Here is a 122,647-nt window from a genome sequence, read left to right as displayed (position 1 = left end):
TTGTTTGATGACGGAGAATTGATAATGAGTCTGATTGTAATTACGTAAAAAGATTTTACAATCGTTGAAAGTGAACGTTAAGATTATAAAGTAAAAAAAGGACACTTTCAAAACATACAAATACAAAGAGGCTACTGAAATTAGACCCTTTGTCTTTTAAACCTATGCAGTTATAAATTCACAAATAACAGTAGTTGCCTGGTTCTCAATTGCCTTTATAAGAGCAACGGAACAAGTTTCGACAATACTTTTGATTTATTACTCCGTTCACAGCAACTTTTACATCACCAACAATACCATCGACAAGTGATTACACAACAGATTATGAAGAACCTTCATCATCTACCGATGGGGAACAACCTGGAACAACTGACACTGGAACCTCTTCTGCTTTTCCAAGCGAGGGCTCCTCTGCAGAACCAACTGATGCGAGCCCGACAAGTGCTGAAAGCAGTACAGCAGAAATAACTACAGAGGGTATGTAAATAGAGAGTTGCAGAGAGTAACAGCTCCAAGTTTTGCGGTTAAACAGTATGCCTGTTAGTCGTTTTCGCTAAGTTTGCAAAATTATCTCTGGTCCAATTTTTGTCTTGCATTTTGTAAAAAAATCATGCACATAGAAGAGGCAATTGCAATCTTCTGCAAACGTTTAGGAAGGTCGAGGATTCGATAATGCTCTATCATTGGCGAGGTAGTGGTGCAAGCACTTCATAATTTGTTTGATGTAGGAGATTTTATAATGAGTCACATAGTCAATCACTTAAAAGATTCTCCAATCTTTGAAAGTAAAAGTTAAGATTCTAAAGTAAGAAAAGCACACTTTCAAAACATTTAATATAAGAGAAAGAGACTACTGAAATAGGACCCTTTGTCTATCAAAACTATTCAGATATTAATTAACAAATAAAAGCAATTGCCGGGTTCTGAATCACCTAAGTAAGAGCAACGAAACAACTTTCCACGATAATTTCATTCATTACTCTATTCACAGCAACTTTTACATCACCAACAATACCATCGACAAGTGATTACACAACAGATTATGAAGTACCATCATCATCTACCGATGGGGAACAACCAGTAACAACTGACACCGGAACCTCTTCTGCTCAACCAAGGAGGGCTCCTCTGCAGAACCAACTAATGCGAGCCCGACAAGTGATGAAAGCAGTACAAGAGAAATAACTACAGAGGGTAGGTAGAATGGAGTTAAAGATGGTATCACCCAACGTTTTGCTATTAAACAGTTTGCCTGTTAGTTCTTTTCGCTAATATTACAAAAGGAACTTTGGGTCAATTTTGGTCTTGCATTTTGTCGAACAATCATGCATAGAGAACAGCAGGCAATTGCAATATTCCACAAAATTTTAGGAAGGTCGAGGATTCAATAATGGTATATCATTGGCGAGGCGGTGGAGCAAGCAGTTCATAAATTGTTTGATGACGGAGAATTGATAATGAGTCTGATTGTAAATTACGTAAAAAGATTTTACAATCGTTGAAAGTGAACGTTAAGATTATAAAGTAAAAAAAGGACACTTTCAAAACATACAAATACAAAGAGGCTACTGAAATTAGACCCTTTGTCTTTTAAACCTATGCAGTTATAATTCACAAATAACAGTAGTTGCCTGGTTCTCAATTGCCTTTATAAGAGCAACGGAACAAGTTTCGACAATACTTTTGATTTATTACTCCGTTCACAGCAACTTTTACATCACCAACAATACCATCGACAAGCCATTACACAACAGATTATGAAGAACCTTCATCATCTACCGATGGGGAACAACCTGGAACAACTGACACTGGAACCTCTTCTGCTTTTCCAAGCGAGGGCTCCTCTGCAGAACCATGTGATGCGAGCCCGACAAGTGCTGAAAGCAGTACAGCAGAAATAACTACAGAGGGTATGTTAATAGAGAGTTGCAGAGAGTAACAGCTCCAAGTTTTGCGGATAAACAGTATGCCTGTTAGTCGTTCGCTAAGTTTGCTAAATTATCTCTGGTCCAATTTTTGTCTTGCATTTTGTAAAAAAATCATGCACATAGAAGAGGCAATTGCAATCTTCTGCAAACGTTTAGGAAGGTCGAGGATTCGATAATGCTCTATCATTGGCGAGGTAGTGGTGCAAGCACTTCATAATTTGTTTGATGTAGAGATTTTATAATGAGTCAGATAGTCAATCACTTAAAAGATTCTCCAATCTTTGAAAGTAAAAGTTAAGATTCTAAAGTAAGAAAAGCACACTTTCAAAACATTTAATATAAGAGAAAGAGACTACTGAAATTGGACCCTTTGTCTATCAAAACTATTCAGATATTAATTAACAAATAAAAGCAATTGCCGGGTTCTGAATGACCTAAGTAAGAGCAACGAAACAACTTTCCACGATAATTTCATTCATTACTCTATTCACAGCAACTTTTACATCACCAACAATACCATCGACAAGTGATTACACAACAGATTATGAAGTACCATCATCATCTACCGATGGGGAACAACCAGTAACAACTGACACTGGAACCTCTTCTGCTCAACCAAGCGAGGGCTCCTCTGCAGAACCAACTGATGTGAGCCCGACAAGTGGTGAAAGCAGTACAGAGCAGAAATTAGTACAGAAGGTATCACAATATTGGGTTGCAGAAAGTAACAGCTGATTTGTGTTTGCTTCCAACTTTAACTTTGAACTGTTAGCCTCTTCTTCCTCTTTATGCATGCCAAAATTGCGGAAAAATATGTTATCCTTTCTTTATGTCATTGATGGATAAGATCAATTTTACTATTGCTATGATGGAGATTTTATAATGAGTCAGATAGTCAATCATTAAAAAGATTCTACAATCGTTGAAAGTAAACGTTAAGATTTTACAGTAAAAACAGGATGCTTTGAAAACATTGAAATACAAAAGAGAGAGACTACTGAAATTAGACCCTTTAATCTTTAAAACTATGCAGTTACAAATTCATAAATAACATCCATCACCTGGTTCTGAGTTGCCTTAATAAGAACAACGAAACAACTTTCCACGATAATTTCATTCATTACTCTATTCACAGCAACTTTTACATCACCAACAATACCATCGACAAGCGATTACACAACAAATTATGAAGTACCTTCATCATCTACCGATGGGGAACAACCAGCAACAACTGACACTGGAACCTCTTCTGCTCAACCAAGTGAGGGCTCCTCTGCAGAACCAACTAATGCGAGCCCGACAAGTGATGAAAGCAGTACAGGAGAAATAACTACAGAGGGTACGTAGAATGGAGTTAAAGATGGTATCACCCAACGTTTTGTTATTAACAGTTTGCCTGTTAGTTCTTTTCGCTAATATTACAAAAGGAACTTTGGGTCAATTTTGGTCTTGCATTTTGTCGAACAATCATGCATAGAGAACAGCAGGCAATTGCAATATTCCACAAAATTTTAGGAAGGTCGAGGATTCAATAATGGTATATCATTGGCGAGGCGGTAGAGCAAGCAGTTCATAAATTGTTTGATGACGGAGAATTGATAATGAGTCTGATTGTCAATTACGTAAAAAGATTTTACAATCGTTGAAAGTGAACGTTAAGATTATAAAGTAAAAAAAGGACACTTTCAAAACATACAAATACAAAGAGGCTACTGAAATTAGACCCTTTGTCTTTTAAACCTATGCAGTTATAAATTCAGAAATAACAGTAGTTGCCTGGTTCTCAATTGCCTTTATAAGAGCAACGGAACAAGTTTCGACAATACTTTTGATTTATTACTCCGTTCACAGCAACTTTACATCACCAGCAATACCATCGACAAGTGATTACACAACAGATTATAAAGTACCAACATCATCTACCGATGGGGAACAACCTGGAACAACTGACACTGGAACCTCTTCTGCTCAACCAAGCGAGGGCTCCTCTGCAGAACCAACTGATGTGAGCCCGACAAGTGGTGAAAGCAGTACAGGAGAAATTAGTACAGAAGGTATCACAATATTGGGTTGCAGAAAGTAACAGCTGATTTGTGTTTGCTTCCAACTTTAACTTTTGAACTGTTAGCCTCTTCTTCCTGTTTATGCATGCCAAAATTGCGGAAAAATATGTTATCCTTTCTTTATGTCATTGATGGATAAGATCAATTTTACTATTGTTATGATGGAGATTTTATAATGAGTCAGATAGTCAATCACTAAAAAGATTCTACAATCGTTGAAAGTAAACGTTAAGATTTTACAGTAAAAACAGGATGCTTTGAAAACATTGAAATACAAAAGAGAGAGACTACTGAAATTAGACCCTTTAATCTTTAAAACTATGCAGTTACAAATTCATAAATAACATCCATCACCTGGTTCTGAGTTGCCTTAATAAGAACAACGAAACAACTTTCCACGATAATTTCATTCATTACTCTATTCACAGCAACTTTTACATCACCAACAATACCATCGACAAGCGATTACACAACAAATTATGAAGTACCTTCATCATCTACCGATGGGGAACAACCAGCAACAACTGACACTGGAACCTCTTCTGCTCAACCAAGTGAGGGCTCCTCTGCAGAACCAACTAATGCGAGCCCGACAAGTGATGAAAGCAGTACAGGAGAAATAACTACAGAGGGTACGTAGAATGGAGTTAAAGATGGTATCACCCAACGTTTTGCTATTAAACAGTTTGCCTGTTAGTTCTTTTCGCTCATATTACAAAAGGAACTTTGGGTCAATTTTGGTCTTGCATTTTGTCGAACAATCATGCATAGAGAACAGCAGGCAATTGCAATATTCCACAAAATTTTAGGAAGGTCGAGGATTCAATAATGCTATGTCATTGGCGAGGTGGTGGAGCAAGCAGTTCATAAATTGTTTTATGACGGATAATTGATAATGAGTCTGATTGTCAATTATGTAAAAAGATTTTACAATCGTTGAAAGTGAACGTTACGATTATAAAGTAAAAAAGGACACTTTCAAATCATTCAAATACAAGAGAGAGGCTACTGAAATTAGACCCTTTGTCTTTTAAACCTATGCAGTTATAAATTCACAAATAACAGTAGTTGCCTGGTTCTCAATTGCCTTTATAAGAGCAACGGAACAAGTTTCGACAATACTTTTGATTTATTACTCCGTTCACAGCAACTTTTACATCACCAACAATACCATCGACAAGTGATTACACAACAGATTATGAAGTACCTTCATCATCTACCGATGGGGAACAACCAGCAACAACTGACACTGGAACCTCTTCTGCTCAACCAAGCGAGGGCTCCTCTGCAGAACCAACTGATGTGAGCCCGACAAGTGATGAAAGCAGTACAGGAGAAATAACTACAGAGGGTACGTAGAATGGAGTTAAAGATGGTATCACCCAACGTTTTGCTATTAAACAGTTTGCCTGTTAGTTCTTTTCGCTAATATTACAAAAGGAACTTTGGGTCAATTTTGGTCTTGCATTTTGTCGAACAATCATGCATAGAGAACAGCAGGCAATTGCAATATTCCACAAAATTTTAGGAAGGTCGAGGATTCAATAATGCTATATCATTGGCGAGGTGGTGGAGCAAGCAGTTCATAAATTGTTTGATGACGGAGAATTGATAATGAGTCTGATTGTCAATTACGTAAAAAGATTTTACAATCGTTGAAAGTGAACGTTAAGATTATAAAGTAAAAAAAGGACACTTTCAAATCATTCAAATACAAGAGAGAGGCAACTGAAATTAGACCCTTTGTCTTTTAAATTTATGCAGTTATAAATTCAGAAATAACAGTGGTTGCCTGATTCTGAATTGCCGTAATAAGAGCAACAGAACAAGTTTCGACAATACTTTTGATTTATTACTCCGTTCACAGCAACTTTTACGTCACCAACAATACCATCGACAAGTGATTACACAACAGATTATGAAGTACCTTCATCATCTACCGATGGGGAACAACCAGCAACAACTGACACTGGCACCTCTTCTGCTCAACCAAGCGAGGGCTCCTCTGGAGAACCAACTGATGCGAGCCCGACAAGTGGTGAAAGCAGTACAACAGAAATTAGTACAGAAGGTATCACAATATTGGGTTGCAGAAAGTAACAGCTGATTTGTGTTTGCTTCCAACTTTAACTTTTGAACTGTTAGCCTCTTCTTCCTCTTTATGCATGCCAAAATTGCGGAAAATATGTTATCCTTTCTTTATGTCATTGATGGATAAGATCAATTTTACTATTGTTATGATGGAGATTTTATAATTAGTCAGATAGTCAATCACTAAAAAGATTCTACAATCGTTGAAAGTAAACGTTAAGATTTTACAGTAAAAACAAGATGCTTTGAAAACATTGAAATACAAAAGAGAGAGACTACTGAAATTAGACCCTTTAATCTTTAAAACTATGCAGTTACAAATCATAAATAACATCCATCACCTGGTTCTGAGTTGCCTTAATAAGAACAACAAAACAACTTTCCACGATAATTTCATTCATTACTGTATTCACAGCAACTTTTACATCACACCAACATACCATCGACAAGCGATTACACAACAAATTATGAAGTACCTTCATCATCTACCGATGGGGAACAACCAGCAACAACTGACACTGGAACCTCTTCTGCTCAACCAAGTGAGGGCTCCTCTGCAGAACCAACTAATGCGAGCCCGACAAGTGATGAAAGCAGTACAGGAGAAATAACTACAGAGGGTACGTAGAATGGAGTTAAAGATGGTATCACCCAACGTTTTGCTATTAAACAGTTTGCCTGTTAGTTCTTTTCGCTAATATTACAAAAGGAACTTTGGGTCAATTTTGGTCTTGCATTTTGTCGAACAATCATGCATAGAGAACAGCAGGCAATTGCAATATTCCACAAAATTTTAGGAAGGTCGAGGATTCAATAATGCTATATCATTGGCGAGGTGGTGGAGCAAGCAGTTCATAAATTGTTTGATGACGGAGAATTGATAATGAGTCTGATTGTCAATTACGTAAAAAGATTTTACAATCGTTGAAAGTGAACGTTAAGATTATAAAGTAAAAAAGGACACTTTCAAAACATACAAATACAAAGAGGCTACTGAAATTAGACCCTTTGTCTTTTAAACCTATGCAGTTATAAATTCAGAAATAACAGTAGTTGCCTGGTTCTCAATTGCCTTAATAAGAGCAACAGAACAAGTTTCGACAATACTTTTGATTTATTACTCCGTTCACAGCAACTTTTACATCACCAACAATACCATCGACAAGTGATTACACAACAAGTTATGAAGGACCTTCATCATCTACCGATTGGGAACAACCAGCAACAACTGACACTGGAACCTCTTCTGCTCAACCAAGCGAGGGCTCCTCTGGAGAACCAACTGATGTGAGCCCGACAAGTGATGAAAGCAGTACAAGAGAAATAACTACAGAGGGTAGGTAGAATGGAGTTAAAGATGGTATCACCCAACGTTTTGCTATTAAACAGTTTGCCTGTTAGTTCTTTTCGCTAATATTACAAAAGGAACTTTGGGTCAATTTTGGTCTTGCATTTTGTCGAACAATCATGCATAGAGAACAGCAGGCAATTGCAATATTCCACAAAATTTTAGGAAGGTCGAGGATTCAATAATGCTATATCATTGGCGAGGCGGTAGAGCAAGCAGTTCATAATTGTTTGATGACGGAGAATTGATAATGAGTCTGATTGTGAATTACGTAAAAAGATTTTACAATCGTTGAAAGTGAACGTTAAGATTATAAAGTAAAAAAAGGACACTTTCAAACATACAAATACAAAGAGGCTACTGAAATTAGACCCTTTGTCTTTTAAACTATGCAGTTATAAATTCACAAATAACAGTAGTTGCCTGGTTCTCATTGCCTTTATAAGAGCAACGGAACAAGTTTCGACAATACTTTTGATTTATTACTCCGTTCACAGCAACTTTTACATCACCAACAATACCATCGACAAGTGATTACACAACAGATTATGAAGTACCATCATCATCTACCGATGGGGAACAACCAGTAACAACTGACACTGGAACCTCTTCTGCTCAACCAAGCGAGGGCTCCTCTGCAGAACCAACTGATGTGAGCCCGACAAGTGGTGAAAGCAGTACAGGAGAAATTAGTACAGAAGGTATCACAATATTGGGTTGCAGAAAGTAACAGCTGATTTGTGTTTGCTTCCAACTTTAACTTTTGAACTGTTAGCCTCTTCTTCCTGTTTATGCATGCCAAAATTGCGGAAAAATATGTTATCCTTTCTTTATGTCATTGATGGATAAGATCAATTTTACTATTGTTATGATGGAGATTTTATAATGAGTCAGATAGTCAATCACTAAAAAGATTCTACAATCGTTGAAAGTAAACGTTAAGATTTTACAGTAAAAACAGGATGCTTTGAAAACATTGAAATACAAAAGAGAGAGACTACTGAAATTAGACCCTTTCATCTTTAAAACTATGCAGTTATATATTCACAAATAACATCCATCGCCTGGTTCTGAGTTGCCTTAATAAGAACAACGAAACAACTTTCCACGATAATTTCATTCATTACTCTATTCACAGCAACTTTTACATCACCAACAATACCATCGACAAGCGATTACACAACAAATTATGAAGTACCTTCATCATCTACCGATGGGGAACAACCAGCAACAACTGACACTGGAACCTCTTCTGCTCAACCAAGTGAGGGCTCCTCTGCAGAACCAACTAATGCGAGCCCGACAAGTGATGAAAGCAGTACAGGAGAAATAACTACAGAGGGTACGTAGAATGGAGTTAAAGATGGTATCACCCAACGTTTTGCTATTAAACAGTTTGCCTGTTAGTTCTTTTCGCTAATATTACAAAAGGAACTTTGGTTAATTTTGGTTTTGCATTTTGTCGAACAATCATGCATAGAGAACAGCAGGCATTTGCAATATTCCACAAAATTTTAGGAAGGTCGAGGATTCAATAATGCTATATCATTGGCGAGGTGGTGGAGCAAGCAGTTCATAAATTGTTTGATGACGGAGAATTGATAATGAGTCTGATTGTCAATTACGTAAAAAGATTTTACAATCGTTGAAAGTGAACGTTAAGATTATAAAGTAAAAAAGGACACTTTCAAAACATACAAACACAAAGAGGCTACTGAAATTAGACCCTTTGTCTTTTAAACCTATGCAGTTATAAATTCACAAATAACAGTAGTTGCCTGGTTCTCAATTGCCTTTATAAGAGCAACGGAACAAGTTTCGACAATACTTTTGATTTATTACTCCGTTCACAGCAACTTTTACATCACCAACAATACCATCGACAAGTGATTACACAACAGATTATGAAGAACCTTCATCATCTACCGATGGGGAACAACCTGGAACAACTGACACTGGAACCTCTTCTGCTCAACCAAGCGAGGGCTCCTCTGCAGAACCAACTGATGTGAGCCCGACAAGTGGTGAAAGCAGTACAGGAGAAATTAGTACAGAAGGTATCACAATATTGGGTTGCAGAAAGTAAAAGTTGATTTGTGTTTGCTTCCAACTTTAACTTTTGAACTGTTAGCCTCTTCTTCTCTTTATGCATGCCCAAATTGCGGAACAATATGTTATCTCATTTATCTTTCTTTATGTCATTGATGGATAAGATCAATTTTACTATTGTTATGATGGAGATTTTATAATGAGTCAGATAGTGAATCACTAAAAAGATTCTACAATCGTTGAAAGTAAACGTTAAGATTTTACAGTAAAAAGAGGATGCTTTGAAAACATTGAAATACAAAAGAGAGAGACTACTGAAATTAGACCCTTTAATCTTTAAAACTATGCAGTTACAAATTCATAAATAACATCCATCACCTGGTTCTGAGTTGCCTTAATAAGAACAACAAAACAACTTTCCACGATAATTTCATTCATTACTGTATTCACAGCAACTTTTACATCACCAACAATACCATCGACAAGCGATTACACAACAAATTATGAAGTACCTTCATCATCTACCGATGGGGAACAACCAGCAACAACTGACACTGGAACCTCTTCTGCTCAACCAAGTGAGGGCTCCTCTGCAGAACCAACTAATGCGAGCCCGACAAGTGATGAAAGCAGTACAGGAGAAATAACTACAGAGGGTACGTAGAATGGAGTTAAAGATGGTATCACCCAACGTTTTGCTATTAAACAGTTTGCCTGTTAGTTCTTTTCGCTAATATTACAAAAGGAACTTTGGGTCGATTTTGGTCTTGCATTTTGTGGAACAATCATGCATAGAGAACAGCAGGCAATTGCAATATTCCACAAAATTTTAGGAAGGTCGAGGATTCAATAATGCTATATCATTGGCGAGGTGGTGGAGCAAGCAGTTCATAAATTGTTTGAAGACAGAGAATTGATAATGAGTCTGATTGTCAATTACGTAAAAAGATTTTACAATCGTTGAAAGTGAACGTTAAGATTATAAAGTAAAAAAAGTACACTTTCAAAACATACAAATACAAAGAGGCTACTGAAATTAGACCCTTTGTCTTTTAAACCTATGCAGTTATAAATTCACAAATAACAGTAGTTGCCTGGTTCTCAATTGCCTTTATAAGAGCAACGGAACAAGTTTCGACAATACTTTTGATTTATTACTCCGTTCACAGCAACTTTTACATCACCAACAATACCATCGACAAGTGATTACACAACAGATTATGAAGAACCTTCATCATCTACCGATGGGGAACAACCTGGAACAACTGACACTGGAACCTCTTCTGCTCAACCAAGCGAGGGCTCCTCTGCAGAACCAACTGATGTGAGCCCGACAAGTGATGAAAGCAGTACAGGAGAAATAAGTACAGAAGGTATGTCAATATTGGGTTGCAGAAAGTAAAAGCTGTTTGCGTTTGCGTCCATATTTTACTTTTCAACAGTTAGCCTCTTATTCCTGTTTATGCATGCCAAATGTGCGGAAAAGTATGTTGTCCTTTGTTTATGTCGTATTTTAGAAAAGCTTGATTGATATGATCAATTTTAATATTCTGGAAAATTTGAGCATTGTAAATATATATCAGCATGTGCTTGGTCATAAAGTGCCTTAGGAAGTTGACTTTAGCAAATGTTATGTTAATTTGATTCATTGTTCTGTTCACAGCAACGTTTACATCACCAACAATACCATCGACAAGTGATTACACAACAAGTTATGAAGGACCTTCATCATCTACCGATGGGGAACAACCTGGAACAACTGACACTGGAACCTCTTCTGCTTTTCCAAGCGAGGGCTCCTCTGCAGAACCAACTGATGCGAGCCCGACAAGTGCTGAAAGCAGTACAGCAGAAATAACTACAGAGGGTATGTAAATAGAGAGTTGCAGAGAGTAACAGCTCCAAGTTTTGCGGTTAAACAGTATGCCTGTTAGTCGTTTTCGCTAAGTTTGCAAAATTATCTCTGGTCCAATTTTTGTCTTGCATTTTGTAAAAAAATCATGCACATAGAAGAGGCAATTGCAATCTTCTGCAAACGTTTAGGAAGGTCGAGGATTCGATAATGCTCTATCATTGGCGAGGTAGTGGTGCAAGCACTTCATAATTTGTTTGATGTAGGAGATTTTATAATGAGTCACATAGTCAATCACTTAAAAGATTCTCCAATCTTTGAAAGTAAAAGTTAAGATTCTAAAGTAAGAAAAGCACACTTTCAAAACATTTAAATATAAGAGAAAGAGACTACGGAGATTGGACCCTTTGTCTATCAAAACTATTCAGATATTAATTAACAAATAAAAGCAATTGCCGGGTTCTGAATCACCTTAGTAAGAGCAACGAAACAACTTTCCACGATAATTTCATTCATTACTCTATTCACAGCAACTTTTACATCACCAACAATACCATCGACAAGTGATTACACAACAGATTATGAAGTACCATCATCATCTACCGATGGGGAACAACCAGTAACAACTGACACTGGAACCTCTTCTGCTCAACCAAGCGAGGGCTCCTCTGCAGAACCAACTAATGCGAGCCCGACAAGTGATGAAAGCAGTACAGGAGAAATAACTACAGAGGGTACGTAGAATGGAGTTAAAGATGGTATCACCCCACGTTTTGCTATTAAACAGTTTGCCTGTTAGTTCTTTTCGCTAATATTACAAAAGGAACTTTGGGTCAATTTTGGTCTTGCATTTTGTCGAACAATCATGCATAGAGAACAGCAGGCAATTGCAATATTCCACAAAATTTTAGGAAGGTCGAGGATTCAATAATGCTATATCATTGGCGAGGTGGTGGAGCAAGCAGTTCATAAATTGTTTGATGACAGAGAATTGATAATGAGTCTGATTGTCAATTACGTAAAAAGATTTTACAATCGTTGAAAGTGAACGTTAAGATTATAAAGTAAAAAAAGGACACTTTCAAAACATACAAATACAAGAGAGGCTACTGAAATTAGACCCTTTGTCTTTTAAAACTATGGAGTTTTAAATTCAGAAATAACAGTAGTTGGTTCTGAATTGCCTAAATAATGGCAACGGAACAACTTTCAACAATAATTTGATTTATTACTCCGTTAACAGCTACTTTTACATCGCCAACAATACCATCGACAAGTGATTACACAACAGATTATGAAGTACCTTCATCATCTACCGATGGGAAATCACCTGGAACAACTGATCCTGGCACCTCTTCTGCTCTGCCAAGCGAGGGCTCCTCTCCAGAACCAACTGATGAGAGTCCGACAAGTGCTGAAAGCAGTACAGCGGAAGCAACTACAGAGGGTATGTTAATAGAGAGTGTCAGAGAATACCAGCTCCAAGTTTTGCTATTAAACAGTATATCTGTTAGTTGGTTTCGCTAATTTTGCAAGATGATCTGTCGTCCATTTTTTGTCTTGCATTTTGCCAAACAATCATGCACATAGAAGAGGCAATTGCAATATTCCACAAAATTTTAGGAAGGCCGAGGATTAAATAATACTATATCATCGGCGAGGTAGTGGTGCAAGCACCTCATTAGTGGTGCAAGCATTTCATAATGTGATTGATGAAGGAGGTTTTATAATGCATCTGATAGTGAATTACAGAAAACAATTTTAAAATCGTTGATAGTGAACGTTAAGATTTTAGAGTATGAAAAAACTTTCAAAACATTTAAATATAAGAGAAAGTGGTTACGGAAATTGTACCATTTGTCCCTAAAAACTATGCAGATATCAATAAACAAATAACAGCATTTGCCTAATTGTTCTGAATCATCTTAAAAAGAGCAACCGAACAACTTTTACAAGATACTTTGATTCATTACATTAATAGAGAGTGTCAGAGAATACCAGCTCCAAGTTTTGCTATTAAACAGTATATCTGTTAGTTGGTTTCGCTAATTTTGCAAGATGATCTGTCGTCCATTTTTTGTCTAGCATTTTGCCAAACAATCATGCACATAGAAGAGGCAATTGCAATATTCCACAAAATTTTAGGAAGGCCGGGGATTAAATAATACTATATCATCGGCGAGGTAGTGGTGCAAGCATCTCATTAGTGGTGCAAGCATTTCATAATGTGATTGATGAAGGAGGTTTTATAATGCATCTGATAGTGAATTACAGAAAACAATTTTAAAATCGTTGATAGTGAACCTTAAGATTTTAGAGTATGAAAAAACTTTCAAAACATTTAAATATAAGAGAAAGTGGTTACGGAAATTGTACCATTTGTCCCTAAAAACTATGCAGATATCAATAAACAAATAACAGCATTTGCCTAATTGTTCTGAATATCTTAATAAGAGCAACCGAACAACTTTTCCAAGATACTTTGATTCATTACTCTGTTCACAGCAACTTTTACATCACCAAGTGTACCATCGACAAGTGATTACACAACAAATTATGAAGTACCTTCATCATCTACCGATGGGGAACAACCTGGAACAAGTGACACTGGAACCTCTTCTGCTCTACCAAGCGAGGGCTCCTCTACAGAACCGACTGATGCGAGCCTGACAAGTGCGGAAAGCAGTACAGGAGAAATATCTACAGAGGGTATGTAAATAAAAAGTTGTCGAGAGTACAAGCTCGAACTTTTGGTATAAACTAGTTTGCCTGTTAGTCCGTTTGACGAAATTTTGAAATGATCTATTGGCCAAACTTCGTCTTGCATTTCGCCAAACAATTATCCACATACAACAGGCAATAGCAATATTCCTAAACAATTCAGAAAGGTGAAGGATCCAAAGTTGCTAAATCAGTGGTGGAGCAAGCATTTCTACTGCGTTTGGTGACGGAGAATTTATAAGGAGCGTGATTGTTCAGCTACATAAAATGATTTTAAAGTCGTTTAAATTGAAAGTTCATGATATGAGAGCAAGACAACGATATCTTTGAAACATGCAAATATAAAAGAAAGAGGTTACGTAATTTTGACCCTTTGTCCCTTTGAACTATGGAGATTTAATTGAACAAATAACAGCAAATGCCTGGTTCTGAATTGCCTCAATGAGAGAAATATAACAACTTTTCGTGATAATTTTATTCATTGCTCCTTTCACATCATCTTCTACAGCGCCAACATTCCCATCGACGATTGATTACACAACAGATAATAGAGTACCTTCATCATCTACCGATGGGGAACAACCTGGAATAACTGACACTGGAACCTCTTCTGCTCCACCTAGTGAGGGCTCCTCTACAGAACCAACTGATGCGAGCCCGACAAGTGCTGAAAGCAGTACAGGACAAATAACTACAGAGGGTATGTAAAAACAGAGTTGCAGAGTACCCCTTCTCCAAGTTGCATGTTAGTCCTTTTTGCGTCATTTGGAAAATGATTTGTTGGCCAGTCTTCGTCTTGCATTTTGTAAAACTATCATCGACATATGACAAAAAATAGCAATATTCTATAAAATTACAGCAAGGTCAAGGATTCAGTTTTGCTATATCATTGAAGATATAGTGGAGAAAGAATCTTATATTTTGTTTGGTGCTGGAGATTTTATGAGTCTGATTGTTCAACTACATAAAATGATTTTATAGTCATTGAAATTAAAACTTCATGATATGAGAGTAAGACAAGGACACCATTCCAGCATGCAAATACAAGAGAAAGAGGTTACGGAATTTTGACCCTTTGTCCCTTTGAACAATGGAGATTTAATTAAATAAATAACAGCAATTGCCTGGTTCTAAATTGCCGGAATAAGAGCAATGTAACAACGTTTCGTGATAATTTTATTCATTGCTCCTTTCACATCATCTTCTACAGCGCCAACATTCCCGTCGACAATTGATTACACAACAGATTATGGAGTACCTTCATCATCTACCGATGCGGAACAACCTGGAACGACTGACACTGGAACCTCCTCAGCTCTACCTAGTGAGGGCTCCTCTGCAGAACCAACTGATACCAGCCCGACAAGTGCTGAAAGCAGTACAGGACAAATAACTACAGAGGGTATGTAAATAGAGAGTTGCTGAGTACCCCTTCTCCAAGTATTGCTATTGACCAGTTTCCCTGATAGTCCTATTGGCGAAATTTTGAAAATAATTTGTTGGCCAATGTTCGTCTTGTATTTTGTGAAACTATTATCCAATATTCTACAAAATTACAGCAAGGTCAAGGATTCAGTTTTGCTATGTCATTGAAGATATAGTGAAGCAAGCATTGTATATCATGTTTGGTGATGGAGATTTTATAATGAGTCTGATTGTTCAACTACATAAAATGATTTTACAGTCGTTTAAATTGAAAGTTCATGATATGAGAGCAAGACAACGATATCTTTGAAACATGCAAATATAAAAGAAAGAGGTTACGTAATTTTGACCCTTTGTCCCTTTGAACTATGGAGATTTAATTGAACAAATAACAGCAAATGCCTGGTTCTGAATTGCCCCAATGAGAGAAATATAACAACTTTTCGTGATAATTTTATTCATTGCTCCTTTCACATCATCTTCTACAGCGCAAACATTCCCATCGACGATTGATTACACAACAGATTATAGAGTACCTTCATCATCTACCGATGGGGAACAACCTGGAACAACTGACACTGGAACCTCTTCTGCTCCACCTAGTGAGGGCTCCTCTGCAGAACCAACTGATGCGAGCCCGACAAGTGCTGAAAGCAGTACAGGACAAATAACTACAGAGGGTATGTAAAAACAGAGTTGCAGAGTACCCCTTCTCCAAGTTGCATGTTAGTCCTTTTTGCGTAATTTGGAAAATGATTGGTTGGCCAATCTTCGTCTTGCATTTTGTAAAACTATCATCGACATATGACAAAAAATAGCAATATTCTATAAAATTACAGCAAGGTCAAGGATTCAGTTTTGCTATATCATTGAAGATATAGTGGAGAAAGAATCTTATATTTTGTTTGGTGCTGGAGATTTTATGAGTCTGATTGTTCAACTACATAAAATGATTTTATAGTCGTTGAAATTAAAGCTTCATGATATGAGAGTAAGACAAGGACACCTTTCCAGCATGCAAATACAAGAGAAAGAGGTTACGGAATTTTGACCCTTTGTCCCTTTGAACTATAGAGTTTTAATTGAACAAATAACAGCAATTGCCTGGTTCTAAATTGCCGGAATAAGAGCAATGTAACAACGTTACGTGATAATTTTATTCATTGCTCCTTTCACATCATCTTCTACAGCGCCAACATTCCCGTCGACAATTGATTACACAACAGATTATGGAGTACCTTCATCATCTACCGATGCGGAACAACCTGGAACGACTGACACTGGAACCTCCTCTGCTCTACCTAGCGAGGGCTCCTCTGCAGAACCAACTGATACCGGCCCGACAAGTGCTGAAAGCAGTACAGGACAAATAACTACAGAGGGTATGTAAATAGAGAGTTACTGAGTACCCCTTCTCCAAGTTTTGCTATTGACCAGTTTCCCTGATAGTCCTATTGGCGAAATTTTGAAAATAATTTGTTGGCCAATCTTCGTCTTGTATTTTGTGAAACTATTATCCAATATTCTACAAAATTACAGCAAGGTCAAGGATTCAGTTTTGCTATATCATTGAAGATATAGTGAAGCAAGCATTGTATATTATGTTTGGTGATGGAGATTTTATAATGAGTCTGATTGTTCAACTACATAAAATGATTTTATAGTCGTTGAAATTAAAGATTCATGATGTGAGAGAAAGACAATTGATTACTCAACAGATTATGGAGTACCTTCATCATCTACCGATGCGGAACAACCTGGAACAACTGACACTGGAACATCCTCTGCTCTACCTAGCGAGGGCTCCTCTGCAGAACCAACTGAGGCCAGCCCGACAAGTGCTGAAAGCAGTACAGGACAAATAACTACAGAGGGTATGTAAATAGAGAGTTGCAGAGTACCCCTTCTCCAAGTTTTGCTATTGACCAGTGTGCCTGTTAGTCCAGGCTTTTTGGCGAAATTTGGAAAATGATTTGTCGGCCAGTCTTCGTCTTGCATTTTTTGAAACTATTATCCACATATAACAGGCAATAGCAATATTCTACAAAGTTACAGCAAGGTCAAGGATTCAGTTTTGCTATATCATTGAAGAGATAGTGGAACAAGCATTTTGTATTGTGTTTGGTGATGGAGAATTTATTATGAGTCTTATTATTCAACTATATTAAATGATTTTATAGTCGTTGAAATTAAAGATTCATGATGTAAGAGTAAGACAAGGATACCTTTCCAACATGCAAATACACGACAAGGAGGTTACGGAATTTTGACCCTTTGTTCTTTTGAACCATTGAGATATGATAGAAGAAATAACAATGATTGTCTTGTTCTGAATTGTCTTAATTAGAGCAATGGAATAACTTTTAACGATAATTTGATTCATTGATCTTTACACAGCAACTTCTGCAGAACCAACATTCCCTTCAACAATTGATTACACAACAGATTATGGAGTACCTTCATCAACTACCGAAGGAGAATCACCTAGAACAACAGACACTGGAACCTCTTCTGCTCTGCCAAGTGAGGGCTCCTCTGCAGAACCAACTGATGCCAGCCCGACAAATCCTGAAAGCAGTACAGGACAAATAACTACAGAGGGTATGTAAATAGGAAGTTGCAGAGAGTAGCAGCTCGAACTTTTGCTATTAACCAGTTTGCCTGTTAGTTCTTTTAGCGAAATTTTGAAAAGGATCTGTTGGCCAACCTTCGTCTTGCATTTTGTCAAACAATTAGCCTCATATAACAGGCAATAGCAATATTCCACAAAATTTCAGCAAGGTTAAGGATTCAATATCGCTATATCATTGGAGAGGTAGTAGAGCAAGCACTTCATAATGTGTTTTGTGATGGAGATTTTATAATGAGTCTGATTGTTCAACTACATAAAATGATTTTATAGTCGTTGAAATTAAAGGTTCATGATAGGAGAGTAAGACAAGGATACCTTTCAAACATGCAACTATATGAGAAAGCGGTTATTGAATTTTGACGTTTTGTCCCTTTGAACAATGGAGATATGATTAAACAAATAACAGCAATTGCCAGGTTCTGAATCGCCTTAATGAACAATATAACAACTTTTCACGATAACTTGATTCACTACTCTGTTCACAGCTACTTCTAAAGCATCAACATTGCCATCGACAATTGATTACACAACAGATTATGGAGTACCTTCATCAACTACCGATGGAGAATCACCTGGAACAACTGTAACTTGGACATCTTCTGCGCTGCCAAGTGAAGCCTCATCAGCAGAACCAACTGATGCGAGCCCGACAAGTGGTGAAAGCAGTACAGGAGAAATAACTACAGGGGGTATGTATTATAAAATTTACTATAACCCATACGGGATTCGAACCCCCACACACTCACGGCAACATCGCCTAGCTGCTAGGCCTCACACAAAACCAGTCGCCACTGCTTCCAACCCAAAGAGTTGGTCACAGTAACCGACTTGGATGTTGCAATTCTGTGCGCGACCGAGCAACACGGTGTGCGTGGAGCAGATGATACACAGACACAGTACACAGTACACACACATATAGTAATCGGAAAAGCACGAAGCTTTTTTTACTGAGCTATCAGACAGCCTCGGGGACAAGTAAATAGCCACCAGCAGGACTGTCCACTCAGGTTAAAGAAATATAAATTTTACTATAACCCATAGGGATTCGAACCCCCACACACTCACAGCAACATCGCCTAGCTGCTAGGCCTCACACAAAACCAGTCGGCCACTGCTTCCAACCCAAAAGAGTTGGTCACAGTAACCGACTTGGATGTTGCAATTCTGTGCGTGACCGAGCATCACGGTGTGCGTGGAGCAGATGATACACAGACACAGTACACAGTACACACACATATAGTAATCGGAAAAGCACGAAGCTTTTTTTACTGAGCTATCAGACAGCCTCGGGGACAAGTAAATAGCCACCAGCAGGACTGTCCACTCAGGTTAAAGAAATATAAATTTTACTATAACACATACGGGATTCGAACCCCCACACACTCACAGCAACATCGCCTAGCTGCTAGGCCTCACACAAAACCAGTTGGCCACTGCTTCCAACCCAAAAGAGTTGGTCACAGTAACCGACTTAGATGTTGCAATTCTGTGCGCGACCGAGCAACACGGTGTGCATGGAGCAGATGATACACAGACACTGTACACAGTACACACACATATAGTAATCGGAAAAGCACGAAGCTTTTTTTTACTGAGCTATCAGACAGCCTCGGGGACAAGTAAATATCCACCAGAAGGACTGTCCACTCAGGTTAAAGAAATATAAATTTTACTATAACCCATACGGGATTCGAACCCCCACACACTCACGGCAACATCGCCTAGCTGCTAGGCCTCACACAAAACCAGTCGGCCACTGCTTCCAACCCAAAAGAGTTGGTCACAGTAACCGACTTGGATGTTGCAATTCTGTGCGCGACCGAGCAACACGGTGTGCGTGGAGCAGACGACACACAGACACAGTACACAGTACACACACATATAGTAATCGGAAAAGCACGAAGCTTTTTTACTGAGCTATCAGACAGCCTCGGGGACAAGTAAATATCCACCAGCAGGACTGTCCACTCAGGTTAAAGAAATATAAATTTTACTATAACCCATACGAAAAATAGAGAGTTGCAGAGTACCCCTTCTCCAAGTTTTGCTATTGACCACTGTGCCTGTTAGTCCAGGCTTTTTGGCGAAATTTAGAAAATGATTTGTTGGCCAATCTTCGTCTTGCGTTTTTTAAAACTATTATCCACATATAACAGGCAATATCAATATTCTATAAAATTACAGCAAGGTCAAGGATTCAGTTTTGCTATATCATTGAAGATACAGTGGAGAAAGAATTTTATATTGTGTTTGGTGATGGATATTTTATGAGTCTTAGTGTTAAAGTACATAAATTGATTTTAAAGTTATTGAAATTAGAGGTGCATTATATGAGAGTAAGACAAGGACACCTTTCCAACATGCAAATACAAGAGAAAGAGGTTACGGAATTATGACCCTTTGTCCCTTTGAACTATGGAGATTTAATTGAGCAAATAACAGCAATTGCCTGGTTCTTAATTTCCTGAATAAGAGCAATGTAACAACTTTTTGTTATAATTTTATTCATTGCTCCTTTCACATCATCTTCTACATCACCAACATTCCCATCGACAATTGATTACACAACAGATTTTGGAGTACCTTCACCAACTACCCATGGGTCATCACCTGGAACAACTGACACTGGGACATCTTCTGCTCTACCAAGCGAAGGCTCGTCTGCAGAACCAACTGATGCCAGCCCGACAAGTGCTGAAAGCAGTACAGGACAAATATCTACAGAGGGTATGTAAATAGAGAGTTGCAGAGAGTACCAGCTCCAAGTTTTGCTATTAACCAGTTGCCTGTAAGTCCTATTGGCGAAATTTGGACAATGATCTGTTGGCCAGTCTTCGTGTTGCAATTCGTCAAACAATTATCCACATAAAACAGGCAATAGCAATATTCCACAAAATTACAGCAAGATCAAGGATTCAATTGGAAAGGTAGTAGAGCAAGCACTTCAAATTGAGTTTGTTGATGGAGATTTTATAATGAGTCTGATTGTTCAACTACATAAAGAGATTTTACAGTCGTTGAAATTAAAGGTTCATGATATGAGAGTAAGACGAGGATACCTTTCAAACATGCAAATATAAGAGAAAGAAATCATGGAATTTTGACCCTTTGTCCTTTTGAACTATGGAGATATGATTGATCAAATAACAGCAATCGCCTCGTCGTGAATTGCTTTAATTAGAACAGTGGAACAACTTTTCACGATAATTTGATTCATTGCTCTTTACACAGCAACTTCTACAGCATCAACATTCCCATCGACAATTGATTACACAACAGATTTAGGAGTACCTTCACCAACTACCCATGGGTCATCACCTGGAACAACTGACACTGGGACATCTTCTGCTCTACCAAGCGAAGGCTCGTCTGCAGAACCAACTGATGCGAGTCCGACAAGTGCTGAAATCAGTACACGAGAAATATCTACAGAGGGTATGTAAATAGAGAGTTGCAGATAGTACCAGCTTATTTGCTTTGCTTGTAACTTTAACTTTTGGACAATTAGCCTGTTATTGCTCTTTACGTTTGCTGAATTTGCGAAAAAAATCTATTGACGTTTGTTTTTGTTGTATTTTCTAAAATCATTATCGACATGAAAAAAATCACTTTTGTGGAAAATTTTAGTGTTGTCAACAATAAAACAACTCTGCAGTTATTGAAGAGGGAATGCAGCGAGCTTTTCGATATTATATTGGAGAGGGATGATTGTTTGTTGTGTCTGATCTGATTCTGCAGCTGCATGAAATTATTTATTCAAAGACAATATTTAAGATAGGCGAGCAGGAAGAGCACAAACAACTTTCCTATAGCCGTAAAACTTTCTATAGGGGGGAGGTTAATGAGCAATGACGTAATTTTTTTGATGAGCGCCGCCATCGGCTCATGCGGACAGGTTTTGTATGTCTTGGAATCACGCTCGATTCTGATAACATTCTGCACATGCGCAAATCGCAAGACAGAAAGACAACCTTGTAAACAGTGAAAGCCCTGTGGAATTCTGTCATTTCTTTCGTAAGTTACATATTTTTGAAAATCACTCTCAAAAATTTGTAATTTTCTGAAGTTTTCTGGGTATTTTTTCTGTCCTTTTTAGAGGACCTGGAGAGGATGAATGAGATTTTTCATGTGGAAACCGCTAATTTTTTCAGTGACCTGAATACATCACCTACCATTTCCACCCACAACCAAGTCGGGAACGCGACTGTAAATGTGTGGAACGGGTTTTTATACATAGCCTATTTTCCGTCTTTTGACAAATAGGATTGGCTTGTTTGACCCAGAAAATGGAGGAGGTGAGCAGTGATAGACCCTTTGAGGAGAAGCATATCTCCATGCTGACACGTCTATGCCGTGTGTGTGTCACACAAGACCTAAAAAGCCTGCAAATGTCAACTTATATGCCAATGAACTCATGAAGGTGTGCCAGTGCCACCACAATGTTGATCACTTCCGTCCAGGCCTTTCCGACACCCCCCTATGGCAGTACGTACGTACGCGTACGGCAAATCGTCGGCATACGACCACAAAATTACCTCTGAAAACTGTTTCACGCTGCATAATTCGATGACCCTCTGCTGGGAAGTAGTTATTCGACTGCTGCAGTCTTTTTGTTTAGGCTTTCCGTTTGTTCTCTATTGCCCTATCAATGGGACAACGCGAAATGTTTTGCCGTCGCTAGCCACTGTTTACGTATTGATTTTGAAATTCGCTGCATATTACGGGGTCAAGTCAGGTCGTAAGCCATGTGCGCATGAGCTCCAAATTTACCCAGCAGCCTCGGCGAAAAGTTATACGGCCATAGGGCTCTATGAGGAAAGTTGTTTGTGAAGAGGACAATTTTCGTATATTGAAGTAAGGTTTGGGCCCTTTTTTCAACTATCTCTAAGCTCTATGTAGATGTGCGTAAACATATAACAGCATGTGCTTTGTCGTGAAGTGCCTTAATGAGGGATATTTAGCAAATTCCACAATTATTTGATTGTTTGGTCTTTGAACAGCAACTTCTACATCACCAACAATACCATCGACGACCAATTATCAAGTACCTTCATCATCTACCGATGGCGAACAACCTGGAACAACTGACACTGGAACGTCTCATGCTCTACCAAGTGAGGGCTCCTCTGCAGAACCAACTGATGCGAGCCCGACAAGTGTTGAAAGCAGTACAGGAGAAATATCTACAGAGGGTATGCACATAAATTTGCAGAGAGTGAATGTTAAGAGTGTTTGCTCTAAATTTGACCTATGAGAAATTCATTTCAGCTGTGATTGTTGTATATTAAGAACGTGGTACTGTTGTACATACCATTGCTTAAAATTGCAATAACTCTGTTCGAACGTTGAAGTCTCGAAGATTAAAGCCGATGCAACGTGAAATGTTTGAATTGCAATTTATTCTGTTAATGGGTACAGTATGCCTTTGAAAGTGAACTTTATATAATCCCATACCAGGAATAGGTCGGAAATAATTAAAGACTAGCAAGTAGCAGTCAGTCCTTTCGAGTTATTACCCCACCCTTCTCCAAAGGTAGTTAAATGCTTAGAGGCGCCTCCATGTGTGCTGACTCTCTTATAGCGCCACGATTCCCCTCTGCTAGTGAAGGACTAAGCGAAAGGAAGTGCTGAACGTTGATTTGCGTTCTGAGGCAATATACCTCATTGAATGCTGTACCTTTTTGAAAATTTTGAAATACACCATCACAGTGTGATGCCAATGGTAGTAAGAATACAGGATATGTTCTTGTAAAATTTTGGAATGAACTATCATTCCCAAGCGGGCATGGGAAATTGTGTACCCCTCTTGTACAACAATGAAAATTATAGTAAATTCTGATGCCTCGAGGTGTAATTTGAATAGAACAGAAAAGATTTACCGTTTTCAATGATAAAACCATGGGAGAGAATAAGAGGCTGTCTTCTTTCCCGACGACATTTTCTAACATAGTTTTAATTAATTTAATGTAATATCATATTGTTGCAAAGGAAAAGCAAATGTGTGAACACACGTGTTATTTTCACGTACCAGAATTTAAGCAGAGTTTACGGTACAACACATCTGGGAGACAGATTTTCAGACTCTAAGTGTTCCACAAGTCTTTTCTGATCCATCACTTGTGGAGGCTAATTTTAAAGCTCTTGGAGAAAGAAAAACCCACCGTCTTAGTTTTTCGAAAATTCTAAATCTAAATTTTCCCCATTGAGATAATACAGGGATTTTGAATCCGGCCATTTTGAATTTCAAATATCGCAAAATGTTTTGGTAATTTGTTTTGCTAGTTCCAAATTTGGCACGGTGACACTCGAGGTTTATTGTTGATTTGATAAGAGAATGGTTGAAAGTTTTGTTGAGGAAAGTTTGAGCTTAAATTTTAGTCTTTCACTTTTGAGGCGCATACTACGTTAGCAGGAGATACTTTTTGTATTGTGTATTGTGATACTAGTAGATAAATAATAGTTGCGGCTTCTGATATGGCAGTATGATGCACCTTCGGAACATACAAGTATATTGGGATAGTCAATTTCTTCAACACCTTTCTGATCTACCGCTTGTGGGGTCCTTTTAACGATCCTGAAGTAAGAACAATTTTTAGTTTCTTAGTTTTTTAGAAAAAATCCCGGGAGTTATTTCAGGGGTGGTGGCTAAATTAAATTTCAAATATTGGTAAATGCTAACAGAGTTTGCAGGGTGATCCTGATCTTTGCTTTTAATTTGGTAGGAGAATGGTTAGACGTTTCATTGACGGAAATGTGAGCAAAAGTTTGTCTATGTCGAGGCGCATAATAACTTTTATTATTTTTTTCGATAAGTAAAACATTATGAAATCAAGACACAAAGGTTTCCAAAACCAGTGTGACACTCTTTTGTGCTTATAATATAAATTAAAGGGTGACTTTTATGTTTTCTGAAAGCATAGAATTTGAATCATGATTACTTTTATGTTCTCTGAAAGCATAGATTTTGAATCATGGTTACTTTTGATAAGCCTTTTATGTATTTCCTTTTCTATAATTCTGCCATTTGTAATCCAAACAAGACGATTTTATGTCGGTTTACTAACTGTTGAACCTGCAATCGAAATTTTTCGCACAGTTTATGCAAGTCCTGGTCGTTAAGGCCAAACGAAGTGAGCTGCATTTATTTATCGTTTTATAGCTTCAACTACTAGAGTGTACACAACTACATTGGAGCCAACGGCAGCCTATCCAACGACATCGACTTTTCCGATGACCACAGAAGAGGAGACAACCACATTAATGACTATCGCAACAACCTCTGAGACAGAAGCTACAACAGTGGAAGCATCAACGTCCATTGAAACTACAGCGCGATCAACTAGAGTTGTACCTTCTACTGGGCATGAAAGTACTTCCTTGACAAGTACAGTGACAGGGGTCCCCACTTCGTCAATGTCTACGTCTATGAATACAGAAGCTACCAGCGGACCACCGTCTACTCCCGAGATGCCTACATCCATTCCCCACACGTCTACTCTGCCAAGTACACCTGTTGCAGCCACAACGCCAGCCATATTCACTACAACAGTTCAAACAACAGCAAGAACAACAACACTTGTTGATACTACAATTGCAACGACAATGTTGCCCACAACGACACCTATTATTTGTGTTAATGGTAAGTCTTCCCAGCACAGATGTTTTAACTAATTTGTCAATGAAATTACGCGGAAAACATGGCAATATGAATGGATGAGATTCAAATACACTCTGATTTTCAGTGAGTATGTAAGATTAATCAGATAAAAGGGTTAAACTACTTATCGATTATTCGCAGCAAAACTACAATAAGCCACTACTTAGGGACTTCAAAATCTCTTAACATCTGCATACCGTATACTTATTCATATATGCCTATATGTACACATGATTCATATATTTTGATCAGGCTTCGTATAATATTGTAGTGCACTTTGAAACTGTCGTCTCAGCAATATATTGACGAAAATGTTTGATTTCTTACGTTTAAGTTCGTTTGCCGATTCTACTTCTTTTATATGACATGACATTTTACTTTATTATTGCATTTAAGGTCAAATATCTCAGTTTCTTGTAAAGTTTTAAAGATATTTCAAGTTGACGATACTTCGGGTTCCATTGACATCATGAGCGAGTTTTTCCTGTAGACGCCATCTATATGCAGCTGTACAGTAGGGATATAATATCGGATATTGGAAGAGTAAACTTTTGCGGAATCGCGGCTGGTTAGATTTCCTAACAGTAATGCTATGAAAATAGATTTTTACACATTTATGTGACCACCCCAGTGTGAACCTGCTACAATATATTTTCAGCTACCTGTACTCCAGAGTGTCAAAATGGTGGTGACTGCTACAAATGTGGCGCTGAATCACCTTATTGCTCCTGCCCACCAAACTGGCAGGGAAATACGTGTGGCAATGGTATGTACACTGCTTTGCTACATTAGTACAAAATGGAAGGCTGGTCTTATACGTGTACATTCTGCACAATGGATGAAGTTGATGTCATCGTAACATACATAACACGTTTTTCTGTATGCACTTGTATTCATATGAAACAAGGAAAAACGTAAAACAAGAACAGGACCGTATTTCATAGCCGGATTTATCGACCGTCAAAGTGAACAATAAGTTCGGGATTTAATGCGATTGTGGGCTGCCTCATACAATAAGCGCATCTTAAAATACAAATAACGTACTGTTTTCACTCCAGATGTCGACGAATGTGAAGGCGAAACACATGACTGCGACGAAGTGGCAACTTGTACTAATACCATTGGTTCATATGTTTGCACGTGTCCAAGCAGTGGTTACCGTGGTAATGGCACCTACTGTGAAGACATTGATGAATGTGGGGAAGGATCAGACGCATGTTACGGTGGTGCAACATGTCAAAACACAGAAGGATCTTACAACTGTATATGTCCGAACGGGACAGATATTTGTAGAGGTAGTAAACTGTTTTCTATATCAGTATCAGCGCCGTTTTGTATCTTGAAATAATACTGCGGATTGTTTTCCAAACTTATCAATTAATTAGGCAAACATGTGTATACTGTAGACATATGTGGACTGTAACATGGGCGTCATCGGAAAAAGAAACAAGTTGAAGGGGATGACATTATCTTTATCTACGACGGATAGATGGTGCCAAATTTAGAGCTAGCAGCAAGATAGAGACACAGCAGACGTATGTCGGATGCAAGACTAGCTAGTTCGATCGACCAAAGTGCATACAGGGCTTTCGTGATCTATCGACTGCTTTGTTACTTACGATTATAAATTCACTTGTACGCATATTATCTATACCTTATGTTAAATATTTAACAATGATCATATCCTTTGTGAGTGATGCCAAATAATTTTAACACAGATGTTGATGAATGTGCTCTCGGATTGGACACTTGTCAACAACTATGTAACAATACATTGGGGAGTTATATTTGCTACTGTGAGTCTGGGTTTGTATTGAAAGAAGACGGAAAGAGTTGCGAACGTAAGTAGACATTTATTTTTGAATGACGCAGTCAATGTTGTCGTCAGTAATTGAACCACGAATGGTTTACACAGTACCTCCTCAAATCGTTTAAGTCTTCATATAATTTTATAATTCATGCTACGACAAAGTGCAGTTATTTTCACATAAATGTAGCACTGTGGTGCATTCATTTGCTCCGACCAAATCCCCCATTTCCATGTATGCGAAAAAAAGTAACATATTTAAGCAAATCACTGTCAAATGAGAGCAAAGATGTATTGCAGTCGGTGGTTTACTACTGCATAAGCACATTTTTACGTTTATGTGCTAAAAGTAAAACAATGTGCAACTACAACGGTTCCAGGGAAATTACATCCGGACATTTACCCACCTAATACTTACCCTGACAATGTCCCTAACCCTATCCCATCTGATGAGTATAGAAAATGTGAGGATTTAAAATATCGAGGAGTAACCTGAGACAACATAACGCAGTTCTAAAGCTAAAATATCACTATGCAGGATTGAGCCCATTGGTATAAGTCATAAACCACTTCTGCAGGTTTGTGTACGACTTATATTGTCATCATCAAAACCAGATGGACTACGCCAACAATAAGTTACAGTTGGAATTCTTAAATAACATAATTAGATGAAAGTAAGTTGAGCAAAAGAGCCTTTCTTGGCTCGGGGTTTCGTCATAACACACATAAATACGTTTGTTTTTATAAAAGTGTGATATGTTGAATGGAACAGTATTGTGTTGAAATTTTACCATGTTCAACTTAAAAACACGTGAAAAAAAACATTTTCAATCATGCCTTGTTGTAAAATAGTTTTCTTTGAAGCTTTGTTAAAGTTATTTAATGATATAAATTGCATCCTCTTCGATATTTAGTTACAAATTAGTAAAAAAAACCGGCTAGTTTTCAATCGGGTAAACGGTCACTCCAAATTTTCCATTATATCCAAATTGTTCGAAGCGAAATAAATATGGAAAGTCGAAAAGATAATTTAAAGCATTGATCACCCGGAAATATTTTTGTTACCTGTGAAAAGCAGAGCAATTATAATGTTTCGACAAGTCATATTAAAAGAACAAAAACAAATGATACGTAAGTCAGAGTACGAGATATCAAGGTTTCAGAATATGTTTACCATCGCAATTACTTCGCTTATACGTTTTTAAGAGCTGTATTCTTCATACAACAGCATTATTTCCTGCATTTACTATTGCATTAACTGTAATTAATCAAGTATTTATGATTTTATTCTCTATTAACAGCTGAAAATACCTGTCAAAGAACATGTGATAACGGTGTTTGCTACCTCGACGGACAAAATGAGCAGAAATGTCAGTGTGATAGGGGCTATGAGCAGACTCTGGATGGCAATTGTCAAGGTATCACAAGCTTCTTCTCTCGTATGCGAGAACTATGTCGATATTAACTTGAGAATAGTTGTAACGGCGCCAGAAGTATTATCATGCAAAAATTTCCGCATCATCACCATTTATGAATTAGCATTATCCTTCGGCAATATTTCGCAATTAGTCAGATTTGTTGATATTTAATCTTTGTCTTGTCCCCGAGGTTATCGTTCGCCCAGTTAAAGCAATGTATTCGTTACTTCGCTTCGATAAAGTTTGTATGTGCGATGTGTGATAGTGAGCGTGCGTGCGTGAGTGCTTCACGAAGTCTACAACGTGTGGAGCGGTCTCAGTCAGAACCAGATATGAACTGAATATGCTCACGTGTTTTACAACAGGTTCATCAATAGTAGTACGCTTCACAGAACAATGAGATATATGTTATCACTATATGTAGCAGGTTTTTTTCAACTTCGCACAGTACTCTCAGAGTTTAATCACTAATTACAAAACTTTATTTAATATGCAAATGAGCTGTTAATTAACTTGACACTGCTCAATGCTTTATGGGACAATTAGATATCCATCAGATCAACATTTGTAGCACGTTTTATTTAATTTAATACTGTAATTTTAGAGTAATGTCACGAATTACAAAGTTCATTAAATATGCAAATAAACCCTAAATTAACTTGACACTGTTCAATGATTCATAGCACAATTAAATATTTATCAAATCAATATCTGTAGCACGTTTCACAAAATGTTGGTGCCGAAATTTCAGAGTTATATATCTAATTACAAAGTTTATTAAATATGCAAATGAACCCTTAATTAACTTTACACTACTAAATGCTTTACAACACAGTTAGATATCTGTCGTATCAGTATGTGCAGCAGTTTTCATCACATTTGATGCAGTTATTTTGGAGTTATATGACTAATTATAAGAAAGAAAGAAAATTTTCCATTTGTGGATGTGCGTGTTTTCATTAATGGACAATAAAGTAATTTGAATTGAATTGAATTGAATTGAAGACTTCATGAAATATGCAAATGAGCTAATTATTAACTTGACACTGCTCAATGCTTCTCAGTACAATTGGATATTTATCAGATCAACATCTGTAGCAAGTTTCATGAAATTTAACTCTGTAATTTTGGAGTAATATCACTAATTACAAAGTTCATTAAATATGCAAATGAACCCTTAATTAACTTCACACAACTAAATGCTCTACACCACAATTAGATATCTGTCGGATCAGTCTCTGCAGCAGATTTCATCACATTTGGTGCAGTTATTTTGGAGTTATATCACTAATTACAAAACTTCATAAAATATGCAAATTACTGATTTGTTAACTTGACACTGCCAAATGCTTCTCAATACAATTAGATATTTATCAAATCAATATCTGTACCTAATTTCACTGACTTGGGTGCAGTTATTTCAAAGTTAAATACATAATTACAAAGTTCATTAAATATGCAAATGAAACCTTAATTAATTTCACACTACTAAATGCTTTACACTACAGTTAGATATCAGTCGGAATAGTATCTGCAGCTGATTTCATCACATTTGGTGAAGTTATAATGGAGTTATATGACTAATTACAGACCTTCATAAAATATGCAAATGAGCTATTTATCAACTTGACACTTCCTAATGCTTCTAAGTATAATTAGATATATATCAGATCAATATTTGTTGCAAGTATCATCAAGTTTAACGCAGGAAATTCAGAGTTATCTCACTAATAACAAAAGTTCATTAAATATGCAAATGAGAAGATAATTGACATGACACTCACAGTATCATCATAATGTTCTTAGATTGTCATCTGTGAAAAGTTTCATGAAATTTTGTGCAGTATTTCTTGATATATGTCAACACTGTAATTACCGTCTCCATAGGGAAACCATTGTACGGAAAAAAACGATATTGCATAACTTCATTAATATGCAAGCCACACTAACCAAAATCTAATCAGTTCTTGCAAGTAGCATATGGTACCTGTGTACCGAATCTGACTTGAATCCGTTCAGGCGTTTTTGAGTTATCGTGTAAACAGACAGACAGACAGACAGACACACACACACACACTAACACACACACACACACACACACACGGACAGACAGACAGACATCGCTATGACAATAGCCCACGTGTTTACACACGTGAGCTGTCTCAGTCAGAAAAATGTAACAACTTAGCCGGCTATTGAACCACTCTTTTTAGGGAGTGGAGATTTAGCCGAGCGGTTCTCTCTGTGGCCTCTCCGCTAGGCGACTGATGCCGTATGTTGTGGGTTCGAACCCGATTGAAAACTAGCCGTATTTGATAGAATCGAGTTAATGTTTTCAAGAACACTTTTTTAACACATCAAAGACACTTAAGACTCGACTTTCAAATGGCCTGTTTCACGGAACACACCGTTTACCGGATAAATGTTGCTACGAAATGTTATTACCTTTCAGATTGCAATGAGTGTCTTAGACAAGCCTGTGGTGTGGATAACTGTGAACAGCGATGCCTGAACACAGAAGGAAGCTACATCTGCAGTTGTGATCGGGGATATGAATTAGATAACAACAACTATACATGTACAGGTACCTTTTAACTTTCTTGTCGACTGGACACAGAATAGCTTTGCCCATGCTATGTTTTCAGTTTCAGCGATTCATAACAAATCCTAGTTTATTTTTTGAGTTTGTATGTCCAACAAAATCGTACTCGCACCCGGTTGCTTATGTTGGACATAATAGTAAAAGTTATAATTTCTGTCAGATGCTTCACTCGCAACTGTAGAATATTTGGTATTACTACTGAACAGGTTTTATATACTTGGCCAATACTGAAGAGAATCAGGGAACGGATGTGCGAGAAACGAATGAAAATTGTGAAATGGGAAATGGAGGATGCTACACGTATTCTTTCAATTTTTTGGCAAATGACACGGTACTGTTGATTGATGTAATATTTGTATTTGCCACAGAGATAAATGAGTGTGAGTCTAACCCATGTGTTAACGGAACATGTATAGATAGAGTTGACGCATACGAATGTGACTGTTACGCTGGATTCACTGGAGTAAACTGTGAAATAGGTAACAAACTATTACGTTCTATAATAGACACCGACTTTATTTTGCTGTCGATATGAGAACATTATTCACAAATCCGTACATTTTGCATGATTTTTTTTTGTGTGTGGAGAAAAATCAAATTTGTTGTGTAAGCTGTCGTTTTGACATATTATTACTTAACAATTATTGTTTACAAGATTCTCTTGAAAACAGTGTTTATATTTGATTTGTTTGATTTTCATTATATGGAACCTATAAAAATTGGCTGTTCTTATTTCATTTGACACCCATAATTTTAACTATCAAACTATCAAAACGTCGCAGTTTAATGCGTACAAAATAAATACTAGTTACTTCAATGTTAGATTGTGCATTCTTGATAGATATAATTTTTGACTGATCTTCGTCGATCACATCGAAATGTAGGTCTATGAGAGGTTATGTCGAAAGCAAGGATTTAAAACACTTTACATGAGTCGGTTTTGCGCAATGGTACACATTGGCATTGGCTATGTACCTTTTTCAAGTATGATAATGTTTTTCTTTTCAAGAGGAAAGCAATTCCAATTCATGATTACTTACCACAACTTTTCCATTCCAGATATAAACGAATGTGCTTCTAATCCATGTGTTAACGGCAATTGTCAAGACCTTATCGCAGAGTATCAATGTGTTTGCGATGCTGGATGGGAAGGAACCAATTGTGATGAAAGTAAGAATACATCTGAAATAAACATATAATATGGCTTATTATTTTGAATACGTTACACCCGTAGACCCTACGAAAAAAGATGGTCTATGGTGACACAAAGTGAACTAGGATATATTTTGAGTGCACAAAAGCATCGGAAAATTATTCATTAAACTCTTCAGGCAGCGTATGCCCGCAAAGTCATATATATATATATATATATATATATATATATATATATATATATATATATATATATATATATATATATATATATGTCGCCATAGATACCGCAAAGACTGCAAAGACTCCGATGTAGTAAAACATATGTACTCGATTTAGAATGTCATTTGTGATGACCATTTTACCTGTCACGGCCACGAAATAAGAAAATAATCACATTTCTGCAATAAATATCTTCGATTGCATATCATTTCTATAGGTAACTTAGAGCATAATGTGTTTATTATTTTGATGTAGAATGACGCAGATCGTACATATCATTGATCGCCTTTTCAATATTTCATACACTCAATGGCTATTAGCTATTGAAAGAAACGGAAAAGACAACTGTAACGGATTTCAAAATACAAAGTGTATTCTTCTTAGATATCGACGAATGCCTATCTAATCCTTGCTTCTATGGAACCTGCGAGGACGGTATTAACAGTTACACGTGCAACTGCGAGACCGGTTGGGAAGGCACACACTGTAACGAAGGTAGGATGAATGAAATAATTCTTATGATCGATTATTACGTATTGGCTTTTCAGTTTCCCCGGGACGGCTTTTTATAATTGACAGAAATGTTAAAGAGATAATGAATATGCATTGCGTACATCACCTTCAGTAAGCATCTTCAAAAATGACGAGACACTTAACTAGTTTACTTAATTTATGCGAATCAATCGTTTGCTATAATCTTCTTTACAGATATCAATGAATGCCTAGATTTTAACGATTGTGATCAAATCTGCATCAATGTAAACCGGACTGTTGATGATGATGGCTACTTTTGTGATTGTCGCGAAGGATATGAACTGAATAACGGAGGCAAACAGTGTGATGGTGAGTAATCATAAAAAGGCATATTATTGTAGAAAATCGAGTATCTCCATGACTATAAAATTAGCTCACTTGTCTGGTAATTTATGACATGCAGCCCTAAATTAGAATGCAGCTCGGGGTCAGGTATCCAACGCTTAAACGTTTACAATATTCTTCGGCCTCCCACTTGTGGAAGCTCCTTGTGTAGCTTATGGAGTAAATAGAGTTTCACCTGATGCTTGATTTTGTGAAAATCGGGAAGTGTTTTCCCCCACACATAGAACAAAGGATGCCGGCTAATTGAATTTTAATTATCGATAAATATCGGGTGTTGCTTTAGTGTAAAAATGTGCACGCTGGCTCCCCGTTTTCATTCATGGTTTGAAAGAGAATCATTGAAAAGTTTGCTTCGGGAAAGTTTGAGCAAAAATGTAAGTCTTTAAGTCAGGTGTGAACTACCATAAATTAATTGCATTTACTTTTTATAACAAATATATTAATATTTGAGGCACACCTGAAGAACTTTTGACGAAACTAATTTGACTGTGTAAATCAGTTCCTGTCAACGGATGACATTGATGAATAAATACAAGCACACCCCTAAGATTATGTACCCCTAAGATTTTTGAATAAGTACGTTCAATTGATATACATAATAAATCAAGGAAGTAGAACGTGTTGTTTTTAGTATTGTTTATTGATCTTTTCTGTTCTACAGATATTGACGAATGTGAAAGAGGCACAGATGAATGCCAACAAAACTGTATCAACGTCATAGGAAGCTACAGGTGTTTCTGTGACAGAGGTTACACTCTTGATGACAAAGACTGCACCGGTAATCACCACCAATTGCCACATTCAGTAACGTGTGAAGGAAGGGGTATCTGAACTCGGGCTGTACTCTTCATTGTCGAGCTCGAAATTTGTAGAAAGTCTAAGCGTTGTACCGTCAACTTGGATGTAATGTTTGAAATTCATTGCTTTCATAAGAGGATCTTAATGAAGTCATACAAATTATTTGACTGTTCGAGATGAAGTCGTTTGTATATTTGTTCAACTCATACTTTGTAATTTTTGGTATTTTGACCCGTACAATGTTCATATTCTATAGCATTGTTTTCTTCTTATTTCTGAAATACATGTCACCATAAAGTACTTCCTCACCATTGGCATATACGTTGCAGGTACAGTGTACACCCAGTATTATGATTACTACATGTATCTTAGTGATTTAATATAATCATCAGCCCCTCATTTCTTATCATTCTCTTCTATTAGATATAACTCGATGTCCAACATTTTGACGAATCTGATAACCTGCTGGCTTTTACTAATGCTTGTTTCTTTCATATATATTCACAGATATCGATGAATGCACTGACGGCTCGCATCAATGCAGCGCATTTGCAAATTGTACGAATGTTCCTGGGAGTTACAATTGCACTTGTCTGGATGGATATGAAGGTGATGGAGTGATATGTAAAGGTGAGTACTTCTCCAAATTCAGATGTTGTAAACTTATATCATACAGCGTTGCGCTGCTTTTCCCTGTGCATCGCGGTACTCATTGTTTTCTTCTGCCATTCTAGAAATAATACTTTTTGCGTACGGTGATGAAAATGGAGATACAAGATTGAGAGAGACCCATGACTTCCGATTCGGATGGAATGATGTTATATCAACAACCCTACGTCCACCAGCTGGATTTCCGTTTTGGGGAGAATTTTACTATAGCCTGTATGTAAGTATAGAGGAGTCATCTACTTTTGTAAGGATCACAATGCTTGGTTGCCTGTAATGTTACTTTGATCACTGTACTCCACCGGAATGCTGTAACTTTTATCTGTATGTCATGAGAAGATATTGCAATCTTGTGTAATGGAAGTCCTTATAAGCGATTATATTTTACTGATATGTGTTATAAAGCAGAAACTAGTTGTTTGGTAAAGAGAAAAAGGCGTACAACGAGTAAAGTGACGATTTTATCTTCTATCTATGCAGTTCACAGACAACGGTTTGTTTGTTTTCAATTATGAAAATGACGACAAGTTTGCATACCCTAACCCTTACCCAGAAGGATTCACTACGAGCAGGGATGTTCCCATGGCGGCAATATTTTGGGATGATGTTGATTTGAACGTAGAAAATACTGGAGAAGTCTTCTATCAGGTGAAGGGATCATTTCTTTGCCTTTCATACACTTACACGAATGACTGAATGATTGAAGTGGAATAGATGTCGAGTTTCTTTGTAATTATAACTTAATTTATTTGATAATAATTATTTGTCCTATTGTTATATATTGACCTGTAACTCTAAATTGACTCTTCAGTCCGCCTTTTTCATCATTTTGTCGACGACTGAGTCTAAGCAGGACATATTTGTACTGTTTATTCTTGCGCTAAAAGAAGACATCGAGTATCTATTACGTGAACTGACAATTGAAAAGCATATGTACATGTATCAACAGAATATTGACGTCAATTGATATCCTAATGAAGTATGACAAAAATGTACATTGTTGATATCTTTAAGGTGTACAATGGGGTGACTGGTACCCTATCACCAGAAAAGCAAGATATCGTAGAGTCCGTCAATGAAAGGATTCGCTCACAGTACGAGGACACTGAATTCTCTGAATTCACAGCCAATTGGGTCGTAATAGTCACGTGGGAGGACGTGCCTTGCTTTACAGCCAAATACACTAAAAACACGGTAAGTAGATTTTCACTTGCAAAGTCAAAATTGCTTGATCAATGAAACTAACAACATTTATATTTACATTTACATCAACCGTACAAGAGAAACAGAGTTGTCTTTGGTATTTGGTATTTGAGAGGGGAACTTTTTGGTGAAGCATACTGTCTTCCTTGCTCTCGTGCTGTATTCCATTTAGATATAATCAGAAAAATACTATAGTGGAATATTTTAAATACCCTGCGCAATAATGACGCATCACAACCTTAAATAGTTTGACCGTGATTACATAACTATTTCAGCCAAACACTTTCCAAGGGGTCCTTGCTACAGATGGGAGGTATGGATTCGTTCTTGCAAATTTCAAGGAAGACGAAATGTCATGGCGTTACCAGACTCGTCGTGATAACAATGCCATCATCGGTTACAATGGCGGCCGAGGTATAGAAGAAGAACTTTACAATGAACACGACCCCTCCACCCCTCTAGAAGAACGCTACAGGCCGGATCAATATCTGGGCAATACGGATCGCAAGGGAAGATGGATATTCCGCGTTGAAAATAACGACGAGACAACTTATAATGTCAAACAAGCATGTCTGAATTGGTACAACCAACAACCGGATCCTGACGACTGGAGTGATGGACTGGGACTCTGTCCGTGTGCCTTCAATCAAGGAAAGAGCGACAACTCATTCGGAAGAGCGAACGGTGCTTATGACGACGAACCTTCGTGGGTTTCCAATAACTGTAATATCGACAGCGACTTAGCTGATGTGATTAATTCACTAGAAGGTTTGCAGGAATATAGTATATCGTCGTTTATACCACACCTCATCCATAACCTCTGTCGTGACTCGTCAATCTTCAGTGTGTTGGATAGGTCATTTAGCTGGTGATACATGCTTAAGGTCAACAAATTCGGAGTTCTTATCACTGTTGACAGTACAGATAATCATTTAAGTGCATGGATAAGCTTGAAAGCAATATCTAAGTGTGCGTGTATTCTAGAAACATAACGGAAGATAGGGCTATCGTCACGACCAACGATAACAGAAAACATCCTCGAGTTTTTACAGCGAGGAAAATGGATGAGGTGTGTCATAATCCAGATAATCAACTCCCCATATTCGGATAACAGGATGTTTGTTTACCCTTGGGTCCATAAGTCATCCACTCAAGATAGACTGCTGTGGCCCTAGCAACCAGTCGAGGGGTGTTTTATGCTTTACCTCGAGAGGCCAACGTTTTTTTGTGTATCAGACGATGAAATAATTAGCGCAGGATTCGTCCAGACACATTTGGTAAAATTCAGATATGGCGCAAAATATCACGTTAAAACCGTGATATAAAATCAAATATGCAAGGTCAGACATACATTTGAAATGATGAATCCTGTTCAGGCGTTCTAATAATTATACGAATTAAAAGACTGACCTTGCTTTTTCGCTTATTGTGATTTACTGGCACACGTTGTTGGATGGGCTTAAGTGTTAGAAGATTGAAAAGATAAGTTTATAAATTTCTGAGGTAAGATTTGATATCCTACTGGTGCCTACTTCTTCGTAATAAACGAAGTCACCGGCTCACGTTCAGGGTGATTTGTCGCCCCCCTTTCAGATGTACACTTCACAAGTTTTTCATGGTGAACAATCATGTTTGTATCTGCTTTGATGTAATCAATGACTATTTTCAGACACGGCTCTGTGCCTTCAGACAGCCTTTCCAAACCAACATGGAGCGGGACAGCGATGCTGTTACAGATCAGACCAATCGTTGATCGAAGGATACGGCACAACATGGGCCAGTAGTTTTATGGAACGGCATCAGTTTTTATCTAGTTACGGACAGTGGAATCGATTTGACTGGGATGCCTACTGTGATTGGATAGGTAAGCGGTTAACTTGATTATCCTTCGTACACATTAAACAATCTTCGTGGAGAGCTTTAAAACTCGCAGCAACAGTATCAAAACCTGTACAGTCATTCCTTATGGATAAATTATGTAGGATTTAAGCAGTGACCTCGGTCTTCATTGATTTCATTTCCGTGTCAATATTTCGAGTTACTTTTCTTTTTGTCAGCCAAACTGATTTTATTTGACGTAAACACCGTCTTGTTAGATGAAACTCGATAGAAACTGGCTGCTCGCAGATACACGTACAACTAATTTTGTTTAAACTTAGTGTGTGTTCTCTTACTCAATTTGTCGTATATGATCTGGGCTGAACACTCACTGGTTCTATTTCTACCTCAACAGAAAATGATGTCACTCCAAGGTATTTGTGCTGTGAACTATCTGGAGACAGTTCTTTCTGTGGCAAATACGAAGAGAAAAGACCGGCTGGTAGATGTGCTGGCTACATACCCCCTAAAACAGGCAAGTTCAACTTCGGGTCATTTATTTCTTCTGTGAGCCACACCCTTGCGACACACCTGTGAGAGATGTGCAGCACGAATATATCTACAAACCTGCACTTGTGACTACTTGAGCGGCGGGCTTCCTGCTCGCTCGCCAAATCGCAATATGCGACTAAAATTGAGTTATGCGAGGAGATCTGTCCACTGTCCTAACCTGACAGTTTTATCTCGAGTATAGTTTTGAGATATCCCGAGCAATTTGTTATCGTTTGAAAGACATCACAGCGAACCAGGCTGTGGAACCCTCTGGAAAACCAAGAGAAGTCGATTGAAATTTTCCTCTACTGTCTTTATTAGGCTGTGATGGCAAAGAACAACTGTATCCATAGCCGTATAGTATACTCGAATAGCGTTGGAACTTGGCTATACGGTGCATCAGTGGGGTAATACTGGAGTGGCGAGATCTTTTTCCGAGCTTGAACAAGTACCGATACGGCAATGAGTCGCCCGCTGTACTCTAACCTGACCGCTGTAACAATTGTGTCTTTTGTAGTATGGATGGTTTTAGTCTAAGCTGACCGTACCGCTGTAACAATTGTGTCTTTTGTAGGAGTGATAGTTTTAGTCTGACCTGACCACTGTTGTGTCTGCTTTAGTAAGGATAAGTGTCACGTCGATTAGTTGAAAGCGATAAATTTTACACTTAGACCAAATAGACCAGGAACAACAAACTAGACCTTGAAGGGCTCACAGTGGTATAGCCTGGTATTGCTGCTCATGGTCCCCTACATACGGCAGGAGTTCGCTTTTCGCTGTTCCTCTTCTGCTTGTCATTGGCACAAAATATTGTCTGGAATTCAAAACGATCGGAGCATGTTTCTTCACTGAACAACATATTTTCCCCGTTGTGAAAAGCGAAAGCCATGACGCCAGTATATGGAATATATAAAGCGAAGTTGTCAGGTATTCAGAGTAATACTTAGATAGTTTAAGGTTCCATTTATCACTAACTACTGTACCGGGTATGTTATCCGATAATGTCCGAGCTCGCCATCAATAGATATCTGTCTCGTCAAATTGTTGACAGCCAAAAGTAACTGTATGCTGAGGAGTCAATTTTCTTTAATTCTCTCAGGATGGTCGTATGGAGACCCTCATCTTGTGACCTTAGATGGCGCAAACTACACCTTCAACGGACACGGTGAATACACTTTGGTCAATGTGAGTCAAGAGTTCTTCCTATTACAAGGCCGTACGGATATACCGGCCGAAGCAGACGGTGAGACACAGGCTAATGCAACGATACTCGTGGCATTTGCGGCAAAGCAAGGGGACTCAACTACGGTAATTTACATTACTCGATTAATGGCACATGCACCAAATCACTTAACACTTGAAATACAAAAGGAGTGTTTTCTCGTTTACCCTATGAAAAATCTTCCCCAAATACGTGTGAAAGCATGGCTACAGCTTGTGAGATTCAATCCAGATAACGCTGTCCCAAAAAGATCGCACTGGTCAGAGGCACAATCTTCCTCGTTCACAAGGCTGCACTATATCAAAGAATCCGTCATTCAATTAAACAATGCAAATTTGAATGTGAGAAAACAAAACACACATTTGTGTATGTATCTCAATTGACAACAAGAAAGGCGAAGGCTTATGTTCACAAAAGGTGAGACGTGACGGATTAAATCAACTAATGAGATTACATATTTAGAGACTGAATAACCAACGTGTACATGTGTCTTTTATCACAGATTCAAATGACATTAAGTGAAGATAGATCAGACTATTCAGTTCTTCTTGATGGCATATTCTTTGATAAGGACTTGCTCACTGAAGGTTTGTCATAGTTCGTTTGTTTTAATATGCACGTTGCACTCTCTCTCCAAAATTGACGGTATAAATTTCCATCGAAGGCTGCGATGACAGATGTCAAATACATGGTATTCTGACACATGGACAACACTATCGAGAACTATTTATTTCATGCCTGCACATAATCATGTCCCCGTCATTGTTGTAAAACAAGTTTCAGGTGTGATTACTACTAACGCGTCGGTTATCGTGTTTCAACCGTTCGAGCGCCAAAGTCAACTTTGTCAATTTTTTTCAGATTTATGCCAAAATTTTGATGAAAACCTGTAGTCAATGAAATGTGATGTCTGTTTGGTCCATAGAAATCACAACAATTACAGAAAAATTCATTAAAAAATTGTTAAAATGTTGCACTAAAATTTTCGTGGGAAAAATTACAGCACTTAAAGGGTTAACTCCAGAAACCGTGATTTTGAAATAATAATGCAGAGCACGAGTTATATTGTAACTGAGTGACCATGCAATCCCAATCTCACAATGTAAAGGGGTGTTTTACTCTGTCTTGTATTAAAATAATCAGAAACTTTGAAACAATAATTACTTGAAGACACCAAGTATATTTTCTCATAAAACATCACTAACATTTTGCCTACCGTTAATACGTGCCAGATCCAATCGCCTACAATGCCACTGACCTCAAATTGTCATCGAAGCCAGAAGTGGTGAACGGTACGGTTGAACGTAATAGAACTGTGGCTGCGTTTTCGTCAGGGATATCTATCTCCGTTGGTGTTGTTGAAAGAATGCTTGATGTCATATTCAGCGCAAATGATAACTTTAAAGGAGAAACAGTTGGTCTTTTTGGTAAGTTAAACAAACCCAGTTTCCAATGTATATGTCAAAAGAAATATATTGTTGAAACCGGAACTGTGATATGATTTTCACTATATTGTGATATATATATATATATATATATATATATATATATATATATATATATATATATATATATATATATATATATATATATATATATATATATACAATTTTGTGTGTATTATATATCTATATGATATATCAAAAAATGTAATGAAGTAATAATATCTATCACTTCTTTAAGTTTAATGATGCATCTTGCAATCTTGAGACAGTCGTTAATTTTTGGCAGATGATATAAATAGATAATTAATTAAACACTTTAATTAGATAATTAATTTAACACTTTGTATGATGTTCCAGGTGTGTGGGATGATGATCCTGCCAATGACTTTCTGCGTCGCGACGGAACTCTGGATGATCCTGTCACAGAACGTGATTACTTTAACTTTGGTGAAACATGTAAGTCACTGCTAATCTTCTGAGTGTGAAAGAACGCCACACATGTTGCTTTTCGGTCATGATAAGGGAAATCACTAATGCTGCTTTTTAGTGAACCTTTTAGCGTATCTATCAGCTTTAGAAAGAAATTTCGTTTTTCGGAAGATGGGACAGAACTGTCAAATAGAATATGTTCATGAAATTAATACAATTATTGTACATCTGCCAAAGAGAACGATATTTAACATTACAAATGTTGTGTTATGTATAATCATAAGCTTATTGCAAATTTACTCGCAAAGTATGCGGAAGAACAATAACATGACGGACTATCCTTTACTGCGCTTTAGGATATACGCTTCGGTTATGTACAGTGCTGATGATGAAAAGTTATAATTTACACTGACCGCGATTGCGCAAGCTGAAAATAGTGTAGTGTAGTGTAGTGTAGTGTAGTGTAGTGTAGTGTAGTGTAGTGTAGTGTAGTGTAGTGTAGTGTAGTGTAGTGTAGTGTAGTGTGGTGTAGTGTGGTGTAGTGTAGTGTGCAGTGTAGTGTGCAGTGTAGTGTGGTGTTTTGGTGTGGTGTGGTGTGGTGTAGTGTGGTGTGGTGTGGTGTAGTGTAGTGTAGTGTAGTGTAGTGTAGTGTAGTGTAGTGTAGTGTAGTGTAGTGTAGTGTAGTGTAGTGTAGTGTAGTGAGTGTAATGTGCAGTGTAGTGTGGTGTTGTGGTGTGGTGTGGTGTGGTATGGTGTGGTGTAGTGTAGTGTAGTGTATGGTAACGGTATTTTTGGCGAGGTGTGGCCTGGAATATAGAGCAGTGTGATGTTGTATTGTATACTGTTGTTTGAAAATTTCAGGGCGCATTAGTTCAGATGAAACGCTATTTACGTATGAAGATGGGAAATCTTGGGACGACTACAACGACTTGGAGTTTGTGCCGCTATTCATTGACGAAACTGAAAACAACGAATACGAAGATCTGGCCTTGGAGGTTTGTGGATCGGACCGGGACTGCATATATGATGTCATGGCAACGGGTGATCGATCAGTCGGGGAGGCAACGCTGTCAACATCGACAAACTTTCAACAGGATGCTAATGATCTTGGTAAAATGCCATTATATTATGCCATTATATTATCCCGATAATCCTGATAGTCTATTTGTCTCATTCGGTTTCCATGCAATTGTTTTTCTGTTTTGTTCTACTCGCCATGCAGAGGATCGACAGTAAACGTTTGTCAATTACAGTGGTTTGCCTAGAACCATAGTCGATACGGGAACTGGACATACCCTCTAAGTTGAAGAGTTGCCACCTCTGCCAGGTGTAACTATCGCCAAGCGGTAATATCAGTCGATCGCAAAGAAATCAACTCTGTGAAAGTTGAAACAATGGCTAGAGGGAGACCAACGACACCACCAGATCTGCCAAGCCACGCTAGCAAGTGATGCATTCTGGACAGTTAGAGGGATGTTTTATGATGTTTGGTGTTGTTTTAATCTCCTTCTACAGAATGTTTCAACTTTCGCAGAGTTGATTTCTTTGTTACTTACTGACATTACCGCTTGACGATACTTACACGTGACAGTTGGAAACTCCTCAATCTACACGGCATGTCTAGTTCCCGTATTGCCAACGGTTCCACGCAAACCAACTGTAAAACCACAATAAGTTTCAAAGGCACTGTGCCTACAATGGATGATAATGTCATAATTCTTTACCTTAATAAACATGGCTCACAATTACTGTTGTTTTCACGAGAACATGATCACGAGAACATGTATCACAAATACTTTTTGCAATTCTTTGCAGCCAATTTTCCGCCAAACATAACCGCCAATACGGTCATTAATGCCACAGTGGGTGAGGATGTTGTAGAATGCGTATACGCCACTGACCCAAACGGTGACGAAGTCAAATACGATCTGCAAGAAGATGTGCCCGGTGGATCAATTGAAAAGGTTCAGGGTTAGTATTTGGCCCACTAATACACCAGTATTTGCGTTTCTTCATCATTCTTTGCCCAATCTGAGCTAAAAAAGAGTAGCCTACGACCAGTTAGATATAATCGAATATTTTTAAGAAATCGAAAAGAGGAATTTAACCAAATAAGTAAGTCGCATAATATGACAGAAGGAGTTATTAATTTCCAGTTTAGTACATTCGAAGCGTCTTTTCAATATACTCGTGATTTTATGCTAGTTTTGAATCCACCTCTTTAATTCGGAATCACATTCCCTTCAAAAGGCAGTTGCGTTACACTCACAATCCCTTACTCTTGTTCTGTTCCCGTTAATTTTCATGTATTATGTTTAGTGACGAGTAACAACAATTTTGAAAGGAAACCGCCATATGATTTAACAGTGTACGAGCTCTCCCAAAGAGAGTTATGACGCAACAATAAGTAGCGAACGTGATGTCAAAAGTATTAAAAGCGTGACATACACACTGACAGCGGAAATCTCATTCAAATGGCCTTTGTATGTATAGGTTGTTACAATAATAAATGCACATTTACTTTTTCTTCAATTTAGACGGTCCGTGTGGGGGTTACGGACGTTTTGAGTGGGAACCCTTAGACAAGAGCCAGGTTAGAGTGGCTTACGTCGCGTCAGACGACAAGGATGCATCGACCACGTTTGTTGTTGAAGTTCGCCTTTGTGAATGCGAGAATGGTGGCGAGTGTGATTTCACGAGAGCTACCAACGGCAGTGACTTGGCAAACAACAATTTTAAAGTGAGAAGATGACGTGAAATGTCTTTTTTCCCTCATGCATGTATCAATTGTTTTATATCATCAGTCTTGTTTGTAGCAGTATTTTCAGACAGCTATGGGATGCTTAAAAAACACGAAGCTGACTAAATTTTCATATTTCAAAGAAGTGTTGTAGACGCTTTCGTAGTATTGACCTTCAAACAAATCATTCACTACAAGAACGCGATTTGCAATAATTGTCATATATAGTAAAAAGCCAATGAAAGTTAAAGTAAGGAATAATGTACTGTTAAAATCAAAGGAAATGTAAAACACATGAGTGTGATACAGGCCTGGGAAATCTCTGCAAATAGAGTTAATCGAGAGCGCGGTGGGGGGGGGGGGTAAAAAGTTAATAGGCGTATACCAATAAAGTGCAACTTTATCCTCGGAAACGGATGACGTCAGTCACACCTACAGCCAAGTGAATGTTATTATAGCCGGGCGCGTTGAACGAACATTTACTCTTAGCAAAGGGACATCTATTGTAATTGTACCTTACATTATCGTGATAATGAGATGTGATATTCATACTATTCGATAGTTGCATAATTTATGCTAATCATAAGTTGCATAATTACAATTGCAAGATCGTCCCGTGCAACTGTTTCAACGGCTGGACTGGAGACTTTTGCCAGGAGGACTACGACGGCTGCCAGGATGATCCTTGCTATCCTGGTGTCATATGCTTCGATGAAGAAGCGGGCCCTGAGTATTCAGAAGATGGAGACGGGTTTAAGTGTGGAAGTTGTCCGGCGGGCCTTGACGGAGATGGAATAAAATGTGCAGGTGAAAAGCATAGCTTCTTCACTGTATGCGTGTGTACGCCTCAGTAGAGTGCAATATCAAGATTTGAATTGATTTACACAGTCTGCCACTCTTCATCTTCAATAAGTTTAAAACACATATGAAAATCCGTCACAGATTTTGCAGTTTCTTTATATTGTAAATATGTGTAACAATGTAAGTCTGTTGGCTGCATTCGCTGTCGACTTCGCATTTTGTTTGTTTCTGTTTATAAAAGTCTCGTTGCTAGGGCACTGTTTTATATTCGTTGTTCTATGGATGTAATTGTAAATGAATCGTTTTCCGACAGACTTCGACGAATGTATGGCGGGAAGAGATTACTACAATCTGACATTTTGTAACCAAGAGTGTGAAAACACGATCGGAAGTTATACTTGCAGTTGCTATGACGGCTATGAGATGCAGCCGAACGGTAAAACGTGTGTGGGTGAGTAAATTTAGATATTTAAGATATTTAACAGCGTATAAGTCTCTTCCATTTTGGCATAGAATGTGCCATGGGGAAGGATATTCGACTCTCAAATAAATAAAATTTATTTTTTAACCTACCACTTGTAGGGACTCTTTTTAAAGCTCTTTTAGCGAAAAACATTTCAGTACTTGGATTTTCAAAATTCGAAAATTCTGATATTAGAGTTAACACAGTTATGGCGGCCATTTTGAACTTCGTGTATAAGTATATTTTAGGTATTGTGTTTCTCTTTACTCCTTGACCCCAATTTCTATTCTTGATTGGGTAAGAGAATAGATTAAAGTTTCATTTAGGAATGTTTGAGTGACGGTTAAAGTCTCTCACTTTTGGGGCGCGCACTAGCTTAAGGTAGAACGCACCTCGGGGACAGAAATTCGGGCCTTGAAATTTTATCAATTTTCTTCTGACCTACCACTTGTGGGTGCTCATTTTGAAGCTCTTGGCGAAAGAAAAGTTTTCATGGTCTTACTTTTTCAAAAATCAAAAATTTTATTTTTTTGCCATAGAGTTAACACAGGGATGGCGGCCATTTTGAATTTCAAATATCGAGAAATCGCAAGTTATTTGTCTCTCTGGTACCAAAGTTTGCACGGTGACCCCCAATTTCTATTCTTGATTGGGTAAGAGAATAGATTAAAGTTTCATTTAGGAATGTTTGAGTGAAAGTTACAGTCTCTCACTTTTGGGGCGCACACTAGCTTAAATACAGATACAAAATCAACACCAAAACATAGTATAACAACTATAGTGGCAATTTGCACCTGACGATTGAGCGCCTTATTCCAGACTAGACAGAGGTTCTCTTCTCTGAATATTTAAGTCTGTAAATACACAAGGAATGAAATTCCCAAGTTCTTAATTGCCACACAAAAATCTTCAAAAATATAGAGAATAGTTAAAATTCTATATTCTTTCTCTGCTAAACATTTTTTTCGAATTGCGTGTATTTCAGACATTGATGAATGTGACAGAGGTATTGACGAATGCCATGAACACGCAACGTGTACCAATACAGAGGGGAGTTACAATTGCACTTGTAACGCTGGCTTTACTGGCGACGGGCGAACAGACTGCACAGGTGAGTACACAAGTCAAGCACAGGAGAAGGACACAAAAATGTGGGGATTTCGTACCTCTTATGTTCCATTAGAAACTGACTTTTATAGATATATTTTGTCCCTGCGACAGCAGCAAATAAGTCATTATAGTGTTCAGGTCGAAGCAAGGCTGGTGTTTTCTCTTTTAAAGTTTATGCGAAATTTAGCTGAAGAGGAATATATATATATATATATATTCCTTTTCAGCTAAATTTCAATTATTATATATATATATATATATATATATATATATATATATATATATATATATATATATACATATATACATACCTACCTACCTACCTACCTACCTACCTACCTACCTACCTACCTACCTACCTACCTACATACATACATACATACATACATACATACATACATACATACATACATAAACGGTGAATCAAAAATTGTCCTTTTCCCGTGTCCTACAGTCGGTTGCCTGATTGAAAAGTTTCGTCATATTTGCTTTTTAATCATTTTAGTTTTACAAAATTGTTGTAGTACATACAGGTACCAAAAATGCAACCTGGGACTGCGTACAGGGAATCCCATATTGGCCTTTTAAGTACCTTTACATATCTGAATTGTTTTGTGTGCTCTTTAAATAGATATTAATGAATGTGACATCGAACAGTCGTGTGATTCCAACGCCAACTGTACAAATACTCTGGGGTCATATACGTGTACTTGTAATGACGGTTTTGAAGGCAATGGTCGAAGAGGGGAGTGTTCAGGTAAGATTTTGAGCCCGCATTGTTATTGAATATTCGTCGATCCTGTTCTATATCTGTAGTACAAATGATGTTGGTCACATATCTAACAACATTTTACGCCTGTATATTTTGAACATGTGGTATTTTCCTATCTATGTGTCAGGTAACTCGATATACTTTTACTTGAATGGATTCTATTTATCGACCCTAGTCAATTTTACCGCATCAAGTGCATCGCATATTTTTATTATCAAGGTTAATAGAAAATATATTTGAAGTTCCATATCATACTGCACACCTCGACAAACAAAACCCGACCAAACTCGTGCAATAATGCAATTAGCTGAATTACAACCTTGCTTCCACATTTAACAAAACTGTTCGCTTTTATTTTCCTTTGCCCAGATATCAATGAATGCAGTCGGCGTCTTGACAACTGCCACGTCACACTGGCTGACTGTACCAATACTATTGGATCGTACCGGTGTACTTGTATTGATGGATACGACGGAGACGGAAGGACGTGTGACGATGTGGACGAGTGCCAGGAAGGTTATCAAAACGAGTGTCACAGAGACGCAAACTGTACCAACACTGTCGGAAGTTACACATGTGCGTGTAATGATGGCTACGTGGGAAATGGATACGATTGTGCAGGTCAGTTGTAAATCTCGTCTTGCCCCGTAAAACAGCGACAGAATTCTACAATTAAACCACTTGCACTGTTTTTCGTACCATCCTCACTTTGTAGGTATCAAAACCCATTTACAAGAATCCCTTGCGTTGTCAAGGAGACAGTTGCAACTTTCAAATAGTTAAACACGTCCCCACAATCGTTTGATCACTGGCGTTTTCAATTTTTTTCCGAAGGCTGAGGCGTACATGTCGTCATTGCTGTTACATATACGCCGACAGAGCATTGCCTAGCGACGATTTCTGTAGCTTGTTACAAATATCAAGTCAATTGACATGATTTAAACATGATTGTCGAAAACGTGTTCAGAAGTAATGTGGCTGACAATTACCAGGTAATGATAATACTCGAAGGTTGGATATTTTTTAATTTTGCATTTTTTATTCATTATCCAGGGATATTAATTACAGGTATTCCGTTCACGATTTCAAATATTGACCAATACTTCTTACATATCTCTTAGATACTGATGAATGTGCAACTGGTGAAAACAATTGTCACGAAGACGCAGACTGTATAAATGAACCAGGGTCATACAGTTGTATCTGTAGAGCTGGATTTACCGGAACTGGTGACGAATGCTCGGGTAAGTATCCTATTGGTAGATTTGCCCGACGGAGGAAAGGCTTCTCAATCGGTGATTATATTGGCTGATCACCTTTAACCGTGCGACCTCGATGTCATCGTTGCTGTATCTAACTTTCGCACAAGCTCGTCGTTTTCAACAATGTGATTCAAGCTTGCCGAGAACCGTGGTGGGATAGGCAATGCAATTCAAAGTACAAATAATTTAAGTATCAAAATAGTGACGGTTAATCGACAGTCCCATAAAAATGTTGGGTGCCAGGCTACAACAGTAACTGTAATCACAACCCGCACGGTCTTTGCATGGTTGCGCTCTTAGTTTTACGAGTACAGGTACCAGTCTGGATCGTAATGCTTTCAGTAACTGAAGCTGACACATGAAGATATACTGATTATATGCAAAGCTGTAGATCTTTATTACGAGATGGCAAACGTTTTCTAAATTGTTCTTTTTCAAGTTTTTACCAACAATTAATAAAAAAGTGTAACGCTATCAATATTCCTATCTCCTTCTCGTACGATCTTGCACCAACCTTCACACGCCTTGGCCACGTGAGGGACGCTTTGAGATAACACGTTCACAAGAGAGGGCGATACATTGTCATGTTTCAATACTTTCTTTCATTCGTAGACGTCGACGAATGTGATGTCGGTACCCATCGCTGTGATAATTATGCAACCTGTAATAACACTCATGGTTCTTATTTCTGTGTTTGTAACGACGGCTTCACCGGTAACGGACTGGTATGCTCAGGTAATTTTCACGTTTAGTTACTTGAAGTGTTAATAGTTTTAAGCATTTGTCTACAAAGAATATCGTAGACTAAGTCAAAAATGAATTTAAGCCTCATATTTTGAACTAACTGCTTGCTCCTTCATCACTCTTTCACAATAATTATTGAAATCTTAATGATGGCAGCGGACTAACTTATTCGGCGGTATCCGTATTAACAGCAGACTAAGCCTAGTATGCGCCTTTAAAGTGAAACACTTTTGCTCAGACTTTCCTCAAAGAATATTTCAATTATTCTCTTTCAAAATCAAGAATAAAAATCGGAAGTCACCATGCAGATTTTGGAACTAGAGAAACAAATTACTCAAGATTTACCTTACGGTATTTGACGTGCAAAATGGCCGCCATCCCTGTGTTAAGTCTATGGAGAAAAAGTAAATTTTTCGATTGCCGAAAAACTAAGCCGATGAAAAGTTTTCTTACACCAAGAGCTTTAATATGAACTTCCACAAGTGGTAGATCAGAAAAGAATGGAAAAAGTTTGAGTCCGAATATCTGTCCCGGAGGTGCGTTCAACCTTAACGTATGCGGCAGTATCGGTATTAACAGCATATCAACTTATCAGGTCGTATCAGCATGAACAACAGATTAACTTATTCGGCAGTATCCGTATTAACAGCGGATTAACCAATTTGGCTGTGTTCGGTAGTGATATGAACGACTGATATCTAGGCAAGAGATAACATCAAGGATGATTCAATTCTTATTAAAAATGTTTTAGGGGTAAAACACAAACTTTGATAATTGGCCATTGTACGGTGTCGCGGGGACCCAGTCGACATCAAGTCAACCGATGTTCAACGTTAAAATATTTATATCTGTTACATCGTTGTGTATACCTTACAAAGTACATTTCCTTTAAAGACATCAATGAATGCCAAGATGACGCTTTGCATGATTGTTTTGACGAACTGGGTGTCTGTTACAACGAGATAGGGAGCTACAGATGTGAATGTCGAAGTGGTTATAGGGGTGATGGTGTCACAAACTGTGCAGGTGAGCTGTTCAAATAATTATTTCATCAATGATGATGATGATGATGATAATGACAATAACAACAACGACGACAACGACGACGACAACAACAACAACAATAATAATTTGTTGTTGTTGTTGTTGTTGTTGTTGTCTTGCTGTGAGTATATTTGATATTGGTTTTGGAGATGACTGTTTATTCTAGTTGCATATTCATCAGCAAAAACGTAGACATTTGCCGACATTTGGCTTTCCTCTATACAACGTTAAAATATTGATATGTTACATAGGCCTAAGTACATTTTCTAACACACATATGCATAATATTTATATCTATATTTGTAATCATAAAATACAGCAGTGTATTATGAAACTAACCACAGTTCAATGATCCGTTTTGTTTATCTGTATTTCGCATGCACAAGAGAAATCTCTCTGATCATTAAAAAGTTTGTTAATCTCAACTCTGTTGTTTCATGTTACTGTCGTTGCTGTTGTTTCGATTTTTTTCTACTTCGTCGTGTTGCTAATGCTGTTGATGCTTCTCTTTCATCAGACATTGATGAGTGTACTGAAGACACAGATGGCTGCGAGCATGTTTGTCAGAACACCATCGGAAGTTACAGCTGCTCTTGTTATGACGGATTCCAACTGGGGCCCGGTGGACTCGATTGTAACGGTGAGTAAATCTGCTTTTCACTTATCTGGCAGACTCGTACTTCCAATGAAAAGTTTACATTTATTAGTGATTGTTCGTGATTTGGACCTGGGGTGGTTTAAACATTTTCACGTGGTCCAATCAACTCACATGTACTTTATGATTATTCGCACGTGTGGAAATGTTTCTCAGGCTAGAAAATTCTTGACAGAGACATAAATCCTTACTACTATGATTTTCAAATTTATTTTCAAGCCTATCCCTGTGACATCTCAATACTGCCCGTACCATATTTACTAACATCGCCATTGAAAATGACTATCTAATCTCGGCGTGATTTTACATTGTATGAATTATTCAAAGGGTCATTATTCTTTCAGATATCCTTTAGTCTTTTGGAATTTCCGCACCATGTGTCTCTCAAAGTCTCTCAAAGTGCGTCATTGGGTTACAATCACAGGTTGCTAGTTAAGGGTTTTCTATTCACGCACAAGTTTGTTCATAATCAGTATGCTGCAAATGAAAAAGCTCGTAGGCAGAGATCGATGACAAAGTCAAATTACAGCGGATCATTCCTAGCGGAACGGAATAGCCATTTCTAGGTATTTATCATTACAGACATTGACGAGTGTTCACTGAATTTAGACTGCTGCACTCAGGTATGTATCAACCTTGTTCCCAACGTCAATGCCACTGATGGTTACATCTGTAATTGTACCGAAGGTTTTGAACTTGAAGTGGATAACTGTGGGTGCCAAGGTAAGTGACACAATACACTGTGTATTTTCTATCTAAGGAATTGTCTAACCTGTTATTTCCTCGCGGCTGTCATAAGCTTATCTATTATCAGAATGCGTTTACTTCAACTTTGTGTGGAACATCTTATGGATGGGAACTGACGGTGCAGACGATATGATCATTCTCTAGATTTTTCGTTCTAACTGCGCGCCTTTCACTAACTTTATTCTTGCACACAGCATTGGAAAATTGTACGAGTTTGAACTGTACAAACGGTGTCTGCTATAACAACGGAACCCGCGATCGTTGTTCCTGCAACACAGGGTATCGTGAAGTCAGCGACGAGTGTGAAGGTATATAATTTTCTCCCTCAAAAACTACTGCACATGCACTTCTATATCGTAAACCGAAATAAACAAGAAAGGCCAATATGCTCAGCATCAACATCTTGTGTGAATTTTGGAATCAGTAAGCCGAGTCTGCTTCGATTACTGAAACGGCAATAGTTTACAAAGGGGAGTGTCGCCCTTTCGAACTTTTAGTCAAAGCTTCATACTTGAATAATTCAGAATGTGGTAGCAGCAATACCAAGTGCTCTGTTGTCTAATTTCAACGACTGACTTTCGCCCGATATTCCTGGACACATCACAATAATAGGGATTCGTTTTAACTCGCTGTGAATCAAGTGCAAAGAGGGGAAAAGGACGAGACAAGACTGAAAGTATACTGGGTCGATATTAAGAATTTTGCGAATGAACATTTTCCTACGAGGTCCAGTTGCTTCACGAAGCTCTTTGAGGGCGTCTAAAAGAGTACAGTCGTTTTCATATCATACGACCATTGGACATCGCATTGGACCCAGTGTAATCATGCACGCAAAAGATAATTTAAAAAAATATCAATAAGTAACAAAGATGTTGGACACAGGTTTTCCAAGTCGTTTTTACACTTATTTGTCTATACTATACACGTTCTGTGTGTTCCTAACTTCACAGACATTGACGAATGCAGTGAAGAGACCCACGTGTGTGCACAGAACTGTACTAACACGCTCGGCAGTTACAATTGTACATGCGATACTGGTTATGAGCTTGCTTCAGATCAAAGATCATGTCAAGGTCGGTTTCCTATAAATGTTTTCTAATATTATTTGTAATGATCAAATCGTTATTGATGAACATGTAGCCTAGTCGAATGCTATCAACACGCCAATATATATGTTATATTTGATTATCTTAAAGCATATTTGTTCAAAACACACATCCACACAGAAGAAAACTCGTAAATAAATAAAAGAGGATATGCCGCATGATATAGCGCCACCATCTTTATCTTTTACGCAATCTGGAAGTGTTTCCCTCTCAAAGATTTTATTCTACCAACAGATATTAACGAGTGTTTAAACGACAATTTGAACGACTGCACGGACTTCGAATATTGTATAAACGTGGTCGGCAGCTACAATTGTGACTGCATAGATGGTTATAAACTCGTCAACGATACGTGTACAGGTTTGTTGGTTATTTCTTTACTACGCACTTCATACCGCCTTAAATATCGTGGAGAATATAGGGTAAGACGATAGGTCTGTTCCAGTTGTCGTTTGTTGTGCCTGTAGTGTATTTTTTTTCTTTCACCCGTTTGTGTGGTAAATTGTCGCGAAAATTTAAAACACATGAACGAGGAAAAATATTGATATTGCAAGCTTATCGACATAATTGCAGATGCATAATAGTTAAGGCGTAACACTGCAGACACTGGCACTGATTGCCTTCGAGGAGGATGTCACAGAAGGAAATAAAGATTTGCGCGTTACTTACATGTAAAGTTACCGTCTATTTGTTCTGAGTTTGCCATCGAGTACCATAGAATATGCTTGCGAAAAAAGACAGGAATAGAGAACGCCCGTTCTGTTACGTTTGTGCTTCCAGACGCTTGCATCGCGCTACCTTTAAGCTTTTGAAGGTGCTCTCGGGTGGTCACACTTCGAATAATTATTGTTTCAAGAGACCCATTGGCCCATTTCTCGGGCTTATCACGCCCCGTACATGAGGTTGTTTTACTTGCAGATTGTCCGATGCGCGTTTTCAGTTAGGCTGCCCGCTGGTGTTTGAAAAGGGAAGGATATTCACCATGATCCTGTATGATAATTGCCATGACGAAGCACAATTTAATGCCAAAGTCACAAATGTAAGATGTGTTTAAAATACCGCTTGGATACGATGCCCAAGCCAGTTTCGCCGCGCAGCGCCAGGCGGGCGTCAGGCGATATGCTGTGCTCATGTGCCAGGTCATGCCATGGTTTGTGGTACTTTTGTAAAAATTATATAATGTGCCAAGGTCTGTCCCAAACACGTTTTTTTCGCAAGAAGTTGTATTTTATTTTGGAAACTGATGTTCACTCGGGCATTAAGATTGTTTTCCGTCACTTCCAAACGCTGAATATTGACTCTGCATATTACTTTCAGATATCGATGAATGTGAGGACGATGACTTTGATTTATGTCATATTTATGCCGATTGCGAAAACACGCCCGGTTCCTACAGGTGCACATGCAGAAACGGATTTGTAGGCGATGGGTTATACTGTGAAGGTGAGTCCCGTGAAGAATATCTAACTCGGGTCTCGACATTTGCCGTGCCGTTCGTATCTAGTGTACAATAATCGGACAATTTGAACCATCCAAAATTGTCCCTACCAGTCATTAAAGTCATGATGCAAAATTAACAGTGACATCGTTTAGCCTTTTAACACTGATTGATAAGGGCGGCATATTATGACTGGTTAGGCTGACAAAATTTGAACTTACATGACAAAATATAGTAAACGAGAGCTCCAGCTCGTAACAATGTTCTTGTAAGTATATCCTATTAGGTCTCGTTGCATTTATTTCTGTAAGATTTGCTTCAGATGAACATACAGCAAACTTAAAACTTTGTCCATTTTTGTAATACAGACACATTGTATATACATTTACTTGGTAGATTTCTCAAGTTCTTGTTCAGTAATTTCATATGTCCATTTTTACTGGTCCACGGACTTTTGATGGGTAGTTTATAGTGGTCCTTGATAATAAACCACTGGTTCCGGACCTCGGACAATGCCAAACGGATCCATCATCCCTGTGTTAACTCTAAGGGAAAATTATATTTTCATATTTTGACAAAAATAAGACGGTGGAAATTTTGTTCTCTTCACAAGCTTCAAAATGAGCCAACACAAGTGGCAGATCAGAAAATTATTGTGAAAACACGAGTCCGTGATATCTTTCCCCGAGGAGCATTTTACCTTCATGTAGTCTCTCTAGATCGGCTGTGCCTTTCTAATCATACGTTCCAAATTGATCTTTACCCATTTCAGATGACAATGAATGTAGTCGACCTGACTCTTGTCCGGCAAACTCTCAGTGCGCAAACTTTTTAGGTTCATATGAATGTACGTGCAACGCTGGGTACGAAGTGAGTGAGGAGGGGGAGAATGTCTGTGACAGTAAGTAATGTATTCAACTTAATTTCTCGCTGATCTGTCTGCTTCGCAAAAACCCACTCTGCACTTTTAAGGTAATATGCGCCTCGAAAGTGAAAGACTTAAACTTTTCCTCAAACTTTCCTCAGTGAAACTTTCGACCATTGTCTTACCAAAGAAAGAATATACATGTAAATCAGGGGTCACCGTGCAAAATCTGGCACTAGCGAAACAAATTACCTAAGATTTCCCGATATTTGAAATTCAAAATGGCCGCCATCCCTGTGTTAACTCTATGGGAAAAAATAATGTTAACTCTATGAAAAAAATAAAATTTTCAATGTGAAAACTTTTCTTTAATCAAGAGCTTTAAAATGAGCCCCCACAAGTGGTATATCAGAAGAGAATTGATTAAATTTGAAAGCCCGAATTTCTATCCCTGAGGCACGTTCTACCTTAAGCAAGTAGTGAATCACATTTCTTTGTGAGAATTGCAAAGCATTTAAAAGTCTTTTCAGAATAAGATAGAGGATTCTTTGGAAACACCTCACGTGTTATGTTTGCATGTTCTTTGCTTAAAAAGGTCAAGGACAAAGGCAAGAGTATCAAACTTAGCAAGTAGCATCTATGAAATTAATCGCGCCGTGTCTTGACATATTATTGGTCGAGAGTAATATCAATGGTATTCATCTCACTGGAAAGAAAGTCAAAAATTCACTGTGTGTGTCATTGTGCAAACGACTACATTTTGACACCAAAGATCGTGGTACTTACGTACGATTATTCGAAACTGTCTTTCAACAGACATAAATGAGTGTGACACCGACAACAATAATTGCCACAAGGAAAATGCCAACTGCACCGATACGATAGGATCTTACACTTGTCAGTGTAAGGAAGGGTACACAGGAGACGGCCGAACGTGTTCAGGTAAGGATTCGCTGTATTTTGTACCCGTATGTCATGATGCCCAAGACAATGAAAGTTGTTACCAAGGTTGTCATCATGATCTTATTCACCACCACCAGCACCACATCGCCATCATTTTGATCCTTACGACTGCCTTTAACAATCATTTTTATTTGTCAAAAAGCGTTAACAGCCAGAAAAATATGATAATATTATATCATCAGGAACGTTATGAGATAACATATTCACGACTTGAATTTCCTTTTTTGAAATCATCTATTTCAAATGTTTTCAATAAATGTTCTATAAATGTACTTGGTGTTGTCTTATCAAAGATGCTCGTTCCCATTCATTTCTGCAGACGTCAATGAGTGTACTTCCGGTGAGGCTTTGTGTCACCGGGATGCGAACTGTAACAACACGGACGGATCCTACTTTTGTTCCTGTAACGATGGCTACAGGGGGGATGGCTTCAATTGTTCAGGTGAGATCCAATATTACCCGTAGGTCATATCAGAAAATGCATTATCTGCTCGGCTGATACAATCTACAATGGAAGCTCGAAGTCATAATTGGTGTATATAATCAGCCTTGAGTTTATGCCTGCACGTGAAACTTCGAAAAGGGCTGATCTGTTGTTGAAACGCAGTGGACGCGGGGGGGATATGACACATTTCGACTATCTTATCACTGTGAGAGGAAACTTTTGTCGTAATGTGTTGGCGAATGTACATAAAATGTTATGGTACATGTTTTGGGTTTAATTAATGTCTGCGTACCTGTCCTTAAATGTGGATGCATGGTTTATTCTACTTTCGATAATGATGTCAGGATTTTTCACATGTTGTCAAGCACCCGAGCTCTGTAGTGAAATTATTTCTTCGTCAATGTAGTATTCTAGGGCTATACGATGTCGACTAAATTAATTACGCAGAATTTGGAAGTTTTCTCTAATCTTGTAGTATTTGTTTGGGATTGTCGAGGAAAATGGTTTAAGTGCGCCTGGTTTGGAACTGCAGGACTAATTTGGCCTAATGAAAGAATTCAGAAGTAATAAGAGAGCTCTATAGACACGACGCTGATGTCGGCTATCCAGATGCAACTAAGTTCATTATGGACGTTCAGGAGGGTAGATGCAACATTTTTGTGTGTGTGTCGAGACAATTTGCCGTGTCGCGCACAATACACAGGTTTTTTTGTATGGATGTTTGAGCAGAGATATTGAGCAAAATCAAGCAAAACTTAGCAGTGATTTGGATTCACCTCAGAACATCGTCGAAATGATGTATATTGATTCTCTGCTCCGGCAAAGTGGAAACCATTTTGCGTGACTCCTAGCAAAACTTGACACGGTGATCGCATATGCAGATTGTGTGCTTTGGCTTTGACATCTATCGTTGCATTTCTCAGAACCGACCTCATCAGTAGTGTACGCCCCTCAAAACTGAAGGACTTCGCTGTTTCTTAAATTTCGCCGAGGAATCTTTCAAACATTCTCTTAACAAATCAAGAATAATAAAAATCAGGGGTCATCATACAATGTTTGATACTGGAGAAACAAATTGCCTTGCATTTACCGATAGTTGGAATTCAAAATGGCTGCCATCCCTGTGTTTTGGGAAAATAAAATGTTCGATTTTCAAGCCGCCCACAAGTGGTAGTTCGGAAAATAATTCAAAAACTTTGAGGATCCGAAAATCTGTCCCCGAGGCGCATTCTTGAAATAGCAACTATATACAACAATAAAAACGTTCTCGGGCCCACAAGTCACACTTTCATGGCAACTTTCACATTTTAACCTTAAGACTGACATATATTTTAACCAGATATAAATGAATGCGAAGATGACAGCAATAACTGCGCTGGGAATGCCACTTGCGGAAACCTCATCGGCAGTTATCAGTGTACGTGTAACGACGGTTTCCGAGGAGATCCTGTGGTCGAGTGCAATGATATCGACGAGTGTGCTGAAAACACGAATGATTGTCATGACGACGCTCACTGTAAGAATATACCGGGAACCTATGAATGCACATGTAGATCCGGTTACCAAGGAAACGGGACAAATTGTCAAGGTATATCCAAATACTTAAGAGACTATACGACTTCTATGCTCAGCCAACTCAACTGTATAAGAGTTCACCACCGCCATAGACTACCCGTGTTTCTATCATTGCTGCAATTATACGTATTGGCTGTTATTATTATTTTGATAGCTGTGGCATATTCTTTCACCGTGACTGTGTTAAAATCATATAATTTTAAAGTGAAATTACTTAAGATATGAAAAAATGTCGTTTAAGCAAATAGAGTTTTACTGATCCGTTGCCCATTTTCCATTTCCAAGACATTGAAAGGACTGAGACTTTTTACATTGACATTCCGTTTAAACAGGTGCAATACTTGCGCTCGAGTGACGCAAGATCTGTGATTACTGAAAATAGTTGTCAGCTATTTGGAAATTGTTCGGCATTTTATATATTGGCCCTAACACCTATATTCTATTCGGTTTACAGACATTAATGAGTGTGATACGGGAGGGGATACTTGTCACGAGCTGGCAAACTGCACTAACACGGTGGGCTCGTACACGTGCCAATGTCGAGAAGGATTTTATGATCGCGAAGGAAGCGGACGTGCCGGACGCAATTGCACTGGTAGGTGCGAGTAACCGAAATCATGTTTGTGTTGTAAAATGCCTCGACTTTTGTGGAGTTTTGAATGAATGATAAGCTTTTTCACGGCCTTCAAATCTTTCCTTTCCGTTGTCGAAGCTCGCAGAGCATTGCGAAGTACAACACCTTTCCACCGATTGCATCATCTGAAAAGTTATTGTAAAACTCGAAGAGCATAGTAAAACGATTGGAAATATTTTGGGTTTATAGGATTTTGAAAAGTTTGTCAAAATTATTGAAAAATAAGGCACCAGGCCATAATTTGTTGCTACAGACTAAGGTAATTTTTTTAATTTTGTTCAATCTACTTGGCAACAAAGTTAAGTTAACTGCTTTTTACTAAATCTAGTCAAATTTGCTTTTTTTGCAAATGTAAATACAGTGAAATAAACAAAAAATTTGCAAACTGTACTTATCATACAATTCTGCAGAATATTTTGAATCTTACAAATGTATACCTGTTTTGATATATCACGGTTGTCAAATTGCGATTTTTCGAACAGTTATAACAACTACTTTGTTTGACTGCTGATAGTACATTGTAAACTCTCCTATTTTGCTAAACTGTCATTTTCATTGTGTGGTAGATGTTCAGAAAACTAAGGTATTTCATACTTTTGATGTTAGTACCTCAATAAGGCAAAGTAAAATAGTTAAAATTGTATTTTTTTATTCTACTCTACTTAAAAAATACAAGGAGTTCAAGTAGCTGGTGAAATATTTGTATTAAAAAGATATTTGAAATTGAAAAGTTGAAAATGTCTAAAAATTGTTCATGACAACACTACCTTACATTTTCAAGGCCACCTTGAACATGACCCTCTATTTTTCAAGGCCACCTTGGACATGACCCTCTATTTTTCAGGGCCACCTTGGACATGACCCTCTATTTTTCAAGGCCACCTGAACATGACCCTCTATTTTTCAAGGACACCTTGGACATGACCCTCTATTTTTCAGGGCTACCTTGGACATGACCCTCTATTTTTCAGGGCCACCTTGGACATGACTCTCTATTGTTCAAGGCCACCTTGGACATGACCCTCTATTTTCTCAAATTACCAAAACTTGGGGAATGGACAAAACAATAATGACAATTTCAAAGAAAACAATAGGATCTGTCATTTTGAAATGGTAGAAATCTATTTATTGTGCAAATTTATCAAAAGTGTCGGGTACCCTATACCTGAATGTTACAATGTTACAGATTACCCTTAAAAACATGTGAATTGCAAAAACAGAAGAGTAGATGAGCTTAAATTTACTGAATAAACCAATATTACTACAATATCCTATTATCCCAAAATATTTCCAATCGTGTTATAGTAAAATGCTTCCACCTAGAGAGTGATAGTAATTTTCTGTAAACCATAATCAGAGAAAGATTTCCCCAAGTCTCATGGAAACGAAACAATTGTAACGGGGACATACACTGACGGGAGTACAGAAAATACGATGTTTGAAAGACTCGCTGCTAAGTTTAAGTAGAATGTTAATGTTATTGTTAGCACTTAATCAAATACACTTTTGAAGATGATGTAAAGAAAGCCTACCACAACACCTTTGTCTAGCTTTGAGTTAAGGCAAATAATAGTGGCTTTCTTATATAATTATGTAGATATAAAGAAATTCGATTGGCGATTCGTGTACTAGCAATCTTGGTTGTAAAATAGGCCGTTCAAGAGTGTTTCCAGCAAACTAGAAACACATCTTTGACTTCAGCCTCTGTTATCGAGGCAACATCACAAGTCACAGTCGGCAGAATTTATAAGCTTACAGTGAGTGTCAAAGAGTCTAGGATTTGAATTGGAATTTGCTAGGTGAAGCTAACAAGATGTACGCTAGAGGTTCATAAGCTGAGGCGCAACGTCTAGTTTCTTGCACTTTCCAATAGGTTTACACGTGATTTCTAACCCCTGTAAGTCAACAATCTTTTTTCAATTCTATTCCAAAGATATCGACGAGTGTGCCAGTGCTAATGATTGTGATCTCGAGGGAGGACTTTGCATAAATACATTCGGTTCGTATCAGTGTGACTGTCAATCAGGGTACCGTGGCGATGGAAGAACGTGCACTGGTAAGCCATTCCAATGTAAAAATTTTACAGGACTGGATGACTGCATAAGGGATTGAATATTTCCCTCGCCTAGCTGCCAGTCTGTTAAATTTTTCTTCAAAATTTTTATCCTGTTGGCGCCTGTACATGTGAGATGGTGATTGCAGCAACCACCAATAGTCGGTAGAGCTGAGCTTATACGTGTCGTGTTCTACAAATTGCAATCTCAGCAATCGCCTCGATTTTGTGTAATTTCACACTGTACATTTAGATATACCATTAATGTGTCCTTCCCCATTTTCTTTTGAAATGCAGTCACGTGACCTGCCTTGATTTGGCTTCGTTTTGTTCATGAATGCCCAAAGTTCACTGTATCACACATTCGTCCTAAGTTGCAATTCTCTTGAATCTTGTATTCGAACAATGCTAGTGTCCCCTAGAAAACATACTCACGCAAATTACATAAAAAAACCCGTGTTTTTAAGTAAAATAAATATCGGAAACACAAACTTGGCATTTCTGAAGTTTTCTGTCCGTATAGTTGAGCAGAAAGCGAGGTCATGGTGAAAATAATACACCGGGCGTTTTGAGAGCTTTTCTTAAAATTAAAAAGTTTTATCCATTATCTTAGGTACAGTCTTAAAATCATGAACTTTCATACACCTAGTTCAAAAATGACATGTCCGACGACTCCAATCCTGGCATATCGATTTTAAAATGGATCTGTTGTGGTTCATTTAGAAAATGGGTATAAAGTCAAACCATTCAACTTAGTATCTGCATTAATTTGACTCACGCCATGTTAAAGCTGGTTGAATTTCGCCATATTTAGAGCCTTTTACATGACGTGAGCGTACAGTATTCTCAGATAGTTGCTGCTTTCAATTACTTAACAACAGATATAAATGAATGCGACGAAGGAGATCCGTGCGCACAAGAGCCGAATACTCGATGCTTGAATCAGCCGGGTAACTACACATGCGAGTGCGCCACCAACTACGCAACCATTCTCACAGATGGAGCATGCGCACGTGAGTAATAGATTGTCTGAACGGAGACCTACTTGCCCTCGAATTCGCAAATCTCTCCGTATACATGTAATAAAACAAATATGTATACCATTTCGAAAGCAAAGAACAAGTTTTCCAGATTATAATCATTAAAGCAGACACGATGTGTAAAAAGACGACATATACACAACATTGCAAGTGTGATCTTTACACAATCTACTTTCTAAGAATTTCACATTCTTGTCCGAAGAAATCATGACATTGTCGTTAATCCTTTTACTGGAAATTCTCCAAAGATACTTCGAAATAGTAAATACTATTCTCTGAACAAGATTGAAAGGGCAGCACCGCAAAGTCAGGTTTTTTATCACTATTTTGAAGCAAAGCCCCGAATAATATATATCTTTGGCCTGATTCCTGTATCTATTTATCTCGAAGACTTTGAACCCGAAGATTGAACACTGCTCTCTTCTAGGTTGCGCCACATTCAATTCCACCGTTGTGTACGTTGGGGGCCAAGGAGCTAATACTTGGTCTTACAGTGAAGAACTTAGTGATCCTTCAAAGTGGACCTATCATGAAAATAAGGAAAACATTCAACAGGAAGTAAGCTTTCCACTGGAAAACGAATCCAACATCACAGGGGACTGTCGGCCAGATAATTTTGAAACCAGTGTTGTTTTTACATGTAGCCGTGCTATCCTAACGCAGGGAAAGCGAGAGATGTTCACAGCTGTCTTCCTACTATGACTGGGTCTGACAATATTGCACTTCCGGCCGATAGTTTCCCTTCTCCCCTCCTAACAGAGTCCTTCTGCTCTGGATTTCTCTCTTTCCCACATTATTTTACCCCCAAGCAACAAAATCATAATACGTGTTGTCCCGATTCCAAGGAACGTTTCGTAGAAGTTGCGTAATGATCAAAAGCAGGAATTTCTCGCTTACGAATCAGAAAGAAATATGCCAAGCCATTTTTCATCATCCACTGATAAGAGAGAGTCCGTTTGTTAGATGCTCGTGTACGATTGAAGTATTTCTTTGAATTACTTAGATATGTATTATTTAAGCAATAAAGTACCACTCCTGGCTTATAATGGACGAAAGCAAACTTTGCACGACATAATGTACGAGCCGAAGACGAGTACATTACTGAGTGCAAAATTTGCTTGAGTCCATTATTGGCCGGTAGGGGTACATTATGGCAATGCCAGTGACTTTGTAGATGTCGAAAAGACCCGGAACCGCAATAGTACAATACTGGATAATCCTATACATAAATCAGTAATAATCTAGGGTGATGACGTCACAAAATACACTGGCATTGACAAAGCCGTAATATGATAACGGATACATTGACGCATAAGTGAAGATCTGACTCACCCTAATACTTTTTAAACATTTCCCGAGTTGCTACGTTAGATGACACACCGATTGGTTATATTAGTCAGCCGGTGTAGAAAATTCACAATCTTTGGTTGCATAACTCATTTGAAAGAAGTGCACGGTTGTTTTGTCGTTTATATCTGATGAATTGAGCAGCAGGAAACATTCCTGTCTCGTTCTGACTATGCAGAAACTCGAATATGGATCTCTGATTTGAACCACTGTACGGATCACCGGGAGGTCATTGTTTACTGTTGGAAATATCTTGATAAAATGCACTGTAGACACACTGCACCAAACAGTGTTCAATACCTCCTGGTGAATCTTGATTCCGCGACTTACAGTAAGCCTCACTTTACTTGATTTTGGAGATGTTTACTAACGCAAACATATGTCGCACAGAGAAATTAAATCAAAAAAGAAAGATCATTGCGCATGTCAAAGTTATCGCGGGCTATTCTCCTCAGTTGGCGATGCACGTCACTTAAATTGGCGGGTCGTATAGAAAACGCAAAACCACGCATTGCTGCTGAAAAGTATGTAATGAAAACTCTGACGCAAAAGTGACTGGTAATGTCTGCAGTCTCAAATAAAATTTAAGCGACCAATAAATGTGTTCTCATTATCTGCTTTCTTAGATGGACTCCGTGTTCAGTGAAAGTAGCATAGCTGAAGACTACATCAATAGCGCCGTTCTGCAATTTTTTGACTACAGTGGTGACGTACTCAGCATGATATTGGTAAACGTGAATGCATCCTCCGGTTTGAATGACAGCGCCATCACCGACGCTTTTCTCAGCACAGTGCCGGAGAACGGCTTGCTGGGTGTCCATTTGTATGTGGTTAGGCGGGACAGTTTCGCCACTGAAGATCCAGGTATTTTACAACGTCCTCCATTAGTTGAATATTGATTTTTTCATGTTTGATAGATTGTTGTGAAACCTCTTCTTTAACACATTAATATACAGCACTGGTAAATTGGTCAAGAATCCCTTCAATTGTTTCAACGGCCACAGAAACATTAACAGAGTTACGCGTTGGCCACAAGAAGGTTCCCAGTTTGTATAAGGGCTGAATACAATATATTCTGTATATAATGCTGCCTTCGTGTCCGAAGAACAGAATCGCCAAGTGACCACCATTTGGTCATCATTTTTTAAACGCCACTTTGAAGTCAATTTATATCACGTACTATCTGAAGCAATACTGTTTTCGTGTTTGCGCTTCTTTAAGCCCCAATATCTCCGAATATGTAATAAATTGATCTCGAAATATCCTAAGTTTTCCAAGAGTTTTCTTTGAATACGACCGGTTAAAGACTGAAAAAGTGCATAACACTGCACTAAGTGTCAGAAGAAGCAGGTAAATTCAAACGTTTCACTTTGGATTTTCCGCCATTTTCAAAAACTAATTATGTGACAGAGAATATTAACAACAACAAAATGTTGGCCACCGTGTGTTTTGCATTCAACCACACAGACAAATAGAGAGACAGTCCTCTATTTGTCTGTGATTCAAGTACATGGCATCATGCTTGTTTGCTTATGGTCGCGATAGTGTATATGCAGGAAATACTACAAGTTTTGTACGTTTCCGTAGGGGCGCCATTTTATGAGTGCGGCACCCGTTTATTATTTAATCTGATAAGACGCGTAGTCATGATCCAAATCGGCGAGTAGTGATACTTCTATACATGTCCCCAAGTTAGGACATTTACACGAACAGTCTTTGATTTGTAAATAAAACAATGAAAATAATGCATAAAATTCGCAGCTGTTGGGGCTTTAATCTGTCTTTGTGATTTGAATATTTTAGCTGATTAAACTGCCATAGCAAGCCATATTTCCATGTTTTACTGCAGTGTATCGTTGCTCGAGCATTGATGGCTGCGACTCCAACGCTACCTGCACTGACATGAACGGTGGATTGTACACATGCACGTGCTTCGACGGTTTTGATGACCTTGGAGAAGGGTTGGAAGGTGACTGTGTCGGTAAGTAAATGGAAGTTGGAAGATACATTTACTCACAACTACAATGCACAACCGTTACATCGTACAAAATGAAATATTGTTTCACTGTCAGTTGTGACCGTGCAATCCATGGATTTTCTACACTCTAGATTCTCAAGAGAATGAAGCTGTTAAAGGTATACAGTCAATTGTAATCTAAATATGCCCATATATGGTCAAAGGGGCTTTCCTTGGTATTCAAAATGCCCATGTGAGGGCGCTGTTTTAATAAGCGGTCACCCGCTTAAAATATATGATTGTGACTGTGGCAAAATTGGAACACGTGACAGTATACCTTTAAACGTCGAAAGGTAGTCTGTGCTCTGTTCATCGATACGTAATTTCTCGTTTCCGGTCCTATGTAAACACTTGAGTGGGAATGATTACTCACCGTGGAGTGGATGGATGCAATACAGGGGAGCCTTATCATCGGTGGTGGTGGTGTTGAGGGGGAGGGGGAGAGACCGAGCTGCGGATCGTGGCGAAGCCTACTTAGCAGATTCCACTACGATGCGCAATGACCTAATGAGAACCAGTTAGCTCCCACCAAAACGAAAGTATCGTTTGGTGAATGACTGTTTTTCGCCGACTGGAATCAAGTCGGGTGGCAAGGGTTCATCAGATTAGACATGTTTAAGTCACCTCTGAAGTATGGTACTGTTAGACGAGACAAGATAGGGTGTAACCGGAATGATAAATTGATGTTCTGCTGAACCACCTGACCGATTGACCGACCGCAGAGAAGACAGACAAGATCTATAGGAAACACGATGGGAACTAATTGGGAGGATTAGATCTGTTTTCTTTTTTCAAATTCCTCAAAAGTGTCGGGTGCCGCATAGCTGAATGTGGCAACATAAAAATTAATCATAAAAAAGTGCATTGCTTAAAGAGAAAAGCAGATGAGCTTACATTTGCAGATTAAACTAACATTAGTTCACTATCCAATTATCCAAAATTAGTTCCAATCGTATTATGAATAAAGAGAACAAGCCAGAACTAAATTTATAAGAGGATAGGGGTATAGATACATTTTATGTACCGTACCACGGCACAGATGATGATGGACGGAGTCTTCAGACAACGATAGCTCACTGGATGGAGAGTAAAATTGATTTTATACGGAATTTAAAATTTATGAACTTTACACCAACAGACATCGACGAATGCGAAGAAAATATCTGTGGTGAAGATGATCTGGTGATCTGCACGAACTACCCCGGTACTTACACCTGCGAATGTCGGGCGGCGGGATATCATCTGGTCGGACAGGGAAATAGCACTCGCTGTGAAGGTTTGTTGTCACACGGTATTGCTTAAAATGTAAGATGGTGCTTCCTCCGAAAGACGGAAGCAAAATTGATGAAAGTACAAACTGAAGCGAACTGTTGAGGTCATGAAGGAAAATCAGAATTAGATACGCTTTCACTAGGAATCAAGATTTTCAGCACTATGTGTACTTTCAACTGAGTTGTGGTGGCTGTCTGTCTTTCTGTCGGCCAATAATGTATGTATGTATGTATGTATGTATGTATGTATGTATGTATGTATGTATGTATGTATGTATGTATGTATGTATGTATGTATGTATGTATGTATGTATGCTTACATGCATGCATGCAGAAGTATTTTTGCATTTTCTTGCTTGTCGATTAGTTATGCTCTAAACGTTAACTGAATATTTGCCTTTTTATTTTAGTGTCAAAAATAACACAAGGTAAATTTACAATTGTTGAAATCGATGGCGAGGAGCCTGACTACTATGAAGATGGATACGATGATCCAGAATCAGAAAACTACCAAAAGACTGAAAATGAAATAATATATGTTGTAAGTGATTTCATTTTAAACGGAATGTCTTGCGCGAGTAAAGAAAACTCGGAAAGCTTCAGTATCAAGTAATCACGTGGATGACCTAAATTTTATCCAGCAACGGAATGCATTCACAAATATCACATACTTAATACATGTACCCGTATCATTCCCCGCACACACCGGGGAGGTCAGCATTGCATAGAGTCTATTTGCCCTGGCTATTTACTTACATTGTCCAACACTGACAACGCGGCAATGAGGGAAACGTGGGTTGTTTAAAATTTGATCTGACACCAAGACTCATTTGAATTCCAATTGAATCGAGTGCAACTCTCACCTTGAGTCGACGAGGTACAGCGATTTCAAATCCCCGAATTAATTTTTACCACAGAATACAGCGGAAAGCTTAAGTGCAGCGGACGTCGCCACTATTTTCAAAAGACCTCAGATTTGCACCTGCACTAGCGAATCAAATAAACGTGGCATGCACTATTAATACTGTTTAACTTTATCGGATGTGAAAGGTCAGTCCGGATGAACCTAAGCGCAGGGACGTTCTGACTAGGTCTTTCTGCTGGCTGAAAAAATTACAGAACTAGCAGCAAATCATCGCATGTAGAATCAAGCAACACGAAAGCTACAACTAGGGTCTAGGCCCACTAGTTGCCTGTCTATAGGGCAACAACTCACCAAATTTTGACTCCAAATCAAACAATTCATGTATAATTTCGACTATTTAGCGTAAAATACTCTTTATATCAATGGTCTGTGCCAAACATAGTTTCACAGTCCTTCTCACCTCAAGTATGCATGATTTACATGGAAAAGATCATCAAAAAGCTGCATTATCTATAACGTGTGACTTTGTCTATTGATCGCGCATATTCAGTTCTGAACAGATGTTTCATTGTCGCTCGTTACTCAGTAACTTGCGATCCTGTCACATTCACAGAGAAAACGAGCTCGAGAATTGCTCTCCACAGAGTAACAAATGTTTTCCACAGACGTTAAAATAATTTAACAGTCACCCCTATCGAGGACAGGAGTATTTACTTCAATAAACTTGTCTTGTTTTCCAGATGAATGAGGTATACGGAAATGACGAGAGAACGAGGGACCATTACAGAACCACCGAAGTGCTGAACTTTGAGGAGGGTAGCATCATCTCAAATTACGTTCTGATCTTCTCTGAGAACGCCACCATAGACGAAGATGACCTATCGGACATTCTTCAAAGCAGTCTGAACGAAGATGGAGTATTACTCAATAGTAGTCTGCGCATTGATGAAACAAGTATAAAATACACTGGTATGTGTAACAAGTTGGCACAGATGAAGTGTCAAAGTTGATTTATAAGTTATGGTGCAGTGTTTGTATTTCACATCGTTTACCGACGTTGTTTGTCTGCTCTCTACCCGGGTGCTTTACTACTTTGTACACAGAGACAATATCATATTATCAACATGTACAAACTATGACTTAATTACCTAGATCACAGAGTGTGGAGGAACTCTGCCTAGATCATAATTTTTATTCATTTGATGACGATTCGTGTGACAGCGTCGCACTGAACGTAGAATGCGCCTCGGTGACAGAAATTCTGACTCTTTTTTTTCAATACATTTCTGGGCTACCACTTGTGGTGGCTCATTTTGAAGCTCTTGTGAGAAAATTATTACCGCGTCTTGGTTTTTCGAAAATCGAAATTTACATTTTCCCCCAGAGAGGTAAGAAATGGATGGCGGTCATTTTGAATTTGAAATATCGGTAAAAGTTTAGTAATGTACCACACTTTAAAGTCTCACACTTTGCTTGGTGATTCCTGATATTTTTCTTGATTTTGTAAGAGAATGGGTGAAAGTTTCATCGAAGAAAGTCTGGGCAAACGTTTAAGTCTTTCACTTTAATGGCGCATAAAACCTTAAAACTGGAACGAGTTAAGTCGGATATTGGACAATCTTTTGAGGGGAGGAGACATAGCCGAGTAGTTTACAATGTCAGCACTCTCAGCGGGTGAGCTGCTACCGCAGGTTGCGAGTTCGATTACGACAGAAATATGACCGTATTAATTATAATCATGCTTCGCTTTGCCTCGGTGTACATTTCCGATTTATGATTTACTGGTAATGTGGATGCGATAGCATACATAGACTATACATGTACAGACTGCCGAGCGATTATTCAATTCTATGGTATCATGACAATTCCTGCTTCTACATTGCAGAGTTTAAGGCATGTGAGAACAGCGACTACAATGACTGCCATGAGAATGCAGAATGCGACGACGAAGGCGATGGCCAATTTACATGCAAGTGTAACGATGGCTACGAAGACAAAGGGGAAGACCCTGACAGATTCCCGGGACGGGACTGCAGACTTGGTGAATTACCACCACCACCAGGTATCGATATTTTGTTTTCAAATTTTCAAGTCCAAAATATCACTAGGACTTCGCAAGATCTTTGTATTTGGCCTTGCGGAATGTTTTGGATCCACAGTTACTTTTCGATCATACTTTTAACATCCAATGGTTGCTACAAACAATCAAGATGCCATACTACAGTTTACATCATGTTTTAATCACATTGGGAGACCCAGAAACGAATTATCTCAGATTTGATGTCATTTGCATAACTTATAACGAGTTATTCGCGCCATCAAATAATAACAACAGCATTATTCTTTCTTGAAGATGAAATGTGGACTTTAACCTCTGTTACTGTGACATTACAAAGAATTCTTCTGCACCAATTTCGTGTAGGTGCATATCAAAATGTATAGTTTGTCAACTCGGTAACTTATATCAATAATGCTGTCCAACCCTTATTCCTGTATACAGATCTACAATCACTCTAGATAAAAATTGGTTTGAGCCAAGCTATGTGAAAGGGTTAAGGAACGTGCGACCTGAAACTGAGTACGGAAAGCTCCAGCCACAATACTTCACTACTTTCTGAGCGGATGTTTTAAGTTTAGACGCAAAATTGATGTTTCTGATACATATATATAGCAATAACCCAGCCTAATACCAAAAGTAGTATTTTCTGAATGACTTTTAAACATTACAAGTAATTCGTTGGCTAGATTTTACACAATCATGATCAGCACGTTCAGGTTATAAAAACGGAAGTAGTCCAGTCAATCTACGAGATTTGGCACCTAACCCACCACAAATTGCAACAGAATTTTTTTCTTCAGAATGCATTTTAATTGGGTACCCAGAACAACATATTAAAAGTTTACTCGAATCCACCTTGGGGAAATATGTCTAATTTGCATAAATCAAATATGGCTGCCAGCCATCCGACAAAATAACATAATTGGCCATATATCACATATTAAACAAGCTATTTCAGTGATTTCAAAGTCTGACACTAGTTATTTGGCTCAGGGAATCATATTTGAGGTATAATGTTTCATATAGTCACTTCAGTAATTTGCATAATTCCAATATGGCGGCCAACATTCCTACAAAAGACATTTTCGGTCATATATCATGTATTAAACAAGCTATTTCAGTAATTTTAAAGTTAAAAGTATATTTCTTAGGCATGGACAAACGATTTCGAGGTGCAATGATTTGAATATGTAATTTGTTAATTTGCATAAATCCAATATGGTGGCCAACATACCTACAGAAGACATTTTCTGTCATATACCACGTATTAACCCTTTGGGAGCCAAAGTCTATTTTTGTCAACTTTATAGAATGTACCACAGTCAAGTTTTCCTTTTTTTGCCAAAATTTCATTAAAAAAATGTACCTGATGAAAAATGATATCCATTTGATCCAAAATAATGAAAAAATGTACAGAAAAAATCACTGACATTGGTAAAATATTGCAATAAAATTTTGGTGTAAAAAATTAAAGCAGTCAAAGGGTTAAACGAGCCATTTCTGTGATTTCAAAGTTAAAAGTATATTTCTTGGCATGGACAAACAATTTTCGAGATGTAATAATTTGCATAGGTACTTCCTTAATTTGCATAAATCCAAAGGGTTGTCAACATACCTACAAAAGGCATTTTCTGTCATATACCACGTATTAACCCTTTGGCCAAAGTCTATTTTTTTCAACTTTTATAAAATGTACCACAGTCAATGTTTCTGCTTTTTGCCAAAATTTTCATAAAAAATGCAGCTGCTGAAATATGATATCCATTTAGTCCAAAATTATGAAAAACACGTACAGAAATAATCACAGAAATTGGTAAAACATTGCATTAAAATTTTAGTGTAAAAAATTACAGCAGTCAAAGGGTTAAACAAGCTATTTCTGTGATTTCAAAGTTAAAAGTATATTTCTTTGGCATGGACAAATGATTTTGAGGTGCAATGATTTGCGTGGCACTTCGTTAATTTGCATAAATCCAATAGCGCCAGAATATCCTAAAAAAGACATAATCGTATAAAATTTTCTGTCATATATCATGTATTGAACAATCTATTTCAGCCATATATTTCTTGAGCATGAAGAAACACCTTTTGCGGTTCAATGTTTTTAAAACACACTTAGATAATGTTCAGAATGAAATATGGCTGCCATATTGCCCAAATAGCTTGTAGAGTGATTGGCAATAGGAATATCAAGAAAAAACTGTTAAGAGGGCACTGCACCCAATGCAGCGTATTTTGCTCAAAATAATTGTTTTGCAAATATTCATCCAATTTGATTACTTTGTTAACCCAAGATTAAAAATTGGTTAGGTTCACCTTTTAGCTTGGCAATCAGTCGTAAGTTGCATAATATAGAAGGGTTCATTTATGCAAATCACCCGAATTCCTGCTTCCCTTTTATCCGTATTTCAAGATTTCCAAAGAATACAACTCTAGTCTGGCTGGGTCAAATTTTCTTAAATGTTCACTTTGTTTTTTAAATGCTATATAACAAAACAACTATTTTGTTTTTCACTAAAATTCTTACATTTTCAATTAGAGGCATTTTTATGTTAACCGTGATTTTAAGCACTTTTTGATTGTCAGTCGTTCAGAACAAGCCATTTTAGAATAAGGATGTACTATTGTTTCAAGTGAAATATTACATTTCACAAATAGTTTCTACGGTTTTCCTTGTCATCTTAGATGAGAAATATTCCTTCAAAAAACTGTGTTGGCAACGTGCACCTCCACCTTCATTTCTGGAACATTTATTCTTAAAAATGTGGAATATAAACCATAAATTTACTTACAGTAATGATCCATTTATGAATAAAAGATTATTTTAATACCTGAATTCGTTAATATACTCCATAAATATATTGTATTTTCAAAAGAATGTTAAAGCAAATTTGGTGACTTACATATATGACTTCCGAACGGATTAAAATACGTATATGTTGATATATGTTTATACTCTACAGTGTTAAAACATGTTATCTGTAATGTTTACTGTTTTAAAAAAGTCGTGTACAAAATCTTAGTTTATAATTTAGACTGAACCCCCTCCTTATGGACGAGCGCATCTTTGTACATCCCCCAGACCATAGGCAAGAACTCATCACATATAACAGCAAAAATACAATAAACACAACAAAGATAATGAAATCGCAGGAAAATAAAATAATGTGACCAAAATAACACATGCCACAATACAGACAAATTAAAACTTAGCACTGATGCAATCAATGTCAGGCTCTTAAAAACTTGATCAACACACAAACTCACAAAAATTGAAAATTGCATGCTTAGCAAAGGCTTAAAATTAATTCAACACATCATTAGCCCAACAGACTCCAACTGTTACACGATACAAACATGTAAATCTGGAAAAATGACACTTGGAAAAATGACTTAGATGTACTTGTTTGTATTGTGTAGTAGTAGGATTCTGTGTTTGGATTAATGTAAGCCTTTGCTAAAGCATGCAGTTTTCAGATTTTTTGAGTTTGTGTGTCCTTTAAGTTTTCATGAATCTGACTTTGTTTGCAATAGTGCTAAGTTTCAATTTGTGTGTATTATGGCATTTTTTATTTTGGTCATATCATTTTTACTGTTTTTTAGATTCGTTGTGTATATTGTATTTTTGCTGTTATGTGTGATGACTTCTTGCCTATCATCTAGGGGATCTTATAAAGATGCACTCATCCATAAGAAGGTGGGTCAGTCTAAATTAAAAACTAAAGATTTTGAACATGTCTTTTTTTAACAGTAAACATTACAGATTACATGTTTTGACACTGTACAGTGTTAAACACCCTTACAAATTATGAAAATGCCGTACACAGATGAATCCAATGTTATATTAAAAAGAGAATATATTATTCAGAATACTAACAATCATTAACAGACATCATATACAGAAAAATCAAAATTTTGAAAATGAATATCCAAGGACTTAACAGTTTCTTCTTGATAGTTTCCTAGTGCTAAAAACTATACCAACCCCTTGTTTATATTAGAAGCTATTACGCAGGGGCATTAATATGGCAGCCATATTTAATTTATGCAAATTATCAAAGGGCCTTTGTAAAAATTGAGCCACTAAAAGTGTTTCTTCGCACCCAAGAAAAATATTAAAACTTTAAAATCACTGATAATAGCTTGTTTAATGCATGGTATATGACCAACAATGTCCTTTGTAGGAATGTTGGCCGATATATTGGATTTATGCAAATTACCAAATTACCTATGCAAATCATTGCATCTCGAAAATCGTTGTTCATTCCTAAGAAATACACTTTTAACTTTAAAATCACTGAAATAACTTGTTTAATACGTGGTATGTGACCAAAAATGTCTTTTGTAGGAATGTTGGCCGCCATATTGGAATTATGCAAATTACTGAAGTGCCAATTGAAACATTTTACCTCAAAATGATTCTCCGAGCCAAATTCCTTGTGTCAGACTTGAAATCACTGAAATAGCTTGTTTAACATGTGATAGCCAATTATGTTATTTTGTCGGATGGTTGGCCGCCATATTTGATTTATGCAAATTAGTCATATTTCCCCAAGGTGGATTCGAGTAAACTTTTAATATGTTGTTCTGAGTACCTTTCTGAAATGCATTCTGAAGAAAAAAATTCCGTTGCAATTTGTGGTGGGTCCAACCCTATTTGACTGGACTAACGCGAACGACGTTGCATATCGGCCATTCTTGTATCGCTTAGTGAGTTGTCTGTCCAGCAAAGAGTAGTGTTTAATCCTGGAACCGACACGCGTATTTTGAATCGTGTCCTGAACAACGAAATTCAAAAAGCGATTTAGGTTTCGGGAGCCTAGGAATATCTGATGATGAGGTATATCACCATCAGTGACCGTTCCTATCTCTTCGTACCTTTACAGATGATAGTTCATTTTTACTGATAATACTGGTAACCCTCGGCGTCGTTCTGGTAATTCTTGTTGTCATAATCCTCATTGTGGTCCTCGTTGCTAAACGTCGGAAGAGGGCGAGGAAGGAGCAGGGCCAGGTGAACGTAAGCCGTTACCTTGGAAACATCTACAGTTCTGAATACCAACCAAAAGTCGGGCAGAGCGGAGAGGATGGGAGCTACATGTACCCGTATAATGACGACGACACGAGGATGTCCACTTCGTCCTGGCATTCCTTGGATTCTGATGAAGAGCAACGCGCCGAACACATCGCGCGTGTCCTGCGCAATGCACCTCCTATCCAAGTAAGAACGATACTGTTCTTCTATGAAAGAATCAAAACTTGTGACAATAAATTCTCCTATTGGCATGCACGCAGATTTACGTGGTGATGATGCTGATGATGATTTGTTATTATTATTATTATTATTATTATTATTATTATTATTGTTGTTGTTGTTGTTGTTGTTGTTGTTGTTGACAATGATGCGTTGACATGTAGCTTCGGTTTAATCACAATATCTCTCTTGCAGACGGGTCTGAGAGCATCGCTATCTTCGGTAGAGGTGTACAGTTCCATTTACAGAATGCCAGAGAGTGAATTTATCCGTTCAAATACGCAAATGCTCACGCCAGATGACAACATCGGGGTGAGTGGTAAAAATGCTATTCTTGTGCATCCTACTTATAGTCATTGCAGTTTTGTACAGTTGTTAATTTTTCAATAGCGCACAAGGGGACGTAAAGCAAAGAACAGTGTGGGGCACATTTTTGAAGATCTTAAGGAACATGCAAAGACAGGACGGTAGATTTCATCCGGCCAGATAAGCAAAATCCGCATCTAAGGCCGAACAAAAAAGTTGTGCTGTTCCGATAAACAGACCTACCCTATTTTCACCTGCTGAACCTAAACTTTTTAGAGCTACGTAAACACGGAAGTAAAAAAAAAAAGAAAGAAAAAACTCGTAAAATCACGCGTTCGTTACTTGACATTTTATTTTTGCTTGAACGAGGATGTCTTTATGTTTTTATTCCTTTTATATGTATGACACATTTTTCTGCAAATGTTGTGGCCGGTGTTAGACCGCCCGGAACCCCTGAAAAATGCATATTTAAAAATATTTTGGAAAGCAAATCCTGCCGACCTACCTACCCTATTTTTGAAAACCATGCTTTCGGAACAGCACAATATATTATTTTGGCCTAATAGGATTAGCGGGACAGTCCTTAATTCCATGGTTCGCGTATCATGGCTGTTTACATTAACTATATGTGATTTCATTTCTTTGTGCTCCTTGAAGTTGTGCACAGTTAGTCGATGAAAAAATACCACCCCTTTATTTAGCATGCAAATATTTCACCTATAACTTAACTACCTTGGTTAGGATAATGGCAAGCTTTTGTGCTCCCGAGGAAATCCTTACACGACAAAAAATTTTAACTCCAGCATAGACCAAGCAAAATCTCCCAACGGTGTGTCTTGTGAGAAACTTCGAAAATAGGTAATTGTGACCTTTTGGGAACAATGGCGCCGATAACATATGAAGCGAATGTTGTGAACGGTATATATTTTGTACCATGATCGGTTACTCTCTTCTGTTTAATGAGTGCTCATGCTTGTGTTTTTTCTAAACCTTTTTCATACAGGCAGCACTGGCGGCAGCTAATGAACACGTCTTTGAACCCGACCTAGAAAATATTAGCTTTCCAGAAGAAGCTATCCAAATACCGCGGCCTCGGAGCGCTGTAATGGATCAGCGAGCAACATTTTACGAACCCTCATCTGACAGTGATGACCGCAGTGACCAGGTTTGTATAGTTTCAAAGTCTTCCATGACCCTTTAGCTGTCAACGGTGACCGCATTAACTATGGGTTTGTATGACTCTAAAAGTCTACGGTTGATATCTTGTCTCTGCACCACATTGATGTCGAATGCTCCTCATGACAGTGTTGTCAGCACTAAAATTTGTACAATATAAACATTTCTGATCTGCCACTCTTATACGGACGTATTCATAGTCTATAGAACAAGTGAAGTGTTCAGTTTTTTGTTTTGCATATCCACATCGAGTAAACACAACGTATTTTGAAATCACACCTAGTTGATACCGATAAATTTAGGTAATTCGTCTGCCTAATCCCCAGCTTTGCACTGGTGACCCTGGTTTTTATAATTGATTATGGAAGTTGAGTTTAAAATTTCCTCGGGAACTTTTTCACAAAAGTTTACATAGTTTCTGTTTCTAGGCGCATTTTCACATTACTGACGTTGTTGTACTTCTGACCTGACTACGATGATATTTATGCTGTATTAGCTTGCTATAGTACGGTACGGTCAACCGCCATTAGAGATTCATCGGGCCTTGATAATTCTGCAAACCAGGATAGGTGGCCGGGTGCCCTTTACATCATTAATTTCGAATTCCTGGCAGCGTTTAGCAGTCATAGTCCGTTTTTAAATGAGAAGGGCATATCAGTTTGATAATATTGAGTGGACCGTTTAGCACAGATAAGTACAATCATGTCATGTAAACTGTTCCCTATAGCGTCTAGCGATATTTTCACGCACATTTTACTCGGCGAAAATTTATTTTGCCACACTAATGAAACACTCATTATACCATTTTAGGTCAGCGCGAATATTCTTCAATGATAATGACTAACTAGTGGTTGAGTTACATGCTACACCAATGCTCATGAATAAAATTAGCATAACAGATTAATCTAGTACAGTTACATGCTATCGTTGGTACGGTCCCTATCTACGCTCAATATTCAAACAAATGTCTAGGTCATCTTGGCCATGGGTGCTAAACTGGGAGAATTTGTTCGAAAACTTTTTGTAGTTTGGGGATTTACAGCTCGACTCGGCAAAGACTTTTGCCGCCGCGAGTAGGCGGGAAAAATTGCACGATCGGCCGGTAATTTGAAAATAGAGTGCTAAGGTCAAGTTCAACGGGCAGAGACATTGTTCTCGGTAGGCATAATTGTTTGGTGTGTAGACTTTCAATCTATAAGTTTGATTTGAAAAACACCGGTCGAATAAACGGTGATACAGCCGCTCAAGCCTGCCAACGATTCTGTTTCTAAAAATATGAATTACGTTATGCGCATGCGCTAACAACGCTTATCTTTTGTTTTTTCAGTATTACGGCGATATTGGTATGCCGCATTCTCAAATATAATGGATCGTCTTCTATCGCAGTAATAAGCTGGCACCATTACACGTGGAAAAACCGATTTTTTAAAAACTTTCAGTTCAGCAAGATGTATATAATCTTATCTTAACTCGACGTGACGACGCCAACCTATTCGTAGTCTCAACTTGATGTGTGAAATTACATTTATTATATTTATTCGGGATTGCAACGCCACGAGATTGTGGTTGTGAAATTTATTTTCTTCTCAAAGTGTTATAAATTGAGAATTTAGAACGAGCTGATGCATTAATCTAGGGTCTCGGAAGTTCACGGTCTTGCTCTCGGGATTAAAAACACACTAAGAGTTACCTTGTACCTGTTGATTTCGGATAGTTTGCTACGGTAGAAACTTGACGGAAAATATATATTTTACTTAAAAAGCGTTCAGACAGATCTAATGATGCTGTATATTATACGTTCAAGTAAATGATAGACAAGAACATTTCATGACACGGAAAGATATAGGCAGGGGGAGGTCTGGATTTTTCGTGATCTGCGCAGTAAATCGTTGACAATAATTATAACCTTGAAATTATGCCATATATACTATATAACTTTTCCTTGATATGACCTTATTCCTACTTTTAGAGAACTTGTCTATACGGTATTTTACTTAAACTGTGTTAGATTTTTGATTAATCAGCTAATATAAGCAGATTTCACATTCTCTGGTTGTTTACAGAACTGTATTTTTAACAGTTGGTATAGAAACATGCAGCGGCTGCTACGTTTTAAAACTACACGTACTAATACCGGAAATCGTTTCCCAAAAAACTAATTAATTCTGATCACGAAGCAGAATCTGCCACACTGAAGATAAATTATAAACAACAACTCAACAATGTGATGTGGTGTAAATTTTTCAAGAGTTAAGTTTGTCGGCAGCCATGATCGTATTATTCTATGTTATTCACGTGCACCTATAGATGATGTACTACTTTTATCGTGCGACAGCATCCTTGACAAATCAGCTGTATATGAGCAAAGGCTCCGCTATAAGCCTATACAGGGAAGAAGTACATAGCAAGAAAAGTCAAGTTGGCGTATTTTAATCAAACCGTAGGGAAAAGCTGGTTAAAACAGTTTGGCCTCTGTTCTTGTAATAACCGTCGTTTCATTTTTAAGAACTATACGCCACAAATTAGATTCATTGTTGCCCGTTACATGGTGATGTAAGGTTTAAAAATAGATACGTTTACTTTGTCTAGTTTTTTTTTTCATTTACTAAGTCTTCTATATATGAGCGTTAACGGTATAGCAAAATGCCCACTATGCTTTTTTCTCTGCCACCAGCATAGTTTACAAACTCAATGATTCTCATCTTTAAAGGTATACCATAAAGTGGCGCCAGTACGTGTTTAATGAGTGCATGAGAAAGTTCTGATTCAAGGAAAGTGTGTTTTTACATGAGAAAGTGATATGTATTTACAGTGTATATGTAAACTGATATTTTTTCGAAGTTTGTTACCTTTGCTCAGATTTCCAGCTGCTTATCAATAAAATTTGATATAACAACAAATGAGAAAGTCAGATTTTGATGGTTTGTCTTGGGCATTACATACCAATTGACCGCCTCAATTCAGGGGAAGTCCCTACTTTACCATGTTTACACTGTATTTTTGGACTGGCAGTTGAAATGGATAAACATTGGTCGCGATCACTTCGAGCGCGCCACCAATCGGTCGAGCGTTTCGCAATATCTGTGAAGACCAGTTTGCGATTGTGCTTTGGTGCTCCTGTGTAACTTGGTTAAATGTAGATGGCCCTGACAATTTAGCGAATCTTTAGTCAAATGATAATGGATAATTCAAAGCAATGTAGCAGTTTTAGAACATTATCCCCGGCCTTGCACAAGTCAAACATGACGTCATTAACATTACACGGGGTAACTGAGTCTATCTGTACCGCTAAATCTACCGTGTGGTAGTTTGGATGCTCATTCTGAATGCATTGGGGACAGCGCGTACTTAATGTCGACAAGTAATATCATTTGCACTCGTTAACAACGTTAAAATGTCAGATACCCAAAAGATGCTGACCAGTCATTAGGCAAAGTTATCATCCGTACGCACCAGATATGCACATGGGCCATCATCAGTCCCTGTCTTGACAACGGACAACTTACTACTCCAAACTTGTTTTTGTCAAGTGACTGAGATTACGGATCCTTCAATCGGAAGGTAGGAAAAGATATAAATTTTCTATAATTTGCTTTCCCCTGTTTGAGATGCCAATGATTCGGTGGAATGAACCAACGGCTAACCCGCAGGTTGAAACTTGTGTCAGTGTTGCTATAGTGTCGTCGTTTTAGTCAGGCTATAGCCGAATCGACAAACAGACACATCATTTCCATGTCTTTTTGCCATGATACAATCGACCAGTTTCGCACAATTGGCAAAATAAAGTTTCGGCGAATCATCAGCAGAAATGGAGTAATAAAATCGTAGTTTTTATGCCGTTTGACCTCTTGCCCGATTGTCACCGATGCATCACCATGTGTGAATTTTCTAGCATCAATCAAATCAATTATGGTATTTTGTAATACAGACTTCTCCATAAGACTCTCATTTTTATATCCCTCTGGGTGTGTTTAAGACCATCTGTATCTGTCAATGTACAGCGTCCATTATCGGTGTCTGGAAGCGTCGGGCCCTAGTAAAATGTAAACGTCTGTCCAATTATCTGCTAATCTGTGCGCCGATCCGAGCATATCTGCCTAACAGTATATGTGCCCCGTCAGTTTTTCTACCGAAGCTTCTGTCTGTCAAATATTACAAGTAAGGTGTCAGTGTCTCTGTGTGTCTTCATCTTCTGTGTCTGTTTGTCCCTTTACGTCTCAGCCATCCGCTTTCCCTCTATGTTAACCCGACTCCCAACAGTGCATTTCTATCTAAAGCGCAGAACGAACAAAGACCGAATGTGTCATCGCGGACTAGTGTTAGGGGTTCCGAATCCGTGAGTCTTAGGTATGTTCGGTTGGCATTTGAAATAGACCGGTGGACACGACGGTAGCTTTATGCGCGGTACATATAAAACGCAACTCTTCATCATTTCAAAATCATCCACCGGTGATCTTGTCACCTAGCAACATTTAAGAACCAATGTATGCACTTCATATTTGTTTATTTATACATCCTCTTTTTCTTGAATTCTTAGTTAATCATTGGCACAAAATATGCATGGCGCTCTTTTACACGTCGGAAAGAAAAAATCATAATTATTCGAGAGGCCAGGAAACAGTGACGTGTACACATTACCCAGACATGCCAGAAAACGTTGTGTTCAATCTTTGTAACAAAGATTCTAAATGGAGCCTCCGTGGGAAACAGCAGATGTTGGTAGATTATTACCAGATAAATTTATTAGGAAGACAAAATTGACAATACCAATAGTATTTGCTTTTAATATGAAAACTCTTTTCATTTGAGTAGTGTAGATTAAAAGTCTGGACATTGTGCTGATACAGGTGCCATTGTCTAAGCAGAAAAACAGTAACAAATATTGATATACCTCGCTCAGTCGGTTGGTCCTCATCAATTGTCTCTCCTGTTATGGTAGACATATAAATTGCCTCCTCAAAAAACCTGAATTTGGTGGTGTTTGTCCGCCCTGGCCTGTGATGAAACTGTGAAGGTGTTGATAAATGCTCGGGTATTGCAACCGTACCGTCCTTTTTTCAAGCCCAACCCGCCAACAGATCTCACTGTAAACATAGATAAGTGCTCTTTAGACACAAAGTGCCAAGAGAAATATTTTTATAAATACCAAGTACGTCGTATGAAGTCTCGCTGGTATCGTTCAGATGTTTGATATAAACTGAAGCATCTATTTGAAGGTAAGATGAAATAATGACTTTTTGACGTCATCATGCAAATATGAAGCCATTTTGTTTCCACTTCATCTTCTATGGGTAAAGCATTGTTCACTCTATTGGAGACACACACTCAGACTGCCTCGCTCGTCTCCTTAGTGTAGCCAATTTAAGTCGTTTGAGGGGAGAATACGAAGGTGGATATAACTCGTAATACAATTCCGGTGAAACCGATCGTCCGCGATCTTGCGTGCTCGGTCAACACGTCACACAAAAATTGGCGGCAGTAATTAGTATGTGTGCACAGTGCCAATAACTATCATAAGCGTTTGCCTATCGCGGGGAATCATCACGACAACCATCACGCATTGAAATTGCCCTTGTGCCTGCGCCGAATTTCAGTTCTGAACCACAGCACTGAACAAATTAGGAATGGAAAAAAATCTCTGTGTAGGCCTTCTGGGCGGGGGCAATGATGGTGGTTGTCCATGCTATCTACCATTTTGGGTAAGCTTGCTCTGTGGGTTACCGAGGAAACTTGTGATATCAGTCACCCTCCAGTGTTTGCATTGCCATCATTCTGGCAAACTAGGTGTCATCTTAATGATCCAAGATAAATTGACCGGCGACAGAAACAGGTCATGACTCCGGTGCCATAGGTAGTTGGCATTTGCGTTTGTGATTGCACAACTACGTCCGCTGGTATGATAAGCGAAACCTTAGATTTCACGGTTATCACTTATCAGAGACTGAAAAAAAACAAGACACCAGTATTTCAAGGCACAAACAATGCTTATATTTAAAGTGTGTGCATTAGTGTGTTAATCCCTTAGCATCGTTGGCAATATGACCTCCACTGATAATCTGTCGGTAAAATGCGCCCTCGATTTTCAAAAAGACAGTGTGAGCATCAGTAACAGTTGAGTGATCATGATAACGAATACACGATATTTTAAGAATAACTTTTCTTTTCTTCAGCTGCATCGCATCGTGCATCCTTTAGTAAAGTTATCTTTTAAAAATAGGAATATATTTCCATATATATTGGCGTATGTGCAATTTTTCAATGTAATATTCCAATCGAGTGTACATTAAATGAATTGCTTTGTAAATATGCAAATATTAGCAAATTTTGAAATTGCCCTGTGATCACAGTCCCAGCCGTATCCAGGATTTAATTTGGCAGGTTTCATAAAATGAGCAATCCAACCGTCTCAGTCAAGCTAATTGCAGTTTGTTGCTATGGCTCCACTAGAATTTGTGATGTGTGATCAAAATATTATTAATAAGAAGGACGCCATGGTCTTATGGTTACTTTTCAAATGAAAGAAGTCCAGTAGCTGTTAGCTAAGAGCTCAGAGGTCTCTGAGCCAGCTAGCCATCCGAACTCAGAGCAGGCAGCCTCAAAGCTTCTGGTGTAAACCTCTCAGATAAGACAGCTCTGAGATCTGAGTCTCTTGTAGTTCGACTGCACTCCCCTGCTTCTGTTAGAAAGCTGAACGAAAAGTAAACAGCCTGAACAGATGTCAATATTATCTCAGGGTTGTTGATTTATAACATGAGAAATTGCAGTTTGCTTTTTGGTGTTTTCTCTAGTCTTGCCCTGGCCTGCCCAGAGGTCATAAACCTTGCATGATACTAATGCTCTGAGATTACCAAAATTCCAAAACTTGAAGGGTTGCAACTTTTCTGTCTATTTGAAGGATGAAATATATGGGTGTATTTTTCGCTGAACATCGCGACACGACGTTTGATGTTGATACAGGTTGTTGGCAAAGCTAACAAATCAAACTGCTATGAAATAGAATGGGTTGATGGTGGACTGGGCGATTGCTATTCTCACGGGAAGTTTTGCACGGTTTAGACACGATACGAGACTTCAATTTATCATCATCATCACCACCACCATCATCATCATAATCATCATCATCATCATCATCATCATCATCATCATCATCATCATCATCATCATCATCATTTATCAGTGAGAATAGCATCATTTACAATTTACCTGCTGTTTTTCACGCTATCACATCTGTACGCCAATTTAAACTAATGCTTAAGAAATATCCTCCAGTGTGATTATGTGTAGGTTTTGCAGTATTGTATACATTTGGTATATTGTCTTTTTGTTGCCACGTGATTTTACTTTGTCTACCTTTTATGTATATTGCTTTTTATTCCCTTTAGTGTTATTTAAGTTTTACTTATTACAATGTTTTATTTTTTTTTTACACTGGTCCTCCCTGGAAATCAGTACATTTTTGACTGAAGGAGCTAACCAGTATAAAGATGAATAAATAAATAAATAAAAATAAATATATAAATCATCATCGTACTGTTTATTTTATAGAGGCTAGAAGTAGCACTAGGCTAGATTAAACGTTTTCTTCAAGCACAAAAAAGAGATATTTTTGGTGGAACTGTCCATATGGTTGTTTTCTTCTGTATAATGAATCGTAATGTAATTGATAGCGAATGCTGAAAGAGAAGGACCCGTTCTCGTTCTTGATTTTATCAATATAACGATTCAATGATAACTCGAACTGAAACGCCTGTCATTTGCAATAAAACCCGTCCATATGGTTGAGGGCTGTACGCGCCTCAGAACCAAAAGATTTATTACTTAAACTATTCCATGGTAAATTTTACAAAGAGTTTTCTCTCCTAGTCAAGAAAAAGTCTAGAGTCAACCCACAAGGTTTGGTACTTCAAAACAAATTACCTAATACTTACCGACATCTGAAATTAAAAAATTGTCTTTAAAATGAAGGAAAATTAAATTTTCCATTTTAACAAAAAACAGGCCGTGAAAACTTTGTTTACCATAAGAACTTAACAAAGAGCCAACCCAAGCAGTAGACTGGACAAAATCCGTAAAATATTGAGAGTCTGAATACCATAATTGATACGATGGTGATGATTTCTCCGAGAAACATTGCGAGACAACTCAACTTGAGGAGCAATATCTTTCACTGAACTATGTGTGCTTGTTACATTATATATATATTTTTAATTATTTTTTTGATCTGAAAAAATAGAGTTTTTGATTTTTCTATCATATTATAATAACCAATGCTGGCGAGAACCAGATCACTATTTGGTACCTGCCTTTGTCCTGGTGCTCATGACGGCTAGAGCATCATGAATATCACCATTATGGCCATAATCCCATCATGTAAACTACTTTATTCTCAATGTCACTTTTCTCAGTCAATAACAATTATGATCGGATAACACGGGGAGTGCGGTAAAGTGTGCAACATTCAATTTGTTGTTCTGGTCTGCAGTAAAAGTTGTTTGTTAACAACAGTCGTTGACTTTGAATGTTACATAGGCGAATATTTCGACTTCAGATTTTGGTTCGAATAAGAAACCATTGTACAAAGCAGAATAAAATTACGAGAAATACTACAATGTACACGTAAGGTAGTATGCGCCTCGAAAGTGAAAGACTTAAACTTTTGCTCAAACTTTCCTTAGGAATCTTTCAACCATTCACTTTCAAATTCAAGAATAAAAATCGGAGGGGGGGGGGTCATCGTGCAAATTTTGGTACTAGAGAAACAAATAACTCAAGATTTACCGATATTTGAAATTCAAAATGGCCGCCATCCCTGTGTTAACTCTATGGAGAAAAATAAAATTTTCGAATTTCGAAAAACTGAGCCGGTGAAAAGTTTTCTTACACCGAGAGCTTTGAAATGAACCTCCACAAGCGGTATGTCGGAAAAAATTGTAAAAGTTTGCGAGTCCGAATATCTGTCCCCGAGGCGCGTCCTACCTTAATGGAGCTTGCACATTTGTCTGCATGAGCACGTCCCTCCTTTTTTTCGGCAGTAACCCTGACGAAGATGTAATGCAGCAACGGTCTGTTTGACTGTATATCGCCGCTACTAGGCGTAACAATTGGGACTTTAAGAATGCAGAGTTCTCACAAAAATGACTGGTTAATCGCCCTGTCATGGTACGCAAATCAATATCTTTGCATTGAAGCCTCGTGCATGGGCGTGGTGGAAATGCTGATTATCAGAAATACAGTGGGTTTGAAGACTTGTGCCAAGAGTTTCCTAAATATGGTCAAATCATGGGGTGTTCGATGCTAGGAATTATAAGCATGTCGAACACTGATGCCAAACATTTTGCCAATTCATGAATCGTCATAGTAACAGCCTTTCGAGATCCACCTGCTTTATGGTATGAGCTTGCCTACCGCAGGCCTAGTTTTAGCTACTTCTGTATTGCTGTGGTAAATTTACTTTTCAGCTAACTAGCGTTGTTCGCGGTTTCAGGCTTGCTACTAAATATAGCCGAATCGAACACTGCTGCTTGAAATTCGGACAAAGTTTACTGTTGCATGCGTGGCTGTTGTTGCAGCTTGTAGTCTGAGCCGTAAATTAGTGCGACTTTTAGTATCAATCGTAACACAAACAGGTTCAATTTTCATCTTTTTTGCGGAGAATGCGGACAGATATTTATTTTTGCAAATTGATAAAAGAAAAATGTCGTCACTTGTGAACGGCGCTCTTCGAGGCAAAGAATTTCTTTTCGACGTGTGATGTCAAATCATTTGCAGAAAGAGCGAACGACTCCGCAACAGTCAAAGTTAATCATCATTTGCCTTTACATGTGAGTTGGTTCCTCTATGACACTTATTCATTGAGAGATAGTGATCAAAGCTGGATAATACTGGACACCATAAATACCAGTTTTGTTTGTTAACAACAGTCGTTGACTTTGAATGTTACATAGGCGAATATTTCGACTTCAGATTTTGGTTCGAATAAGAAACCATTGTACAAAGCAGAATAAAATTACGAGAAATACTACAATGTACACGTAAGGTAGTATGCGCCTCGAAAGTGAAAGACTTAAACTTTTGCTCAAACTTTCCTTAGGCATCTTTCAACCATTCACTTTCAAATTCAAAAATAAAAATCGGGAGGGGGGGGGGTCATCGTGCAAATTTTGGTACTAGAGAAACAAATAACTCAAGATTTACCGATATTTGAAATTCAAAATGGCCGCCATCCCTGTGTTAACTCTATGGAGAAAAAGAAAATTTTCGAATTTCGAAAAACTGAGCCGGTGAAAAGTTTTCTTACACCGAGAGCTTTGAAATGAACCTCCACAAGTGGTATGTCAGAAAAGAATTGTAAAAGTTTGTCTGTCCCCGAGGAGCGTTCTACCTTAATGGAACTTGCACATCTGTCTGCATGAGCACGTCCCTCCTTTTTTCGGCAGTACGCTGACGGAGATGTAATGCAGCAACGGTCTGTTTGACTGTACATCGCCGCTACTAGGCGTAACACTAGGGACTTTAAGAATGCAGAGTTCTCACAAAAATGACTTGGTTAATCGCCCTGTCATGGTACGCAAATCAATATCTTTGCATTGAAGCCTCATGCATGGGCGTGGTGGAAATGCTGATTATCAGAAATACAGTGGGATTTGAAGACTTGTGCCAGGAGTTTCCTAAATATGGTCAAATCATGGGGTGTTCGATGCTAGGAATTATAAGCATGTCGAACACTGATGCCAAACATTTTGCCAATTCATGAATCGTCATAGTAACAGCCTTTCGAGATCCACCTGCTTTATGGTATGAGCTTGCCTACCGCAGGCCTAGTTTTAGCTACTTCTGTATTGCTGTGGTAAATTTACTTTTCATCTAACTAGCGTTGTTCGCGGTTTCAGGCGTGTAGCCGCATCGGACACTACTACTGCTTGAAATTCGGACAAATTTTACTGTCGCATGCGTGGCTGTTGTTGCAGCTTGTAGTCTGAGCCATAAATTAGTGCGACTTTTAGTATCCATCGTAACACAAACAGGTTCAATTTCCGTCTTTTTTGCGGAGAATGCGGAGATATTTATTTTTGCACATTGATAAAAGAAAAAAATGTCGTCACTTGTGAACAGCACTATTCGAGGCAAAGAATTTCTTTTCGACGTGTAATGTCGAATCATTTGCAGAAAGAGCGAACGACTCCACAACAGTCAAAGTTAATCATCATTTGCCTTTACATGTGAGTTGGTTCCTCTATGACACTTATTGATTGAGGGATAATGATCAAAGCCGGATAATACTGGACACCATAAATACCAAAAACTGCATGGTATTATTATCCAAGAACACCCGTAACTGAAGTAGAGTTCAGAATGTCAGGCATACTTTCCGATGTCAAGATGAGAGTACACTCAGAGCATCTAAAATATCTATCTATCGCAAGGGAAGCAACATTATAAAGTACGCTTCCAAAATGTTTCACAACTTGTCAAATGTGAGTGCCTGAAAGGTAATGTTGAAGTCACTGTCAAAGACTTTGGAACAGGACGCATATTGCACTGCAAGTTCAGTGGTTCTCATAAAAGGGTCCTGGGGCACACACACACAGTCTGAAGGATATCTCCATTTTTCAGTATTATATATTATTGCCTGAATACATGGGTTTATGTGCCCAACAGCAGGTGACAATTTACCCGACGCCAGGAGTGCATATTCTCTCCTGCTGCGAGGGCACTTAAACCCATGTATTCAGGCAATAATATTTTTATTACATGCCTCTTCACAGTGATGACATTTAGTTACATACAGGACATTCTCAAACAATTTTACCATTATCGACCAGCATCAAACAGACTTCAACGAAACTCAAAATAGCAGTGCGCGCATGGATATTTTACATCTAGCGTTAAGCGTCTATTTTGACGTCGAAAACATCGAGGGGCTTCACCGATCCGCTAACTTCCCGGATGTTCCTATTCAAATCAATGCACTGATTTTGCACTCACATCGAGGTATGTAATAAAAACCTTTAACGTTACAGTGCAGCTGGGCCGCGAAGAGAATTACATGTAAAAATTATGTTCAGAGAGTTATTTATCGCAGATAGGGATGATCCACCATATTGTGATGTGAACAAGTATATACCAGTTGTGCTCACAACAACGGATTTGGTCTATACTGAGGCTTAGAAATTGCAAATCAATATTTGTCCGAAAAACTTACTGACCTAACCTCATATACTTCCCTGATTACTATAGCCATCAATCAAATGGTGTTCGTAGTATTGTTGGATCAGTTAAGATGTACATGAGGGATACAGATGGTTGTCATACATAGCTCATGATCTTTTAACTAGCGCTCATTGTTCTTATACAAATCTCCGAGATGATTTTGCATATAACAATCCGGTCACGGATTAAAAGGCTTCAGAGTAAAATCGTCTGTAAATTTGCAACAAGTAAGGGATATGAGAGATGAGCAGGAGGCTGGCAAGATTGGATGTTCAGGCATAGGTGACATGCGTAGAACAGAGACTTGAATCGTAGAATAAAAAGGATGTGCCTACTTGAGAGGGGAAATCCCCGACAATTTATTTTTAAGGAACAATATATTCGTTATCAGGTTGCGCCTTTGTGCAGGATCAGCCATGAGTACTGGAATGAATTTTGATGAAAGTTAAAAGAAAGCATGCGAAAGAAGCTCGGAATCCTAAATTCTCTTTTCATTAAGTTTACCATGCCCGAAGAAAGTCTATATGAACACGTGCACAGCAAACTTTCTCGAAACCTGTTAATTAAAAATCTAACACATCTTATTTTCCCTAATACATTGCTCAAATTATAAATTTACTATTTTTGCCTAACTGATATTTGAACAACAGCATCATTATACGTCTTGTTCTTAATGGTAAATTCAGATCATTTCTAAAAAAACCCGTGTTAATGTGACTTTTCAATGCGCCATTTTAACCAAAACTTTGATGCATTTTGTGTGTTCGAGTTCTGTTTATGGAAATGACAATTTCTCGTTCTGTTGTGATAACCATGTCGAACAACTGTACACCATACTGGGTACATGTATAATATTCGATGTTATTACTGACGACTGAGACTAGAAATCATTTGTAAAAACGATATCACATAGAACATTTTTACACCAACAATGTGTAAGCAACCGTACACTAACTTGTAGGATTGTGCTTCGTATGACGGTGATGATGATGATGATGATGATGATGATGATATGTCTTTATTTTACATGAACATGGGTGTACCCGTTCACACCTACTTCATATCTGTTATACATCCATGGCAATGTAATCCTTCCCGAAGCATCTCACTTTTGTTTACAGAAAATGATATTTTTTCATGATTCACCTATTCTGATCATACTTTACACTCTTTGTGATATTAACACTGGATGATGATGATGATGATGATGATGATGATGACGGTAATGAAATATCACAAACAGGACTTCTAGTTGTATGAAAACATTATTTTCTGTGGCTGGTATTACGGTAATGGGGCATGTTTTGTCGATTTCTTTAAGTCTAAATTGTTTTCACTTTGAATTGTATAGGTCAATAGATGTACCGAATTTTCCGTTCTCGGAGGGTTCTACAGTATGAGATAATTCAATCATAATTTCCGTCCGGCCAATGACCCCATTGAAGTCGACCTTGAGCGTGCCCTTGTCATTATGCAGTTCTACTGAGGGCCACAAAACCGTAGCAAAAGGTCATGAAGTTTTACCATGGCATTGTCTGTGATAACATTTAAACACATATTGTTTTATTACCGACGGTCAATAGTAAACTTTGTAATCATGGGCACGAAATCGGAGAAGCTGACAGTTCGATGCCACTTGAATATTACCAGGGTCTACATGTACAATAGCCTTCGCAATCCTTCCCTTTAGTTCCTGCGCTACATGACTTGCTACACGTCAAAGTGAACTCACCGGAATGGCGTCAGTCAGTACGGCCACACTCCAAAAGCGGTTGTTAGGCGTCAGAATCTTAAGGTCGTGCCTGGAAACAGTCCTTTTTTACACTAATTTTGCATAATCCATACATAATTTTGTGAACAAATATAGAGTTTTTGGCATCACAACAAAAAGTGTGAAAATATTTGAAAAAGGCAACGCCCCTTCACCGACGTACCGTATGTACACTTCAATTCATTTTTGGAGCAAATTTCGGAATCTTAGCGCAATGTGTGTCAAATTCTGAAATGGTCTTACAGTACCTGCATCAACAACATAGCTAATTAAGATGTATGTCGACGTGCTAACGCTTACAGTCAATGAAACATTACGCCAAAGAGCCTTTCGCAGCACACTTTCATTAGCACGCTCTATTTTATCAAATAGGATAGGGCGCGATACGGCAAACTGTTTCACCACTGTGTATCCAGGAGTGGCTTTGCATATTCAGCGATTATTAAATCATACTCATTTTGTCGATATGTCAAGAGTTTAAAGTTATCTCCTTTCTGTCACAGGTATCCGTCTAGACTTCAGTTGGTTCAGATATTCACTAAACAATGTAACCATGCAGGGATTCTACAACTGTCGAGTACTTTGTCTTTTAATGCTTTCCGAAAGGTTCCTGACTGACATTGCATGACGTAAATTGTGCTATTTGTGTTTAAAATAAAAAGATTTACGGATATATTGAACGAATCTTGATATGCTGTTCCAAAGTAGGAGATGTTTGCTATGAACTAAAATCTAAAGCTAAAATCCCAAACATTGATTAATAAACAAATATCAAAAGGTGTCAGACGATTAACCCTGAGCACTTGGAGCGAAGATAAATTATTTAGGCTATCCGAAAAAGTCACAGAATGGTTCATAGATGGTATGAAACCCTTATGAGATCTAACATGGCGCACTATCAGTCGAAATTGCCTTACGGTGGCGTTTGTTTCAGCTTACTTCGTGTCTTTCTGAATTCGGCCGGATGTACTTGCAAAGCAAATGCAGACAGACAGACAAAGAGGGAGACAGACAGAGAGAGACAGCGCCTGAGAGAGACACAGAGAGAGACACATACAAGTATCTGAGCGCGAAGAAGAGAGAGAAAGCATTGTCTCACATGTAGTCTATCGATCGGAGCTAGGCTAAGATACTTTGTTTTAGAACCCAAATGTAATATTGTATAAGTTGGAAAAAGTTGTCATGAGAACTACTTTACAATATGGTACAATCTTTTGATATAGAAATGACGTGGTCAACGATGTTTATTTTGAAGTTAGCGGTGACCTCGCCGACCGGTGTTGCGCATAGCGCTTTACACTGGCACAGATGCGGGCCCCATCTGGAACTGTGTCTGGATCTGAGTCCGAATCGATAACTATGTAACACAGGAATTTTGTGGCCGAGACAGCAGACATGTCAAATACGATGCCCCTGCAATGCATATAAATACATCTCTTGGTTTCTTTCAGTTAACGTACGCTGGGTGCTGAGATACACACCCTCCGATCTTTCTCACCATCAAAGTCTGTGATTTGATAAACGGACAGCTCACAGTGTCGTTGAACGCTCCTGGAGTATAATTCCGGAAGAATATCATAGCCCTAGTTGTGAATACGGGTCAAAATGAACGACAGACGAGACTGAATATCTCTGTGTTATCACCGGCCCTATATCAAAGTCTCTCCCTATTTTCGGAGTCATGGCATTACCATAATGACGACATGGTCAATTATTGTTCAACCCGGGCCCGTCGTTGATGTTTTTGTTAAATTATCGCCAAATTGTTTGAACATAAGCAGTAATCGGAAGAGTAAATCACAGCCACCTGTAGAATGATTCCTATTTACGCATGTACACATTCCATACTTTTGTGTACATCATGCCGCCGTAAGACTGTATCGGAGCCACGTTGTCTCCACGTTGTAAATTTGCTGTTCACATGTATTTACCTTTACGGTACTATAGTCACCAACAGTTGGCGATACTCAATACCACACATTAGGTATAAACAACGATTCACTTTTCAACAACTACCACTTACGTCATAAAAACTGGTAATATGACTTTACCTGAAGTCAGATAACTTTCAATTTGTGGGGGGACGTGCATCAAGCTGCATAAGGAATTTTCTACCGCTGCCCCAAAATCTTTATTTTCTTTCGAGTTGCTGTCTCCCGCTGTATAGAGTCATCAGCGTCACCTATCTGCGTTTTTATTCGGCAGACGCGTTCAGAACGCGCTAGATGGATTTGTGCATGCATCAACTACACTCCCGTAGCTACGACATAACAATTAACTTACTTTACAGCTGCAGCTACAACTTATACAAAACCAGGAATATTTGCTTTACAGAACACGGTGTTCCGTCCGTTGATAAAGGGCTTGTCGCTCGGTGAACTGACAATTCACTGTCGTCCATCGGTACCCTGCAGGGATGTCAGAGATGACGGACCAACCATCAGCCATCGTGAATCATACACGAACTGGACTGAATTTTGCAGTCTTGTCGTCATAAAGCAGCACACTTAATAATTTTCTCCGACATCTTTCTCTGATATCTTTATTTCCTTTTCACAAAGTGCTCTTCTTGTTCCTGCTCACCTGACATCGCTCACTAATCGCACGGTGTACGTCGATATAGAGCGCAAGGCAAAGTCGTGGGCCACCACCACCGCTGTCGTTGTCTGCCAGAGCGTTGGCTTTTTCCAGTCCCTTCTCACTTGTAGCTCTATCGACTCGTGTAAATCCTTGTTACGTAATTTGTACCTTGTGATGTGTACTAAGCAAAGTTCACAATCAAGGTAATATTTGTTTTGCTTACATTTCTATGGAAAGCCGTTGGAAATCCCTCGGAGAAAACTCTTTCCCCATTGAAAATGCATAGGTAGAAAACAAAAAAGTTTTCCGTCGATATATACGAAAAAATACCTCCCGGCTACAACATAACTTTTAGCGGCGCCGTCAACTTAAAATGCGACAACAACAACTCAAACCACATTATGTTGCGACCACAAAATATCAGTCAGCGTCAACATTGCTAACACTATGCAACTTGACATTGGATGAAAACTAGCTGCAGCGGTAACAATCTATGAGGCACTTGGTGAGATGTCGAATGATAACGTTGGCGGCGAATGCCTAACTGTGAGTGCGGAAAAAACAAAAGCTCGTGCGGACGCGAAATCTCTTGCTGCTAATAATCAACATACGGCCGCAGAAACCCTATGATAAACGATTCCGCACTGAACTGCTATCCCGAAATCTTATCATCTTTTGCGGCCGCAAAATCTCTACTAGCTCATTATCCAAACGTGGACGCTGGTAATATGAACCAAACCGCTGCAGAAACTTCATATATTCGCGTTGCGGTGCGACAAAACTTACAACGTACAGACGTTGCGTTAAAAACTACAACTTGAAGCTACGACAAACTCTACTCTGGTTGCACACAGTCTGTTGCAAACACGGAAAATGCGGAAAAATACCATATGCAATGAGCATGTTCGGTGATGAAAGGCGATATGGGAAAAGAAATGAATGCGTGCTACCGACAAGCTTTAATGTGTTTTACACTATTTCTCCTTTCATCACCCTCTGCACCTATAATCATTGACGGCTGCTTTTGTACAAAACCATGACGACATAATTTTGCCACTTTAGTTTTGAAATGTAACTCGTTTATTCCACATAAGAATACATTTTTCCAAAATTGGTTGGGTTTTAAGAATAGTGAAGTAGTATCATGATGATGACATTTTCAGTTAGTCGTACTACACAATCTATGTGTAGTCAGTTTGGCTATTGAAGATTTCTTGATCTACTAGAGTTTAATTTAGTTTAAATTAGTTAAAGCCAGTGAAAGTTAGCATGAATTAGTTCGATTTGTTTCAGTTTCGTTTAGTTTTAATGAGCTAGTTTCAATTTTATGACCCGCCCTAGGCTGTTAAAATGTAATTGTGGACACGCCATTTTGGCTCAGCGCGGGCCAAGATTTTATCAAGCCTGAGTGAGGGTTTAGGGCCGACAAAAAATGAGACCAAACATATATTGTTTCTATCTACGGTATAAGGCCAGTAGTCCAGATTGACGCCTCACAATATTGTTATGGGAGTGTCAGTGACATTGTTCTTTTCTTGTTGCTGTAGACGGTGTGAAGGTAGTGAGCGCCTCGACAATGAAAGAAATTTTGCTCAAACTTTCATCAAGTAAACTTTAAACTATTCTCTTTGAAAATCAAGAATAAAAATCGGGGTCTCCATGCTAATTTTGGTAAATGAGAAACAAATTACTCAATATTTATCCATATTTGAAATTCAAAATGGCCGCCGTCCCTGTGGGGAAGGGTTAAATAAAATTCCTGATTTGTACAAAATTAAGTCGGTGAAAACGTTTTTTATCTCAATAAGCTCCGAAATGAGCTCCCAAATGTGGTAGGCCAAAAGAATATAATAAAAGTTTGAGAGCCCGAATATCTGTCCCAGAGGCGCATTCCACCTCAGTGTTGTCTGTTCCTACTGAGCTGTGCAGGACCTGCCCAGATTTAAAAAAACCGAAACAATGGACTACTATTAGTAGTAGCTGACTGTATTTAGGTTAAAGGTAGAATGGTGCTGTGTTATTAGGTAATTTTAAATCCAGTGTGAACTAGCTAGCTCGTATTTTCACAATCTTGCTCCTAGACTGGAGACCCTCGGCGTAAATGTAAAATCATCAAAAATTAATCTTCTGCTGATCAGAAAGATAACTGATAGCATCCATATCAGGACATTATGAAATTCCGGCCGGGTCTTCTATCTGTGAATCCTGAAATTACCCGGTTCCCGAGACCAAGGAAGTGACAGAAAAGGTTAAAGTGTGCATTTTTTTCGTGACTGAGGGTAATTTATCTCTGATAAAATGACACAAAGGGAAGATAAGATATTACGATGCTCCTGGTTATCTGAATAATTAGTGGATGACCACGAAGTTTATCAGAATGCTGTTTCGGACATTTTTTCGAGCGGGATGAGTCCTGCCCTGATGATAACGGATGCCGCATTTCAAGTGAAGATAAACGCTTGTCAATCAGAAAAGAAATTACGGTATAACGGAAAATCACACATCTTTTTTGAAACAGGGAAAAAAAGTCTGACAAAGAGCTTGTTGTACATAGGGCGCACTATCTGCACAGAGTACTGTAAACTACCATATCATGTGACAAGATAGACAGATAATCGAGTTAATGATTGCTCTAACAAATAGCTTTCTACTTACCGATTGTTTGCAAAGTTATGGAGAAATGAAAAATGGAGTCCAATGGAAGTTTGTTCATGGGCATATGAAATGTTGTGCTCCCCTTCGCATGAATGAGTCAAGTTGAACATTCCTGAATAAGCTCATTTTTGGATTTATACAATGTGGCACAACATTTATTGCAAGCCGACGAGTGTCGCGATTATCTGTAGTCTCCAGCTAATCAGTTTGATGATAATTTAACATGGCAATAGCTATTCCTTATATTTAGACACTTTATCAAACTTCCCTATGGAAATCCAACCATTGGACAAAAACGCGGTCAAACACCATCTGAAAATCAGACATTTATTTATCAAGGTCTTCGTCCTGAAAGTTTTGTTTGATTCATCTGTAGAAATAAGTTGTGACAGGAAAGTTTGGGTCGGATCCTCCACCGAATGCCAAGACACTTTTATTTATTTTGCCGTCGGTCCTTTGATAGTCCTCACAAGACACTGAACACGATTGGAACTAATTTCGGATCACTGGATCTTTTATATTTTTCAAATCTCTCAAAAGTGTTAGGTGCCCTATAGCTGAATGTTGCAATATTACAAATTACTCATAAAGACAAGTGTGTAACTTAAAAAAGAAAAGCAGATGAGCTTTCATTTGCAGATTAAAGCGGCATTACTTCACCATCCAATTATTCTAAATTAGTTCCAATCGTGATTGACAAATTCGGAGGCAAGGTTTGGGTTTGTGGTCTTTCACTGCTCATAACAACTGCAGCAGAATATCTCTCTTCGAATCTGCGTTCTCGGATGGGTTGACTGTAAATCCAACGGACGATAATGATGCTATGATGGACTTTGAATAAATGAAATGAAATGAAGATACAATTGTACAGTGCTTCAAACTTGAAAAATTAAATCGATCGCCGCGGTTCCGTCACTTATAAGCGGCCGCAGATGAGATGACTAGAATGTGCTTAATTGCCATTTTAGTTCACATTATGCACGAACTCAAACAGCAACTATGCAGAAACTTGAGATATTTCTATACAGAGACAGGACAGGTTGTCATTCGAGATGACATGTCTACGTTTCGCACGTGCAGATATGCCCATTTTGAGTGACCGTCAATGATGTAAACTTCGAAACTATCTCACTATATATATGCGAATCCATTTTTAACGGCGTAGTTCTGCGTGTCAGGCTTCGAAAAAAAACCCATATTTTTTTCAAAAAAACTTCTACATAAAGTGACGCGAAAATTCTATGTGCTTAAATAAGGAGACAAGCAAAGAAACAGGATGTCGAACACAGTAATCATAGTTGCAATGTTCGGCCGGGGAAGCAAATTACCTAAATTGACCTTGGAGTCAAAACTAAAATGGACGCCACTCCCCGTGATAATAAGGTGAATCGTTCATTTGAAACGAAAAAGAAAAAACCTGCCAACACAATTTTAAAGAAGATGCGTTAGATATGCGTTGTCGCATGAGGCTATGATAGTCTACGAGTATTTTACGTGATATGTCTGCATGTAATTTTAAAATCAAGACAGCTGCGACCCAGTCTCCCTAATAATGAAGTAAAATAATTAATAATTTCACTATGCATATTTTGATAGCGTGTTGAGAAACGTTATAACAAAGATAGCTACTTCTAATTCCTTGTCAATGAAGACGGATTGTCATCTCTTCAGTTCCTTCCAATATCCCGTGTTCACACATAGTTTTAATTCTTTCTGACGCGTGACTCATCTCTGACCAATCAAAGTCAAAGACACTTCTTAGTTTCCCGCTAAAACCGGCTATATCACAGCCTGAATCAACCACTTTACTTATATGTTTATGTACAGTATAGTGTATGTGTATGCGTATACTCAGAGCGCATCGCTCACCACTGGATCCGGTCGTCACTTATCCACCCACTGATACATTATGTTATTGTAGCAGTAGTTCACCGTAGCTGTGGTAATAAAGTTTGAAGAAATAGAACCACCGCCTCTGTCTCCATCACTTGAATTCAAAAGATCCTGTTTCATTAACAATCCCACACATAACGTTCTGGCATATTTTGTAGAATTGAAGACACCCATTTAGGCACGTGGCTGTATCGATAACTAAATTTTGTAAAAAAAACTGTTGGAGAAATGCCTATTATTGGAGGCCTCTCAAAGATTGAAGAAATACAGTGTTGTTCGGTTTTTGGAGAATTTACTTATCTATCTCTTCGTTTCCAATATCTGTTGGTAAACTGACTGAGGCTCCTGCCACGTTTAGAGTGTTTTCCACCAGCCGCAAAATAGTTTCATAGAAGCGGTTTGCGTAAGTGTTTGCTCGGAGCAAACAAATCTGGTTGGGAATATTGGCTGATCTGTTATAGTGGCTCATTCTATTACATTATCGTTGTTTCTTGTGGGATATTCGGGGAAAATTCGCTGATGAGGTTGCAGGGTGTAGACACAGAAGCTGGTTTGAAGAATTCGTTTAATCATAGTTACATTGGATTTCTTTGTGTTAAAAGTACATTTGAAGGGCGTATCTTCTATCAAGCAACATCGGAATGCTCCATTATTCACGGTACACGTAATTCCAGGACTTGAATCGGTGTACGTGGAGTTTTATAATAAAATATTCGAACATGACTGACCGTGTTAGTATGGCAACTAGTGAATCCAAAAGAACCACCTTCAACGGATCTCTAACAAGTATTCTAATCTGAGCTATTTGTAGAAATATTTGAAGGGATGACAAACATCAGGGCTTTACGGGCTCTGTTGACAATATTTTTTTAACTCAAGGTGGGTAAAGCGTTGAAAAACAATATGGCCTCTGTGAACAGAGACAGATTTGAAGAGATGCTCATGTGAAAACGAAAGAGGCGCGTAAAGTTTCATTCTAGTGTTGCCTGTCTGAAACATACCACAGTCAGTAGGTTGATTAGTACGTCTGTATGTACAACGTCGCAACTCATACCAGATATGAGCGGCAATATTGACAGTTATTCTTTTTATTTACAGTACCAAAAGCCCGACGAAGTTGTAAACCTGACGTACTGGTTATCGCCACAAACGCTCTCTGTCGCTTGATATTCGCGAAAGACGCTAGTTTCGCGAGCGTGCGGCTTTCAGTTTATTCCACAATTGGGAATACGTAGAGCAGCGCTGAGTGCCAGAGATGGCCGAAGTTTGTGTAGGTTGCTTCAGTATGGTATTATTCGGTGATTCTGAGAATTATATAAATTTGGTATACTCAAACAAGTTGATGGTAAAGCTGCCACAACAAATTCATCTCGAAGGTTTTGCTGTGCTGAAGCAAGCACAGGCTCGAAAAATTTCCACGAATTGAAACCGAAGGATACGCAGCGGCGGATTGATATTTGTCTATTGTTTCTGATGAAACTGGTAGAAATATTATTTTGGTCACTTGTTTTGTTTCAGAGAAGTAATTGCTGTCGTTACATTCTGCAATCTGATACAAATATGCCGAGATGCCAGGAATAAGTGATTCAAGCTCTGGAGATCATAGTGTCAATCGACAACAGACGCAAAGAACTGTTCAGTGAGGTAGCATAAGAAGAAGACAGACTTCTTACAATTGTATCTTGAAATTTCAAGAAAAGTTCAACGAGTTGGGAGTCTCTTAAAGTCTGAGTATTTCTGAAAAAAGGCGTTTGCAATTCAAATGTGAATTGAATCCTAGATGTCAGATATGTATTCCTAAGGTTGGCGCCTTTAGCTAGATTAAGTCGACCACGGCGGGAAGAAGGGTATAGGAGTCAGAAGGACCTCTGGTATGGTTTAAGTCTACGCCTCATGATTTGCTTCTGTCCGAGAACTGGAATTCGGTCGATGGCAACCCAAATATACCGCCCTCTGTCAACTTGAACTCGAGTTGAGGTAGGGCGTCCTCTGAGACTGATTGACAGAGGTCGTGGAAGGCTTCAGAGTCGTAACATCTATATGTTTGAGTTGTTCAGTTTTGTAATCAATGTTAGGGTTGTGAAGAGAATTAGGGCGTTGTGGTGGTGCTATCCGTGTAATACACGGTCAAGTTCCATCGATTCAAGAGAAGCCACAGCACGGAAAGTGCCAGACCAGTTCGGTGGGCATGCATCGGGTGTATGTGAAGCCGTAAAACCACTGGCAGCTAGACGACAAGCTCATTGCTGGTGTGAATATGCCTCGCACCAACGGGTTTGATAAAATTGATCACACAGGTGGAACTTACCACGTTGTGCCAGTGCGGGAAATAAACTGGTTCATCACTTCGCCGGTGATCTTTGGAATATCCTGCAACTTCCAGTCACCAATTGGAGAATGGAAGTTGGGGGAAGAAGAGAGGTGACTTTTTAGTTCAGTCAACACTGTTGCCTATCGTGTCATCTGGCTGAAAATTCGACTTCCGGCGACAGATAAAATAATCGCATTCTCAACTTCACACTGGTGATTAACTTTAACCCAAAGGTGTTCTAATGCGTGCGGTGTTTTGTGTAGATTCAAACGTTGTGGATAAAAAACATTCACTATTTTCATTATTTTGTCTTGCCCATTTTTTAACGCACTAACGACATATTTGCGAATCGATCGTCTTGCGCTTCTACCCAAAGAATTACTAATGTTTCAACGTTTCTCCAGATGCATAGACGTCAAAACAATCCATAAGAACACCGCCCGGACGGTGATTAGAAATATCTTCTATCGTCGTACCATTTCGTGACGATAACGGTTTTTATCCGATACGGGTTTGTGTATGTACAAAGGGACAACAAAATAAATTGTCCTACGCGTTATTTCTGTACACACATGATGTCCAGAGAACGGTGGTAACCAATGGATCACTTTGTAGCCGAGAACTTTTCTGTGTTATTTTTTTTATTTGATGAACTAAAGTTCGATGTTAAAGACAAAGTTCAATGAGCAGAGTCCATGTAGCCGACAATGAGATGCAAATGATATGCGGTCAAGGTCTCCTCAACTAACTTTCAGCTGGTTCTTCACTTTCTACTATTTTTTAGTATTTTTTACAAAGGCACAGACTTATTCTACCTGCAACTTAAACTGATAGTGATTTTGTAGCTCATTCTTTACTATTTTTCATAGTTTTTGATAGCCGGTAACACACACTTCGTGTTCGTGTCGGCTACATGGACGATCTGCCAAGTTCAATGAGCAGTTTGTAAGTACCCCTTCCCAACTCTCACCGGCCACCGACCGCCCTCCCTAAGCGCGGACAGCCTGGCCAATACGCTCATCACTGCAAAGCAATGGCGCATGATATGTTTTCCCACTTTATGGCGCCTCCTTCACCAGAGAACACAACTCATGAAAGATCTGTCAACCTAGAAAGTTGTCAACGTCATTTAACATTGCCTGGCTTCATGGAAGAAATTAGCAGCCCCCTATAAATACAATGAAACGTCTCTTCTTCGGCAATGCGGTCATCTCAGAGCATATCCAGGCAGCTACTCGCTTTTGAGAGCATCTGGTATGGGAACTCTGCAGACACCTGCTATGTAATCAGCACATCGCCTTGCCCGCTGAAACTCCGGATTGTCTGAAAATGGCTTGTCCGATGACCTACTCTAGTTTCTTCTCCTTGTTAAAACGAGTACCTACCTAACTACCTACCTACCTACCTACCTACCTACCTACCTACCTACCTACCTACAATTTGACCATATTTCGAAACATGTTCAAAAACACCCGACGTTCGCAGACGAGCTCAGTCTCTTTCGCAATTGCCTGTTGTGTTGGTTTCTATTGATGTCTTCTCCATGGCATTCGCGAGAGAGGCTCATAAAATATGCCAGTGTCGGCAAACATTGAACTTGCGAAAGGGATGAAATGTTTGCACATACTAACAATAGCGTCAGTCTACGTCTATGGCCGGGAGTAATTGCCTCTGATAGGTACATTGTAGTGTTCTTCGGGTAAATATTCTTGAAGTTCTTAGTATATTAATCGCATTGTAATATTCGGCACCGACGAACCAACTCTTTTAATTCATATATGTACCCATTCTGATCTCGTTTGACTGCCTCTGCTTGTATGACTTGTAAAAGTCTATGAACAGCTCGTGAAGGGTCACAGTGCTATCAAATCCCCTTAATCACAGAAGCACTGTTATCAAACGCTTTTTTGACTGAGTATTTTTCTTTGGCCTGGTTGTCTGCTTTACGCGTTCAAGTGCAGGTAGATTGTTTTCAAATTCATGGAGAGGTTTACTTTGCCTTTTTTCAGTAGTTTTTCTGTTTTCATGAATTGGTATATTCTGCAAAGGGCAAAATAACTGTTAACGGTACAAAAGTCCACTGGTACTGTCGCTATGTGAACTCCGGCTTGGCCATAGTAACAAGTCTCCGTATATAGCAACTAGTCCCCCGAAGCCCAGCAAGAGTCGAAGAGATTTAGATCATTTATACATTTATTAGGCTCTTATTTTATTAACTGGTTTGCACTCTGCCCGACAATTCTAGGCCAATGTCTCCCACAAGCACATCAAGGTACACGAACTTCTAACCGTTACGGTCATTCATCATGGCATGCCTGCGAAAATTGAATGCAAGCAGAACGAACGCTGCCTGTATTGATTTTGGTGTATTTTCCGAGACGACTTCCGCTTTGCTGGCCTTTCGAACAAGAACCATTTTTTTAGACGAGGTACACCATAGATGTCATCCTTCATATTTTCGTCGCCAAATTCAACTATTACATTTTGTTCCAGATGAAAACCTATCTATTTCTGTGGACAAGTCTGAATTAGTGCCTCTCTTTGATGGCATTTAACGTCATAAAGGTAACGCATGTGCATCAATTTACGTCACGATATTGTTGATATATGACTGTTGGCTTACCATTCAGTACCAGTTTCTGTATACGCAAATCAAACTGCCCAATAAGCCTCGGTTGATACATAATACAACACTGTCGCAACGGTGATGCACACAAGATGATAATTAAAAAATGGATTTTTACACACATTTTTTTAAGGTTTGTGCTATGTTCCATGTCATGGCACTACTTGTTAATTTTAAGCATCACATTTTCCCTTTGGCAAATCTAACTAAGGTCTAAGGAATCCAACGAAGCGGGATGTTGAGGCTTCAAACGCTCCTGGTCTATATTTGTTCTGTGCCTTACTCAGTTTTAAACCCTTTGAAATTTTACATAATGTGTATTACCATGTGCGCAGAACGAACACCGCGACTGAGAGATAGACTTGTACAGTAAAACTGTTAGTCTACGGATACGTGTTTATCACATGAACTGTTTCATAATTACAAATCATACTGCTGAATCGGCCGGCACACGAAAACACGGAAAAGGGAAAGGCCACCGCACACATTGCGGTCGTCAGTGTTGGTTTGCGTAAAATTAAAAGAGGAAAGGGTTTAGCAGTGTGATATTTCGCCAGTATGGATATAGAATATCGAATGGTGAGACCTCTAAAACCATGGCTTTGACAACCTGCTGAACAATCTGTGAATTTTGACTGATTGTGTATGACGTCTTAACAGATCATTTCTTTCGCTCTGCTGATCATTTGTTTCTCTCTCTCTGATCACACATCTGTTTGATGCATAGCGGACGAGATTGAATTCATGGACTTACCAGGTGTTCCCTAAGAAGGCTCTGTTGCCTTCTTTGCAAGACATCGAACGCAGTGGCCGAAGATCCATGAAAAGTTAGTTGTACTTCGGAGAGCTGTGTCAGAGGAGAATAGTCACCGAGAGCTTATATAGATCCAGCCACTTTGACAACCGCGGGTGCAAATGATTGTTGCTTCCATGAGGAATGCAGATCATGAGAGCGTCAAACATTTATTGATGGAAAGGGTGGGCGGGATCATTGCAATCGTCAAATCGATAGTCCTCTGAGATTTCCCAACATTCTTTGCAGTGTACACCGATAGGCATCAGTCGTATCTTACCAAGCCCTACGCATACGTGACGGTCAATGCAGAGATCGTGACTGTGTCGCATATTGGGGTCCGCAACGACATTGATCGCTGGAGAGAAGTGCCTTAAGCTAGACCCTGAACTCTATTCTCATATTTCGCCTGAACTATGAAAGAGTACCTCTAACGATCCGAGACCACCTGTATGGGATTCGCAAAGTTCGGAGAACGTGTCGCGATGAGGAACGCCATTCTGGTGCCCGGTGTGCTGTTATTCACCGTCGTCTTCTTCTTGCACCACAGTGCAAGGGCGTCAATTAGCGATGTGAACTCGACAGTTGCAACCCTCGGGAAACCGAAAACACTTCATAGGCAAAGGTATTCGGCAGAATATGTCTCCAACGAAAGGGCCACACCCAGAATCCTGGAAGACGCTGCAACAGGTGTGTAAATTGTTACATGTTCATGCAGTAGAAACATGCAGAGATCAAAGCATTTTGTTTCTGTTTCTGTAAATTATGCCCCCTTTTTAGAAAATAATTCTAACTCAACGAATGCCAGATCAGAGTCAATACTCGTTCTTAAGTTGTCTTTGAATCGATGTCCACGATCAAGTCAACGTCGACTACCGAGTGAGACAAGTATTGTCACTAAAAGGCGTACCCGTGGTTATCGTGCAAGTTGTGGAACTTGTATCGCACATTTGACCTCTGTAATGACGGGGATATCATTAACGCCCAGGCGTTGTCATGGTCAAGATTTCAACCCGCCTATTCTTGGCAAAGCAAACTCCTGGATGATGTAAAGAGATTTCGAACTGTGTAGGAAAAAGAAAATCGAAGAATATGAGAATGACCTTAGGCATGTAGGCTCACATTAGAGCAGACACCCGTAGGCACTCGAAGAAGGAGCACTGGGCAAATGTGTGTCGTAACGACAGTAAAAATTTCATCTTTATTGCACCAACAACTGACGATAATTCACTGTAGGGTGCCAATATGCGATGCCGTCGATAACCAAACGAAAGAACGTTACTCCTGTTCGTGAATTACGCACTGTGACACTTCTGATTAAAATTTCAAGCCGCCCTTTCCCCTTTGTAATAATGCAAACTGGAAAATAAAGGAAACTTATCCAGTGGTATGGAACAGTGAGTAGGAGAAACAACTTTAGAATGCGCCTATAATAAAAACTGCGTCATTTTGCAATAACTAAACATCCATCCAAAGATTATATATATAGATGGGCGTGGTTCTCAAAAGGGTCAATGATCAAATATGTTCACTGAATTTACAGTGGTCCACGAAACGCGGAAAACGACGGAAATTCACTTAAAATATACAATTGTCCTAATGGTCAAGACTAGTAATTGGAGCCTAAATCTGCGACGAACAGTCCATTGATGCCGAGATAGATAATCCCGGGCCCGGCGCTTTAAGATTCCATTACAATATTCACGTGACCGTGAGAATGCATTGCACGCCACCCTTCTCAACTTCTCCTTATCTAATTTCTATTCCAATATTGTGTAAGCGTTTAAAACACTGAGGGAAAAAAGACAATAACTGTGATAATGATTTCTTAATGGTCCTAATGTGATATTGTTAATGAAATTGATAACATTTCTACGAATGGTGCACTGACTGACGTCTTTTCCGAGTACTTTCATCAAAAGTAAGTTGCCAAAGGTCGACGATAAATATCATGAAGTGAATTTAAGGGTTAAGGCTGTTAAAATCAGACAACATGCTAAGGGACTAAATAGAGGAAACGGAGTGAGAAATTCTACCTCGACGGCATGATTCTGTTACGATTTCCGCTTTTGAACAACGATGACAATTTACATTTTCTCACCAAAAAAAAGAACTGTATATTGTATAGATATACACGCAAAAGTAATATGTTTAGCTTCATTAAAGGTTGATTTATTTTAAGCATTTTAGGTGGAGTCCGTGGAACTTAAACCCATTAGGGAAAAGAATTGGCGTTTCTTTGTGCCGAGCGACAACGCTACGTGAGGGAATTCTGAGACTCCGGAACTCGTACGATGCGCCCAATCGGATGAGTGCAATGTACATATCGAGTGTCACTGTTTGATATCCAGTAAAAAGAAACACAATTGGAAGTGTTCATTGACATTAGTTACAAGATTGATTTGCTTACGAATGCTTGCGGTTAAGAATAAAAACTACAAATGTAATAACAATTAGTAAAGTGAAAAGCGAAGGAAAAGTCAACATCTCGAATGTCGTATGCGCCTCGAAATTTAAGAGAAAGACTTAAACTTTTGCTCACAATTTCCTAAATGAAACTTTCAACCATTCTCTTATCAAATCAAAAATAAAAATCAGGGGTCACCGTGGAAAATTTGGAACTATGGAAACAAATTACCCAAAATTTTGCGAGATATTAAATTCAAAATGGCCGCCCTCCCTGTGTTAACTCCATGAGAAAAAAAAATGAAATTTTGGATTTTCGAAAACTAAGATGGTGAAAATTTTTCTTTCGCCAAGAGCTTTAAAATGAGCCCCCACAAGTGGTACACAAGAAAAAAATTGCAGAAATTTGAGAGTCCGAATATCTGTCCGCGAGGTGCGTTCTACCTTACAGGGAACAATTCACCGAAAATACTTCCAATTTTATGAATAAGAGTTGAAATACATGACATAGGCAAAATATATTCATCGGGAATAAAACAGTTTATTTTTCAAACGTTGAAGTAGTGTACAATGTAGTGTGTGTCACTCGGAAAGTGCAAGATTATTATTTTTTGGTATACTTATCGAATTGATGACGCACTCCATTGAAAAATACATGTTTTGGACTCTTCTAGAAAATTGCTTGATGAGTCTGGCATACTTGAACACTCCTTGAATAAGAACAGACGAATGTCTTTACAATTCTGAAATAGTTCATACGTTCGTGTATGGCAAATATAAAGCAAACTTCTATTATTATCGGAAAGAAATTTCTACGGACAATAACTTCAGTGCCGTGTACATTTGAAGGAGTTCGCTGCTTATGTAAGGCTAGCCAGAACGCGATACATGGCACTAGTTCAGCAAGCATGAATCACCAGCACTTTCTTGTAGCTTTGCCAAACGCCCTGTACTAGAAGATGATCAGCCATAATTTGTTTGGTTTGAATGATTGTTCATCTGTCGGGCATTCTTATTCCCTTTTTATCTTTCATAAGTATAATTGAAACAGTCCATGTGTTGCAACATTTGTATGCGGGATTGCATAATTTCCATTTACGTGATGGCGCATTTTTTAATCAAGCTAAGCGAATAGCAGGACCATATAAATGTCGTGGTATAAGCAGCCGTAGCACTAATTTTGCTAAAATCCTTCAATCTTTGATGCATACGGCTACATGCGAGGCCGCGAAAAGTTGCAGGTGTGCTGAAAGTGAAGCCCGACTTCTCGGCTTCATTCGCAAGCAACATTCTGAAGCCTTCAAAGTTGTACTTGACTACACAACTGCACTCGGTAACATACCTTCACCAACGATTATTTTCGTTGCGAAAAAAACCCGGATCCGTAACTTTCTTATCTCCTGTAAAAATGCGGTGCTCAATCGTGTTTTCTTCTGCACTGTAACAATGGCCAAAACTTGAACTTCACGTGCTCCCGTGTCGTATATCACATTGGTCCCTGTGAGTCAAAAGGGAACTAAAAAGAAAATTGAATTATTCTATTAAAAAAACTTTGTCCAATTTTCCCGCCTGATAGAATTTTTTTTTCTAATTTCAGTTCATTCAACAAACAAACAACGATATCGTTGTTGAAACTTCTTTTCTATACTGCCTTGGTATGAATGGTTTATTTTGGTGAATAAACACAACAGTAGTTAATTTTCTTCCACAAAGTAACTATGAAACACAAAAACCAATGTTTTCTCAGTTTTCATTTCAGTGCTGTACTCATGGCGTAGAATTGTAATAAATATCAACAATTATAATCAGATAAACATCACCTGTCAAGAATCCCATAATTTTTTTTAAAAGGCCAGTAGCTGTTGATGGTCTTTTCACTCTTTTCATTTTAATGTTAACTACAGTTCCTGTTGGAACACCGACTGTTTAGCTTGTCAACACAGCATCTATAGGTCTATATGTGCATATGCAAGGTTATCATTTACATTTGATTTCTAGTCTGAACAAATTGAAGAATTCACTTGTCAACAATACATGTAGCATTGCAGTCAATAAATGTAAAGGCTGAGTTGACAAGCAAAATACTATGTATCTCAACCTGCTTCGGGGAGTAGAACAAGTCATTAAAAACAAAAATAGTTAAAGAATCATCAAACGTACGCGTAAATACATACATACACACACACATATACATACATACATACATACATACATACATACATACATACATACATACATACATACATACATACATACACAGTGTTTTCTCTGCATGTTCATTGAAAGGGGCACTTTCTGCCCCATTCATCAAAATTAGGGGGCAGACTTGACATTTTAGGGGGCAGTCACTTTTGATGTGAATTTTGCCTTCCTATGAAGCGCTTCCTATAGATATCATTACGGTCGTCACCCAGTTCAGTTGCGTCGTCTATGTCGTATGCAGCACAATATGCATAAACATCGACATGATGACGTTTGTCAGCTTTCGATGTGCTCGGCTGCTGTCTATCTTCTGTCTAATTGTCACCTACAAGTTTCCCCGACTCAGGATTTGACATACATGTTCCCTCGAATACGATTCGGTCCGAATTTAGGGGGCTTAAATCCATGAAAATATGCACCGATCCCCGTGCACCGATCAAACGATAGTGTTGCATTGCTATACACGTGCCTACACAATGCTAAAGCTCGAATTTTCCCAACTTCCATCATTGATACACACAGTTCGCTGTACTATGCGCTTTGGTCACCCTCATATATCAATATATGTGGACGTCTTTGCTTGCTGTGTTCTGTGCGCGATTTTCGCGCAGTCAGTGACTTTTTCAGGGCAGACAATGACTCGAAATGCGCAATTTGCGCAATCGCGCAGTCGAGAGAAAACCCTGCATACATACATACATACATACATACATACATACATACATACATACATACATACATACATACATACATACATACATACATACATACATACATACATACATTATGAAAAGTTCGGTGCCTTAGGCCTAGTGCATGACAAAGCAACTAGTTGCCAAACATGATTGTTTTTGGTTACCAACACATATTATATCTCGGAAGCCTAATTTGCGAACAAACGAATCAGTGAACCACGATCAGAGAATCACGCTGTCATTAGCATCAGATTTACATTCACGTGAGGATGTATACCGTCACGCCACTTTCGACATGCTAAAAAAGTGTGAATGGTCTTTGAGACAGCCTTTGCAACAGCAAGTAAATCCAGTGTCATGCAAAAGGTTGATTCAACCATAGACTCTCGAGAGTCTATGATTCAACCAATGACAGTAGAGAGTTTCTCTGCTAGATTCAACTCAAAGGTATTGCATGTTCGATTCTCTAATATGACTCTTTAAAGTGAAAGACATAAACTTTGCTCAAACTTTCCTCCATTAAATTTTCGACGATTTTCATACCAAATCAAGGATAAAAATAGGGGGTCAGTGTGCTATATTTGTTTCTGGAGGAACACCCTACCTAACATTTACCGATATTTGAAAATTCTACATGGTTGCCATGGCTGTGTCAACTCTATGGGGAAAAATAAAATTTTCGGAAACCTAAGTTGGTGAAAATTTTTCTGACAACAAGACTTGACCAACAGCTTTAAAATGAGCCCCAACAAGTAGTAGACAAGAAAAGTATGGAAAAAATTGACAGCCCGAATATCTATCCCACATTAAGGGAGCCGTCATTATTGACGTCGGGGGGGGGCGCCGGGGGATCGGGGGAATTGCAATAGAAGCTGCGAACCTTCGAGTAACCCCTTTAAGTCAATCATGATGAATTTGAGTATAATCCCCCTTCTCTACCATCGAAATTTGGACTGAGCGCTCCCCCCAAACTTGGAAAAGTCGAATATCATGTATTTGTAAAGACTACACCAATAAGAGACATGAAAAAAAAGCACAAGGGACTGTCGACAGTCTCTCTCTCTCTCTCTCTCTCTCTCTCTCTCTCTCTCTCTCTCTCTCTCTCTCTCTCTCTCTCTCTCTCTCTCTCTCTCTCTGGTTGTGCCATCATCGCTTGGTTGAGTCGTTTTGCCACCACTGAGGATGCAGGCTGTGTGACTCGTGTGATGCGCCATGAGTGGAATACTATGATCCAATCAAGCGGTGATGACATGATATAACCTATATACATCATAGGCCCATGACCGTATTTAAGGAAGCTCAACCAAAAATTAAAATAATTGCTTTAATAATTGCATTGTCCAAAATTTAATGGGACTATGTCTTTATAGCCTTCCGCAAAACTGGGCGCATTAATATCACCATTGTTTACATCAGCTGATCGAGGTCACCTGCATATCATCTGTGTGACCCAGTCATGTCCATGCCTCCGCAAAGGATCATTACAACGACAATACACTCACTGAAGTTCAGTAGCAACTATACACGGACTCTATATTGCCCTACCAATGGAAAACGAGTACACGGACATTATTGTAAGTTTGAAATCGCTTTGATAACGTTGAATTCATGCCGAAATACCGTTGTGACTGTGCACTGTGCAGGGGAAAATATTAACACGATGATGACTATATTGGAAAATACAAGGCATAACATCAAATCGCGATTGGATGATTCTCTCAAAAGCTGACGTCTCTTTACACTCAATGATTTGTTAAGTCAGCCTGGTTTGCCTCTGTTTGGCTTTGAAATAAAGTGACGTTTAACTGATAAATTCTTCGTACATTTCGACATACTCAATACAAATACCGTTTGATTGCCAGCGATCTGTAGTGTAGGACACAGAGAAGCGGTCTCTCGCTACCCAAACAGGCCCGACCGGCGACGGGCTATCGATAGCATCGTTCATGCAAAGACATCAAAATAGTCTTATATATGATATTATTCAGTAATATTTTTCTTCCCCCGGCGACGGAAAATACGAGTGATGAAATAACCCTGTCACCTGCACGCTTTTCGTCGTCGGTGGCACAAAGCACGGTGGAGGGACTGTGCACAAAGTACTACAAACGAATATGCAATATGTAAATTCAGGGATGATTGATGATCTGCAAGACGCACCAATTTCTGACTATAAACCTTGCAGTCAAGAGGAGGGATACAACTCTCCAATGTCTGAGCAGAGAATGCCCGGGTTATTTGCAATTTCTGCATGTCACGCAGTAGCATCCTACAAAATTTATTTTCAGCTTGATCAACACTAAAGACATCAGAGGCAAGATTTATTTGAAATTCCTTAAATTACCTGAAATCCTATGAGTGATCAGGGACTTCCTGATTGGATGAGACCAAGGTCCCTCCTGGAAAAAACAAACAAACAACAAACAAACAAACAACAAACAACAACAAAAACAAACAAAACAAAACAAACAAAAAACACCACTAACACTAGATCTCAACAGATGGGATGTCTTCCACCTCAGGTAAATAGCACACATGGTATAACCCTTTGAGCGCCATAGTCAATTTTTGTCACCTGTACAAATATCTGTCAATTTTTCAGATTTTTTACCAAAAATTTGGTGAAAAAACTGTAGCCAATGCAACGTGATATCCATTTGGTCCAACAGTATCAAAGGATTTGCAGAAAAGTTCACAAAGATTGGTAAAATGTTGGAGTAAAATTTTGGCGGGAAAATTTACAGAACTCTAAGGGTTAATATGTCAAAAGTAGCTGTTTCTTTGATCATAAGGGACTTAAGAAAACACACATAATGGATGTTCTCTTGACCTCAACAAACACTGTCCAGGTACACACACATTGGGTTCATGGAACCCATAATATGTTATCCAACACAAGCAATGAGAAGCTGATACAAAAGTGCAGCCTCAATAAATTAATAATTCGGCCTACAGCAAACACTTATGAAATTTAAGCCAGCACACTGTGTTTAGAGAGAAATACCTATAAATGATGATAAGCTGTAATTATTCTGAGATGACATCACTTTTTTGATACTTCATTGTTCAAGTAAGATAACATACCTTTGGTCCCAAGCATTTTGTAGTCTGTGTAGATGAGACCTTGCATGGGCGAGCTCATGTGAAATTGACTGTAGTTTAACAGGCACCAGCTGCAGAGCCTATAGGGTCAACAAGTCCGACAAACTTGTCATAAGGGAGATTCAATCATTATGGCCACAGAAGCTAGCAAAGCTGAGGGCAATTGCATCTGAAATTGGATAACAGTTAAAAAGCTGTTAGGGTCATGCATTTACTCATAGCACAGAGATGGGTCACTTGTCAATGATTTTTAATAATATCCAACCAGCTGTCACCAAGTCTTGTTTCAATATGCAAAAGTATTCTAGCAAATATGATTGATGGTTAATGTGTTTTCATTCTCCGACGTATGTTATTATGATCTGAAAACAATTGAGTATTTCTGTCTCATTAACTTCTTGTCTTAAGTTGGCAAGTCTATAAAGGCCTATATGTTTTATCATAACGTTCTAGCAAACTGCCAATGGCAGGTTCCCGGCGTGTGCTAGCTATTAAAATTAGGCAAATAAACGCAAGCTATAAGACATTGCTTGGCGTACACTTAATACATGGGCCCTTAAAGCTCCATAAGCTGTATCTTTTGGCTATTTTTTCAGAATTTTTGTTTTGTGGTTTCCTTACACTTTCTGCATTGAATCCCTAAACTATAATTTAATGCCAAGTATTTAGCATATCAACACAACCTATATGAGTACTGATATTGTTGAAAATTGTATTCCAGTCCGGACTAGAATTCATTTGTAAACAATTAACAATGATCACTACACACATACAAGTTGTGTTGACAAAAAGAATACTGGAAATTCCAGCATGACAAACGGATTAGGGTCAGACACGGTAGTTGATATACAGAAGCAGAATACTGAAAAACTTGCCACAAGTTGCAGCTTATAGCCCTTCAATACAGCAAATTACACTTAATTAGTAAGTGCATGGCACACATTATTTTTACTCCATATTGAATCGATATCGTAACATGATCTATTTATGAAAATACTTTTATTACACTATTTATGTGAAGTAACTGGTATAATATATCACCAGCCTTCAAGTTCAAGATTTGGAAGTATGTACCATTGAGACATGATTTGGTCTATATCTTACACTGTGTACAAGGGCCCATGTAGCACAAAAACATAATACATGATACATTATTATTTTCAGTCAGGGTGGATCAAAGTATCATTTATTTATAGTATTATATATTTATGATATATTTGTTACACTGTACATATTTTAAGTCTCAATATCGATGGCATTCTTATGAAAATTATCAATTGTTTATCTTTGAGACCTGACTTTGCCAGCACTATATACACAGTTGCCCCTAGTGCACAAAACACTTGACACGTGACTAAAATCATGTTGTTCAATGGTGGATCCTTGTGAGATCTATTTCTGATAGTAAATTTATTGCACTATCATATTATTTGAAGATTTAATATCAAAAGCACTCTTTTAAACATTTAGCAAGTATTTTCCTATGAGATACGCCTTAGCCAACATCTTACACACCAAGGCCTATGTAGCTCACAAACATGATACTTGACACAAATTATCTTTACCCTATGGCAGATATCTATCAAAGTATGATGTATTTAGGATAAAACATTTATTGCACTATATTTATTTGAAGTTTCAATGTCATCAGCTTTCTGATAAAGCTTTGGGATGTCTTTACCCAGCACGAGACATGACTTAGCCTAAACCATGTAGAATTGGGTCATATTGCACTATAAAACATTATTCTTGACACAAATAATTTCACCGCATGGTGAATCGGCATCACACAGAGATTATATAGGGTAATATATTTATTCCACAATGTTTATATGAAGTTTAAATATTAATATCTTTCTCATAAAAAAATTGGGAGGTGTTGACCTATGAGACAGCATGATGGCTGAGCCGATACCGTTTACAGCGACCCTCTTTCTACAAAACATATGATGCTTTACACAAATTATTCACACTCTTTGGTGGATTTTTCTTTAGGAAACACCTAATTAAGGTAATACATTTTACTGAAACATATTAATTGGAAGTCCCAGTTTTGACTGTCATTTAATTAATATTTGGGAACATATAAGCTGTGTGACAGGCTTGCTGATAAATGGACCCACACCATATAAATGTGTATGTACTAACATAGTGACCATCATATTGATAATAGTTTAAATTTAATGCTAAATTGAAGTAGATTTTATATAAGTGTACATAGACTGTGAGGCCAAACAAAACTGCTCATTGCCCTATCTGTAACTAAACGCGCAGTGTCTTTAACTTTTAACAATTAGTTTTAAGTTTTTGCTGCAGGTGTCGGCTGTACGCTGCTATGTGTACTTCTCACAGCACAGGCTACCCAGACAGAATAAAATAAGCTTGTCATTGAGTTTTTCTCACTGTTTTCTCTATCAGTTCCTCTCCTTTTCTTCATCACAGTCCCTCTATGGATATAGGGACTGTGTCTTCATGCTCTGAATGATCGGAGTAAATAAAATAAACGGTTATATAATCTAACCTAGCCTCTTATAAACCCTTTATTCATTTTACACCAATTACAAGGACGTTTATCTCTCATATACACATCTTGTAATTAATTAGTCAACACAAGTAATTATGCTAATCCGTGGACTTATCAAGAGTTGGTCAACATTGCAAAGATAGAGATGCCCGTTTTAGTAACCATTCCTATCTTTCGCGATGTTGACCAACCCGTAAAATCCCTGATAAGTCCACGGATTAGCATAATTAGTTGTGTTGACTAATTAATTACAAGGTGTGTATATGAGAGATAAACGTCCTTGTAATGTATGTAAAATGAATAAAGGGTTAAGAGGCTAGGTTAGATTATATAACCGTTTATTTTATTTACTCCGATCAGTCAGAGCATGAAGACACAGTCCCTATATCCATAGGGGGACTGTGATGAAGAAAAGGAGAGGAACTGATAGAGAAAACAGTGAGAAAAACTCAATAATGAGCTTATTAATACTGTCTGGGTAGCCTGTGCTCACAGCGTGTTGCCCAGTACTCAGCGTGTCAACATAGCAGTCCACGGTACCCCGTGTACTACATCTCTTTCCTGCATTGTTTGATATTGTTGATACTGAAATTCAAGTCAAAATTTGAATGCATCGTCAACATTAACAATGTAGTGATGGCACACATTGACAAGCCGCATTGACGAACAAAATACTGGGTATTTCAATATGCTGCAGGAAGTAGACCAAGAACACATGTTTGATATTGTTGATACTGAAATTCAAGTCAAAATTTGAATGCATCGTCAACATTAACAATGCAGTGATGGCACACATTGACAAGCCGCATTGACGAACAAAATACTGGGTATTTCAATATGCTGCAGGAAGTAGACCAAGAACACATGGAACAAAAATACTGAAAAATTGTCAAGGGTCACAGTCATTGTAACTTTAACACAAAGAAGGAAATATTTAAATATCAAAATTTCGTCTAGAAATGGTATGCAACAGTGAGGGCCGTCATCATTTTTTACTCATGTGTTCACACACGTGAGCATATGTCGCAGCGATGTCTGTCTGTCTGTCTGTCTGCGTGTCCGTCTGTCTGTCTGTCTGTCTGTCTGTCTGTCTGTTGGTCCGATATCTCAAAAACGACTGATTAGATCAGAATCAAATCTGGTAAACAGATTCAGTTAGCAAATGGCAAGAACTGATTAGTTTTTGATGGGTGTGGCTTGTATACTTTTTGCTCATTTGCATAATTAATGATTTTAGAAAAAACGGATATACATTAAAAACGACTGCGCACAATTTGACGAGATTTGCTGCAAATGTTGATCACACCAAAATATATCAGTAGTGGGAACCATTAAGGGGTGACATGAAAGATAGTTGCTAGTTTGCATATCTAATGAACTTTCCTAATTAGGGATATATATCTGATTTCACTTGATCAAAATTGACCAAACTTGGTTTGTATATTGAAGCATGGAGGTAGCAGGTATGCTACCTCCATGATTGAAGATACTATAATTTATCATTATTGAAAGTCAAAAGACATTTTTACTTCAGCCAAGTCCTAATTTGCATATTAAATGAATTTTCATAATTAGGGATATATATCTGAACTGACTTGATCAAAATTGATGAAACTTGCTATGTACATTAATGACACTATAATACAATATTATTGAAAGTCATTAAGCATTTTCTCTTCATCCAATTCGTAATTTGCATATTTAATGAACTTTCCTAATTAGGGATATATATCTGAATTGACGCGATCAAAATTGAAAAAACTTGCTACATATACTGAAGATACTATGATACAACATTATTGAAAGTCATTAAGCATTTTTACTTCAGCCAATTCCTAATTTACATATTTAATGAACTTTGCTAATTAGGGATATATATCTGAATTGACCGGACCAAAGTTGATGAACCTTGCTATATACATTAAAGATACTATGATACAACATTATTGAAAGTCATTAAGCATTTTTTCTTCAGCCAATTCCTAATTTGCATATTCAATGATCTTTTCTAATTACGGATATATACTGGGATTTACTTAATCAAAGTTGGAAAAACATGCAATGTACATTGATGATAATACCAGGTTAAAACAATATCGAAAGTCATTTCACATTTTCATGTCAGCTAATTTATAATTTGCATATCTAATGAGCTTTCACAGTTCGGCATATATGGCTTGAAGGACTTGGCCAAAGGTAATTACACTTGCTATATAAAGTGGTGATACAATGACAGAAGTCAAAGAACTTTAATATTTTTATTTCAGCTAATTACATATTTGTATACTTCATGAACTTTTAGAATTAATCGGCGGTGAATATTGTTCATTATACTGATCATATTACTTTCAATGAAGTTGCAAACGTGTGGCAAAGGTTCAAATTTACATATAATGCAATATATAATGAAACGTGAGCATTTTCAGTTCATATCTGGTAGTGGGTAGGGTGCTGTAACATTTTCAAAGGTGGAAGAAGAACTTGTCAACTGTGATAATAAGTTAACGCCCTCTACAGGATGTTGACAGTGGGAGTGTACAGGGGTGTTAGCTTTGCTGACGGACGCTACTTTTGTTGCGATACACAACACTAAGTTACAAGTGAATTTGGTAGGAATGTAGCATCGCGTAGCATTATCGTTGCAACAGTGGCCTTTGAACATGGGGCTGAGGAGGCACACGTCGTAGCACAAACCAACCTGGCTTGCTAAGCTGTCGTTTTGTCCACCTACTCTGCGCAGCTTTCAGCGTTCAGTGTTTCATCAGTAGCCAGTGATCAACGTCTAAGCTGACAGTAGACATTGTAGACTGATTGGTTGGTCCATGAGGCAGGCAATTGCCATGTTAATGTGTTGCTGGCGCGACGTGTTAATGCCAGTATATATTACGCACCTGATTGCTAGCGATTTCCACCGAATGAGGCGTTTTTTCTCAGAGTGACTGTGATGGGTGTGCGCTTCAGACTTATTTACATGCATTCGTTGTGGTCTAACAAGTTGCGGGCTTGTGTTTTCAATGGCATCCAACTGTGTGACCGACACAATTTGTTTGCTGGCAGTATATTTCCATGGTCAACCAAACTGCAGGACGCACCACCTTCAAGGAAGAGGGACAGGAATGTGCACTGCTTCAGAACTTATTATAAGAGACATGCAAATTTTCTAGATGTGGAGTGATACTGTATGTCACCGGACTGTGAGATCATATCGTAATCTCGTGTGAAGTGAAATAAGTAATACAGCTCAACTGAAGAACTTTGGGATGAACAAAACTCAATGCAGTGTCTGAAGGCATGAGTTTAAATGATATAGCATGACAAGCTTTACTACAGTTAAGGCTTCTAGACAAGAAATTGACTTTTTTAATCTAATTATTCTCTGGTGATTAATAAGCACAGAACCCCCGTAAATGATACATTTTCTGAAAGCCTAGATATATGGGAACATTTTGGTAACCACACACTGCATGAAAACCCAATAATTCAGATAAATTCACATTAATGAGTTGCCTGTATTATATAATAATACACGTGAATTCACATGAATCCACATGAATACAAGCTTGCTGAATACAAAAATGGATTCTTGACTGTATTCATCTGTATATGCACTCTTCAGATAAAATACAGGCAATAATCCATGTTAATACAGTAAGTATTATTGGGTTTTCATGCAGTGACGGTGTCACCATTGTTTACATAACTATCACGTGACAGGTAATTTGCATAACCTTTCAAAAATCGGTTTTCCCTATGTTTTGTCTCAATACTTAAAAATATCTGACTCTAACTTGCTGGAGTGCAAGCTGTCACAACGCTCTTCCAAAGTGTGTCTCAGATTTTTTATATCTTGCTTAGTTTTTTTAGCACAATTTTAAAGAAATCAACTAGGGTCAAATTCACCGCCTTTGAAGTTTTTCTGGCATAAAATTTGTTTAAGAAGGTTTAAAAAAATTCTTAGAAATTTTTTGGAAGATCCTTGGGACAGCTTGCACTCACACACATTTCAGCCACATATCTCAAAGCATTGAAACAAAACATAGGAAAAACTGATTTTTGAAAGGTTATGCAAATTACCTGTCATGTGATAGTTATGTAAACAATGGTGACATTATTGTAACCAAAATGTTCCCCTATATCTAGGCTTTCCGAAAATATATAATTGACAGGGGTTCTGAGCTTAAAAACCACTAGAGAATTGTTAGCTTAAAAAGGTCAATTTCTTGTCTTAGACCTTAAACATATTTTGGTGACATTGATGTGAAGCTTGTATAATAGATGATTAGTCATCTTCATCAGCATATTAACCATGAAAAACATATCAAAAGTAGCTATCTGTTAAAATTAAAATATCAATAAATAAATTAATGACTTTTTAAATTGATTATAATTGAGTTATTAATAAAATTAATTGATTAAGAGTTAAACTAGATATTTTACTCTATTTGTTGAAAAATAATGCATCCATTTAGCACTTTATCCATTATTGTATTTTGCATTAATTAAATAACACAAATATAAATACCTTAGAGTAATGTGACATTAAAACAAAACTAAGGATCCAAATCGGATACAAGGTGGTGAAAACTTCAAGTCCCATAGCGAGAGATATTTAGAATGTGGGGAAGGACTATCTTGAACCACAAATTGAAACGACGAGTGATAAATAAATACATAAATAAGTAATAAATAAATAAATAAATAAATAAATAAATAAATGTGTTATTGAGTAATTAATTTGATATTATTTATTATTGATTGGTTGCAAGGAAGAATCACCAATTGCATAAGTTGAAAAGGACTTACTTCAAATAGCAATGAGAAGGCAATTGGGGAACACCCAATTTTCAGTGAGAAAGGCTATTTTTTGTAATTTTGAATTTACAGTTTCTCCTTTTTGGTCGTTTCAGAAAATTTTAAATTTAATCAAATGATGATTTACATTAGAAGTTACTCATGGGTTTTCAAACGCTGTTTGCTCACTATGTACCATATTATTTCTCACAACTATTGTATGAAAAATGCTCCAAGACTAGTTTTTTCTCATCCTCTTCTCCCCATTTCCCAAGTACAAAATCTCCCGGCCCACTGCATGTCCTCACTACCTCACAACAAGAACTGTAAGTAGTCCCCGTTTCCCCAGCCAATGGACTGCGCCCTGCCACATATTGTTCTCCCCTTGGTGACACAAATGGTCGAATCCCCCTTCCTGTCTATTCATAGTTTTAAGACACCTACTACAGTCACGCCATTGCCAGGCCCTGTTCTATTTATCATCAAGGAAAAGAAAAAATTGTGCGCTACAGGCCAATTTTTGCAAAGGTTATTAGAAATAAATGTCTACACATTACAGCCCGGCCAACTGCTTTGTTTGGCACCAAGAAATATTTTGGATGCCAAATAAATTGAGTGTCACACGACCGATTATACCTCGACTAGCTAGGTAAATGCCACGTGCTGTATTTGAATTTTAATAGTGGTTTGCTGAGGCCAAATGTAAGTAGGACGTTTCCGCTATTATCACAAATGGATACCTAGAAATGAAATTGTTGCCAAGGGAAATGGTAGATCGTATCCATAAGCAAACCCACATACATATATACTCCCATTGTGCATTACTCTTGAACCAGTTTTGAAATAAAATTAGCCCAGGCATAACTGAGATATCTGCATGAAACTTAACAAAGTGGCTTCCTTATGGCCATATTTGATCGGATCAAAAGATAAATCAATGTGCATTTGTACACTACATTATGATCATCTTTAGCCAACTTTGAAGGAAATCGGCCATTGCATGTCTGCTGAGATATCTGACAGTGTATAAACGGACAAAGATATGTGACAAAAGGCTGCTTTGCGGTCATTTGCATTGATAAAAGAAAATGGCGTGCATACGCCACAGTGAATTATCCTTGTGTCAAGTTTGAAAGAAATCGCCCAAGCATGTCTGAGATATCTGCGTGAAAGGACGACGGGCAGACACAATCTAATCTCTAAGCGCCTACCCTCCCGGATCTTCGTCCATGTGGACAAAAAACATGCAAATAAGGGCGTGGAGTCCATATCTGTTGTATATTATGTAAATATGGTGGATCATGTTGCAATTTGAACTTTGACTTCGCTCCTCCAATTGCCAACAACTATTAAGCTTATTACGCAAGATGGAACGACCTTTACACCTAGTTTAATACACGAATGATACATGAAGTTAATGGTCAACTAAAACAAAACAATCTGTTTTGATAACATTTCATCAGTAAGTTTCATCTTTAATTTGACGTCCGATGGGGTTTGAGCCAGAAAGCAAGTTTGAAGCGTTCATATTGATAAAGTAGTTCTGCATTGAAAGCCTATCCATTGTAGATACACGACATGTTCTCCAACATTGCACTTCTTCGAAACTAAAGCGCGAAAAGCTCATATATTTCGTGTACACGTCAATCAAGACGACCGACCTTTGATAAATAAATTTTCAAACGCAAATTTTAGGGCAGATTTTATCTCTTTTGATCAAAGCTCATTATATATAAATCTGATACATATGATCTCATAACTTTCAAATTTGGCACGTGCGTTCTTTAGGATGCCCTTAGTAACTTCAAACTTTGATTATGTCGCTACTTTGATATGTGCAAAATGAGTGTTTAAATTTGCGTCAGTTTTCTTGTGAAAATGATTAAGAAAAGAAAAAAAAACAGCGAAGGTCAGAGGTCACTTCAGTCATTTGTTTCACGTTGCACTGGCTATTTGCTTAATTTCATGATAAAAATGCTTGCAATTGTGTCTTCGAGTTGGCTTTAAAAGAAAGTACTATTTTGTCGAACAAAACTAGAACATGCCAGTGCCTTTCTCAGTTCTGCTTGCGACAAGACGTTTGAAATGAAAACATCCACAGTAAATAAAAGAATCATAAAAAGTTGTTCTTTCAAGGGTACAAAAACCCGCTAAAAACAAACGAAAATTCTCAGTGCTCTCCAACACAGGTTATTTCCTAATCCTGATTACGGGTCGACCTGGTTTCTTTATCGCTGTCTTCATACTTTTTTCAAAACAGCATAACCAGGAAAAAACGTCAAAAAAGGACCAAAGCTTACATGTTTTGTCGCTGACACTATTATGCACACGGTAGGAAATGTCATGAATACAGAAATGTTTCTGTGAATCAATTGATGAACACACACCCTTCGTAACCTTTCCTGGTTCCTACCTATGCTTGTCATCGATATACAACTTATGACCAGGATATGTCGGATATGTTTCCAAGGTGATGCCTCCGCTAGTTGAGGATGTCAACCGAACCATGACGCCCCGAATGATGATAAAAGTCTGACAATAATGGAATTGATAACAGCGCGGTGAATATAATCATGACACTTCAAATAAGAAACTCTGTAGGAAATTTAAGCCTCCGTTGTCATATTCGTCCACTGTTACAAGTGTAGGTGAAAGAGTGTCTGACGAGGAACATTTAATGGAATTTATTTGTTTTGCGGCCTGCTAATTACAGCTCCTTCACTATCTTTGAGTAGGAGTCGCTTATACAAAATGATTCGTTTGTTTGATCGATGTCTAGTGCAAAGAATGTTGAAACGTACGGTTTTCTGTTAAGTAGAAACTTTTTGGTCACCTCGTTCAAACAAAAATAGGTTTTAATCTATATCTATGTTTGTTATTCATCGCATGTCTCATGTCTAGTTCATCGGCCTTGTTAGATATCTACTTCTCCAGTTATTTGCGATTTGATCAAGCAATTGTCAACACGCTCAACTATTTATAATAGAAATTGGGCAAAACCAATGGAAAAGCGAAACTAATATTATTTCGTTGTTCCTATACTACATCTGAGTCTGCCAGCAAGCACCGTCACGGTCACTTTAAATTCCATATGATGTCAAGTAACGAGTGCACCGGTCACACATTATCTAAGCGCCAATCGCATTGTCAACATTTGTGACGTAATATCTCCCCCTCCCCCGTTATCATGAGGGGCTGAATGCCAAGACAGATTTTGCCACGTAGTCTTGCTGCACAATCTCGCGTAGATGCAAATTATGTCAGCATCGCGGCACGTTGCCACAGAATAGTGTTCACAGCATACATTTTCTCACGGTAACCGTGGGGACGCTAACGTTGGGTAACAGACACTTCGTG

At 38.2% G+C, this 122,647-nt stretch overlaps 2 protein-coding genes and 1 long non-coding RNA gene across 4 annotated transcripts; 2 read left to right on the top strand and 1 right to left on the bottom strand.

The window, feature by feature from the left end:
* Positions 1-3,138: 3,138 nt before the first annotated feature.
* LOC139117608 (uncharacterized) lies at positions 3,139-6,091 on the top strand. The gene is made up of 5 exons (XM_070680850.1): positions 3,139-3,218; positions 3,780-3,982; positions 4,420-4,623; positions 5,139-5,342; positions 5,859-6,091. The coding sequence occupies exons 1-5, from the start codon at positions 3,139-3,141 to the stop codon at positions 6,089-6,091; spliced, it is 924 nt and encodes a 307-aa protein (XP_070536951.1).
* A 1,348-nt stretch (positions 6,092-7,439) lies between these two features.
* LOC139117607 (mucin-4-like) lies at positions 7,440-79,638 on the top strand. The gene is made up of 77 exons (XM_070680849.1): positions 7,440-7,470; positions 7,928-8,131; positions 8,569-8,772; positions 9,284-9,487; positions 9,932-10,135; positions 10,649-10,852; positions 11,143-11,346; positions 11,862-12,065; positions 12,575-12,778; positions 13,837-14,040; positions 14,561-14,752; positions 15,263-15,454; positions 15,966-16,157; positions 16,668-16,859; positions 17,196-17,351; positions 17,875-18,078; positions 18,595-18,798; positions 20,681-20,836; positions 21,341-21,544; positions 23,110-23,301; positions 25,269-25,748; positions 26,425-26,532; positions 26,825-27,061; positions 27,485-27,607; positions 28,875-28,991; positions 31,444-31,575; positions 31,962-32,072; positions 32,653-32,763; positions 33,352-33,462; positions 33,676-33,810; positions 34,508-34,624; positions 35,152-35,274; positions 35,379-35,530; positions 35,791-35,958; positions 36,325-36,504; positions 36,789-37,281; positions 38,183-38,377; positions 38,747-38,866; positions 39,983-40,191; positions 40,608-40,692; positions 41,338-41,532; positions 41,908-42,006; positions 42,841-43,089; positions 43,795-43,950; positions 44,517-44,719; positions 45,328-45,526; positions 45,834-45,971; positions 46,969-47,094; positions 47,725-47,850; positions 48,235-48,486; positions 48,987-49,109; positions 49,740-49,862; positions 50,766-50,897; positions 51,433-51,555; positions 52,153-52,293; positions 52,512-52,625; positions 53,268-53,390; positions 53,658-53,783; positions 54,741-54,866; positions 55,634-55,762; positions 56,543-56,668; positions 57,009-57,131; positions 58,474-58,722; positions 59,164-59,304; positions 61,277-61,399; positions 62,278-62,409; positions 62,864-62,994; positions 64,410-64,647; positions 65,633-65,764; positions 66,939-67,076; positions 67,482-67,612; positions 68,677-68,905; positions 69,822-69,998; positions 74,882-75,216; positions 75,445-75,561; positions 76,559-76,720; positions 78,059-79,638. The coding sequence occupies exons 1-77, from the start codon at positions 7,440-7,442 to the stop codon at positions 78,095-78,097; spliced, it is 12,984 nt and encodes a 4,327-aa protein (XP_070536950.1). The 3' UTR covers positions 78,098-79,638.
* Positions 79,639-106,813: 27,175 nt separating this feature from the next.
* Positions 106,814-117,636, bottom strand: LOC139116913 (uncharacterized). Of its 2 annotated transcripts, XR_011548417.1 has the most exons (4): positions 117,391-117,636; positions 111,958-112,144; positions 111,218-111,272; positions 106,814-107,492 (listed from the first exon to the last, which is right to left on the bottom strand). It is a non-coding gene; the product is annotated as an uncharacterized lncRNA (long non-coding RNA). The 2 variants fall into 2 exon arrangements; XR_011548418.1 differs by lacking the exon at positions 111,218-111,272 and having other exon boundaries at positions 117,391-117,633.
* Between the last annotated feature and the right edge of the window lie 5,011 nt (positions 117,637-122,647).

The sequence above is a fragment of the Ptychodera flava genome, chromosome 18, assembly GCF_041260155.1.
Source record: "Ptychodera flava strain L36383 chromosome 18, AS_Pfla_20210202, whole genome shotgun sequence".
NCBI classification, from domain to species: Eukaryota; Metazoa; Hemichordata; class Enteropneusta; family Ptychoderidae; genus Ptychodera; species Ptychodera flava.
The sequence above is the reverse complement of the archived record's forward strand: the minus strand, read 5'-3'. Positions and strand labels throughout refer to the sequence as shown.

Coding starts and splice junctions, on each gene's coding strand:
- LOC139117607 (XM_070680849.1), top strand. CDS start 7,440: ATGGTATCACCCAACGTTTTGCTATTAAACA. Junction 18,799..20,680: donor AGGAGAAATAACTACAGGGG/GTATGTATTATA, acceptor ATTACACAACAG/ATTTTGGAGTACCTTCACCA. Junction 53,784..54,740: donor CGTCAACGATACGTGTACAG/GTTTGTTGGTTA, acceptor TATTACTTTCAG/ATATCGATGAATGTGAGGAC.
- LOC139117608 (XM_070680850.1), top strand. CDS start 3,139: ATGGGGAACAACCAGCAACAACTGACACTGGAACCTCTTCTGCTCAAC. Junction 3,983..4,419: donor AGGAGAAATTAGTACAGAAG/GTATCACAATAT, acceptor CTCTATTCACAG/CAACTTTTACATCACCAACA. Junction 4,624..5,138: donor AGGAGAAATAACTACAGAGG/GTACGTAGAATG, acceptor CTCCGTTCACAG/CAACTTTTACATCACCAACA.